The sequence below is a fragment of the Anser anser genome, assembly GCF_964211835.1.
Source record: "Anser anser genome assembly, chromosome: 1".
Lineage (NCBI taxonomy): Eukaryota > Metazoa > Chordata > Aves > Anseriformes > Anatidae > Anser > Anser anser.
Window position 1 is genome coordinate 190,650,774 of NC_139720.1, and position 142,839 is coordinate 190,793,612.

A 142,839-nucleotide genomic window follows, 5' to 3' on the forward strand; every position below is an offset into this window, starting at 1 on the left:
CAAATCAATGAATTTAATGAAGGCCGTGGAACACAAAGGCTTTGCCTTGCATTTTGACCTAGATAAAGGAGAGTCAGTCCAGGTCAAAAGGCTTTAGCAGCACTTTAAGTGGTTAGTACACAAATGTGACAGAATGTTTAGACTCTCGGAGACTTGCAAGACCCAGTGACAAGCCGTTAAAAGTATTTGAAATAGCTGCTTGAATGAACTTTGATAAGGTAGCGCTATTGTCTTCCATTGTTTCTTTCTTTTCATACCAAAACACCCCCAAAAGAACAAGAGTCAATGAATGTATAATGCAGTCCCACTTTTACTGGATTTGGGGCTTCTTTCGGCCTTTTGGACTTTTTTTGTGAACTGTTTATGCCATTTTCATTCATTTCCCCACATTAAGCCTTTCTCAGATGCTGGTGATTAATGTGTCTTGTCAGTAAGAGCTTTTAAAGTGCAATGATACTTTCAGAAGCCATAATGTGTCAATCGAACCTAAGATTAAGATCAAATTAAGATTGAATTTACTCTTACTGAACCTTCTTGTGAGTTGGAGCTAACGTACGTGGAGGTGGTGGTGGTGCCTTCAAGCTCCCAGGCATCTCACTTTCCAGGCATCTCAAGCAAAACGAACAGAGAGCAGAAAATTTGTATATTAAATTCTGGACTCACACCTTTCTTCTCAGTGGGATAAAACATCCTTGAGAGACCGTTGGACACTTCGCACACGTTCACTTGCTCCACACAAACATCTAAACTAGGTGGTGGAAATCAGCTTGTTGGTAAAGGTAGATTTCTGTTATCAACAATAAATATATTTTAATGGTGGAAAACATACTGTCAGAAAGCCCAAGATCGTAACATCTGCCAGAAAACGAATCTCCATTTAAATACATAATTATTCCCCATTACCAGAAAGCATTTGTCTAAGGAATACTGGTAAAATGTGTAACAGTTCATTATGCAGGGCTAAATTTGTGTAGAAAGACACAAATCCTGGTTAATTTGTGCAAGGAGGGAAGGTTTAGTTTTGTTTTGCTTTTCAATTTTGCTGTAAAAAGTCTGCTTCTTGAAAGCTTTCCAGGCCAGAGATCAGGTTCCCCCTTTATAATGGGAGCTATTAATGCCTGAAATGGGCCGCTCTAAAGAACCACATGGCGGTTTCACATGGTTTGATAGTTCCAAGATTTTGCTCACTGTGCTTTTGGGACTTTTCTCAGTATTCTCTATAGTGAGATTTTTATTGTATTTTACTCTTTTGTCTGGTTTTTGTGTTTGAAAATTTTCCCTTATTCATTGACCAGTAACTTTCTGTCACCCATCTTTGACTTTTCTTCTTACATCTGCATTAAAGCTGTCATTTACTTCTGCTTTTTCCCCTCTCTCCATATTTGACAGCAAAAGCCTTCATCAGCTTTTATCCCTTTTTGTTCACATTATGACATAACCTGCGCAAAGTGGCACAGCTCCCCAATTCTTGTATATAAAATTTGCAACATTTTTTGAGACGGGTCAATGCCCATTTTTGGGATCCTTTTCTTTATCTGAGTACCGTGTTAAAACTTTTTGCAGATGTGAGCTATTCAGGAGCAGCCTGCGGCTGCATGCAGAGATGGGGAAAAGAAGAAAAGGCCTTCCTATTTTGTGATTGCCATAGTAACTCAAACATTGCCAGTGTGTTTGTCGGTTTGGTAGGGCACAGCCAGTGAATTTTATTTCCTGTGCAATCAAGCCCTCTACTGGAGATCATGGCTTGTATGACACAGGGTTACAGAGAGGACAGTGTGCTTGTTAGGCCTGGTATTAAGCATTTCACTTTAAAATAATACCCATTTGTATCCATTTTGTTCAACATAACAACAGCTGCTGTCCTTGGGATGACAGGCTTGCCTTTTTAGCCAAAGTCGTATGACATTTATGAATGAGGCAGGCTCCATTCATTTTCACTACGAATTTGCAGTGGTTGCTTTGGGTTGTTTGAGTCTTTATTTTTTTAAAGCGTGTGGTGAGAGCCAACGTTATCCCAAGAAATTATATTCACGGTTTATGACGGGGGATAATTCAGATTTATTTTTTTTTGAAGTGCCAAGTTATCACTTTAATTTGTGCGGAACCAGGTTAACAAAGAAAGGAGAAAAATGCAAAGAAAGCATCCTAGGTCAGTAGGACGGAAGCTCTTCATCTGGCCAATAGGTAGGGATGGAGAAGCCATATGGGCCTGAAGCAGAAGCCGTGGACTTCAGGTTCAGCAAGTTTCTGCCTCCTTTTGGGTCAGAAGGAGGACTTGCTGCTACAGGTCCCTGCCTGTTTTCCCTGGTTTGGCAGCCACCTCCTCTGCCCCTTGAAGCAAGTAAAAGGGCGAGGACCACACTCACCCTGGCAATGAGTTTTCCACATGGAGGAAGCAGGGAGCTCTACGGCTCTGTGTCTCGTGGTCTTCAATCCCGGTGAGCACTCACTCTGCTGTCTGGTAAGAGCAGGACAATCCTGTTTTTGTCAGACAGCACTTGCACTCCCACCTGAGACAATGCAAAGGAGCAAGGCTGGAGTGAATCATTGGAGTGAACCAAGGCTGCATTTTCCTACCGTAGCTCCTCGCTGCCACCCCTCACAGAGTGAGTCCCAAAGCTGAGGCTGCCCTGAGGTCCTGAGGAACTCAAGACATGGGCACAAGCCCCACAAGTCCCATCAGCTCCTCTCCCGACTTCCCTGCTCCTGCAGCAGGGTTTCCAGAGGCTCCCAGGCCTTTCTTGACTCATCTCTCCAACCTAGGACTCTGCATTCCCTGAAGACTTCCAGCTCCATTTAAATACCCCAAAATAGTCTTTTAAAGTTCTCTTAATCTGGCACATTATGAAGGTGGAAGGAAAGACTCCCTTCTATAAAGCCAGAGGTGAAACTTGGTTTTACTTTATCTTTTTTTTTTTCTTATTCTTTTTTTTCCATTCACTGTGCACCTCACCTTGTAAAACTGCCCTTTTTACTAACTAGATTTTCCTCGATGCTGTGTCCTAATGTCTTCAGTATCCAGTTCACTAGTTCTCACTAGTGAGATGTAGAGAAAGCCAGTGAAGACTGTGGATATCTTTCTATCAACTTTGGAAATGAAATAAAATATTTTGCTTTCATATAGAAACAGAAGCAGTGACATAATACACCAAGCCATCATTAACCAAATCTGCTGGTTCAAAGAGGGGTTTTTCCTCCAATTGTAAAGTTGTTAAGAGATTTGAAATCTCATTTGTTTTGCTTTTCCACTCCAGAGCAGATTTATATCTGTGAGATTTGTAGGTACATCCCATATTTCCACATGGCTCCAACCTTTACTGGGTGGGAGTACAGCCACAGCCATCACCCAGATGAGCTTTTGACACTGTAAATGCCTGGACTGAACAGACGTTACCCACTAGCCGACAGTCTCTGAGGTTATTTACCCAAATAAGCTCCAGGAAATACAGCACCATGTGCCACAGGGTGAACCCCATCTTCTCCTGCAGCCCTGAATTAAGCTGATGTGGAATGAAGAGGAAAAAAAAAAATGTGTACTTTAGATTGGTGGAGTGGCTGATCTCCTTAACTCTCTTTCCATGAATCGTCTGCTTTCAGGTTGTAAAGGTTAAGTAAAATATTCAGCTATCTCCCTGAAACAAGCAGGATGTATTAATTACTGCCTTTTTCCAGCATCAGCAGAATTTTGAAGTCTTTGCAAACTATTTCCAAAATATTTCCTCAAAATTGTATATTTTAAAGAAAAAAAAAAAAAAGAGTCCTAGAGCAACCAGATTTGAAGCATTCTCTGCTGTGGGTATGATGAGTAGGTTAATTCAGTTTCACTAGAGATGAGGAGCATACTCATGGACTACAAGTACTATGGCAGCAGAGGTTTTGTAGAGCAGCTTGGAAGCTTTCTGGATGACAAGCTCACGGGTGGCACTGCACTAAGTCTGCGCTGGACTGCAGCACCCCTGCATCCCTTGCCCATTGCACTGTAAGGCAGGAACATCTGAAAACACCACCACACTCACCACTATGACCAAAGGCAGGATCTATTCATCTGAGCATCCAAATTCTTCCCTGAGAGAAATTCAGTGATCTCAATAAGTCTCATATGTAAGCCAGAGACAGACATTCCTCATTAACAGAAATCTGTATACATTTTGCTCTCTTGTGACCTATCCACTTTTTTAGTACTTTCCCTTTCATCTCTCCCTTTCCTTGCCCCAAACATGCAAGCCCTGGCAGAGCCACCATTTAGAAAATAAACTTCATCATGTTATCATAGTTGACATTATGTCATAATGTTTCTCTGTTTCCATTTCCAGGGATTCTTCCTCCCCCCTTACTGCAGGTAAAAAAATACTGTAGGATTGGCATTTTTGGTATGGTATCCATTGTCTACATACAGTGAAATCAGTCCTGTTGTTATCGGTACAAGTTTTAACTGTAATAAATCATCACAATATAATAATGTAACACTAAGAAGCTTGAAGGTACTCATATCTCCTTGGAGATACCCAAAAGACATCTGGACATGGTTCTGGACAACCTGCTGTAGGTATCCCTGTTTGAAAAGTGGGATTGGACCAGGAGACCTCCAGTGGTCCCTTCCAACTTCAGCCATTCTCTGATGCTAAGTTGAATGCAAGCCATTATAATAATGCTAAAATCTCATTGTGACATTGGTACACTACTGTAAACAGTCTTCAGAAAGTAAAGATAGCAAGAACTGACAAATGATATTGAACTTTAAGGATAAGAGAGACTATGAAACTGCTTCACTTCTAATTTTCACCAGAATGAATTCAGAGTACTCTTCTGATGTCTATGGATTTGCAAAGATGTAGGAAGGGAATCCTGCCCAAGTCCCACAGTTCTGAAATAAGAATGTTTTTTAAAGGCCAGGAAAATACAGAAATTCATGAAAACCCATTGTTGTAGAAGACTTCACTTGCATGCCATGTCATGCCATGCCTACTTGCATTATTTGCAAAAGAACTTTTTTTTTCTTTCACGTAGGACTTAATTTACAAGTTTTACAGGCCCAATAAATTCTGAATGTTGTGCCTGAATGCAGCTGCTTTCATCATGGTCAGACCTATAAACATGGCTCAGGTTTGATGAGACACTTCTCCTTTCTGCAGGAAGGTCACGATTCACTGGCCAGCAAGGGGTGTTGGGGCTGGGCCTTGCACTTCTTCCAGGATGATAGGGGTGTACATCTGTCTGCAGAAATAGGTTAGAAACACTAACATCCAGAGGGTGGTGACCTCCGATATAGTGATGCAATATGTCCTTTATATGTTGTGATTAATAGTGATATAATATGTCCCTTTTTATGTCCTTAATATGTCACTATCCCTACTGATGTAGTATGTCCTTTTTTCTCATGAGACCCCACCTGGAGTGCTGTGCTCAGCTCAGTGGACACCGGCAGTCCAGAGGACAGCCACAAGGATGATCAGAGGGCTGGAGCACCTCTCCTGGAGAAGAGAAGGCCCTGGGGAGACCTTACAGAGGCCTTCCAGTACCTAAAGGGGGCCTACAGGAAAGCTGAGCAGGGACTCTTTGTTAGGGGCTGTAGTAATAGGACAAGGGGGAATGGCTTTAAACTAAAAGAGGGGATATTTAGGTTAGATGTTAGGAGGAAATTCTTCACTCAGAGGGTGGTGAGTCCTTGGACCAGGTTTCCCAGAGAAGCTGTGGCTGCCCCTTCCCTGGAGGTGCTCAAGGCCAGGCTGGATGGGGCTTTGGGCAACCTGGTCTGGTGGGAGGTGTCCCTGCCTGTGGCAGGGAGTTGGAACTGGGAGGTCTTTAAGGTCCCTTCCTATCTTAACCATTCCATATAAATTCCCAGATTTGCTCTAGAGGAACACCTGCTCATTTTTCCCAGAACAGAGAGCTAGGAAATACTGAACTAGTGCACACCAGGCTGAAGCCACTTCTAAGGAGGGCACTGACAGGGCTCTGTGTTTGCCATCCAGGTATGCATGTCTAAAACGTTGGTGAAATCTGTCTTTTTCACTATAGTTGTCATATGAAGATTACTACATGACACCTAAAATACTGCTACAGGGAAAATCGACTCAGTTAAGCTCAAAATTTGTAAGACAAAATATCAGTCTAAGCTACTTCCATCACTTTATCCTTTACAGAGAGAGGCTGCAGTGGAACTTAACATCAGTAAAATTCTCCACTGGTATTGCATAGCCTGGTACATTACGTGATATAAGCACAGCATAAGCAAAATAAAACCTGCAGCCAGCTCCTCCTTGGTGAGGTATACGGTGCACAGCTTCACTGCCCCTGCTTAGGAAGGATGCTCAGACAGGATGTCTAACGGCACAGGAGAGAGGAGAAAACAGCCCTCAGTAGCCATGGCATTTCTTTAGCTGCATCCAGCCCGGGAAGGGTTAAACGCTTTGTGGTGAGGTGGGACAAACTTCCCTTACGCTCAGTTCTGTGGCGAGCAGCGATTGTTTTGACACCTGCACTATGTGAGGGATGGCATGGGCTCCTTTGTGGCGCATAATGGCACATCTTCATTATTGTTCTAATACTCTTAAAAAAAAATCCCTAATCTTTCTGTGGTGCCAGTGACTGTAACAATGCTGGGACGTTTTATTTTCTGCTTGCTCTCTCTTTCCCTTAACCCGCTATTGTTGCCATAGCCACGATGGTGCAGTACTGCTGGTTCGGGGAAGTTTCTGTACTGTACCGCCCTGAGCTTATTGTTTAAATCTTTATTATTCAACTGTTCTGAAGATTTACATTTTTAATGGCTCATTTATGTAATCCCATAAATAAAGTAGCAGAAAAGCATCCCACACAAATGAGTGAATTGGGGTTTGAAAAAAGCTGCTGAAGCAGGTCACTCAGGGTCTCAGCTGCGGGGCCTTGATTGGTATCAGCGATATAGCCACTGTGGCAATGGACTTAAGACCACCCAGTCAGCCCCAAAATGGTGCATTACCAAGGAATAGTGGAATGGTGCTATAGTTCAATCTCCCCTATTTATCAGGGAGCAGAGTTCTGCCGCAAAAACCATTTCAGTCCCAGACTCATTTACCTTATTGCTTTGACAGCTGCACCTCTCCCTCAGCAAAGTTTGGATGATTAGCTTTTCCCTGCTAGCAGCTGATGTTGATAGTTTTTTCTTCTTTTTTTTTTTTTTTTTCTTAACCAGTATATTCCTGGGGCTGATAAATTCCCTCTAAAGAGGCTGTGAATTCAAGCACCTGCCTGAAGAATTTGTTTTATAAACCGAGCGCTGAGATGGAGATATGTCCAAACAATTCACTTCTAAAGCTTCTCCCAGCACTCCCCTCGCAGCTCCCTCCCCGCATACAAACCCTTGGCGAACTGCAAATCCTCTGAGAGGGTCCAGCACGCTTGTAGCTGAAGCCCTGATAGTGGCACATGGGGAAAATACACCATTTCTTACCTAAAAGTAGATTTTTAGTTGCTGCCTCCAAGAGAGGACGTGCAGCCACTGTGCATCCCAAGGCATCTTTGCCGTAGGACGTTCACCTCCTGCTCTGGAGAACAGGGATGAGCAGGGAGCTGATGCCCCACACCTCACACCCTTACATGAGCTCACCGAGATGTCCCACAGGAGAAACCCACCTGACTGAGTACAGCCAGCACTAGCAAGGTCAGAGTAATTAAATAAATACCACGCTGCTGGTATGTCATTTGTATTAGAGTGGAATTTAGGGCAGTAAGGAAAGACAGGATGATAACATCTCTGGTGCAGAAGCGAGGAGATGCTTCCAGACCTGGGGACCTGGCTGGTGTCCCCTCCGCTGGGACACGTCGCCGCTGCCGTGTCTGCGCACGAGGGACGAGCATTTTAAGTGCAAAGACCTCGTTCTGCCCGGCTGCGTGGCGCGGAGTCAAAGGGAGCTGCTCGGAGGCAGCCAGCGGGAGAGGAGACAAAGGCGGGAGAGCACCGGCCGGCCCAAAGGAACAGTGGGGAAGCCAGTAATTGGGCTGCCTCTGCTTGGCTTTTGCCAGGCCGGCAGGTTTGTTTTTCCCAGGCTGGAGCCCAGGCTGAAAGAGAGGCAAAATTATTAAAGATCTCAGCCTAGAGAAGTGTCTAAAAGGAGGCGGAAAAAAAATACTTGGTGGCGGCTGGAGGTGGGTCTGGTAACAAGAGCGCTGTGGGGGATGGCTGTTCTGTCCCGAGAGCAGAGGTAGCTGGGAGTTCATTTTCAACAAGCAAAGAAAAATGAAGTTTGGGTAAAATTCATCCCTGTGGACTTTTATTGATGGTTTAACTCATTTAAAGTTAGTAGGAAGCAATAGTTCCTGCTGTGGAAAGGTGGAGCCGTGCCTTTCCAGCCTCTTCCTTGCTGCACAGAGTTGGCTGCAGGGATCCAGGTCCAATGGGACCGGCTGGACAGACGGACCCAGAGATCCCCCCGTGTCAGGTCTTGTCCTGGGCAGACGAGGCCAGGAGCCATCCACCATGGCACGCTTCATGCAGGGCTACAGGGCTTTTTGCAGGTATTGCTGCTTTACCCTGCTCCAGCTCATCACCGTGCTGATGCCATCAAACAGCTTCTGGTAAGGCCAGCGGAGGACTGGGACTCTTCTTGAACACATTTACAAAGCACAGTATAGATATAAACCTTTTAACGCGTTCATAACCAGCAGGAGCATCAGAGACTGAACCAGCAATGCCATGAGATCCCAGCGACACAGCTTCTCTGGGGCAAGAATATAGAATTCCTACAGAATTAGGAAGACGCAGACAACAATCAAGCAGAACACCAAGCCGCCTTTCCCCAAACCAGACTTTTGTTGCATTTACCCACTTAATATTAAGCTGCGTGTAATATTGCTCCTGCAGCGCATTCTGCAGCCTCCCCCATTTCTGTCTGCTTGGGTTTCACAGCAAGCAGCACACCGGGGACACGCGGGGCTGGAGGGGAATGGGCACACTCCTGCTGGGGAGGAGGGTGAGGTGAGACCACACCAGGCCTTCTCTGGCTGCCCACTGCCCAGCAAACAAGAGGCCACATCCCTGCACTCTCCCTACCACACCATGGTCCTTTCCTTCTCCTTCATGTCCTCCTTGAGGAAACTTAACCTCCACAAGCCGGAGCCCTGCTGTGGCCATCCCACTTGAGTTGTGACTGCAGAGGCACAAGCCAAGGATCTCCAGAAGGTGAGCTTCACTGAAACTGCCGAACACATGCACACGTTAAGTTTTCCTTTATTATTCTGGACACCTTAAGCCAGCTACAACTGTCAGAGTCAACAACCAAGTTTCAGGGCCTGTGCCTTGAGGCTGACAGACATGAAGGGCCTTTGCCACCTCAGCACAGAGCTGAGACGGGTCAGGACGGATGGGAAACATGGAAGACTGGCCCCTTGTGCTGTACCTGCCACCCAGGAGAGCTCGAACCAGGTGGGATGTGGTAACTTGGCTTCCTCCCACATGAGGTGGAACGGGCAGGGGGGTGGGCAGGAGGCAGGCAACAGCAGGGTTACCTTTCTGCTCGCTAGCAGGAGGACCTGGGGGCTCTCTGGGTTGTACCTTCAGCGTTAGAGTCCAATTAAATCCTGTTACGTTGGTTTTCTACCATAGTCTTTTCTCATTCCTACCATTAAAGGTACCATTGCCTTCACTTTCTGGCAAAGTTTTTATTAGGATTTTTGCCTTTGTGACTGCTGTGTCATATCCTTGTAACACACACTTTTTGGGACAATGTCCCAGCCCACAGCGACACTGAAACAGCAAGAACGTGAGTCTATTTGTCCTGTCATACCCCAGACCATAACCACACTGCACAAGTGATACAGAACGCCTGAGATCATCAGCATGATGCCATGTTGCAATTTTCTGAAAGCATCCCTAAGTAACTACGCTGGGTATCCTTACCTTTCAAATCCCCATTTACAGAGAAGAAACTAAGCCCAGGATCTGTCCTGCTCACTGCCAAACCCGCTGTGGTTTGCCACATCCACGGTCAGACTCACGGCAGCGGTTGGTCTGGAGGAGAAAGGGCTGCACAAGCCTGTAGGACCTTATTGCACACCAAACGGCGACATTGGCAGGCTGGTGGCCATCTGCAGAGCAGCCGAGAGGACTGAAGAAGAGTGAGAAACACAGTGTACGCTATTTATGATCCTGCAAAATCTATACTCTTCTTGTTTTCCCTTACGGAAGTTTATTCTCGTTGTGCATAGGCAGAGATTCAGTTCTTTCAGTTTTGACATACAGCCTTCTGGAAGCATTTTAAAAGGTGCAGGTCAATAGCCTGAGAGTTACTAAAACCATATGTGATAAAGACTAAGCAATACCAAACTGATATATAAATTTTTAAAAGACACATCTACAGCATTGATTTGAGACACTGAGAGGCTGCTAGATATTTGGCATAAAATTATTTTTTTCCTGTATTAAGACTATCCTCTCTAGAAGCCTAAAAATGAGACTGTATAATTTGCAAATTTTTAAGGCTTTTTTTATTAATTGGAACTATGCCCTCTTTAACATTTACTGTTGACTATTTCCCATCGAGAGTCAATAAAACAAAGACTGTACATTAATGCAGAAAAGAGTTTTATTCATAGAGTGTGAGCTACAACGGGATTATTTGCAAGTGCAAAGATCACTCACATGAATAAAGATTTGGTGGATCAGTTACTCTACTGATAAAATGAATGAAGTCCGTCTCCAAACATAATCCAAATATGTTTTCTTGCTACTTATTCAAGCAAGTCTACTTTCGTGTTGTTCCAGTTTAATTAACTGAAAACATATAATTATTAATGAGAGCTCTGATGGGACAGTAGCGGAAACATGCTTCTCAGTGATGAACTTGCAGCCAAAACACAAAAAACAGTTCTGTTTGTGCAGGAAAAGCAACCCCCTCCTGCTACATTATCCCATTCATCTAAAAACATTTACATCTCCTTTGTCAACTAGTTTTCAGTAGAAATTTTATAATCACTAAGGAACACTGTTAAAAGCGTGCCTCAAGAAACTCCTGTGAAGTAAACTTGGATCTGTCTAAAAACAGGGTCTATTTTTCCTTCTAAGTTTTATACATCAAATCTCTTAGGCTTTTCTTGCACATTCATTGCTTTCGTGATTCATCGTAAATAATTCAAACTGGACTTACAAAGGAGATGAGGTTGTACAATGAACATAAGAGCCACATGTTATATCCCTGACTTAGTCAAAACTAATAAAAGTACATTATAAAATTCGATCATAAAATGTTTTCTCCTCTTTTACACTGCTTTGTGATCTACATTCAACATCAGCTTGGTGAAAATAAACCTTTTTTGAGGATTTCTGTCCAACATAATAATGAAGTCTGATTAAACAGTTCTTATGGCTATGGCAAGAGCAATAGTCTCACCTGAATAAACTCTGTTATCTGTACAATATGCACTGAAACTAAACAAAGACAACATTGACAGCTCACAGATAAACAAGAAACACCTTTGAAGTGTAATTGCGGCAGCATTAACGTAAGGTGCATTCCCCTCCAAAATGAGTAACTAGGCTGAAATGCCCTACTACAGGAAGCTGAGACCATGAGTACACAAATTTATTTATTTTTTTAAGGACTAGGGACTTCTACAAGGAACAAGCGTTCAGAGTTACAGACGTTGAAAAGCCACGTTCAGCTTTACTCTTCAGGCTTTAAAACCTATCTTTAACATAGCTTATAAATGTAATGGTCATGTCACACAATATGAGCAGACTCTTAATGCAAACCTGGACCTATAGTCTAATTTTTGATTTAAAAAGTGATCAATAAATCAATGTTTGACTTAAGAACAATTCATGAGCTGCACTTTTTTTTTTTAATTTGTGCATTTAGGAAAGGTATTGCTGAAATATGGTGTCAACCAATGAAAGACTCGTGTATGTTCTCCGAATGAGAAAAATGTGGAATTGCACCTGAACCTACCTCCACTGATGAAGACAGATGTTTTTCAGCTGTCTGGTTTAGGTCATGTCAAATCCTCTAGATCAGTATTGGAAGCACTGTCTATCAACTAGCCAGATTAGTTTTGAATGCACACATAAGCAATAGGGAGAGGAATTTGCCACTGCAAAGCCACATATATCCAGCACTGACACTGCAGCAGAAGCTGGCTGGAACTGTAAGTGCAATCCTTCAGATAAAATTATTGAGGAGAAAACAAGCAATGTCCAGTAAAATAAGGACTACAAATGACACCTGTTTATTTAAATCAAAGATAGCCCTAAATTTTCCGAAGATTATACTTTTTCTTTGGTCCCATTTAAATCATTGGAAATTATCTGAGAGGGTGGGACTTCCATTATAGTGCTATGGTTCCTGCAGGGAAACAGAGAAAAATAGCTATGCTCTTCAGTGGAAATGTGGAAGTATCCCACTTCCTTGGATAATGAGCCTAGCAGCCACTGCTGCCCTCCACACCAGTTTAGCTACCTTCCTGTTAGGAGAGTAATTCTCAGCTGCTACATCAAAATTCAGTCACAGCAATCTCCACTTTGGTCTCCCCATCTCCTAGCTCACACGATCTTCCCACGAGAGACGACAGGTAGTATAGCAAGACGAGGTAGAGCTGTGCCTATAGGTGGCACTCTTGCCCTGACACAGCATTGAAGGACCACGAAGTGATACTCCTCCTTTCTGTTAGACGACAGAGGCCCGATTCAGATAAGAAACCCATTAAAAGCAAAAAAAAAAAAAAAAAAAAAAAAAGGGACAAAAAAAAAACACTTTCAATGAACATTTCAGATTTTATTGTCAACACACGTAAAAACTGAAACTTATATTCAAAACAGTTACTTCTGAGAACACCGAAATACAAACTTTTTCACACAGAAGTTTGTTATTGTAACATAAACAGAAAAAAAAGACATAGAATATGCTGATGTGTATTATATGTGCTCAAAGTCACAAGTTTAAGAACTGTACCACTACAAAATCGTCACATAGGTTTGGGAAGTGAGCATTTGATTGTGTTTAAATATCTCCTCTGCATTTCTAGTATTACACATTTACTTGGAAACTTCATAGCAGTGGACAAAAACATCATAATTGTCTTCAAGGATTGTTTTGAAAGCACCATGACAACAGACTGTTCAAACTAGTTCCTTACAGAGGGAAGTCTAAACAGAGACAATTATTGCAGTTATGGCTTTTTAGGGGTAACGTTTAATGTTATCTATGACAAGATTGTGAATATACTACACGCAAAGTCGGTATTTCCTGGTAGCTCCTCCTGAAAAGTAAAACTAGCATTGCCCATTTTAAATTTGTTCTTTTTATACTAAAGAAACCAAACTCTTACATGCTATACAAAATAGATGTGCTTAGCCACGCATTGACCAGTCTTCCCTTCTTCCAGATCCTGTAAAACTAAACTAACCCAAACAAGCAAAACTTCTTCATTGGTTAAGCAGCAAAAATAAGTTCTGCCAACTTTACACAATAAATAGACTTCTGCTTAAGTTAAATTTATTTCCAAAAGGGTGACATGACTAAACAAGTTGTATTGGACAGTGACGCACGTATCACGCTCCATTACCAAGACCCTAAGCTTAGTCAGAAGGGGAGTGAGGAAAGGAGCAACGGGAAGGGAATGTCTGTTCTCAGACAACTGAAAGATTTATGCTGCACTTTGCTTTTCTCTTAAAGGTCCCGAAGAAACGTTTTATAAAACTACCTCTAGCTACTTCTCACACAAGCAACTCGGTTCAAAAATCAATTCTGAACAGCATCTCTTTCTGGAAAAAAACTAACATCCCTGCAGTCCGACGTCTAATGACGTTCTTGGCTTGTAACAGCACATACTCATCTCTCCTCATCGTTTGCTAGATCGCTTTTCATACTTATCCTTTGTGTGCTGGTTCCTGTTTCGGTGCCTAGGAGGAGAGTAGCTGACTCTCCTTCTGGACTGAAAGCTGGGTGTGTATGGATGAATTCTGCGTTTCTTTGGTTTTTCTTCTTTCCTGCTTTTGTTTGGCTCCGGCTCCTTACTGACTTCCTTTTGCTCACGTTCTTGGTCTTGTTCTTTTTGAGATGGTAATGTGTTTTTGATGGTATTAATAAGAAATCTTTTATTTGCACCAGCAAGAGGACATTTCAACCTGTAAAGACATTTAAAAGTAATCAAAATAGGGGATAGAAACATCCTGAAACAAATGTAAGAGTTTAACTTCAACAATTTTAAGACAGTTTTGTGTTTTTGGCTTTCCTTGCATGCCACCTAGTGTAAACTCTCAGTACAGAAAGATATGCTCAAGGTTGTCTTCATTCTCCTTTTACCTTACTGTTTATAGGATAAAAATTATTTTACTTCAATGGAGTGAAAGTTCATGTGATTTTCACAAGGCAGTGTGCAGGGAGACGCAGATAAGGCGAGACTCATGGTTAACTCACTCTGTGTAAGGTGATGACATATTTTAAGTTTGTCGGTGCTTAACTTAGCTATTCAGGAATCAAATATTTAATAACACATTTTGAGTCATATGAGAATGGTTAACATGACCACAATGCTGACCATAATAGATTATTTAATGAACTAGGATACTCATAAAGTAAAGGATACACTTGCATGAAGAACCCAAACAACTGTAGTAATAAATCAAAGGAGGCATACCAATTTTAACCCATGTTTAGCAACCACCAAATCAAATGCTTTTTCTTTAATAGAAAGGATACTTGATTAAACTCCTCTTTGTTGTTTCTGACTTTTTCCTCTTGCAGCTTAATGCTTTTGCATGTAATTTATCAGCTTCTCTTAGTAAACAAGTACTCCGTGTTACATTTATCCTGTTGTTATCAGTTGTACTAGTTACTCCCAATTTATCATCTCTTAGAGAATGGAATGAAAATAACAGAAGTTTGAATACGTTCCTTCAGTAAGCAGAAATCATTCCAAAGACTTTGTTTATTGTGGGAGCTACTGTGAGTTTGCCTGCTAATATAGACCGGAGGGGTTACTCAAAAAAGCAGAGATGTTAGGAGAGCACAGTACCACGTACTGAATCAACGATGGATGATCTTAACACTGCAATGTTAGATCACCTATTCTACTGGAATATTTTGTGTCAGCAAAGAAACTATACCCTGACCACTTAAAACCTTTGATAACTCTGAATAATCAGACTAAGCAGAAAAAGAAGAAAATAGCATACTTCATGATATTGAACTGTGCATGGAATTTACTTCAGATCTACTTATTAACTATTACTGATAATTGTTCTTGTTATAAATCCTCAAAGAAATTAGTCATTTTAGAAATATACACTAAGCAGACACACTGTTTTATTTCTGCTATGCATTTCTTGATATTTCTATAACATAATTACAGTTTGTAAACTTCCTGCATATAAATCTACACTGTTTTACTCAAACACAGGTTAAAAAAAATCAAATTAAAAAATGTAGATGTTCTGTACAGATGTTTTTTGTAAACTAGGGAGGCAGTCATTATGCATTAGCTGTATTACTGAGTGAAAGTACACAGCTAACATTTGTCAGTAGAATGGGGTTTCCATTTCAAGCTACACCAGCTATGAACATGGCAATGAAAATGCCATGGCACGGGCTGCACTCGAGACAACACAAAACAGCCAACATTTAATTTCTCTGCATGTCTTATGCCAGCATTAAACTGTTGTACCTCAACACTTCCAACCAAGGAGCACAACTTTCCCCAGGATGGATCCAGGTACAAACTATTTTACATTCGTATTCTTCCTCTTGCTTTTTCTTAAAAGCTCATGTATTGATTAAGCACTTATATATATAGCACCAGAATGAGACAATCTGCCCTAAATAAATCCACCTTGCTGAAGTATTTATTTCTTTTTGGCACTACGAGCGCTGCCTGAGCTATACTGAGAATGAAAACTGATGAGAAATGCAGGGCTTCAGAGTCAGCTAAGAGATGTCATTAATTCACTATCACACAGCAATAAAAATGAGCCCCCGGGTTTTCAGGGAGCAGCAATAAGTCACGGCACTGAAGAGAAACGTCAGTCCTTGGTTTTATTGACTTCAGACTTCAGCTAAGCAAATTCTGCCTTTAAGTCTTAAATGGAAATGAGATGTATGGCACATACGATACATTACACATGCACGCACACAAATCCATAATGTTTACACGTATATTTGGCATATCTGGAGCTGTGAAGATTCAAAGCGAACTGTATTATTAATTCATTTATGTCTTTTTCAGCATTTCCAATGGTGAGAAAAATGTAGGATACTTCTATAGCTCACTTCCCTGAAGACAAGCCTTTGGCTTGCTGTAGGTCTGATCCTGTGATGTTCAATTCAATGACAGCTCTGCCCTCAATGTGAATTCTGCAAAAAAAGCTCAGTCTATGCAAGGTGGATCACAATCTGCAAACCAGTGAACAGTTCCACACAACAGAGTGCAAATGCTTTGTTTGTTTTCAGAAGACATGTTAGAAGAGCACTAAGGTTTCAAACTCAAGTGTGCCTGAAGCAGAACTGCAGGCATGACCAAAGAAAGCAGCCTACCTGCAACTCTACAACAATCCAGTTTACAAAACTGACTCCAGTTTTGTAGCAATGTTTTCATTCAGTGTAATAGTTCACTTTGTTTTGCATGTTCGGACAAGCTAAAAAGCTATTTTTCCATGTAGAAACCCATCCTCCTCCAAACACAGGTCCCCTCCGCCCCAAAGTTTCTCTGCTGTCTAATGATGAAATGGCAACTCTCCAATTTGAGCGAGGAAAATAAATAGAAACCATTCTTGCATACACAAATCAACACTTAAACCCACTTGTGTTGCACAGAAGTGGACTTAAAATGTCAACCGTCTTCCTCTCCAGCAATGCCTGCCGTCAGGTTTGGCACTGTATTTCAGCACAGAAGCGTACGTTAAGGCTTTTTATCGGAAGAACTCACTGACATTGCTAAGACGCTGGAGTACAGAGCCACGAACCACAGTCTTTGAGCATGTCACACAGGGTTGGCACTGTCAGCCTTGGCACACGGAGTGTATCAGATCTTTCCAGGAAACGGTTTATTATGCATGAACTTACAAGTACATTTCTAGCACTTCCGAACTGCCACGGAAAATAGGGTATTTAACAGAATAATGGCTGAAGGCACAAAAAGCAGCTAGAGGCTGTTTTGCCAACTGAGTTGCTAAAGCAAGTTGCATGGTTTGGGCAGCCAGATGCGGCTGGCAGGGCACTGCATGGAAACCTGTGCTCTGATCACTATGCTTTGCCATACTTGCTTTGCAATCTCTGTCTGTACCTCCTTCCTCCTGCTCTTTACATCCAAAGGAAAAAGATGAAGCAGAATCACACTGCAGCTTCTGCGTAGCGATGTAACATCCATGCAAAGACGAGACACAAGACAGCATATCGCAGCTCCCATGCTCTCAAGGCTTTCTGCCTCAACCTCCTTATTTCACATTCTGCAGTGCTTCTGACCAGCAGATTTGATAACGAACAGAAAACTATCTATAGTCATGAGAGCAATTTTAGGAGTGCTTTGAAAGAAATAGGACTAAGAGCAATTTAATGCTTCTAACACTCATCTGTTGTTTGCAACTTCGTCTGCTCTGACAATGCAGAGCTGAACAAACTGTCCTACAATGTGCTGTTTTCTATAGCTTATTTTGGGTAAGCTTTTAAAGTAAAGCAGAAAAGACTATGTTCAGTTCAGCCCTAGCTCACTTGCTACCAGGATCTCTGAAGACCAGACCTATACACCAGAAGAAAAAAACATGTAAGGACAGGGAAATCACTCACCAATTATCTTCACGGGCAAAGCAGACTCAGCGTAAGGAAGATTTATTTAATTTATTACCAACTAATAATAGACCAGAGCCTTGAGAACTAAAAGCAAACTAAAACCACCTTCCCCCCTTCCACCTTCTGCTAACTCTCCCCCACAAGTGGTGCAGGGGAAGGGGTAACAGGGGCTGCGGTCAGTCCCTGACGCTTTGTCTCCGCCACTCCCTCACGGTCCCTCTCTGCCCCTGCTCCATGTGGGGTCCTTCCCAAGGGATGCCGTCCTTCCCAAACTGAGCCCGCAGGGGCTGCCCACAGGCAGCAGCTCTTCAAGAACTGCTCCAAAATGGGTCCATAGGCAAGAGAGTCTTAGGACAAGACCTTCCTCTACCAGCATCTGCACCACATAGGTTGCAGCATCTACCCGTGCCAGCCACAGCAAGCTTGTAAGATAATGTAACAGTGGCAAAAACATTCCCAAACTAGAAAAAAAAAATACTACCAACACCGTTCTATATTTCAAGCCTGAATCTCTGTCTTGGAGACCATGGGCTGACGGATGACCACTCGGTACATGACTGTCAGCTCTGCGATAATTCTGTTTGCAATACAAGCTCAAACAGCAGCTGACTATCCATCTCACGCAACAGGACTGCAAAAAGCTAGGTATGGATGCTTGGGAAACTTCTTCAAGCCGTGCACTTGAACTATGGAGAATTAATCACTCTGGAAAGTAATGGAGCAGTGGCACGAATCTGAAAGCAGTCCCACAACAGTGTTCAGAGGCTTGCTGGAGAAGGTTTTGCTGCCATCAACACCCACCAGGAGACTCCACTCTTTGTAATGGCATATACGATATAGTTCCCTGTGAATGACACCTCCCCACATACTTCCCTTTATTAACCTGTCAAATACCACTGACTCCAGACGTATTTTGCAGCATCAACAGCTGCTGAAGAGCAACACAAACTGGAATCTGTGAAGTATGAGCAGTAGTAGCCTCTGCCTCTCCTCACCCAAAGAAAGATGTCAGAACAAATCATTTTTTCACAGGTCGAGTTACTTCCTCTACCCAGTGCCAATGCAGGAGTGATGGCCCTACAGTAGATGTTTCCAGGGTTTTTGCATCTCCCCTCTCCAGCACTCCTCTGACAAAGGGCTGAGGAAATCCCACAAGTCCTCATGAAACACACCTGTATGCATTTTGAGTTTGGCAAGCAATGGAGGCTTTCAGTTTTACCTGTTAAGACTGTGCTTTAGTCAAGTTGGTGATGATCTCTGGTGGCTTCTACCAGTTTATACTTTCCCAAATTTGGTCTCCTAATGTGTATTTTGATGAACCAACTTTTTTGCTCATTTCATTTGGTATCCACAAAGCTGGGAGCAGCAGCTACCTTCTTTTCAGTAGTTTACAGTTGCAAGGTTACATGTCAGTCCTGGATCTAATCTCTGAAGCCCTTCAGGATTTACTGTTTACTGTAACATCAGTTACATCTGATGGCATTTTGATAGAGTGCGACACTCAGCTGTGCATAGTTTCCTTCCAAGCATTCTACTGGTTATCTCATCGATATATGCAATGCAACACCTAATTGCTGGGCCAGTTCAGAAAGACCAAACAGCACAATTGAGCACCAAAAATATTTAATGAATTCCTTTAAAGGGCTGAGAGCAGTGGCAGCTTCTATCTGGTGTGCTGTCCCTGTGCTTGCAAAACTGGATATCAAAGTCTTATTTGGAGTCTGCCTATCGTGGGCTTTATACCTCCCCTGTGATGACATATCTACCAGCTGTACACTAGCCTAAGCCAAAATCCATGGCAGCAGATTTGTGACAAATGGGATTACTACCATCGGTCTCTCTGTGGATAGACTCAGATAGGAAAACCTCCTGGAGAAGTATCATATACCAAAAAAATGATCTATGGGTGCAGAATATCCTGAGCTGCTGACTGCTGGAAGCTGGGATTGCCTCAGTCTGACTGGCAGTCAGCTTCCCGTGCCTCCCACAGCTCCGAACCTCTGGGCAAGGGCTGGGGGAGCAAAGCCCCTCCCGCTGTATGCGAAGAGCGGGACTGAACCACGTGATGGAACTGAACAGGTACAAGTCTATGGACTTCTGTAAGGCCTTTGACACAGTCTCACATGACATCCTGATCCCTAAAGTGGAGAGAGATGGATTTGAAGGGCGGACCATTCGGTGGATAAAGAAATGGCTGTACGGCCATGCCCAGAGAGTAGTGGTCAATGGCTCTACACCCAGGTGGAGGCCGGTGATGAGTGGTGTCCCTCAGGGTCTGTCCCAGGACCAGTGCTGTTTAATATCTTTATCTATGACGTAGACAGTGGGACTGACTGCACCCTCAGCAAGTTTGCAGATGACACCAAGCTGGATGGTGCAGTGGATACACCAGAAGGAAGGGATGCCATCCAGAGCGACCTGGACAGGCTGGAGAAGTGGGACCATGTGAACCTAATGAGGTTCAGCAAGTCCAAGTGCAAGGTGCTGCACCTGGGTCAGGACAATTCCAGACATGAGCACAGACTGGGTAAGAGCAGCCCTGCAGAAAAGGACTTGGGGGTTTTGCTGGACGAAAAGCTCGACACGAGCCAGCAGCGCGTGCCTGCAGCCCAGAAGGCCAGCTGCGTCCTGGGCTGCACCAACAGAGGGGTGGGCAGCAGGTGGAGGGAGGGCATTGTGCCCCTCTGCTCTGCCCTTGTGAGGCCCCACCTGGAGTGCTGTGTCCAGGGCTGGGGCCCCCAGCACAGGAAGGATGTGGGGCTGTTAGAGTGGGTCCAAAGGAGGGCCATGAAAATGATCAGAGGGCTGGAGCACCTCTCCTAGGAAGAGGGACCAAGAGAGCTGGAGATGTTCAGCCTGGAGAAAAGAAGGCTACAGGGAAACCTCATTGTAGCTTTTCAATACTTATAGGGAGCTTATAAAAATGATGGAGTGACTTTTTACGCATACAGATTGTGATAGGACAAGGGAGAATGGTTTTAAACTAAAAGAGGGGAGATTTATATTAGATGTTAGGAGAAAATTCTTCATTATGCTGGTGGTAAGGCACTGGAATGGGTTGCCCAGAGAAGCTGTGGATGCCCCATCCCTGGAGGTGTTCAAGGCCAGGCTGGATGGGGCTTTGGGCAACCTGGTCTGGTGGGAGGTGTCCCCACCCATGGCAGGGGGTTGGAACTAGACAGTCTTTCAGATCCCTTCCAATCCAAGCCATTCTATGATTCTGTGATTGTATCTTGAGTACGTAATGCCATTTTCTTGTACTCTTCTTACTCCACTTCCTAGGCACTAGCTATCGGCCACTGACAGAGACAGGGCTCAGCAAAGATGGATCCCACCTTTGAGCCAGTACAGCTATTCCCATGTTCCTCTGCAGTCAAAAGAATCCTTACTTCATCAGTCTCAGTTCAGGATATCACCGTGCCAATCCCCATGTCAACAACATTCCTCTTCCTGAAGCTTTCTTGGCCATCTCTTCTGCTACATCTTTATCACCGCTCTGGCCTAACAACCTGGTGTTCTGAAGAACAGAGCAGCCTCGGCTATCCCCTCCTCTGACAGGTCTCAGGTGTTTGAAAACTGCTTGTTACCCCCATGCTGACCATCACAGACAGCCGAGTAGGACCACTGCTCCTGTGCAGACAGGGAATAAGAAATAGCTGGGCGCAGAAACCCATACATGCTCCTGGAAAGTATTCCAGACTGCACAAGTGGCAGAGAAGTTGCACAGGGACACCTGGGTATCTTCCATTAGAGATTTTTGGTTTCCACACCTGGAATTAACTTGCAAATGCTCAGTATCAGGATGCATACAACACTTCATGATGCTGATTATCTGCAGCGGTTTACCTGGCCATTTTGCAAGGCTTGCAGAGAAAAAGCATGCTGCATTCAGTACAGCTGTAAGCACTCCAGGAGATTAAACCAATTTAATTATTTTCACATAAAGGGTATAAATTGTATCCCTAGCAGAAATATTGGGTAAAATATACACAAAAAGACTCCTCAAGCCTTGTTCAGAAAATGTAAGATTAACTTTTTAGAGCAAGACACCAGTTTAATCTCTTCAGAGCTACTAAAACAAACACAGCTGAGAAATCAGCTGAGAACTTCCTAAACAGCACAGGCTTATCTTGTAATACTGTTGGTGGAAGAAGCCAGACCTTATCTACAAATGAGTTTATCTGAATGAATTGGTGCACTACTTGTGTGAACATCCTTGGGTTTGGGATGCTTCTTATCAGTCATATACATTATTGTGAGATGAACGACTCTTCTCGGCATGTTTGTTCTCCAATTGCTTTGCCTTCAACACATTCGGTCAGGCAATTTTATGCAGGCAGAATTCTCTTCAAGTTCTTTCTTATCTGGAGTCAAATTTTTGCCCAGACACATTAATACCTGGATGAAGACAAATTATTTAAGCACAATGCAAATTAAAATTCAAAGACTTCTGTTACCCATTAAATGCAAAATTTATTTTGGCATTGGTCATAGTATTTATTTCCTCTTGGCACAACTTACCAACCCATAGCTCCCATTGTTTCAGCTCTGGTTCTCCCACGTTTTGCTTCTTTAAGTAACTCTTCCACAGCCTTCCTAAACATGAGAAGAGGAAAAAAGTTAGCACTTGAGGAAAACAAGAACTTGCCTCTTTATGCACTTACATAAATAAAGTGGAGAGCCCATTGCTTAATTCATTACAGGGAATAAAGAGGAAATGTTGCAAATACAATTGCAATACTAATTTTCATTGGAGAGTAGAAATAAAGCGTGCAAAACTGGTACACTACACCGAAAGCACAATCCCTGTGCTTTTGGGGAATGCTCTCCCTTGCTATCACTTAAGTTCTTCCTGAAGTCCTTCAACCACAGCAGATCTATTCTGAGCACAGTTCAACAACACTAGCAAACTACCAAGCAGTCAGTTAACAGAATTTCTACCACTGCACCTACCAGTAGTTAAACTGCACTAGCTTTGGTTTAACAGTCGAAGAAAGGAGCTCATCTCTGTGGTGATGAACCACTGTCATTCAAAATGACTACGTTACCAGGATCTTCTGGAAAAAACAGCCACACTCACATGAAAGTAATTAAATAACTATGCTCACTTAAAAAGTCAGAGTGTAAATTATGCAAATCGTAGATAATTCCTACAATGTTGGTCTTTCAGTTCTCTTTAGACATTAATTTCAATCTCAGGTAAAACTTTAATAACCGGTCTACAGTACGTGGTTGAAGTTAATGGGGAAACCAATAAGCAGATAATGGGAGCCATTTATTACATAAATTGAACGCGTAAGCTAACAATTAGGTTAGTTAACTGTAAGCAACTATACACATCAAGCAATAGGAATTGCAAGACAGAAAAGGGAAGCTCTGCACCTGGCTATAAACCCAGGACACGAAGCTCAGCACTAACAACACTGATGTGGGTAAGACTGAAGGCTCGAGGAATGGAAAGCAGAAGGTGATAGAGGGGGGCACGCATCGCTTTGCTCTCCCAGCTGTGATGTGCCACGACGGCTACTGGTGCTCAGGCTGTGCGAGCAGGACTGCCAGCATCTTCACGGTGCAAAAAGGTAACTGGCAACAGCTTTCAACTCAAGCTGAAGGAAGTCACGTCTCATTGTGTTATAGTATTATTAGCATAGCAGGATTTTATTGCTTTGCCACAAGATTCCAAAAAAAACAACAAAAAAACAACAACTGAGTATTGATTTTGGTGTTAAGCGAAAACTGAGCCTAGAGAAGTCAAGGCTCATCATTTAATAGAAGAAGCAGATCTAAGAAGAAAAGCAAGCAGTTTATATAGCAGGCCCATGCAAAGACCTAAGGAGATAGTGCTGGGCTCTAAACAACCAACAGTCATTTATTACCATTTAGGTCACTATGTCTGCACAGAAAACACCGGGGTCTTGGCTTTAATTGCATACACTACACGCGCATAACAGGGAATGCACATAAACAGTACAGAATCTCCTTCAGTAGCTAATGAGAGAACTTTATGCTGTTACACAGCAGCTTACATCTGTCAGTCAAGATCCAACCCTCTTCAGTTTATGGTCTTAACACGAGAACATATTATGTGTATATATTCCTTGGTTTCAAGAGGAAACCATTCCAGCCAGAAAAAGTGAAGTCTATGCCAGGCAGATATGCAAATACTCACAGATTGTAACTTCTTTGATAGTTTGCATTTGAAGGGCTCTGCAAGAAGAAAGCGTCCACAGAAACAACAGAAGAGAAATGCACTAAGACTTGTATTATTATTTCTACATTCTCTAATCTAATGGCACATTGGTTTAAGGTTCCTCAAAGAAGTGTCTCTGAGGTTATTAGTATGATCTCAGTAGCAGCTGTGCTTGGGATACTTCAGTTCCTTTTTTAAGCATTCATCCCAACGCCAGGACATTTTACATCTCCAGTCATCCACAAAAATTGAGCATCTGCACAGGTAAGCTGTCATTTGTTAGAGTTACCTGCATCTAGATGCTAAGCACTGCTTTATCAACCTAGCCAGGTACTGCTGCCTCCCCAGACAGTGGGATATGTGGCACAGCAATTCCCCAACACCCCAAGAAGCGTCAGAAACACAGGCTCTGTCACCGGAACATGGGAGATGTTACGTCCACAGGTCTTGGAGAAATCGGGACAATGCTTATTTTACTGTCCAGACCCAGAATTCACAAAGTAGACCGGGTTGCTCAGGTAGCAGAGGGCACGGCAGGAACACGCAGCCTTTTGAAAACTTGCCCTGAGCCTTCAAACAGAAATACCAGACAAAAGGCAGGAAAGAGGAAAGAAATCCACCTTTTTCTATCGTGGTTACCAGACGTTCTGATTTGGCTATAAGAAATCTGTAAAGCAGTCAGATTAAAAGCCACTATATCTGTCACTATTTTATAATCAAACACATAAACCAAAGGATTTGAGTTATAAAACACCAGGAAAACATTTTAAACAGCTACAGTTCAGCTTTACGGGAACTATCAGAATAAATTAATATGGTGACATCAATTCTGTAACTTTATGGCTTATAATTCCTAAGTTATTTGAGACATTATTTTGCAAAGTTTATATCACAGATCAGGCTGACTTGGCATCCACCTTAGCAGCCTTGCAAGTCAAAATCCTCCTTTCTTATCAGCAGTTGTTTCCTGATAGTGGTCTTTTAACATTATTCCTAATCCCTGCATCTGTACAAAGCCCTCCTGACTTGCACAGACAAAGGGGAAGAACTGCTCAGATGATCTCTGAAACAACATATTTCCACTCACTGAACTTACGTTCGCTGCACAAGTCAGTCAAAATCTTAAAAGCTATGCAAACGGGGTCACATTTGCTTTTAAAGGCCTCCTGGGACTCAGCATTCCTTGCTGTCTTCATTTGTACAGCTCGGTTACAATTCAAACATTCCTGCAGCCGCCTGATTCAGTTCCAAGAAGAGCAACATAAGCAAAGGGAACACAACACACAACTTTCACATGAGAAAAACCCAAACGGAGGGAAAACAGGAATGAAAATTAAGGGCAGGGGCACATTTAAGAGCGCTGTCATCATTCTGGCATCTTTCATGGCAAGGATAGCAAGCACCACTTAAAACTGGCTGTGGCAATCCTTTCCGAGCAATCAGGCTTTGCTGAAAAACAAAATATAGTAGCATGAAGATATGTGTATGTATTTTTTTTTTTTATCTTCATGAGAATGGTCCAAGATTTATTTACTCTTCTGTGGGATGAGGTTTCTTCCTCCATATTCCAAGGTTACAGGCAAAAGTCTCACTTCGTAACCCTAACAACTCGCATCACAAGTGCATGTGCCTAAAGAATGGGAGAATATGTTAAAGGCTCCGATGTTGGGCAAAAATTGCATCTGTTTTCTCTTCTTCATTCAGGGATGGGACTCCATCATTTTTCTGAAAGAACAAATGCAGGATAGAGCCCAGACAAGAAAAAGTTTGAAAGGAATTTAACAAGAAATAGGACAGCCTGTGCTGAGCAGGCACAGGGCACGGCCAGACAAGCACGTCCCCACCAGCAGCCTGTTCACAGGTGCCCAGCCCTTTCCATCCCCTTACTCCTGTTTTCCCACTTTGGCTCCTCCCCAAATCACCTAAATCCATCCCTTTCCCTGCCTTTGGTCCCTCCCCTAAACATCCCGTAATAGGTGTTGTGCAATCTCTAAATGCTCCTTCCCCTGCATCTCCTGGGGTGCCCCATACTCACAGCAGCAGCACCCTGAGGTCGCGGCGGTGTCTCAGCACTGAGTCACTTTGATGGGTGTGACAGCGGGATGCTGAGCCTCTCCTGGGGCACCCAGGGAGGGGCCCGGAGGTGCTGGCTATTCCTCCTAGTCCTTGCCCTGGGTTCCTGCCCACTGTGGTGCTCCCGAGCTCCTATAGGCCTGGAGAGATGTGTCCTTGGTGGGCTGATGGCTGCAGGGTGGACCTGGATCAGCACCAATCGTTATATGGGCTCTCCCACCTGCCTTTGTCCCTCCGAGCTCCTCCGTGGGTGTGCCCAGGAGCTTTTAGCTCACACCTAACAAACCCTGCACCTCCACCCATGCCATCATCTCATTAAAGATCCCAGTGAGAACTGGGATGGCAATAGAGTTACTGGACTTGCTTCACAGCACGCAATCAGCTACCGACAAGCACACAACAGCGAGCAGGAAGGCAGTATTTGTATTCGGCGCCTCCCGAAGTAAGAGAATGGACATTTTGTCAAATGCCCCTCTGCCAAAGCTTGTCACTGCATTAACAACTGCTTGCAGCCCATTACTGCTCCACCTGAAAGGCCAAGCTGCTTGGCCACTGCCATTCCCCAAACCCCTGAGCACTGAAACCTACCTCCTGAGGCTCCAGGTCCTGACACCTGGCTGCCAGCCCACGAAAAATGAGCAGTTTACTTAAAAACCTATTTTCTCGACGCAGTTTTATGCTGACTTCTATAACTTTGACCACGCAATAGAAGCGGATGTTGGCGTGCTGATTACATCCAAATAATATCAAGACCTGCAATCAAACAAAGGTCTGAAGATACTGCCTTCTACAATAGAGGAATGCAATTTATAATCAACTTCTAGGAGTTAGTTTGTCCCATCTGTGCCCACTTACTAGGAAATTTGATGAAAAGGGATGTCAGAAGAAAAGCTTAAGCCAGAATATTGCAAGCAAGAATAAAGAAGGAAGAATAAAGAAGGCACAAATATGCCACAAACTTCTAAATGTGTGTTCAAAGGAAAGGCACTCCATAGCAGGCACGTTAATGCTCACATCCTTTGTGGATCAAGAGTCTCACTTCTTCAATATTCTGGTTGCCAGCCCCAGAAGTGCTATTTCCAGGACATTTCTGCACTGATTTTCTCAGCAGCTTGAGCAGTGAGGTATCCTCACTCAGTTCAAACAACAGTTTTAGCTTGCAGACCACTTTTTGCCATCAAAATGGGAAAGAATGACAAACTCTATTATGACACCTAGATTTTAAAAACCAAGAGTAAGAATAGTGAGAGCTATCATTTAATTTCTCCAGGGGGTAAAGCCTACTTGTTAAGAAGTGTAACTGAGACATCTGTGCTGCAAAATATTAGGTTATCAATTCTCAACAAAAGGTTTCTCGTTACAAGACCAAGTAGTAGCTTTCCTTGGAATTTAGTACAGTATCTCCTTAGGAAATACTTATTTCGAAGTAAATGATGCTCCAACCAAGCTTGGTAGGCAATTCTAATAAAGAGTGATATTTAAGGTTGTGAAATATCTATAGCTGATGAGATAAAACTGATTATGGCGGAATTTGGATACATGGTAAAACACAACATTTCTCTGAGAATATAAAGGAGATGTGCTTGAAACACAAGACACCAAGCACAAAGACAATTTAGGAAGGGGAAAATAAAAAAGTGGGGATGTTTAGTAGAAATTACATAGGAAAACAAGTACAGGTACTTGCATGGGAAACAGTTCCTAGGAGATGATTTGTAACTCCCCCCCTCCTGGATCATGTATCTTACCAACACCATTAATTATATACTAAAAGAGTTTGCCCTAGAATTTTCTTAGAATAACTAGGTATTTCACACTTACATTCTAGATCTTCACTGACATACCAGCAAGTTTACGGGAAAAATGCCAGTTCATACTTCCAACGAAGGTTATTGGGAGAGATGGAAGAGAAGAAATAATTCAGTCACATGTAGCAAATAGGAATATTTTAGACACTTGGGATATTTCACAGTTTTTTTGGAATCATAGAATGGTTTGGGTTGGAAAGGACCTTGAAGACCATCTAATTCCACCCCCCTGCCATGGGCAGGGACACCTCCCACTAGGCCAAGTTGCCCAAAGCCCCATCCAACTTGGCCTTAGGTTATTTGCGTATTTAAATCCATAGCATGTAACAGTCTCACGGTAACTTCCAAGTTCGTATTCACCTTCAGCAGTGACTACCACCCCTATTAAAGTGAAGAAAGCATCAAACACAAGATTAAGCGTGAGTCAGATGCAATAACAGCAGGAAAACACGGCAGTAAGGACAGGATAGAGCAAGTAGGATGAAAAGACCTCTCCTTAGATGATCACAAAAAAAAGTAGGACAACTGGTTTCTCCTAGCAGATCAATGTTTGGAATGCTGAGACACAAAATTCACACCCGAAAAAGCACCCACAAAAACAGTTACGCTTCCACCACTCCCCTCCATAAATTAAATAAGAAGACCACATACAGACTACTGAAAATACTCCAAAGAAAAACATTTTGAAACAGTAAATCAAAGTTAACGCTGTGGCTACAGAACAGAATTGCCATTTTTTTTAGGCTAAAGCCATATTATAAAGGGCTGACAAATCATGAAACCTAGCTAGCACTGCTGTGATACTGACCTGAGAGTATGATCAACAGGTAGCAGCTGCTGGATATGAAACTAAGGAGTAACGTCTGCCAGCCACAGGATAAAGAAAGGTCTACTCCTGACTCTTGAAGACTGCATGGAGAAACATTTTAGAGCAAGAAGTACCCAAGCACGACATCTAAATGCATGTAGCATGAATTGAAGTCAGGGTGCTACTAGCAAAAAGGAGTCATGAATGCTGAGGGTATGAAAAAGGAACTATCTAATGATAGGCAGAACCAGGACAGAAAGTGATAGTCATAAGGTACGCTATACTGGTTATATGGCGAGCATGGAGCCACCTGAACTCTCACGACACAGTAGCACAGATTGAAGATATGGTACAGCTAAGCCCTACCGTGTGTCACTCCGTAAGTCAAAGTTTCATCCTCATATCCTACCACACTGCCAGGAAAAAGGAATAGCACGTCCTGAATCAGCTTGAAGCTATGTGGCAGGACAAAACTTCAAATCTGGTTCCTGGAAAGGAGAGCAGCAGCAGGGGACTCTGGAGCAGTCTGCTGTAACCCGTGGGTGAGCTGCTGTACCCCGGGGGGCTGGCTGTCTGAGCACCCAAATCCCCAGGATACCAACAGCAGCCAGGGGGAAGACAGCACAGAGGGAGGAGTGGCAAAGAGTCAATAGGCTGTGAATGAAAAAGGCTCAAGTTTGGAATGGCACTGACAAAAATAGCATCCGTGCATATATAGAAAGAAGCTTTAATAATTTAACTGATTATCGGAGAGCAGAAGTAGCTTACCAAGAATTAAAGGCCTCTTAGAAAGCTTTATGCTTTCTACCACCTCAGCGGTGCCACATTTATCCCATTTTAATATATGCACTAGATACAAGCAGAAACAAGTGATTTTGTCTAACCACCCTCAGATATGTTTTCTTAAAAGTTAGGGGACAGAACCATGAGAGCAGTTCTGAGAGCCCCTAGTTATCCCTTCGCTGCTACAGAAGCGCACTCCATCACAAACCAGCTAGCGCACACAAAAAACCCAGCCTGTACAACAGATAAAATAGGAATGTTAACCCCCAAACCTGCTAAATAAGCACCTGAAGTCTAATCCTAAAGCAAACCCAGCAAGGCCTGCTGCACCCGAATATTCAAGCAGCAACCCGCCTTTTGATCTCCATACGCATTTTGATCCCCACAGCGTTTATTTGGGGACACCGCATTCAGTACGGATCGCAAAACGAACCACGTTATCCCAGCAAGATCGAAATTTGTGAGAAGTTTAACTTTCCAGTTTACCAGATAACCCTAGGCCCTCATTTATAACCCATGAGCCACCTGATACTTTTCAACCTTATCCCTAAACGCTATCACCCCGAGCACGCGTATTTTTTAAATAAAGCGTTTTCCCTATCGCGCAGGAAGGTTCAGTTGTCCTAGGCTGCGTTTGCCTGGCTGAGGATTCAAAGTTTCATCCCGCAGGTGAAAGTTCCCCCCACGGCGAGTCCGGAACCACAACAGAGGAGGAGGAGGAGGAGGAGGAGGAAGATGAGGAGGAGGAGGACAGGAGCCCTCCTGCTCGGGGCCTCGCCCCGCGCTGTGTGCGGGGAAACCCAGCCACGGGCCCGGCTTCACCCCAGGCTCTCCGCCACCGCCGGGGACGAGGCCTCGGAGCCCGGCCCCGCTCCGCAGCGCCGTCCCGGGCCGCCCTGTCCCCGCCGGGCCCCGGGCTGAGGCGTGGCACCGCCGGGAGCCCGGCCGGCATCTCGGCGCAGGCCGCCCCTCACCTCTCCAGCTCCGGGTCCTCCTCCTCCATGGCGGGCGGCGCCGTGCCCCGCTGCGGCCCGGCGGCTGCTCTCAGGCGAAGGCGGGCGCCATGCCCCGGCCCAGCCCGGCTCGTCGGGGCGGAGCGGGGCGGAGGACGGCGCCGAGGACCCCGGCGGGGAGGAGCCGGGGCGGTGCGAGCCGGGGCCGCCGCCACTCCCCGCCGGGGGCCGCCGGCGGCTGCGGGAGGGCTGCCGCTCCTCCTCCGCCTGACCTCGCCGGAGGCTGCGGCGCCCCCCGCCGCCCCGGGAGGCACTGGGAAGGGGGTGAAGGCACCGAGCCGGCTCCCCTGAGCTCCGTCCGGGGCTCGTCCCCTGCCCTGCGGAGCGGGCACGGCCGCCCGCGGCAGCCCGGCGGGCAGGAGGAGCCGCCGCCGGTGAGTAACTTCGGTGCCCCGCCGGGCAGGGCCGGGCCTAGCCGGGGAGGCAACAAGTGCGGGGTTTTTTGGGGAGGGGGGGATCCCAAAGCAGCTCGGGGACACCTGAGCTCGGCTCCTGTGGCAGCTTCAAGCAGGGGGGAGAGAGAGGGGAGGTGCAGCAGAGCCGAGCTCCGGGCTGGGGTTGGTGCGGTGCCGGGGGAGCTGGCAGCTCCTCCAGCCCGCTGGCTGCTGCCCTCCCTGCCCCGGCACCGGCTTTTTCCCATTTCTCGGCGTTTAGCTGCTGGAAACGTGGTCGGGGAGCTCAAAATCCGGCCTCCTGGCAACTTTAAGGCGGCGTGCTCGAAATGTGCTCGTGGTGTATTCGTATTCAGTCAACGACGCGAGGGAACAATTGCTGTGGTAATGCCAAACACGCCTGTCCCTTGTGACTTCTCTCACCGTGTTCCTAATGCACAGCATCGGCTGTTTACCTCTGCAGAAATCCACTATTAAGTACTTCTGAGCTTGGTTTAATTCCTTTTTTAATTACACGATAGCACGGGCTTGTTTTCCTCCCCATCTGCAAAGTAAAAGTGTTTGTTACGGCTTAGCTTTGGGGTACGTCTGATGGTCTGTGGAAATAAATCCCAAATCACAAATGCGTTTGAGCTTTGGTTCAAAAGAGGAATCGTTCAGAGCTAGGCTCTCGTTAAATAAACAATTTGAATTACTGATTTTTTTTTTTTTATTCCTCTCCCCAATTCTTTTTGGCTTCGCTGTGTTTTACTCTAAGCTGCAATCCAGCAGCAGATCAAGGAGGCTTAGGGGGAAACATCAGATGGTTCCAGTTAGTGGCCCCACCGCCTGGAAAATCGACATGCTACGACCATATGCTGCCACGGCTTTATTAAAACAAATTTCCTCCGAGTGGAAACAAGGTATATAAGCTGACTTTCTAGGGCCAGGAAACCTAATGGGGTCCTTCTTGCATTTACTCTCTTAGCATAATCGGTTTGTTGAGGGAGGAACCCTCTGTTTCCTGATGACAGTGCTGTACAGGATGATTAACCTCAAATTCAGGAAACTATGAGGAATGCTGTTGTGCCCAGTTAGGGTTTTGATGTTGTTTTCAAAGAAAAATGTACGAAATGTCATGGTTTTAAGTGCCTGAATTATTAAAACTCGAACCTCTGAATAAACACAAATAAAATGCATGATTTTAAATGAAGTTTTTCTTTAATGAAATCCCACCTGTACTTATTGTTACTCACTAACTCTGGTTGCTGACTTCACAAGAGATAACCCATGGCCTTGGACTCTTGTCTACAATTGGCAAAACCAACTCAATTTCCCAAGACAGGACTTAAACCTTCCATGAAAAATAAATAAATAAAATTAAGCTGCAATTTAAGGATGAGCCTTTGCAGGAGGAATGCAAGCAGGTGACTGCGTGGAAAAGTTTAGCTCTCTCGAGGCAGTTGTTAGTTTAAAAAACACGCCTACTGAAGCAAGCTTTTGCGTGTTTGGCATCTGCTCTTGTGGAAGCCTTCATGACCTCAGTGAAACTTTCGTGTCATAAGGCTTTACCTGTGCTAAATGGCCTTTGAAACTCAACTTCAGTATATATTTATGGGCCTGAATCACTAAAAACCAGCAGAAGTTTGTTAACTTCTAGTTAAAACTGTCTGCTTGAAAATACTGTGAAATATCCCCCCCTTTTTACTCCCATTTTTTCTATACTCTTAAAAAATGTCTTAATATAGTCGAAAGCATCTGTGAAAGAGAGGCAAAACCAACAATATTGCTTTAGAAGGGAAATGTGTAAGCATATGATGTGTATTAGACATCAGTTTAATATAAATTAATGTCATAAATCAGCAAGATGCTGCTTGTTTAAAGAGCTATGAGATATTAAGGGCCATAACTAGTAAGAAAACAGCATTCATGCAGTGATAAAATGCTCCCTGGTGTAAAAGGCACCAGAGGAAACTGATTACAGATTAGATGTAGTCAGTGGCTTGTCTCTGATATTTGAAAATCCGTAGTTTGTTTGGTTTGCAGAATCGATTTAACATGACATCATTGAATCGTGAGCTTCTTAATTGCTTTATTGGGTCAATGGAGTTTGTTTAGGAACTGTGGAGCATTTTGAAGATGAAAATGATTTTAAATATCATTAAGGATGTAACTGTTATGACACAATGTCCACGGAGCAGTAAAAATAATGACGTTGCGGTGTGTGCTTCTTATGGCCCCAGTCCTACAGATCTGTCACTTACATATGTTTAATTGTAAACATCCAAGTATTTCTCCTGGAATTAGTGGGCCTGTTCTTAGGCTTAACGTTAAGCCTGCATGTAAATGGTCTCAGGGTCAGGATTCGTACTGGCGAAGTTCATGGGCTAAGCCTGTCGTGTGTTTTCATCCTGACTATGCTGTCTTTTGCGTGAGATGATACAGGTGATGACTTCTGGTTTGGACTGAGGGTTGCTTCATCTCTGTATGCACACCAGGATGCTGCCTCCATCCTTGCAGCAGGCTTTGCAGTGCTGCAGGCATCTCATTCATTCATCAAGTATTTCTGGTGGTACAGACCTACCTAGATACTAGTCCTTTCCATTTTCTTAGCTGTTTATTTCAATTACTGAGAGTTTTGCAAATAACTTGGGACGGTTTCCTTTTTGAAATTTGATAAAGGCTGATAAAGGGGGGTCCCTAGTTGAGTCTCTCACAATTAGTTGTGCATTATATGGTGAAAAAAAAACCTTGTCTAAGTATTCAGATTGCTATAAAATCAGATAACCTATGAAAATGGAAGATTTTAAATTACATTTTGCATTTCTGTGATTTTTTCACCCAGTTAGTAGAATGTATTTTTATTTAAAAAATGGAACTTTGCAGTAACTTAGGTCAGTATTTGCAGTCTCCTTTTTGATTTAAAGCAAACAAGTTGTGATGTTGCTCTGGATCTCTGGCATTTTGTTAAGAATGTCTCGAATTTTCTTGCTGTCATTACAGCAGAGCAGATCAAAGCAGTCAATAAAGTAATTGTGAGGTTATAACAGTGTCAACTCAATGTTATTTTCTAAGTTAATTTCTGCCTGTCAGTCTGTAGAAGGGTAGAGCTGGTTTACTTTAGGTTGGAGTGGCAGATGTTGGGTTTGCCAGGCTGTTCTCCCTTCGTTCTACAGAGGAAGACGTGGTTTTATATTTCCTTGCAGAGATTTGCTAATGCTTAACTACAGTTTGATGGAGTGTGCAGAATTGTTATGAAGAACAGTTGTTTGCGGAGCAAAATTCAGCCTGACTGAGGAATATATCCAATATACGAAGAGATCCCGTTTTAAAATGTTGTAAACAACAGCAGTCGGTAGTTTTAGATCATGAAAAGGATGGAAATAGACTTATTTATCTTGTTCCTACTGCTGAGCTGCCTGGAATAGAGCACAGCTGACAGTGGTGTGCATTAAAGGAGCACACATCAGGGCAAAGGAACAGTAGCTGTAGAGGGGAAAGCAGGGCTTTTGGGTCAGGTTGACTGGGGGAGCGTAGTGCTGAGCAATATTTGCCAGCGCACGGGGGGAAATGAGTGGCCAGCTACCTGCTTCTGCATTGGGGAATTATTTACCGGGGGGGGGAGCAATTTCAAAGTGTGCTCTCCCCATCCCAGCCCCCTGAGATAACATTGCAATTCTGCATTTTTGTGACTGTCTCCTAAGAGCTTCCTCAAGCCCGGTGGAACCTGTCAGGATGTTGGTATTACACATCCCTGTGGGCTGGCTGGTTGGAGAATCATCAGGAAGGAGCACGGTTCATCATTACTGACTGCAGGAGTGTTTGTGCCAGCGTTCGTACACGTCAACGCTTTTATTGACCCTTTCAGTTGTACTCATCCCACAGATTTTCTTCCTTTGCATGCAATTTTTGCTTGAGCCCAAGGCATCCTCAACAGATCACCCTCTGCTAATGCAGTATTATTTTCAAAAATTTTACCCTGAAAGGCCAAATAATATTAGAGGGTTTAAAATTCTTACCTTCCTGTGGCTTTCTTTGTTCTCCAGATTGGGTGTTAATCCTCATTTCTGAATTCATACACAGAAAAAAAGACCGCTGGGGCAGCAGCAGTATCTGATGTAGCAGAAGAACTGTAAATTCAGGCAGAGCTAACAGATGGAGGTTAAAAATGTCGCTGAGTTGTACTCCAAAACCAGTCTATGGAAAGTTCTTTTCAGTGGCTGTTGTATTGTGTTTGGATAAGTTGGCATGTTCTGCCACAGGAATTTTGTGTTTGTTCTGAAAGGGCCAGTGCATGGTGGGTTTTTTTTGGATACACGAGCAACATTTCAGAACCTAGCCGTGCCATGATTTTTCTGCCTATCAAGTTTTGGCTGGCATTCCTGATCAAAGTCTTCATTTAAAAATAAAAATAAAAAAAATGTTGGCTGGTATCACTGAGCCTTCTTGAGTCAATGCGTTTTATTTTATTGTAATGTGAATGTGCATTTGTCTGTGTACCTTGTTTTAGTCCCAGATGAAATGAGGTGTGTCAGCAAATGTTCCCTATGACTGTACAACAGACCTATACTGGGGTTTTCTGCTGGTATAGCGATGTCATCAAAATCATTCCCCTAATTGACATTGCTACCTGCTACACCAGCAAAAACAAAGCAAAGCCAAGAAACCCCACAAGTCCCCCAAGCTCTTAAGCTAACCGCATCTCGATTTCAACACAGTTAGGTCTTCACTGCCTTCAGGAACAGCCTGAACAACGGAGCAACACATTCAAAGCCCATCTTCTGCCTGTTTTTACCTGGTGTGCCAGGCAGTGACTTGCTCACCCAAGGAGGAGATGTGAAGAGTAGCAGCAAAAGCCACAGTACGTGGTGTAGCACCTCTGCCAGGCACAGCAAGTCAGTAAGTGCAGGGAGGGCACTGGGGAGGCTCCTACCCGTAGGAGCCTCATGGACTGCGATAAGTCAGATCCCTAAATAAGGATGATGTTAAGCTGCTTCTATACATTTGGAGACTCAATGTTTTAGAAAAAAAGTTAACACCTATTGCAACCTCATGCAGGGGATGCCATGTTTTTACTTATTTTTACCTTCATAGGGTATGGGGCTGCCCCTGTTGTTAACTGAAATAACTTTTAAGAAATTTGACTTCTTAATAAAGTCAAGCTTCTTCTAGAACAGGTTGATTAGGATTGCCTTCTGTGCAGGCTCTTTTTCCTGTCTTTACTTCTTGTTTGTTCACGAGGGGTTTTCTCAGCCTTTTATTGTTACTGACAGCAGCTAATGAAGCTCATCTGCAGTGGAGATCTTGAGAAATTAGTAAAACAGTTCTGTATTTGTGCTAGATCTTCCATTTATATTAAAAATTATAGAATAAAAGTCCATACCAGCACTGTTTTTACAAGTAGTCCATTACTAATCTGTCACTGCTTCTTCTAATTAAGATTGAAGCTTCGAAAATCACAGGGCTTCCTGCCTTATAGGAAAGGAGTATGAAATGCTATTTGTGCAGTATTGAATGCCTTCAGAATTTCGGTTTGCTTCTCAACTATTCTGATGTTTTGTGAGTGCTGAAAGTAAAGCTGATCTCATCTAGGTTATAGGGGGCTAAAAAATGCAGATAAGTTTGTGTACTTGTGGGCCTGTCAAGCATTTTATCTGAATGCCTTACAAAGATGAGTATGTTGGATCTTCACTTGCACACTACAAAGCTGCATAAGAATTCAGTGACAACCAACCAAATGCGTTTCTTTTCTGAATCACTTTGTAAAAAAAAAAAAAAAAAAAGGTACCATTCTACTTAGTCTGCCACGTAACCGCTGTGCAGTACCTATTATCTGCTGGATGGCTCAGCACGTCTGTGCAGTGCTGATACTTTTATGTCCTACAGCTTGTGATATGTGTCTGTGGCTGGAAGTGAGACGAGCTGAATTAGGCTTCACCGTGTGTACGGCAGCAAGCTGTCTTGGTGTATTTTTACAGTGTGGGCATGATTCTGTATAAATAATACTTGCATTTTTAGCTGTGGGGAGGTTTTTTCCCCTCTGAAACCCATTGTGACTGATAGCTGCTGACTTATCTGTTGACTGTGGCTCTCCTGCTTTCTGCAGGGAAAATAACTTCCCAGTGAAGCAAAAGTGAAGGTGAATCAGTAGTTGTAAAAAGGAGAATCAGCAGCACAGCTTGTCTGTGCTCTTGACCTGAGCTGTCTTTGCCTTGTAAGCAGAAAAAGAGAATCTATGGGAAAATTAACACTAAAGTGAGTGGTAATGCAGAATTTTGGATTACTGGACTGTGAAATGAAACTGTTACAGTTCTTTCTTCAGTAAGGGATGTGTGTCCTGCTAATGCAGAAATGCCACAGAAGTGTAATACTTTCCTAAATAATATTTTGAAAAGTTTGGAAAGCTGTGAAGCCAGGAAATGTTCATCACTAAGAGTCGTGACATTATGAAGTGCCGCGTAGTTGATAAAGAACTTTTGGAAACAGCTTGACATGTTATTTCCTATAAATTATTACAACAATACAGATCTCGCAACAGCTATCATTTGTCTTTAAATAACAATCTCGAGTTTAGCAAAGGCAACTCATTTCACAGAGCTCCAGTGCTGTTAGGATGCAGTAACGTCAGCATCATGCTGTGATTTCTGGCCTCAAAGGGTCAGAGAGGAAAGATTTCTGTTTTAGCTACGATACCGACTCTGGTAAGGATAAAAGATGTTTTATTCTAACAGGTGAGGCAATGCATACCTGAAAACCTGCTAAATTTTAAGGTTAAATTAAAATAGAGGAGCTAAGAGACTCCAGTACAATGCAGTAGTGTTAGGAATAGCAGCTATCCTGTATATGCCTATCCCACATACTCTATTTTTCAGATGGTGCATCACATGCTGAATACTGCTCAGTCATCCCTACAACTTGATTGTACAATTTAATCTGCAGCTGTGACTTCATGGGGTCCTTTGTGGGCATGAGAGTCCTTCTGCCTGGTTCTGCTTACAGGGGAGTAACTGAATTCAGCACAGTTAGGATGATGTGATTAGAGCAAGGCACCCATTATGGGATTTCTTTTCTGGGGCTGAATTGCTGCTGGTACAAATCTTGTTAGCATTCTACTTCTAACTTTATATATGGTAAGTTTCTACATATAAACAAATTTCTATCTATAAATAAAACAAAGTCTAAAAAAGCAAAAAAAAAGTACTTAATCTTTTCAACTTTTTTGCTCTTTTATTTCTTTTCAGATCTTGACTAAGAAGTCTTTCTAAACTTATTTCTAGCAAAATACACTTTATAGAAATCTGATCTAAAATTTTTTGTTTGTTTTGTTTTTACCACTTTAACTGCTGTTCACTCTAGCTTTGCTTTTACTTGTTAGTTGTAGAGTAAATTTATTCTTCTGGTGCTATCAGCAGTTACAGTGGTGAGGAGCTTGAATGATGTGGTGTTTAGACAGAAAATCTGTATAAATGCTATCAACATTGATTGTAGAAAATGTCATGAACAATGTCTGGGTTTTACTGGGGGGGATTTTCACATAAATTGCCACAACAAAAATTTGGAAAACAGTAAATTAGTGATGGAAAAGTAATAAACTTTTGTAAGGTAACACATGAGTTATTGTCCTAATTTTCCAGCTGATGCATAGGTGCACATAAAAGGACAGACATCAGCTTGCTTTTGTTATCATCATGTAATATATTTTGGTGTAATCCAGAAATTCTTTTTTTTTTTTTTTTAAGGATAAAGTTACTTAGTTGTCTGACTTAAAATAAGCCTGCCTCTCACATTTGAAATAAAATGGAAGCAAACAAAAACAAAAGTGGAATAACAAATTATTTTGTCAAGAGCAGTGAGTACCAGTCACATTCAGATGTTAAAACTGTACTTAAACGTGTTTAAATATTTATTTATAAAATTGTATTTAAGTACATTGATAAAACTCTTCAGTGGAAAAATGCTCTGCCTTAAACATGAATTGGAGAGGATTAGGATTTAATAAAGTGAATTACTGTTTCTGTTTGAGGGGAAAAATGTTTTTCCCCAAGGTTTTGATTTTTAAAACTACCGGCTTTCTTCCCAGATGTTCTAGAATATATCACGCATTGTTGTAAAACAACTCTAATCTTTAATACGATTATCTGTAAACTTCCTTTGTTTACTGAGGGATTTTTCAGATTATCAAATCATTCTGTATACAAATCCTACTTTTCTTGGTGCATACTTTTAAGTCTACGCTGCATTCTCTAGGCAGCACCCCAAATGCAGCTTCCTAACGTAAATTAATGATGATTATTGTCCTCACATTGGGAAGTGAAATCGAGTCTCCTGTCTCAATTCATGATTCACTTCCAACATAGGGTAATGAGAGCAGGTGCACTAAGGCACCAGAGCGTGTGAATTGATTTGCAGTATAAATATAGACAAGTTATTTATGAGTGTATGGAATTCAGGAGAGAAAAGGGTTGGAGCCAAAGTTGCCATTTGCTTTTTAAGATTTTGTGGGTGTGTTTTTCGTGATACCCGTACACCAAAATGAGAGGAGCTGTTGTCTGTCATCATCACGGTGGCACCTGTGCACTGGGGCATGGGATGGGGTTTAATAAAAGGGAAGGGTCTCTCAATCCCAGTCCTCCATGTAAATATGAATTATTCAGAGCCCAGTGTGATGTGGAATTTCTTGGGACAGTGCAAGCTGTGCAGGGATGTTTTGTTTTTGTTTTTTCTTGCCTGAAACTGTGAGAATCTGCCATGGGGAAAGACATTCAGAGGTCTTCTTCCCCAGCAGCATCTGCCCTCCCCATCCTTCCCCTGGATCGCAGGCAAGATGTAGCAGGAGAAGGAAAAACTAAGCAGAATAAGATGCGTCTTCGAAGGACAAATCAGTGCGGTGAGAGCTGCCTTCGCTGGCAAAATCCTGAGTAAGCAGGTGGGCTTGGCACCGTGCCCTGAAGGTGAACGTGCTCGGCCGGCAAGCCAGCGGGGAGGCAAAGCCCTCGCTTCTGCCCGTGATCTCCAGAAACATCCTTCGTGAAAGCTTCTGGCTGCCCTCTGCCACTTCACCTTGGATGCTGGGAGAAAGAAACGGCCTTTGGTAGCTAGGACCAAGGGGACGCAAGGCTAAAAAAAATCATTTGATGTAGTATCGGTTGCGTTTGGAAATGACTTGGTTTCTTTTGTGCATGCTGAGCAGCAGCAGGGCTAGGATTTTATTTCCTTGGCGCTCAGAGCAGCAAGAAAGCCAGGCCAAGAGGTATCAAAGTGCCAAAGTGTACCCTGGGCACTTTCATCCCCATTCCTCGGCCTCCCCCCATGCCAACCCCCAGCTCCTCTTTGCTCCCTGGAGGCCCCTGGTGCCACCCCTGCCCAAGCAGGGACACCCAGAGCAGGCTGCCCAGGACCACGTCCAGGCGGCTTCTGGAGATCCCCAAGGAGGAGACCCCACAGCCTCTCTGGGCAGCCTGTGCCAGGGCTCCGTCACCCGCCCAGCACAGAAGTGCTGCCTGGTGCTCAGAGGGAGCCTCCTGGGTGCCCGGCTGTGCCCATGGCCTCCTGTCCTGGCACTGGGCACCGCTGAGAAGAGCCTGGCTCCAGCCTCTCTGCACCCTCCCTTCAGGGATTTAGGGACACGGATGAGATCCCCCTGAGCCTCCTCTTCTCCAGGCTGAGCAGCCCCAGCTCCCTCAACCTCTGCTCATAGCAGAGATGCTTCAGCCCCTTCACCATCTTGGTGGCCCTTCTTTGGACTCTCTCCAGTGTGCCCAGGCCTCTCCTGTACTGGGGGGCCCAGAACAGGACACAGCACTCCAGGTGCGGCCCAACCAAAGCTGAGCAGAAAGGAAGGATCACCTCTAAGCCAAGCTTCCCCAGTGTGTTTCAAAAGGGACAGAAAAGGTGGAAAGAAACATGAGGAGACCATTTCTGGCTGAGTAGTCCTGATGACCAAGGGAACCCTTTGCCCAGCAAGGTGCCTGGGCTGCCACGCTGCACCTGCTGAGGATTTACAGTGCCCCCCAAGGCGAGTCCTGGATGTCACGCCTGTGCTGGAGAAATACTGCCAGAGGTACTTTTATTGCTAACGCAGGAGAGGTCTAGCTGAGTACAGACGGTGATATTCTTAATTTTCCAGGCTGTTGCTATCTTATTCTCAGCTGTCCCTAGACGTCGTCACCATTTTATGTTTCCCCTCTAATGGCATGAGCCAAGATGTCATAATATCCAAAATCAAATGTACCAGAAAATGTAATAAATTAGAGTTGGGCTAGCAGAGTAATTGAAGAATAAACTGAATTTTAAACAACACGAGATTGCGTTATGAACTGATTGCTATGCACAAAATGCACCAGAGGAGTGCGACTTCATGTAGATTTACTATTGATGGCAGTATTTCCTAGATTGCTACTAGTAATAAAGAAATGGAAATGGTTTGAACTTTGAGTTAGTACCACTACATAATATTGCAGCAAAGGAGAAGTACCATTCTAGTTACACTGCAAAGTAATTCTCAAAGAAAAATTTTCTCGGCTGTTTATTTATTTAAGAGGTTTCCATGGGTTTAACTGTCCTGAAGCTTCTACGGCCACAAAGTGAAGGCAGGTTTTGTCATGGAAAGAAGTAAATTTTTCCCCAACTCCTAATGTAATTTTTTTAAATAAGAGGTTGTTTATGTAAAGTACTTGGTACAGCGGGTCCCTCTCAAGTGAGAAAATTGAGCTTAGGGACATCTGGTGTCCCTAAGAAATTCTAAGGTTATTTGCCAGGTCAGTTATTGCAGGTAGTCTGCATATTTTGTTTGAATAATTTTCTCCTAATTTTTATTTCATTAAAAAAAGGGAGCAGAGAACACACACGTAGGACTTTTTAAAAATAACCCTCCAGCTGCAATACTAGTAGAGATGTTGGGAGACGGTCACGCTTGTCTGAGATGGCATGAGAAGTTCTGGTTTTGTGAGCCAGAAGGCATCTCTGCTGAGACGGGGTGAGCATGCATGCTCTCCAGGTCTCCTGAAATCTGAAATGAGAAATGCAAATAGTCGGTAGCAGGTATTTGCTGAAAGATTACAAGTGGCTGGGTTGAAGAGTTTTAGTGGGCTGTACGAAACTCGATTCTGTGCAGAAGAGTTGGTGTCGAGGCAGTTGGGCTGTTGATACGCAAAGAAAACTTGAAAACCATTTTGGACTTTACTTTGTTTCCGATTCATCCAAATTTTAAGTATATAAAGAGAATTTTGTAAGGATGAGATCTTTGGCAGCAGTAGTTCCAGCTCAAGTCAAGACTCTGATGCTTCATAAATTGGGCTCTCCAGTGAAATACCAACTAATGGAAGGGCTGTTCAGTGGTAGAAATGAAACCTAAGTGTTCTTCGGTGACAGGGAGTGCAGGAAGGCAAAAAGGCACTATTAATGCATTGAAATAATGACATTGTGTAGTGGTAAGCACTGTGATTTGTAATTTAAGTGAGAAGTTTTAAGGTTTAAGTTGTATTTCAGCATGAAATTGCATTGTTGATATTCATTACTCTTGTAAAATTTCTGTAAGGTTCTCTACCGGGAACGGTAATGAATACATTTTACTTTTAAACTAATTTTATAAAATAGTGAAAAAGGTAGCTCTTGTGAGTTAAATACGTGAACATATTAAGTGAGCTTTATCACTGCGAAACTCATTTAAAGTGTCATAAATCCCTTGATTTGTGTTCCTTCTCTATGCCATGACCTAAAGGAAGCAGAAATTTATCTAGAAGAAACAATCATTTTCCATGTAATACTTATTTCCCCTGTGTAACGTGTAAAATTAATTATTTTTCTGTATGTATTTTGATGACTTAATAACTTATCGTCTTGCATCCATCCTCTGTTTCCATAGAAATGGGTTCAGAGATCACCAGGAGGCAAGTGCAAGGACTTTTGTGTATGACTTCCCCTCCACGGTGCCTATTGAGATAGTAAGTGGCACAAACAAGCCTCCAAACACCACTGCTCCAGCTCTTAAAACTTGTATGGCAGGAAGCTTGGGAGAAGTCAATCTGCCTATCAGTTGGGGAAAACAGGCAGCCCTTACCTGGTTTAAAAAGAACAAAAAACTTGAGCAGTACAAGAATTCCTACAGGAAGGTTTTGAGGAGAATCATTTTCAGGATCTGTAGTTGTATTTCCACTCGCTTCAATGGCAAATTTTGATGTTCTGTGAAAGATTCAGAGCTCTCTCGTGCTTTTCCTTTTTCCCTGTCGCATCCCAGGTGACTTTTGATGACTTTCACCAACAGCATTCATCTTTGAGAATTTTCCCCGGTGGAATATGACATTTACAACAAGTGTTTGTGTGGTTAAGCCTTTCTCTAGCTGTGGTCAGTCTCTCTTTTCTAGTATTTGTTACCTAGTTAACCCTAACATAGTGAAATCTGTGTACCATGGCAGTTTACTCCAGGGAAGACCACTCAAGAGCAGTTGTTGGTGAGGAATGTAATGGGCAAATGGAGTTCTTTAAAGGAGTTTTGGAGCATCGTTTTCTTTCAAAATATACTAGTGTCATGGAGGAAAGCAAGCATTTCTGATAAAGTTTATTGCAGTAGTAAATGTTAGGAACGAGTCAGCAATATTGAGCAGTCCAGATCATTTTGGAAGCTGCAGGCAGTTGAATGATGCATTACAATTTAAGCAATATATTCTTCCTAGCGTTCAGAAGCAGAAAATCTAAACCATTTTTACAGGCTGAATACATCCTGAAAACATGCAGGAGTCATCAGAATTAACCATTGGAAAACAGCTCCGTCTTCAGTTCCGCAGTGAGGTGCCTAACGGAGTCCTCAGAGGAAGGATAAAGGAGTGAGGGAGCACAAAAACGAGCACGGAGGAGCTGTTCCTGGGGCACCGGCAGAGCTGCTGGTTTGATGGGAACACTTCTGAAGAGTTAACACTTGAAAGCTGGAAAGACTTCAGAAAAGAGTTACAGAAATGAATAGATGGTATGCCTTATGGTATTTATTTAAGAACCCTTCTTTCCTCATCTAACTAGTAAATAAACCATGGCGTATAAAAGTAAAGGGAGTTTTCATCATTTTAAAGAGCTGTTTACATATCTGGCTGTGCTTGGAAGCTGCCGACAGGCAGCAAACGCAGCTAGGTAGGCCTGGTGATGGTCTGCTACAGACTGAGCAAATACCATAAACGCTGAAGAATGGGAAACCTCCAGGAACAGTAAACATGAATAGCTAATACCCACCAGTAAGGATTTCTCTGTGAGACACAAAATGGCAGAAATGTGTATTTAATGTGCGCAAGCAAACTAATTGCACAGCGGTCCCGTTGGCATCAGCACTTAGTGGCATAATTTATATTGAGGGACGCTTTACCCGTGGCAGGCGGGCAGAGGGCCAATGCCACGTAAAGTCATCCGTGTCATCCCAGGGACAGGTGGGACCGGCGGGCTGGGGGCTGGTTTACGAGGCAGCTGCATCCATCCTCGCATACCAGGGCTGCTGCGGGGTCAGGCCGCTGCGGCTCGTTTTGTGGTGCGTTGCTGAGTGCTCCAAGTCCAGTATTTTAGTCTAGCGATCGGCGTTTCAGTGGAGACTGCTATGCTTGAAGAATCTGCCCAGTCTGTTTTTTTTTTTTTTAATTATGTATGCCACGAAGCAAGTATAAATGAATGCTTTCCATGCGTGCGTTGGGTAAGGAGATGGACAGCTTATAAATGCACTTGTTACTCTTTCATATTCAGATAGACTTTGATGGCTGTAATGTAGCAGCACAAAGTTTTGTGGACGCCAGAAGGAATATGAATTCAGTTCAGTTTCATCCCTGAAAAGTCAAATAAAAAAAAGAGAAAAGGCCTTTCACGTATTTTCTTGCATTATTTTCCTAGCTTGATAAAAGCTGTTTCTCTGCAGCCTTAATAAGGGATGTAGCAGTTGAAAGGAAGCTTTTCCCACCTGAAGGAAAATGTTGAGAAATTGCAAAATGAGTTTACAAGATCTTCAGCAGAAATATTTCACGGGGCTTAAGGAGGATCCCATTGTATAAAAGTGGGAGAACCACAGATACAAACTAAATCCCTGTTTCAGGCAATACTTTGTTCGAAGTGGCATAGCAATAAAACTGTTTTGTTTGTTCTTTCCACCCTCCTGCTCTTCTGTGTTCTTGAAGAGAGCATGGGCTGGTGGTTTCAAATCAGGGATGGGGATATTTTGGCATTTCCTCCTCGTGTAGGATGAGATACGTACCACGAGCAAATAACTTCAGGTGAGCTCATTATTTCCATATGTAAGCTGAGGTAAAAAAGCCCATCAAAAGAGTTCATAAAGGTTAAAACCTTAATAGTTACCAGTGACGTTGAGGTTCTTAGGTAAAGGCATTAAATAAGTGGAATGTATTGTGACTATATCATGCTCATTGTCTTGTTTCCTCACACCTTACAAAGTTAGAATGTAAAGAGTTGAGAGCATTTTTCCTCATATTTATGCACAACACAGAGCAGTACAATTGCTTAGCTAAATCAACGGGACTTTTTCAATTATAAGGTGCCATTACCTTTCTGTGTTCTTGTCATTTATGAAATCAGCGGGTGGTTAATTAAATTGCTCCTTTGGACTCTTCTAAAGGATGTGTATTAATTATACTTTAGTGATGGTGTGGACATTTCTCAACTTTTTAATGAGGGTCAAAGTTGTTTACCTCTTTCTTAGGAAATAGCAATTTTTTCATTGAGAGTAGTATAATATGGGTGGTTTTGTTCGTTGGTTTTACTAAAATCTCATTAGCTGCTCATTGGGACATTAAATGCTGTGATCACGTTACATGCTTGCTTGAAATCAAATCTTAAAATCTGAATTTTCCTGACTGCAAAGCACTGGTAGATCTGCAGAGTCCATGAGATAAACTTCATGTCGATGAAGGGAGTAGGATCATTGCTCAGAGAGGACGTGCTCCCCTAAACCATCCAGCTCTTTTGAATTCGTGGCTTCAGAAAGCAGTTTTGGGGCTCAAAAATAGATTGTCCATGTAGCTTGATGGAGGTGAGGACCCTGGTTTTACTCACATTGTTGTGCAAAGTTTTGCTGTACTGTTTCACAGTATGGATAAGATCCATACTCTGTCCTAAAAATCCTAGAAGAAAAACATAGCAATCACTTGCAGACATGGCTGTTGGGTTTTTTAGTTAATGACACTTGTGTGCTAAAGGAAGCCCCAAGTAGGTGTGCTAACAACTGAATGCTTTGGCCAGGATTAGTTTATATTGGTTCCCCGGATGAAATAGCGTGTTCCTGTGAAATGCTCAAAACCAAACAAAACCCCCTAGCCTGGTGTAAATACCAGCGAGGCTGTCATTTAAGTGCCGCTGTAAACGTCTCTAACAGATGTGTAAAGTTTCTGTAGCACTCCCTGGGTCTTTGAAATACCACTGCAGGTTTTATCTTACAGGAAGGAGCAGGATGGCCCTCGCTTCTAATCTGACGGGTTATTGACAAGTTATTCCACGGGGCTGGTGGCTCCACCGGGGCTGCCGTCTCCTCTAGGCCATGCAGCTCTTTCCCATGAACCAAGAAGACATCAGTCTTCTTTATGCTATTCATCTACCTTCATTTGTTTAAGACCACATCAATCCAAAAAGAGTTGAGAAAAGCAGTTTTGGTACAGTTTCAAAATGCAATTTGCTTTGCAGTCGTGCTTTCTCAAACAGAGGATGGCATAAAGCCGCCCTGAAGTCTTCTGAAGCATCCGTTGAGGCATCAAGCTGATCCCTTCTCATCTGGAGCACGCTCCTCTGCTGCTAATTTCTGTCTTGTTTGTAAGTTCAGGGCTTTTTTTTTCCCCACTTGATGGAACAATATAAGTGAAGGAAGAGGACATTTTCGTGAGGGATGTGGCAGTTACCATATTTAGGTGGCAGTAGACTGCTGCATGGCATTTCTATTAGGTACGGTAAAATGGAATAATGATATTTAGGTATTCAGTTTGAAAATGGGGTTACTGAAGCACAGTACACACAGGATTTTATAGAAGTAGTGGCTACTGTGTAGCACAGTGGTTGATAGCGTGTGGGTCTGCAAATATTCATTATATCTAGCATTCAAAAAGAAAACAGGTAAATTACTTTGAAAAAAAAGAATATTCTTTTTTTTTTTAATATATATATATAAAAGCAGAATAATTCAAGATGTGCACTTTCTGCACCAAATGCCTCTCTGGTATTGAGATACTGACTTATAAAATCCCAGAAACTGAGATGTTTTCAGAAAGTGTGCTCAGTTTGGGAAACATTTTCAAACTTTCATTTCAAATTTTCTCTTAATAGAATTTTCTTCTTCTGGAGGAGACAGGAAATAACATTATATAATCCAGTTTGCTGTTTTTTCCTGGAAACACTGTGTCTGGAGTAGGCTTTGCATACGGTTTGCAGCGCAGGGACAGCGTGACAGGGACTTGAAATGCCCTGCGTGTGCCGTAAAGCTGCTCTGCTCTATACGTGGAGTTATTGGAACTATTCCTGTGTGTGTGATACCCACACATGCTCTCCGGGAGAGCTTAAAAAAAAAAAAGTAAGGCGCCAGATATAGTAGCCCTGTTTCATTATGCATTCGGGAGAAATTGCTGACGGCGTTTCAGCCTGCAGTTAATTTTAATGTTAGGTTTGGTATTTGAAAAGGACACAGCGTAAGAGAACGCCTGCGGATCTTTTATGCTGGCTGCTGCTACGGCCCCAGCTATTCACGTGAGGGGAGGCGAGCAGATGGATTCCCTGCTGTAAGTAAAGCAAACCCTGCGAGATGCTCCAGCAGTTGTAAGGGGCCGGTCCTCTTTTTTAATTGCCCGCTGGCGAATTCATCTGTGTACACCAGCGTGCTGACGACCTTTTTCCTTGAAGTTCTCTGTCGTCATGTGCTACCCTCCTCCTCCTCCTGCATGAGAACAGCGGTGTGGTCTCCGTGCCCTGTGCAGGTATGCTGGCCTCCCTCCTCTCCTCCTCCAAATTCGGGAGTGAAAGGGTAAGAAAAAGCGAGGAAGGAGAGGGGCTGCCGAAGGTTTTGTGACAGATCCTCGGTGCCAGCTGCCTCCCTGCCAGCCGGGGGCTGGCGAGGAATTAATCGTACCTGGGTGTTCCCAGGCTCTGCCTTCTGGAAGATGCTCTTCTCCAGAGGGTTTAATTGCAGGCTAGACCCTCTGGCGAGAATTACAAACGAGAAACGCAGGAAATACTCTTAATTCAGCCCGTTTCGAGTGTGTAGGCTTCTCTAAGCCAAAGTGTAAAGTGAGTCTGTCTTCAATTAACCGTTTCATGCTTTCTGTTTATTTGTTTATTTATTTATTTTTACATTTCTCTTTCCTAAATGGGATGTTTCTCTGATATGTTGTGTTTAACAGGGTGATGTTTTACAATATGCTGTGGTCAGGAATCTAAATTTCACTTGTACTAGGGTGCTTTTTGGTGATTTACATGTGTGTATATTAATTGTCTTCTTAAAGAATCAAGAATTTTAGCTTTGCTCAGTTGTAAAATCCAAGTTTAAAAGCACATTTCATGAATTACAAGAGATTTATGACATCCTTTTAGTTTGAAGGTGACAAAGACGTAGAAGTGAAGTAAAATGAAATGTTTGTGCTGATGTAAGCAAAGGTCAGTGTATGTTCTGGCTGAAATTAAAGCAACTCCCTCCTTTCTCACAGCTGTTTGTATCGGTTATAAATGCATGAGATGGGTATTGAGAGCGTGGCTGGGAAATAAGCTCTTAAATGCGAAAGCTCTTTGGTCTCCTAGGATACATATGTGGTTATAGTTGTACAGTTATCCGTAAGGCTTTCCCATAGAAATCCTAGAAACCCCGTTAAACTTCCAGCTAGCCTTATAACCCCGCCTTACAGCGAAGACTCCTGATTTCATTGTGCTTTGTGCAGTGCAAACTTTGAGAAACAGGAGTCCCCCTGGTAAAGACTTTTTTTAAAACAAAAAGCATCAAGATACTTTTAAATATAAAACAAGAAACAAAAGATCATTCATGCTGGTTTTTTATTATTAATTCTGTTTACTGTCAGAATGTGTTGATAGGAAAAAAAAAAGGTTAAGAGTTATAGTGTATAGGTATTTTGAATTAACTGTGTGTAATGTTTTACACACAGTAGTTCATTGTATGCTTTGACCCCCAGTTTGCAGCTAAATGGGAGTGTGTTGGAGCAAAGGATATCCCTGTGTGCATTCCCAAGTCCAAAAGGAGCAGGGAGGGCAGTGGAGAAGGTGGATGTCCAGCTAGCTGGCATCCCAGCTCTCCAGTTCTCCAAACCCATTATTTTAAAAAAAATCTATCTTCTGTAGCATATGGGAAACTTGCAGTGATTTGTTTTCACTTAATGGGTGAAAAATGCAAGACTCTTTGTAAACCCTTGTAGATTCAGATTTACTTCTATTTATTTCTAATACTAAGCATTGACTGAAGCCAAAGCAACAGAACATGCTCCAAGAACAAAGGAAATATCAGTTCAGGTTTTAAACTTAGTGAAAAATTCATGTTCTGTTAAACCAGTTTGTATGGACAAGCAGTAGATCCTAGTTCACATATTTCCAGTTCTGAAGGGAAATGTATGCTGATTGCTTCCCTTAGCCAAGGTATGCTACATTATTGCAGTAGGTTTCTAGGGTAACTTCTAGGATTTTACCTTTTCCATCTTAAAATCTTTCAGCTGGATGGCATCTTCAGGACCCTTTTCCTTATTTTATTTATTTATTTATTTATTTGCAGTGTTCATTCAATACCAGAATGCAGCCTAGTTGCCTTGGAGTTTATTTATTTTATCTCTCTTCTCGTCCCATATGACTGATAATAAGAAGCAGTGTTGTCTGTGGCTGAATGCTGCTTTTACAGTAAGATGTCTCTTTTGAATAAAAATCTCATCATGTTCTTGACTGCACTTCTGGTTGTCAAGCTGAATATAAAAAGGGCAGAAAGGGCTTTTAATTATTCTATATGCCCACTTTTGGGTTCATTAGATTTAAATTTGAATGCTTAACTTCTAACTCCCAAAGCATGTGAAAATCAAGGTTGCTTTATTTATTTTTTTTAATACTAAACAGCTATTTACAGAAATGTAAGATATTTTTCTGACCATAACTGTGTCTATATGGAAACTATAGAGCAGACTTTTTTGTGTGTGTGTGTGGATTCCCTCACACTTCTCTTATTACAAGCTTAATAAAGAGAGGACCTGTCTCAGGATAAAGTGCTCACTCATTTTCTAGTTATTCCTTCTCTTGTTGGTGACTGACAGGTGAAGGTGACCTGGGGTTTAGTCCTTCTGACCCACTGGACTAATTCTATGAGGCACGATACTGCTCTGAACCTGGTAGCAAGTTGGAGTCCTTTCTGACAAGATATAAATTTTATGAACTCGTGTTTTGCGGGTGAAATTCTGACTAATTCCCAGCCTTATGTAGTTCCCCATTGCTCACGGGAGCACAGAAGCCTGGAATTTTATTTTCGCTGAATCATGGAAACATCTGGGTTGGAAAAGACCTTCAGGATCATGAAGTCCAACCATCAGCAAGTCCCATTACTAAATCATGTCCCGTAGTGCCATGTCCACACGTTTCTTAAATAAATCCAGGGATGGGGACTCTGCTGGGCAGCCTGTTCCAATGCTCAAGAGTATTTCCAAATACTCCATCACATGCTTGTAATGTCTTATTAAGCTAACCTGGCGTTATTAACACAGCTGCTACCAATGGTTTTCCTGTTCAGAGGAGTAGGCTGGTGTCTACAGCAGGGCTGGATGGTGTGTGGCATTTCTGGGGTCTCATTGTCTTGACACACACGACTGCTCTCTTTTTATGAAAAGAGATCTCCCTTGTGGGTGTTAGTCTTTATCTCATGGAGACAGCATTCTCTTTTGGGTTCATTTCTACAGATACTAGTACACAAGGAGCTTTGTCTGTTAGGGTTTCTTGGATGGTGTAGCAATTCAAAAAAGGGTTGATAAAGTTTACAAAACGTTTCATCTAAGTATCTTGCATAAAATATGTGAAAACATTTAGCATGGGCTGGGAATAACAACAAAAAAAATATGGAAATACCTGAGAGTTTGAATTTTTTATTTCTGTGAGCCTAACCTGACTTGTTGAGAAGTGCTTGGCTTAGAAAATGAGCACTGTGGTTAGGGAATGCAAAGAGGATAGGTACTCCCGAGGCTGAATTGTCTGTCGCTTAAAGACCTTTTTCCAAAAGCAATGCTAATGAAGTAATATCCTTCAAAGTGAGGCTGGTAGTTTAAGAGCTAGTTCTTAAGGGTTGAATAGATAGAATAAATGAGGAAGGGAAAACTGTAGCATCCCCCACAGAATCTCAAATGTGAAATTTCGGCGTGCTGAGAAGAGATTGGGCAGTGACGAGGAGGAGGAGGAGGAGGAGAAGGTTGGCTCCTTCCCAAGGTAGCATGCTTCTGTCAGCCTCTCTTGCTGGAGCCATTTTGACCACGGACACAGAAAACCGGTGCCTGAAGTTAGGCTTCGGAGCATCCAACCTGTTGGAGCTTTTAAGCGTGTCGCTCCTTTCCCCTTCTCTTCCCAAAATGTGGTGAACCAGAGTTTCCTACTGAAGTGAGTAAATGCCTTCTATATGTTTTGCAAATTAATGATTATGTCTATGAAAAATTAAGTGTATTTTTCTTTCATAATTCTAGGCCTTTTTTTTTTTTAATGACACCTTTTGTTTGCTGGACAAGGGTTGTGGTTGGAAATCTGTCCTGCTGTGATACGTCCCCACCCCACCAGACTTCTCTTGACCCTTCCCCTCTTTGCTTGTAGGATGAGTGCCCTTCTCGGAGCCCTTGTACTTCTATTGGACAGCTGTCTTCTAGTTTATTTCTTTGTGTATATAAATCACTAATTTCTGCATGTGGCTACCAGTTTGGGGTTTTGCATAGGTGCCACCTATTATGTGTCTTTAGTGTCATTTTTTCCTTTGATTTTATTATAATTTGTATTACTCTGTTAGACGGTAGTGATTTTGATTCATCTGCCTTTGTTTAAGAATCTTATTTTCTTTGTTTAAACAAAGAATGAGACTACCAAGGAAGTGAGCAGAAATGCTTTAACAGCAGTTCAGCGCTTACTCCTCCACGTTATTCGTTTTGTAAGGGGGAGGTAGAAGATGATTGCTTAATATTTAGCCCCTGTCACTCATACCACTCATTGCTGTGTGGTGCTAATACTATGCATCTTTGCTGATGTTTTCACTTGAATCTTAAACGACTGGATTTTGACAGTTCTACCGAAGTAGTTTCTTTCCAAGAACACTGTAACAGGATTCAGGGGAGATGCTGCAGCAGCCAAACTGCACCTCAGGAAGATGCATAAATGCACTGTAAAAGGCTCTCTATTTGATCAGTGCTGAAATTCTGTTTATACATATATATGTGTGTGTGTGCATATATATTTAATGTGCACAGCCAAGATAATACGAAAAGTAATTGAAATAAACATCCTGCAAACGTGGTTAGGGACTATAGAAATGCTTTAGGAAAAATGTGGTTGTTTTGGTTTTTGTTTTCATTCAAAAAATGCTATCTTCAGTCTGTCCTTGTGGCTGTGGAATTACAAGGACTGAAGGGGAGGATATGCGATTCTTACAGTTTAACTAAAAAACAAATATATTGTTGTCTTTGCTTCCATATTCTTTGTCTCTGTCAAGTTTATTTGTATAACCAGCCTTGACTTCACATAGCTCCACAGCCACTTCCCTCCCCGAGCCCCATCTGAAGGCCCCGGATCAGGTTCTAGCACAATGTTTACATACAAAATGTAAAGAGCTGTTTACATACAAAATATTTAAATGTTTTTTTTTTTGTTTAAGGTAATGTTTGAGACTACAACTTCTACATCTAACATGCTGTTGTTATGTAAATCCTGATTATGCACGGAGCCATTTATTTTCAGTATCTCTGTGCAGAGTCTGTGTCTAAGGTACGATACGTGTACATCTAGAGAGCTTAAGCAGAAGATCTTGATGGGAGGGTTTTTGTTTTTTGTTTTTCTGACAGACAGATGTCCTATAAAACAACACAGGGGTGTTTTGAATAAATATAGGAGAGCAGGAGGGTAAGTTGAGCTGCGAAGCTGGCTCAGGCTAATTGTGCCTAGGCAGGGATCTTGAGATAAATGCTGTTTTGACTGCCGACTTCAGAAGGTAGATTCATTTCCTTCTTTTTTTGAAGAGCTGCCCCCATCCTGATGTGGTGATTTCTGTTTTCTGTTATTAGGGAGCACAAGGGCTGTCGGGAGGCCGGGCAGACCAGTTTCGGCGATTGCTGTGGCTTTCCAAGCAATGCCGCTGGACTGCGGGGGCTCTGCTTGGCAGTTGGAGGCCGCAGCCCTGGCCCTGCTGTCTAGACAATCCTCTGCACTTTCTCAGGGACATATGGGTTGCTTCCTCTCAGTGCTGGCTATCCGAAAGGCTCTGTGGGCTCCTGGAGGCCCTTTGACACACGCTTCCTCTCGGCATCAGCTCTCCGAAAGGCTCTGCAGTCTCCTGGAGGCCCTTTGGCATGCCCCACCATGTGGGCGGGAGCCCTTGGCTCTCCCGCTGAGGAAAAACTCGTTTTGAGAGAAATTCTTCTTTTTCTCTCATTCAGTAGGGCCCACCTTCATTTTTGAATGATTTGGTTGGCTTAAAGGAGTGCTTGGGAGCAGCGTGGTGTTGTGGTTGACAGTGTGGGGCTGTGGTTGACAGGGGACACCAGATGTGGCACGTCATGTAAGATGGCATACCCCTGAAGGAAGAGCTGTGCCTCCCCGAAAATAGATAGTCCTGTGATTTAACTAGCCCAAAAGCTCTTTTATCCTTCTTTCCTCCCATCCACCCCCAGCTTTTCTTTGTCATCAAAGCTGTTCTGAGAATAATCCAAGAGCGTTGCTGTCTCCTTGATTTTGCTCCGTTCACATCCATAGTGGTTGGGGCTTGCTATACAGATAAGCAGGAAAAGGGAACATGGCTCTCCTCATCCTTCTTTATTTTCTTTGAATTGCCTCAGCTCCTTAAAATTTATATTAATCAAATCAAATAGTATCTGTGCGTAGCCAGGAACCAGCTATGTTTAATCTAGTTAAGTGTTTTCTGTTCATCCGTGGAAGTCCTCATTTCAGGGCAAAGAGCGCAGGGGAGGGCTTTACAGAAGGTTTAGCATCTTGATCGACAGCTTTCTGCTGCCTCCATCTCTCCAAACAGAAAGGGTGGCACATATGTCAAGGGCTGTTGGACAGATTGCACTGCAGAAAATAACCATGTTGGGTAAGCACATGTTCTGCTCTTTCTTGCATTTCTCCTCTGCTCTGTTAGTGAGAAGAAAGCCTCACTTATTGACTGCTTGCAGTTAATTTTTGACTGTTGGGGTATTTTTTTTTCACTCCCACTGGATGTAAAAGCCCACCTGGTACAGCAGTGGTAATGAAGTACTGCTTTTGCTATGCTCGTCACGCTGGGAAGGAAATCTGTCTTTAGCTCTACCACAGGTAAGTATGCGTTATTCCCACTTTCATTCCACTTTGCTTCTCTTTGTTTATTTTTCACCGCTGTGAAACCCCAAAAAGGATGTATGTAGGAGCTCGGAGGAGGTTTTGTGCAGGATCAGGCCTACAAGCTGTGCAAACCTGTGGTGCCCACGGCTGGTGTGCGATACGGGAGCGGAGAAGACCAAATCCTTGTACCCAGGGCTGCTGGTGGCCATCCCTACTGGCAAAGGAAGGAGCAAACTCAATTCCTATCTCCTTCTGAGGGCTTCCAAAGCCCCTTTTCTTGACCATCAGGAAACACAGGGTTTGTCCTCCTGTAGCTTGATGTGCCTTTCACTCCGTTCCTTTTTCAGAGCTCCTCTTGTTCAGTATGAATATTCAAAGTTTAATCTCTCTATTTTTTTTTGATTTGTAGATGTGTCTTCATTAAAGATTCATGTTCTTGTCTCTTTTTCATCTATTTTGAGGTGATTTATCTGATGTAGTTCTGTATTTTCTATAAAGAATTGATTTTTCATATGGTTACAATCCTCATCCTCCCTGTCTCGTTTGAGACTGATTTGACTAAACTAAAGCTATTTTAATCTCCCGCTCCCAAAATAGAAACCATTCCATTTGTGCTGTAGAAAATGGCTGCTGGATGATCTTCGCCTGCTTTGAGCACAACCTTCTGGCTCCTTCCTTAATCTTGCAGAGCCGCTTCCTCCCATTTCGTCCCACGATCCGCTGGTGTCAGGGTTCCGTATTTTTTGGAGTCATGGTTTTGGGAGATGGGCGTCATCCATGTTCTGTCTAATGGAAAGATGGTCCTGCGCATCCCATCGTGCGCGGTTCCGCCTTCCTTGACATCCTTTCGTTCGATGCTGAGATTGATGCTCGGATCCCTGAAATCTCCTCCGTCAGAGGACTGCATGGGTCTCCCTGTGCTGGCTTCCCTGCTTTGGCACGTTTCGCCCACGAACACATGCAGCAGGTGCCCTGCGGAGAGACACCCCTGCCGAAAGTGGCTGCCGTAATTAAAGCCCATCGTCCCCGTTGCTGTGGAAACGCAGGGAGCCCGACTTGCAGGCAGCTTCGTTTTCCCAAATAGTCCTTATTCGCCAGATTTAAGCAGGGCTTCATTCTCGGTGGGGCCATGCCGGCAGCTGGCATGGTGCGAGCGCTTTGGCTGCGTGGGCATTGCCCCAGTGTGTGGGACAAAAACTGAGCAGAGGGGTGAAAAATCTGCAAGGAGATGGGTTCGCTGTTAGCCCAGCGCTACCGAACAGTTCAGTTGTGTTCAGGCACAACTGTATTCAGCTAGAATACAAAAATTCCACTCATTCTGCTGAATGCCTTCAAAAACAGAGGAAATAAAATCGGGATTCGGTGAAAGTGTTGCTGATGCATTAAGAGAAATCCATCCTAGTCTAATTCCTGTACTCATGCCATCTCTCTGTTGTTGTGTTTTTTTCTTTTTTTTTCCTGACTTTGAGCTACCAGATGTCATCTTTTGATATCATAACATTCAGTTTTGTTTGTGTTTTCAAATAAGCAAGAGTCAAGCAGCACTACTTTCTCACAGACCTGCACTGGAATCGAGTTGGGTTTTTGTACTGGACGACAGTGAAGTCCTCAGACATCTGGATAATTAACATGGATGTTATGCAGTCAGTGCAAGTTGCTGGTTCTGCTCCACTTGTTTGCTGTATGGCTTTAATATTAAAACACAGATTGTATCTAATGAGCTAGGTCACGCTTATTGGAAGACGTGGGATAACACTTCTCCCCTCTATAGTACCGCATGCCAGCTATTTATTCTCCTCGTATTTTTTATTACAGAGCTTCTGCTATCTTGTGTTAGTCCACTCGAACTATGGTCTGCTTTGAAAACAGTTCTGAATCATCAGCCTGATGCTGTAATTCCTGTGAAGGGTGCTGGACTGGGAACAAAGGACTAATTTTTCATGTTATGATGTGGTTTTAAGCCATGAATGTAACCACTGTCTAGTTTCCCTCTCCTGTGGCTTGTGTTTATCCACTCCTGGCTGCTAAGAGATGATGTTCACAACCCTAGCACTTGAACGAGGGGAATTCAGAAAACATGAGGTCTTTTCCAGCTGGGGTGCCATGGAAATGGGGATGTAGTGCAAGATTGGGAACAGACTTCAGAAATCCTGCAACATTCATAAATTAAGAAAACCTTCCCTGAAATCCAGGATGATGACCATGCTGCTGTTCAGAGTGACTGATGGGTACATAGGAGCAATTAGGCATTGCCTTGTAAATACAAATCTGAATGGCCAGAAGAGGATGAGTTCAGCCTTGAGAAAAGAAGACTGAGAGGGGATCTTATCAATGTTTACAAATATCTTAAGTGTAGGAGACAGGGATTTGGCCAACCTCTTTTCAGTGGTTTGTGGGGACAGGACAAGGGGCAATGGCCACAAAATGGATCACAGGAAGTTTCGCACCAACATGAGAAAGAACTTCTTCACGGTGAGAGTGACGGAGCACTGGAACAGGCTGCCCAGAGAGGTTGTGGAGTCTTCTCTGGAGATACTCAGGGCCTGTCTGGATGTCTATCTGGGCAACCTGCTCTAGGGAGCCTGCTTTGGCAGGGGGGTTGGACCCGATCATCTCTTGAGGTCCCTTCCAACCCCTACAATTCTGTGATTCTGTGATGAATTGTCTTTTCCTCCCTGTAAAGGGAATCAGAGACAGACTACCATCTTGCAGCAGCTCAGTTCCATTCTTGGACCACGTTCAGTCCGGGTTGTTCCCCCAGCTTCTCCACCAACATCTCAGACTGCCTTTCTCATTGACATAGTCACATGTCCTCCACTACTGGTCTGAGTTTGCTCATGGCTGGCCTGGGGATTCTTCTATAAAAAAAACACCTTGAATTTTTAATGTTATTCTGGCAGCATAGGCAAGAAAGAACAAATCTCCAGTAAATTCATCTGGTCCAACAACGTTTGCCATTCCATGTAAGGCCAAAGTGACAGTTTGGCTTTCTAAGGACGTGTCTAAGAGCACAATAAAAAGATAATTTCAGATAGCTTCTAGATGCATGCCAGGGCTCATCTGAAACTGCCAGTAAATCTTAGGCTGGTAACATTTAGCTGTATCTTAAGTGTTTTTCTAGAAAAGTTGTAACTCACTATTTCATTTTTAGGATATTTCCAAAAAGCTTTGTAATTTTTTTTAAAGCTTTTCCCTTTTCTGTCATTCATATAACTTGTTTTTACTTTTCAAAAAGTTCTGCCAAGAAAATATAGCCATATATAATTCTTGTTCCTCTTCTGATTCTGCTTATTCTGATTCTCAATTTCTAAGCACAATAAAGCAATAGACCTCTCATGCCACTGGAGATTACCATTCAGCACGCAGCTGGAGGCTCCCACAGGAGCAGTGTCCAGCAGGACCTCACAGCGGCCAAGGTTGCAGAGAGCGGTGGCCTCCAGGCAGAAGGCTCCGGAGGACCACATCCATCCATGGGGAGAGATGGGTGTGAGCACAGCCATCCACAGGGCACGCAGAGCTCTCCCACCCCACCCCTTCAATTTAAGTTAAAATCTTCCAGATTCAGCTATGCATGAGCATCCAGACTTGGATACATGGGTGATCTCAGAAAGCAGTCCAAGCACCCGTGTCCAGCTTGGACATGCCTGGTCCAGAAGGCCATGGGTGCAGGAGGAAGAAGCAGCCAGTGGGGACGAAGGCCAGGGGGAGCATCTACCAGGAGCACCCAGCCGCTGCTTTTGTCCCTTCGCTGCTGCCAGAGCCAAGTGAGAGCTCTGTGCAGCCCTGAGCTCCTTCACCCCTTCCACTGCCTGTGCTGGGGTCAAAAGGGTGTTTGCATGCACTTCATTAGCACCTGGCTAATTAAGCACCTGCAGCCAGACAGCAGCTTCCAACAGAAAGCAGAACCGGAGGGCAGCCCTGTAGGGCTGAGAGCAAATGGGCCCAAACTCAGCAAAACACAAAAAAGGGCACATTTTGGGGGGTCTGCCCCAGTCACCTTCAGCTGCTGCCCCAGTTGCAGCCCCTGGAGCCCCTAGGGTTTTGGGGCTGGGGACAGGGACGGGAACAGGGATGGGGCTAGGGACATCTGGATGCTTCCCCATTAATGTGTCATGGCGGGGAGGATGAAATTGAGAACGAAGCGTGCAGTTGTGGAAGAAACAAAATCTACGGGGCTCGGGGTGAATGTGTGCCAGAGGCTGCCTATAGATAAGAAACTGCTGCTGCCATGGGATCAGCATAGCACGCTTCCCTCTTGCCCCAAACCAGACTCTCTAGAAGATTTTTGGGAAGTCACTTGGTTCACCCTATGCTTCAGGTCCGTATTTGTAACAGAAGGACTCTGTTTCTAAATCAGGGGGGTTATGAGGAGAAGAGGGTGGCAGCCCCTGCCCTCCATCATGAGGGGGCTGAGGGTAAAAGCGAGGGAAAATGGAAACATCAGGGTGCGGTTGGGCCTCGGGATGCAGGACCTACGCCTCCTGCCAGGAATAAACATCCCGGGAGAGGAAAGGGTGCCGTCGTGAGGTGTTGGAACTAGAAGGAATGGACTCAAGTTGCTCTAGGGGAGGTTTAGGTTGGAAACGAGGAGACATTTCTTCTCAGAAAGAGCAGTCAGGCATTGGGACGGGTTGCCCAGGGAGGTGGTGGCGTCACCGTCCCTGGGGGTGTTCAAGGAAAGGTTGGACGTGGTGCTTAGGGACATGGTTTAGTGGGTGACATTGGTGGCATGGGGATAGTTGGACCAGATGATCTTGGAGGTCTTTTCCAACCTTAATGTTTCTCTGATTCTGTGTTACATTGATGAGAAGCTAGAGCCTGAGCTGGAGAACATCGTGGAACATGTGGAACGAGGTCTTACAGGTCCTGCAAGGTCCTGCAGTTTTGCCACCTAACCTAACCTATAAAAGTGGCCTAAAAGAAAGCTGGAGAGGGACTCTATCAGGGAGTGTAGTGATGGAACAAGGAATAATGGCTTTGAACAAACTGAGGGGAGATTTAGATTAGATGTGATGTGAGGAAGAAATGCTTCACTCAGAGCACAAAGCGCACGTGGGAATTAGGGCTGAAGATGCACCATGCTTCTGTTCTTTTCTGTAAAGAATAAAATGAAATTACCTAACAAACAGTGTTAAAGATAAACCCAGGGTACAGGATGGGAGGTGCAGGGCAGTCCCTGTGGCTGAGGGGCAGCCTTTCTCTCTGGCAAGCCAAATGGCCCGGGGGAGCCAGCCCCAGAAAAGGGACCCTCAGCCCCCCCAGCCCTCCTCCTTCTTCCACGTGAGGGCATCTTCCAGGCCGCTCCCAACACAGCCGCCTCTGGCCATGCGTGGGCCACTCCGTCACAGAGGCTTGCTGAGGTCACAGTGGCCACCACTGCCCCGCCTTTGCTGCGGGCCCTATAAAACAGGACCCCTGCAGCTGGCCCACCACTCGCTGAGCTTCCAGGCACTCTGACAGCCGGCTTGTGCGGCAGGAAGAAGAGCCGAAGCAGCAAGGCGAGCGGCAGGGCTCCTCGGTGTGAGGGCAGCAATGCAGTCCAAGGAAGCACCGAGCAGGAGTGCACTTAATAAGAAAGAGGTGTGTCATGGGCAGAGGGATCGTGCCTGGGGCACAAGAGACACCAGTGCCCCAAGGACCTCTGGTGCGCAGCCCACAGACACACACAGGCGGTACCACTGGCACCGCAACGCCGCGGGGAACAGGCCGCCCCCTCAGGCATACAGTGGCGGGGGGCCTGGGCCTAACCAGTGGCACAATGGTGGCATGGAGCGAAGGCAGGAGCATCAGGCAGACAGCCGCGGGGAGCAGAAGCGTGCCCATAATCCGGAACACAGTGTGGGACCCATCCATGGCTGTAAAACAGATGGCAGCATCGAACCCATGTGTGAAAATCAACCGGGCAGTGGCATGGGACCTAGGGGTGAAACTGGACGAGCCCCTGGTGCAGCACCCTGGTCTGAAAATATTCCAGATGGGAGGCATCCCGTTTGGGCAGTCCTGGGCAAGGACTGGCTTATCCTTGTGCCAAACACTGTGGAGCCCATGGAGCTGAATCCACCAGAAGATGTGGAGGAAGCAATGGAAGTGGATCCACCTCGGCCAGATCAGACCTGGGATTACCCCGGCATGTCTTTGCTACCTGCCATCAGGGCGCACCAACAGCGTCGCAGGAGTGCCCGGCGAGCTCCCTACTCGTCGCTCAGGCTCCATCGCAAGCATTAGCTTGGAGCCACCAAACACCACGGACATCCCGCAGGCTCACCTGCAAGATGTCCCAGCAATAAAGAACTCTGCTGCCGATTCTCAGGGGTTGTGTGAGTGCTTCTTTCCCGTCCCCCAGCCCTCGTGCCAGAGGTGGCATCCCTTCTGCACAGAGCCTCGAGGAAGAGCACAAGAGAGGACCCAGCTCCCTTCAGGCTGCTGCGCTGGGGTGACAGGAGGAGTCCCCAAGGACCACCATACACCTTTAACATTTGTGAAAATAGACTGAGGGGTGAAAATAGTAGTGTGTAAGCGATTGCAGGTGGCTAATTTCTTATATTAGGAGTGAGTTTCTATATCTGAGTAATTGGTAACGGCAGACATGGAGAAGGCTGAGGTACTCAGCAACTTCTTTGCCTCCGTCTGCACTGGTCGACGGGCTTCCCAAGTCTTTCATTTCCCTGAACCCGTAGATGGAGGCTGGGGGATCAAAGTCCCACCCACTGTAAGTGAAGAGCAGGTTCGAGACCACCTGGTGAATCTAAACAGGTACAAGTCTGTGGGACCTGATGACATGAATCCCAGGGTCCTGAGGGAACTGGCTGATGGAGTTGCCAAGTCTCACTCTATCATAGTTGAAAAGTCCTGGCATTCAGGCGATATCCCTGGTGAGTGGAAAAATGGAAACGTCATGCCCCTACTCTTCAACAATTAAAACAAAGAATTGAACAAAGAGCACTACTCTTCAGCAGTTAAAACTATTAGGAGACATTTCTTCTCAGAAAGAGTGGTCAGGCATTGGGATGGGTTGCCCAGGGAGGTGGTGGAGTCACCGTACCTGGGGGTGTTCAAGGAAAGGTTGGACGTGGTGCTTAGGGACATGGTTTAGTGGGTGACATTGGTGGTAGGGGGATGGTTGGACCAGATGATCTTGGAGGGCTTTTCCAACCTTATTTTTTCTATGATTCTACGAGTTCAGGGTCATATTTCATAGTAGTTGTTATAACTTCTTTCCACCCTTTTCTGCTACAGGGAATAAGAAGGGGATATGCTGGGGCATCCATGTGCTGTCAGCAGGCAGCAAAATTTCAAGCCCTCCCAGATGAGAAGAACCAGCCAGCGCACGTTGGCCTTGAAACCAGAAGAAATATGTGTGGGCATTGTCTCACCATCACTTTGTTTAATCACTTTGTTAAGGGTGGCACTCGTTAAAGGCTGTTCTTCCCATCTTGGATTTTGCTTGAGGATATCACGTTAAACAGAACAAGAAACTGGCTTATTAGAATAGTTTTAAGAGGGATTTAGTTGGTAAGATGGGTATTTTCCCTTATTGCTGCTGCGGTACGGTCAGTATTTTTGTGGAATTTTGAATGGTCAGATCGAGGGATCTGAATCTCCAGGATTTTAATAAGACAGATTAGAAATAGATTACTTGAATGTCTGATAGCTTTCATTGCAAAATACATATTTCCATTAACTCCAACTTGAAATTGGTGTTACCTATTTGTGACTTATGTGGAAAAACAAACAAAAAACATAATACAACTTCTGTTTTGCATGTGGTATGTTGGTTTTTTTGTTTCATTTTTTTTTTATCATTCCCATCCAGAGGGAAGGAATAAACATCATGAAATCTGATGTAGGTATGAAGCCTGACACCGTATGCTTTTGGAAAACTTTGTGAAATTCCTCCAAAGAATGTTAGTTGAACCAATAAATGAGACCTAGAGGAAGCCTATGAATAAGGCTACTCCTTTCAGCCTAAAGTAGCTGTCATGCATGCTCTGCATAAAAAATACATAAAAAAAATGCACAGTTGGATGTCCAGTCTCGTCCAGGTCCCAAATGAATTGTGATTTAAAACTGAGAGCAGGGCACCACCTGCACTGTTCTGCTGTCGTAATGAAGTCCCAGGTGAATTATTTTCTAGGGAATTACATGACTTGATAACCAGTCCTGGCTGGCTCTTTTACCCTCTTTTCTTTTTTATTATTATTTTAATTCAGACTATTTTTAACATTCACAGCTTTCCTGAGCTGATACCATGCTGTGGAGCTGACAATCTGCAGTGATATGAGAGATGAACGATATAAGGGATGTATGAAGAGGGGTGAAGCACTGTGTTATAAATGGCAGTGCTCTCGTGTTGTGTACTTCAGGGGGACAGTGCTTCTACATGGAGCAAGTTCAGACACTGCTTGCTGTCCCAGTTGTCTCTCAAACCATAAGTACTGTGTGTGTAGGCTTGGTAAATCGGTTGATATTTTGCACTGGGAACAGCCCCTGAAAAGTCTTGGAACAGATAATTAGGCAGCTGTGGTGTACAATCGATACGAATCCCAGTGAATAACTTTTATGTTATTGAATATGCTTGTCCTAAATGCAACCAGCAGCACAGGAAGCAGGCACCAGTGCTGGAGTGAAGAATTCCCTAGGGTTTTTTGGTTTTCAGCGCTGCGTGCATATGTATGTATGTTTGTTGATTGTTTTGTTTTTTTAATCTCTAAGCTGTAATGGACTATATTTCTTGCAGTGAGCTCTGCTGCAGTGTTTGAACTGTTGTGGGGAAGAAAAGGGAAAATACTCTGTGAGATCCAGAGGCAAGCAGGAGTTCCCAGGAGGGGAGGACCAGCAGCACAGGTCTTTCTTTCAGAAGATGCTCTACTGGTAGAGAAGAAGCAGTCCTGCACACAAGCAGGGCATGTTTGAGCCATGAACACGCATTCGTTTTGCAGTTGGTCCCACAGGTCAAAGACACAGCCATCTGTTTGTCATTCCCTTCTGGCAGGGCACCGCCACCACCACAGCTCTGCCTGCAGAGAGGTTGTGGAAGGGCTCTCAGGTCATCAGCTGTGGAAAAAGGGCTCAGGTTAGCTCATATGATCGTTATTGATCGTTGGCACTAGTGGCACTGGGAAGCAGCTAGAGACAACGTCAGCAGCCGCAGAAATACGTCTGGTGGAGCACGCCTGCCCACGGCCCAGGCTGCCACCCCCCCCAGAAGAGCATCCACACCCTGATTGCCGACGGGAACATTGAAAATGTGATGGTGAAAGCCAGTTGTCTCAATAACTTTTCTTATTTTACTTTTTGTTCACAATCTGTATTAACCATTTTAAAAGTTTAGCACACAGAAGGATTTAATTACAGCCTCTCAAAAGACTGGTGCTGGTATCTTTTACCACAGCGGGTATACCGCAGGTATATTTACTGCACAGCACTACGTCGCACTCTGTAGAAGGCTGCAATGTAACACGGACCTCACAGGACAGAAGTGCTGGAAGCCTGTTCCTTTTGAAGGAACTGTTCCTAAGAGAGGGTAGATTTAGATTAGACATTAGGAAGAGGCTCTTTACTGTGAGGGTGGTGAGGCCCTGGCACAGGCTGCCCACAGAAGCTGTGGATGCCCCATCCCTGGAGGTGCTCAAGGCCAGGCTGGATGGGGCTTTGGGCAACCTGGTGTGGTGGGAGGTGTCCCTGCCCATGGCAGGGGGTGGAACTGGGTGGGCTTTAAGGTCCCTACCAACACAGACCATTCTGTCATTCTGTGAATTCGCAGTGCTCAGGGGTCTGCAACTGGAATGCACAGGATGGTCCCGGGGCATTTCTGTAGCCTCACTGATGTAGGATGGGATGTTGGGATCTTGGTTACTTGGAGAAGGAAGAGTCCTGGTCTTCATCAGCAGTAGGAGCAGTTTGGACACGTAACACATCATTGTCTGCACATTTGGACAACATACCCTTACACCAGCTTTCTGAGCCCCTTCTGCACACTGGTCGTGCCGCCGGTGCAGCTGACTGCAGAGCATCAGGCACCACATGCTGGCTGGCTGTGCTGATTTGCCTAATGCTCCACGGGGCAAAAACAATTGGTAAAGTCACGAATCTATGCAGTGTTTTTCTAGAACACCGAGCTGGTTTATTTTGCATCTCATAAAGAAGAGCCATTTAGGTGAGTCGCCTTCCTTCCATATTTATCTGGGAGCAGGAACATGCTGGTGGAGAGCTGCAGTTTGTGCATGAGGGCTCTGTGTGCTGGGCTCCTTATCTGCTTTCCAATCTTTGAATTTTTACATAATGCGTTTAAGACTGGTTTTGAGTAATCTCTTTTGGGGTCTCATTTTGCATTCTTAGTCTCCAGTAACAAAGAACTGCTGTGCTATTCCCTCCTGAAATCCTTTCCAGAAGGTGCATGTTATCTGCTACAAGGCAGGGCAATGAAGAGCATCAATTTCCACAGCAGAATAGAATCCTGGATTACAAATTACTATTTAATCCTTTTTGCGTCAAAGGATATAATAATCCTTGCAAAATGTGCTCTAAGTCTTTTGCTTGGCTGTGTGAGGTTAAGGGGCAAAAACTGAAACAGGAATTCTCTTAAATATACAACATAGCGAAATGCATGTGTTCCACATGAATTTGGGAATGTGGCTATGACTGCGTTTCAGCAGCTAAAGATAAAGATGATGGGCTTGTGCTGCTGGAAAACTAGCAGTTTTCATTTCACTGTAAGCTTGCGATTACTCTGTTAGAGTACAGCCAGTTTCTCTCGTGAGTGTTGCTTGGCTGAATTGTAATAAAGAATTCAGGCACAAAATAAGCATTGCTCAAATTTTTATTTTTATTTTTTATTTTTGAATGAGAACATTTACCAAAACTAACTAATTAGCAGGTCTCTTAAGAATGTGAGAAAGCTTGTTTTGTGTTCTAAATCATCCTGTTACAAGATTCAAGCAATGTGATTTTGTACAGGAGAGAAGAATAAATAACATTGGGAGGGGTAAAGATTTTGAAATTCTGGACTGATGGCTGCACAGTTTCCTGACCTTCGAGCTATTTTAAGACAAATTTTAATAACTTTTAAAGTTTAAAAAATGAGTTCCATAGTGACAAAGTCCTTTGACTGATGTGATTATTGTCATGTTGAATATGTCGTAATTTTAATTTTGTTAGATACACAGCAAAACAGCTTAGTTGCTTGGAACCACTTCATATGATCAGTTTATTCTGTGTTTTTACTTCTGGCCTCTGCACTAAATCAAATGTGTCATACTGCATAGAATCAGCCCCTCTTAGCTGTGTAGGAATGAATCCACAGAGAGAACCTGAAGGTAAGTGGTGGCATATACTCAATATTACTAATGGAAGTAACAGAGTAAGCAATCACTTCTGTTACATTTAGTACAAAATATTGAGACCTTTAATGTGTAATATTCTACACTAATACACAAAATCCAGAAGGAAGAGTAGGACTAGATTGCTGAATAAAATCATAATCGCATATTAAAGAACACAATTAATTACTTGGTCATATAACCAGTGTTCCTCAATGGAATGTTTTTGTGCTAGACGCTGATCGCATGCATCTGGTGTGACATTGCATAACGTGATGTCCTTGCTCTCAACAAGCTGCTCCTCTTGCAGGTGAAAGCTATGCAGTGGAGCAGCTGGTACAGAGCTGTAAATGTTTGTTGTAAAACAAATCACACTGGCATGTTTTTTCATTGCTCTTTTCCACAACAAATGTACACAAACCAAAAATGTTCTCTTAATCTGTTGTTCCTTAGTGGGTTTGGTAAACCCCGAACAAGTCAATAGCTCTGACAAGAACTTTCATACTTCATTTGGTACTAATGATTTTTATTTCCTTATTTGCTGCAGAAAGTGACACTTAACTGAAGAAGGGAAGTCCCGTTTTCAGAGCAAACCCATCCTATGAGGAGGAGGAGGAGGAGCACTCCGCGTTCCTAGCTGCGTGATGGGGACTACAGGTGACGAGATGGCTTCGGTGGAGCAGAATGCCTCCTTGAACCCCTTGTGCTTCGAGTGCGGCCAGCAGCACTGGACAAGGGAGAACCACCTGTACAACTACCAGAACGAAGTGGATGACGACTTGGTCTGCCACATTTGCCTTCAGCCCTTGTTGCAGCCATTGGACACTCCCTGCGGACACACTTTCTGCTACAAGTGCCTAAGGAACTTCCTGCAGGAGAAGGATTTCTGCCCGCTGGATCGCAAAAGACTCCATTTTAAACTCTGCAAAAAATCCAGCATCCTTGTTCATAAACTGTTAGACAAGTTATTTGTTCTGTGCCCCTTCTCGTCAGTATGCCAGGAGGTCATGCAGCGATGTGACCTGGCGGCACATCTCAAAAACAGGTGAGCCATGCAGATGATGGCGTTGGTAGACGAAAACTTACACACTTAGACGGATTCATATAGTAACATAAACTGGGGGGAGAGGGGGAAGAGGGTTTGTGGTGGCTTTGAAACTTATGATAGAGCAGTGTAGGAAATGATCAGTTCGTAACTGAGCACAGCCAGAGTACTGGATCCAGTTCTGGACATCGCACTGCGAGAATGGTGGGGAACACGTGGAGAGGACAACGCAAGTCAGTGGAGGTCTTGAAAAGGTGAAAGAAAATGGGATTATTTAAGGCAGGAGAAAATAAATACAGGGAGGAGGCAAGAGGGGAATGAGAGAAATGCAAGCTACGTCTGCAAAGAGGAAGCAATAGGAACAAAGGAAATTTAGTTCAGATTTTAGGTAAAAACAAAAACAGTCTGGCACTGGCGTAGATTGCTAGGGGGTGGTTGTGTATCCTCCACTTTCAGAAGTGTTCACAAACACATTAAACCAACCTTTGTCAGGAATAGTTATGGCAGCACTAATTCTGCCTTGAGATAGGCAAATGGACAATGTATCTCTTGAAACTCCTGCAAGACCTGTTCTTCTGTTGTTGTTTTAAGATTTCTTTAAAAAGTCTGTTCACAGGTTGACTATATGTTGTGTATTTATGCCATGCTTTTTTTCTAGGATTTTTTTTTTGGGGGGGGGGGGGAGGGCTTATTCTGAACTATTAATGATTTAAAGTTCTTCTTTTTTATGCCTTCCTACTCAAAGCATTTAAATACTGAAAGGAGGGCGTGGTAGAAAAAAGGAAAAAAGCCTGTCAAATTCAGATAGAGTAATACTTCAGATTGTGTAGACAAGTGCACTTAGTTCTTCCAACAAAGGAAAGCCTCCCTTGACTGCATGAGGTACTTTGCTACATGGACATGTTTCACCCTTCTGTGGAAAGCAATGTCACTTTTCTCATGGACAAACGTTAAACCTGTTTTGAGGGGTGCACTTTACTGCTTTTGTTTTCTCTGTAGTTTGGAGGATATTTTTATAAGCAAATAGTTTTTTTTTTTAATTATTTTATTACATGAGCTGTGACATAGCATTGACATCGGGCATACCATTTATGTTAAATCTAAAACATAATGGAATTGTGAGTCAGAGCTAAAAAATATTATGCACATCTAGACCAAGTAACACATTTTTAAACTGCTAAGAGATTTAAGAAATTACAAGAGGAGAATAGTGAAAAATTATGTAGAGAAGGAAATAATGTATTCAAAGGCAATGCCTCTGCTTTCAAAGGATTCTGTTCAAGTGAATTGCATCTGATATCAGAAAATATTTCCTGTCTAGAACTCAGAATTATTTGTACCTTCAATTCAGATCACATATTATGTTTAACTTTCAAAACCTGTGTTCACTTTGCAGAAAGAGGTTTCAGAAAAACATATACCTGTCCCTGCAAAAAAGCTTCAAAAGCAGAAGAGTAGGCATTGTGCATATCTGTTGTACATACATAGACAAAATGCACTAAAGAAAAAAAAACTCAGCAAGGGAGCATTTGTCAGCTGTGATGGTAAAAACAAGCACATTGCATGGTGACTCTTGGCAAAAGGGGAAGGTGCATGTTCTAACCCTTCTCTTCTCAGTCACCAGGCTGAGATGAGGTCTTTTCATTTCCATTCCACATGAACTTCATCACAGGCTTTGTTGTTACCTGCTTTGTTTTATTTAATTTTTATTATTATTATTATTTTTAAATCATGCTGAGCTTCAGAAGTTGCCTGTTTCATGCAGGATGCTTCCTTGCTTGGTAGGTCCACCTGTGTCTGCTCTTTGGACAATAAGCTATCTCCATGGGCTTCAAACCAGAGGCTCAGAGGGAGAAATAACAGTGGCTGCAGTGTGACACGGGAGAGGTTTTCTTTCATAATGCTGTCCCCAAAATGCAGGTAGTATTAGCTGTGTGCCTCCTCCTCCTGCCCTCAGTCCGGTCCAGACTCATTCAAACAACTTGTTCAGGTGTGTATTTCCAGCACAGCCTCTTCCATCTTGCTCTAAGCCCCAGATGCTTCCAGGAGCTGCGAGGACCACGGACGTGCAGGATGTTCAGCATCCCTGCAGTCTGTGGTGAGCATGGAGTTGCCTGGGTTTTGCTGGTTGTTGTACCCACAGCAGAGCCATATACCTGTGTGGTGTCTGTGTTAGGGATGTACAGGTACAAATGAGCAGCCTTTCTTGTTCCTTCTCCCACCCCTTTTCTTTTTTTTAAATCTCCACATTTCCATGTGTTAGCTTAGGTTCTTGCTTGTTTCCTCCAGGCAAATCACTTCTGATCTGTATGATCACTTGGAAGGAGGTGGGAGAGACAGCCTAACTGTTAGGTTTATAATCCCAACATTAAACTGAATGGATTTTTGTAAAAGCCAGAATGCAAGCAAGACTCCTGCTACATGTTTACTTCATCTTCTAGTTTCTCACTGCAATTTCCCTCACCTTTTCAGTCCATTTTTCTTTATTGGCATCTCTTTGAGTGACATAGGGGCTATTTACAGCAAGGACACATAACTTCTTTGTACACGGAACACTATGTATGCTCGCTTCAGATATATGTGAAATACTCATTTACCTAATGCACAAGATTATTATGAAATCTGCGTGAGCAGAATCGCGAGCTTTTCCTGTTTGTCAGCTGGAAGAAGCTTTCAGTCGCAGGCTGCTCATCTTGAATTCCTTCTCTTGTCTTGGGATGCGGATGTGCATTTTGAGTACAGGGTGATTTTCAGTTTTCAATTAAGTTTATTTGCAAACATCTGAACACCAGTAATTATCATTGCTGACATAAAAGATGGCATTAACTGTGTAGCTTGAATTTGATTTCGTGTGGATTAGTGAATCTAGCAAAATCCTGTTACTGATTATTAAATGTAGCAAAGAAATATAAAATTCAGTGTTACTGTAATTTTTAGTATAGATTAATATAAACGAGTCTCAGTAAGCATTTATATAACTAGTCTGCATTTCTAAGAAATGGAACATGTTTGGTTAGTTTTGGGAGTTTAAAAACATTCACACTCAGGTTTTCCAGTGTTGTTATAATTGGCTCCCTTTGAGCATAAAAGCTGGAAGAAATATCATAATATCCACCAGGCAACTCAGAGTGCAAGGTTACTGCAAGCTGCTTTCGAAATAAGAGGCATGAGACACAAATATGATTGCTTCATGGTCACTAATTGTATTTCATGGTACCTTGTTGCTTAAAGAAAATATTAATGATTTATCGATCTTTCAGTTTTGCCAGGTTCATTTGGGAAATGTGGCTTTCAAAGTTGAACACGGTGAACATAATCTGCCTTAAAGGAAAAAATGCATAATAATGTTGGGTTGTACTGTTTTTCTCTGTCAGTTGAAATAAAAAAAATAGTAATGTTTAGTAAAGTAGGTGCCAATTCCACTTCTAAATATCAAAGTCAATTTATCAGAACAAAATCTGTGAAAATTCATAGGGCTTTTTCTGTGTGATTTTGATTCAGTTAATTCTTACAGATGATTCAGACCTGAACAAATTCCATTGTACAAAACCATATTCCTAAATTTGTATGACTTTTTAATAAGAGGGTTAAGTATCATGTTTATGTATTTCTTTTGAGTCAGGCTTCAATTTTCTCGTATGTTCTATTCTGGTAGTTTAAGTTGTTATTTTGGATGGGGACATTTTTCCGAATGTTTTAACGTTGAGGCTAACATTCAAGCCAATTTTGTGGAAGGCTAGATTTGAACTTTAAAAAAGATTGTATTTTCTGAAAATGAAGAAATTATTGAGCTACTCACTGTGTGTCAATTAGCATGCTTAATGTACAGGTTTAGATTTAGAAGACCTACAGGCAAATTAGCTGTAGAAATGCAAATGCTTATCATTCAAAAGTTTGGAAATCTCTCATATTTTGGTGTTTATTATAGTGCTTCTGGGTTATTTTCCTTTCACCCATTCTCATGCCAGCTACAAGCACTGTCCCTACGCTTCTGCTTTTAACACCAAAAGAGTTGAAGAGGATCTGCAGAATTAACCCTTTTTTGGACTGTCCTTTCTTACACATTTCTTATACTTTCTTATACAACATATTCAGGGCTTCTCCATGTCACCAAGGACTTTTTCCATTGCTGGAAAAGAGAAGGATCTACCTGGGGTTGGTTTCTGCTCTGAAGCCCCCTGAGCCTACCCCTTGTAGGCTCCTCAAATCATTAGATGTAAAAAACAATATGGAACAAAAGCCCTCTTCCCTGTGTGTGTGTGTTTTTGTTTTGATTTTTTTTCCCCAAATCCTCTTGGTTCCCAACTCTAGTTAACTCGTAGTGCTTCTTTATTTTTTTATTTTCTTCCCCTGGCAAAAGAAACAACAAACCCCAAACACTTTGCTTTCCAAAGAGGCAACATGTTTTACTCTGAATTCCAGCTGTAAATCTTGCCAAAATTACTGTTTAAGGTCGCTTTGCTGGCATAGTTTTTTTGAGCGATAGCACAGGCATTTCAGCTGCTTCTCTGCAATCTTTGCTTAAATTCAGCTCGTACTTGGAAAATGATTTAGTGCAAATAGTTTGAGGCTGTTTGGTGTGTTTGCTTTTATCAAACCTCTAGACTGGGCAGAAACTGATGGCGTAAGTTACAATGAAATCTTTCTTTTCAGTAGGCAGTGAGCAAATGTGTTTTTCAAGCCCCTACTGTTATTCCACGGAATACACTATAAACTACATCTTAATTTTGTATGAAAGCTCTTTTTATCTGCAGAGAGGGATTGCTGCTGGTGTTCCAAGAAGTCAGCTTTTAAATGAGAAACCATCAGACTTGGCTGTTTTAAAATACATATATAAATAAGTAACAATCTGGTATGGATTAAGAGAGGTTGAAGATAAAAATTACACATACAAGCAGAAGCTCATTTGACATCCCAAGAACACCTACCCTTAAAGTTCCCTGATAAATTATATCACTTAGGTCCTTTAGCTGGTTGTTTCAGCATTGCTACTCTTAGGCATTCATGAAAGAAATACCTTCTGCATGTTTTAGAAAAACGTGCCTTCTTTTCTTCTCACTTGTAGCCAAGTTATTTTGGCTTTGTAGGTAAATATGAAATGCCATTCTTGGAAGAGACATTTCAGTCTCAAGTCCTTCTTTATGCCATTTGTTGTAAGAGAATGGATTCCTGTACTCATAAAAGGAATCTCTGATGCTAGCTTTGATTCTAAGACATCCGTCTGTGTACAGAACTTGTTACAAGATTTTGTCAAAAATGCTCTTTATCCCAAGCATTTGGTAAAAACAGTTAGTGAAGTTGTGCACCTTTAGAGATTTATTGGCACTTGCTATATGTTACAACTGCTGTATGGTTTCACCGTTTGTGAATAATACCTTCCTACTGCCAATAAATACATTTTTATGTTGCAAGAGGAAATGAAAACTCTTATAAATGTGCTTGAATACCAATACCATCTTTTGCTGCTCAGTAGGTGGAATATCATGTTTAAAGAGCTGGGAACTGGCATCCTGTGAGTTGATGTCTCCACCAGACAGCTCCTTTCCTGGCCATGCAGCTCCGCCCTACCAGGCTGAAAGTCTTAGCCTGTTAGTTACTGATTCATTTGGGGCAGAAGAGAGGAATCTGTTACCAGAATTAGTTATTTATTTTTTTATTTTTTATTTTTGTCTTGTCAAGTGTTGCATTAAAGGGATCCCATTGAGCTATGTAGGTGCGCTCAGGAGGTTGTTTACATTTCTCGCTGTTAGCCTTTGAAATGATAATGAAATAGCATTGGCAAAAATAAACCTCAAACCTATTTATATTTCGCGTGACGACTTTAATCAGCTGCCAAACAATGATGGGGGAATGTGCTCTGTGAACGAGGCGGGGGGAGAACCTGTCTATGGTCTGGAAGGCTTTGACAGAAACAGGACGCCGCCGAGGATGGGTTTTGTTCTGTCCTGTTTTGTTACAGCTTAAAAACAAACAAATGAACAAACAAACAGAACAGGCTTGCAAGGTGAGCTTAGCCACCTACACCTGCTCCTCCGTGATCCACGGGCCTTGTTTTGGTGGAAGACGCGTAAGGAAGTGTCTGATCCACAGAAGTAGTCCAGCAAGGCTGGGCTCCGGCCTCCAGGCTCCATGGGATTGAAGCATCATCACCTGAGAGCATTAATTTTGAGCAATTCGTTCACTTCTTAGCCTAAAATCACCACACCTGTAGCAGAGCAGTTCAGGGACAGCAAAGACATGCAATGCAGGGTGGCTTTGGCCTAACCTTGTCAGAGCTCTCAGTAAATAAGGTGTTTCCTCCACAAGAGCCTTTCCCCTTCCCATGTGAGTGGTATTGGAGTTTTTTCTTTATTATTTCTTTTTTTTCTTCTTTTTCCTGTTGGCAATGCTAAGATTTTGGAGGAGCGTGAGGCTAACCCATCAAGATAAAGTAGTGTAGAAGTCAAGCATTTGCTTTGAGGGGTTGCCTCTTGCCTTTTCTTGGCCTTCTGGGATTCTTGCTTTGAGGTTTGTATAGTGAAATGGTCAACAATAAAAAAATCCTGCTGAGTTTCACCTGCAACTTTATGTCTCAGGCCACCAGATTAAATTGAGACCAGCCTGATTTTTTATGTTTTTTTCAACCCTTTTTGGCCGATCAGTCTCTCTATGCCAGATTTTATATAGTAATTATTGCCGAAGCAAGCCCAAGAAGCACATTTGTGTTCCTTCATTAAAATCAGATAAACTTTTTCACAAAGCAAAACCTTTCAAGTAATTTTCATCTTTCCTGCCTGCACTTTCTTAAGTTTAAAGATGACTAGCAGGTGCAAAACACATCATCTTGGGGAAAGCCGCAAGAAATAATGTCTGAAATGTGTCATTTCATAATGTGAATTGCCACTAATTTATGTATTCACATACATTTCGCAGCACATTTTGGTTATTTCATTCTTCAAAACTTACAAATCATGATTGTTATTATATATATATACATCTATATATGTCAGTCTCACTTTATGTGTGTATAAATGCTGAGGGGGTCACAAAATCTATACAGGTGTTTTTATCGAAATTCTTCGGAGCTGAGTAACTTTGTTAGCATTTCTTCAAAATCCCTCATGTCAAAACAGTCTAACCATATAATTATCAAATCCCCTTCTTAGAATATCAGCATGTTGTGATTCTCAAAGCATTCCAGTTTAACAAGTTAGGGCATCATTAGACTTTTGGCGCCTTTTACTCTGTTAACACATTTCTTCTCCTGTTGCAAACAAAGAATTTCTTTGAGTGTAACAATCTGTCAAGATGCTAGACAAGGAGTCCTTTCAAGAACGTGGTTCCTTTTTTTTTTTTTTTGCACTGCTACAGTATGAGCATCTCTATGTGGTCAGCAGCTCCAGAAGCAGAAGGTTTAAGGAGGATGTCATATACTGTAGGGCATGAAACAGCCTTAAGAATAATAGGAACTCATGAAAATCAGTTTACAATGGAAAGAATAAAATCCTCATGGTGGATTGTTACTTGGGGGTAAGCAAAAAGCTGGACCTTCCATGTGAAGTCAGGAAGAAAAAAAGGGAAGATGGAGAATGAAAGACTCTCTGCAGATTCAAAAGATCATGAGCAGAGCTGCTAATTACTTTAAACTTTTTGTGCAAATGTCAGGTGTTGTATTTTTCAGTATTTTAATACCTAGATTGCAGTGTAGGTAAACTTTTCATCTCTCTCTTTCCTTCCCCAGGTGGCTCCAAGAAAATGTAATGTTTCTTTCTTGGCTTACTAAGGTCAAGGGTGATGGCTTCAGGGGATGCTCAAATGTGTTTTGGAGCAGGGCTCTTCTTCTGTGGAATTTTGTCCTGATCCCGTCCAGTCTTTTCAAAAAGATTTATCTTCCAGAAACTGAAATATACATAGCAAACAAGGCCACACTCAGAATGCATCACAGCACATTTAGTTCATGGCCAGAACACTACGTAGTGGAAATTTTGTGAAGAAGGCAGTCTTATATTGGGGTGCTGTCCGCTGACATGCATTTTGGCCGTAAAATCCAGTGCGTTTAACAATTTTTATGATTCCTTTAAAGCTGTGGCCTTGCAGAAGACTGATATTGCTGGCTGGAGAACTGGGGCGTTTCGTGCTGCAGACTTGACACGCGGTGTAAATGTTTCCTTCACAGGTGCCCTGGGGCTTCCCATCGAAGGGTGGCTCTGGAGAGACGGAAAGCGAGCAAGCTGCAAGCAGAAGCCGAGGGTGAGACGGGTCCCGGTGGGACGGAGCAGCCCAGCAGCGTGTCTCCGGACGCAGATCAGGGAGTGGTGCCGGCTGAGCAGAACTTCACACCCGCCCTTCCCACCTGGGGAGATGAGCCCAGCATCGACAATCCTCCTTTTGAAGAGAACACAGGAACAGACAGTATGTCATCAGCTATCTTCTCAACCCTGTTACAGGTTGCTTTTATCAGATGTAGAAGCGGTTACGGTGTCAGAGCTTGTCTCTGTGTGGACCGTAAATGCACATCTTCATTTTCTGCTCTTTTCTCTTGCAATTCCTGGAGAAATGCTAGTGGGTTTCCATTATGGGCAAGTATGCAGCTGGGCTAAGATCACAGTTAGGAAGGAAAGAAGTGTCTGTGTGTGTGCACCAGATGTCACGGTGCTGCGTGCTACACACATGCGCTATGCAATAGCTCATGTCAATCTACTGGCAGCGAGACTGAAGCCGGGAATTTTCTGTAAAACTACAAAAGTTGTTTCCTAAGATGAGATTTCTTTTCTCCTCTCCCCTCTTGGCTCCCCTGCCTGGATCAGCAGGCTTCCTGCACACGGAGTACTGTCCTGCTTGGACAAAAAGGCAGCTGAGTAGCTCCTGCATCCACCTGCATCGAACTAGCAGTAAAGCCTCTAGCATCTGGGATTTTAGAGAGGAAGCACTTGGCCTTACCGCAGAGGAAGGTGGTCTTTTCCCCTTCCTTTCCCTGTGTATTTGCTGTCCCTCAGCATCCCACTTTTTCCTCTGTAGTTGTCTCCACGTTTGCTTCATAAACGGGCTCCTCCTTGGCACCTGTTAACAGTTAATTCAGGTGGAACAGCAGCCACTGAAGAAGCATGGTAAAGACATGCTCTGCGGTGTGTACCCCACAAGTGATCAAATTGGAAAGCATTTGAAATTTATGATAAAGGACAGGACTCAAAGGGTTCAGAATATCCTTTTCAAAAAGCAAAGCATGGATGCTACTAAGATGCTGTAGATTACTTCAAATGACATAGGTGTCCCAACAAATAGTGGAATAATCCAATCACACTTACTTACTTTGTTATTAGACCGTTGTTGTGTGTCGTGCCCATCTTGTCCTCTGGTGATTTGCTTTGTTGAAAGTGAATGCGGTATAAAAGGCATTAATCTTCTTTTTCTTTTTTTTTTTAATTGACAGCAAACCAACAGCCACCTACCTTGCCTGAAGGAGAGATCACTACTATTGAAATTCATCGGTCCAATCCTTATATTGAATTAGGAATTAGCATAGTGGGTGGCAATGAAACGCCTTTGATCAACATTGTTATTCAAGAGGTTTATCGGGATGGGATCATTGCCAGAGATGGAAGACTTCTTGCTGGAGACCAAATACTTCAAGTATGGAATCTCATTACATATTCTGTCTGCTTGCTTTCCATTCAGTTGTTGCAGAACTGTCTGTTAAATGAGATGGGAGATTTTCCTTGTCAGACTTATGTTGTGTAAATGTTAGCTTTGCCATTATCAGTTGGAAGGCCAATTAATATTCAGAGCACAGCCTCTTGTTCTAGCACTTTTGGCTGTGATGCTTGGTGGGGTTCATGGGATCAGCCCCCAGAATTAGTTTTCCTCCTTAGCATCTCTTATCAATTTTTAAAGCATGAGCATATTTTTCTGTTTTTAAATGTTGTGGGTCTGCTCTTTATTTCAACTTTACGCATGCTTTCCAAGGAAACCAAAGGGTACTTCTGGGTAACAAGTTGGCATGATTTGTCCCATGTGAAAAGCAATTTGTGGGTTGTAAGACTGACTTTATCTGAATTACTATTTTAATCTGGCTTCAATGTTACCTTCCAAAAGCCTCTGCAGCTCATCTGCATCTTTCAGTATTTATAAAAGAGAGAGTCAGTGATGTTCTTCACTGGCATGATTTCAAGCCAAGTGCTCTAAATATTTTTCTGAAAAATCAAACTATTAGAATTTAATTTGGTTATGATAAAATGTGTATTTTTGTTACTGTTTTAAGTTAGTAGCCACAAACAATGTAAAATGATCTAATTCTATTGATTTTGTATGGGGGAAGGGGTTAAGTACAGCACTCTGAAGAACAGCAGTAGTTGAATTCTACATAAACAAGATAGTCCTCCACCTTTCTTCTGTTTTTGAATCATTCCACCTGAAACAGATCATCATTTCAAAATGACTTCACTAAAAATGCTTGTTTTTGATCTGATATCCTAAGATCAGTCCAAAAGTAGTATCAGCCTTTTTCATTTCATTTTTTTTGAAACCCAGGAGAGGGAAGTAGCTTAAGTATTGTAGTTACACTTAGAATAAAATCAGTTTGCACTTCAGAAAATAGTCTGTTTTGAGAAATGTGCCTTTTCCTCTCTTTGAGTGTTAGGAGAGTAGCTGGCCAAGAGAGTAACCCAAGGGGCTTCCAAAATGTTGCCTTTTTAACGAGCAGTTGCAGACACTGATTGAATGCTACCTAATTTATTCCCATACTCAAGGGCTCTCGTTGGTTGCAGAATAGGGACCTTGTCACTGAAGCTTTGGAAATTCTTGCCATTTGGGCAGGTGTCAATTATAGTTTCCAAAGCCATAAGTGGCGATAAATTGACTATAAATAGGATTTATAAGCTGCAGTGTGTTCTCCCTATCCATGTGCTGACACTGAAGCTGTCAGATGCTAGGAAAGTGCTTGTCGGAGTCCTTTTGTCACCGTGAGGATGAGGTGCGGGAGGTAAAAGCAAAAGTTTTTGAAAGATACAATATCTCTGTTGCTTTAGATTTGCCTGTGCAGGTGCTGAGCTGTTGTGTTAAAATTTCCAGGCTTGGTCTGTACAGATGTAATTAGGCATAGGTTTAGACATGGCTCAGTACAAGCTTCAGTCAGTTACTTCTGAAAATGTCTTCAAAGACTTTTTATGAGCAGTAAAGGACTGAAAGAAAGCCAGGAAGGACTACGGGGTGAAACATAGCGTTTTCTTGCCCAGTCACACAAGATTTGACTTTTAAGATCTCCTTTTAATACTGAGGGGAGCAACATTTAGTAACTGCTACAAGCAAGTGCACGTTGTGTATGATATACAGATAGGTGCCTAAAAGTGCTCTACAAATTGTCCCTTTTTTATGCTGGACTGTGGCAGCAATTTATGTAAAATATGTTCTAATGAGAATCTGTTTTCACAAGGAATGCTAAGGCTGTTTTATTCTGGAGCTGTGAACTGCCTTGTAGAAAGAAGAATTAAATTTTATTGCATATATTCTTGTATGCCCTTTGCAGGCTTCCATATTTTATGTATTTACTTTAGCTAGCGACAGCTAAAAATAAAACTAAATTTAATTTAAGGGCTCTGACAGATGAGCCCTGGTGGATTTCGCTGGTGGCAGCTTTACATGTTATTTCTTCAAGCTGTGCCTCCCCTCCCTCCGCTCAAGGTTACATCTGGTCTGGGGGCAGCGGCTGCATTGCTCAGGATCGGCTGCCCAAAGCCCCTCAGCTCAGATGTGTGATGTAAATGTGATGGTTATTGTACATAGATTTTTGGATCCTTCTCTTCCTAGTTTTTGCTGGGTTTTTTTTGTGTGTGTTTTTTTTATGATTTTTTTTTTTGGTATAGATATTTGACATCAATTTTTATAATTTAGTATACATTCCTTTTGGGTATTTTTTTTTCTACTTAAATCATGTGGGCAGGGGCTCTTCCATAAGGGCACAATAATATGTGCCAAGAATAATGTTTCAGTGTTAACTCTGAACCCCTCCTTACCCCACAGAAGGCAAATACTGCTTTTCTGCCAGGTTTTGTGGTGGTCCTGTTTTCTGCTAACTTCATTGCACTGTCGTTTTTTACCTTAACTTTACAGTGGAAGAGATGACTGAGGGTAACTGATCTTTGCATCAGTGGGCCACATAACAAACAGAATTCTTGTGGATAGGGAGGGAGAGCTTAGTTTGGTTTTCATTTACAACTGAATTTTGAATGATACAGGTTGCAAGTCTGAGATTCTGACCTCTACTGAAGTCAATGGAAAAGCTCCTAAGTTCATGCTAAGGCTTCAGAACCATTAAAACTGCCTTATCTTCTGTCTTAATGAATATATTTAAATATTCTGGATTTCAACTTTTTAATTTTTTTTTTGCATCGTGGAAGTACTGAATATTGTTAGATGTAAGCTTTCCTCAGAGATTTGGGTGAATTCTTTTTATAGCTATTATTTTTATAGATTTAAGTGATAATGAGCTTGATGCTGAAAGCACACGTGATGAAAGCTGAAAGCACACATGAGATGATGCTGAAAGGACACATGAGTTCTTGTTCTGGAGAACAAACTAGGTAAAGATCTAAGCAGTACAGGAGACCAGGAGAACAAAAACCATGGAGTAAGAGGGTGGAGGGCGTTCACCATTCAAGTAACGTTGTCACCTTTGTGGGAAATAGGTTTGTAGACAGAGCAGCCAAAGTGGGTTTGCAGAAAAGGATGGAAGGAAGAGAGCAGAAGCCCAGTACAAGCAGATAAGTAGGTTGCTCAGGGTAGGTTTTCTTGGATTTTGCAGAGACCTCTGAATTTAGTTTGAAGAGGACTTTATGTCCATAACGAGGAACAGTTAAACACATAAGAACAGCATTCTGATCTTCTTTTCTTTTTTTTTTTCAGGTGAATAGCTTTGACATCAGCAATGTGTCCCACAACCACGCTCGAGCTGTGCTGTCGCAGCCTTGCACGGTGCTGCACCTCACCGTGCTGAGAGAGAGGCGCTTCGGGAGCCGCACGCACGGCCACGCCGAGACCACCACCACCTCCTCCTCGAGGGAGGACAGCTTCCAAGTCACGCTGCACAAACGCGACTCCAGCGAGCAGCTTGGCATTAAACTCGTTCGCAGGACAGATGAGCCGGGAGTCTTCATTCTTGACCTCTTGGAAGGGGGATTGGCTGCTCAGGATGGCAGGCTCTGCAGCAACGACCGAGTGCTTGCCATCAACGGGCACGACTTGAAGCACGGGACGCCAGAGCTTGCTGCTCAGGTTATACAGGTAAATTGCATTCCCTTCCTGAAACCCTAGTTCTTGTGTCTTGTGCGAAGCCTGGGGTCGAGTCTGTCCCAGACAGAGCAGCTTGAGTGCAATACCTAAAAGCCTGCAAAAAAAGTTTGCTGTGATACGTGTTCTGGAAATAATGCTGCAAAACAGGCTCTGCTTTGGCACCTTGCATATGAAGTTCATCTCATTAGAAGTGAAAAGTGCATTCATTAGTCTTCCCTAGCATGCAGCCTGAATGTTAGAAAGGTGCTCATCTTAGTACCATGTAGCCTACTGCTTAGCCAAAAAAAAAAAAGGAAAACTATTATTATATTTGTGTATCCAGTTTTGATTTGCACTTTCTTTTTTTGGTCTACACTTAGTGAGACCTATAAAAGTGGGCATTGTTTTGTATTGATTTACCTGTGCATTGAACTGGGGGGCTGGAGTAGGAAAATGGTTTGCCAGGCTTCATAGAAGCAAGAGGTGGCAGCTAGGACCACAGAGTCGGTCTTCCATTGGTCCCGTGCAAATTCATTTCCTGAGTGTTCAGAAAGGGCTGCTCCAAATGGCTGGCTCTGCTCTGATCACAAATATTACCCAAAGCATTACACAATCAAGCACGTGTCCCCTTCCTATTCCTGCAGGAAAACCTCTACGCCACACCTGTCTCCTGGTCTGTAAGGAAACAGCTGCAGCACGTTGCTGCTTCCGCGCTGATGGGATGTTGGGAAAAAATGCTCTGTTTTTGGTAAAGTTGAAATAGACCAGTAGCAGGGTCTTGCAGTCCAGTGCAATTGCCTTTGGTTAACCCAAGTTTCAGCACCAAATAGGGAACCACGATTCAAATGAGTTGTAAATACATGCTTCAGGTATCATTTTAAGAGCTTCCATTGCAGTTAAAGGAAAATAACAATGATCCTGGGGATTGTAATGCCAGTTTCCCAGTTTCAGGATACAGTGAAATGGTCAGAATGTTACAGTGGGTAACTTTTTTCTGTTGAGATATGTTTTTAAATCAACGGTAAGTGTTGATACTTCATTTAACATCTGTTCTCTGAGTCTCCTGATATTCCCACATCTCCAGAATTTGTTGGTCTGCTCATATGTGACATCTTTCTCTGAAGTTTCTTTGGGAAATACCAAAGGTATTCAGAGCTTATGACAAAAATCTGCAGATCCTGGAACCATCATGTATGCATTTCTTCTTTTATTGATAACACATTGCACAAATTCGTAGAGGCTGCGAACGTTTTTTTGTTTGTTTTTAATGATTGAAGCTTCATAACACAGAGAGAATTAGTCCTTTTTGCAAAGAATTTCCAGGTGATGCAGAGGTAACACCAGGGGAAAAGAAGGAGTCTTAGTGTCCTCTCTGTTCTAGGGGGAACTGCAGCAAGAATCGAGTAAAGGACTGTGCAGTATGAGAAATCTGTGGCACCCCCAGGAACTGGAAGACAAGTTCTGCTGTCTTCTTGTTTCATCATATAATTTTCTTCCCCTCTGCTAATTATCAGTATCCTACCAACTTCTTTATTTTGCTTTATATATTTGACAGGCGAGCGGGGAGAGAGTGAATTTGATCATCTCTAGACCTACAAAGTCACAGACGGTCAGTATCATCCGAGACACTGGGACTCACAACAGCAACCCACACCAACACCAGTCCCAGCAGCTGTTTCACAGCAGACCCAACTCGCATAAGGTTGGTGTTTCTCTTTTAAGAGTTACAAATACGGTTTTTGTCATGTGATGGTCTAAGTGAGTATTAAGGCATGACTGGAAGAACAGGTTACATCTTCTTTTCGACCTGCTTAACAAAGATTTCCAAGTACTGAAGTCCTGCATCATGTCTGGAGTAGGAACAAAAGATACACAACTGCATTTCACTATTTTTTGGATTTGCTGACTGCTGTCATTCAAGAGTGTTCTTGTTTCTGCCACTGTGCTGGCTGCAACCAGCAAGGATAGGAGATTTGGTGCACACCATTCAATATATAAAGCGCACATTGAGGAGATGTGTCATCTCTTCCATGAGCCAACAGTGCCATTTGCAAGACTGCTGAGTTCTGCAAGGTCAAGGTAGGAGAGAGAGGCAGAATGAAGAGACATTCATGAAGCTAGTGTCAAATCATCCATAAGACTGCAGAAATAAAGCCTGTGCTTCAGGTGTTCCTGTGGTTAGAATGACTTCTCAGCATGCAGATTGTGTGAAATAATTGTCATGTTGACCATGTCAACCAAGCCACCTTTTCTCCTATCCATTCTGTTGGCATCACTGTTTAATGTCATAATTCTGCTGGGGGAATTTAAATGTGTTGAAAATATATATATTTTTTTTAAGTTTGGGTAGTTTCATAAAGGTGCAATGAGGCTCTAGTGAAAAAGGCAAGAAGCTTTTTTTTCTCCTAAGGGGCAAAGGTGAGGCTCCCAAATACTGTTAGTGGCTGTTAGTGCTTGCCACAACGATACTCCATATCAACAGAATAATTACAGCTCATCTGTAGCAGAGCCTGAACCCACTTTCCATCTACCAATATATCTTGTATTCATATTACAATTCCAAAGCCAATTAATTGGCTGAGCTGATTTCCCTAGCATACCAGTACCATTCGTGGTCTCTTTCAAAGTAGCAAGTCTCATGCAACTGAAAGTGATGACCAAGCTAGACTTGTCCTATGTTTTATATATTTTATCTTTGCTTCCCTATCATTAATCTACAGTTGGTTTAGAAGTCTTTTGGCTTAAAAAAATGTTTATATAATTGCGTGGCACCAGCCAGTTAGTCCTAAAGCCTGAAAACTCCAGGAGGAATTGTCCTTATAAGCTATGATACATATATTATGTGATTAACATGGATATGCAGGCAGAATACTCAGTCAGAAGGAACATGTGGCACTGAAAGTGGAAGAAAAGTTTCCATTTTCTAAGAGAAAGTGGGAGAATAAAGAAGTGTTTGTATTCAGAAGAATCTTCCAGGTTCTTTCTTCTGTTATTTTGGATTCCTTCCAAGTATTTTGTTGATTTAAGATGTTAGTGCAGGTGTACGTGCAGTGGTTTGAATGTATCACTAAATATCCTGAAGGGGAAAGGCTTGAGCGAGTGAAATACACTTTGATTCAGGTCTAAATCCTCTAGATAGGGAAAAGCTAAATAGGGGCTAAACTTTATAATTCATGTGTTAGAAAATGAAATGCAGTGTTTTCTTCTTGCTTCAGGTTTGGGCTTTCCTTACAATCATCAGGGAGTCTGCACAAAGCATCCATTAACAGCCTAGAGCATTGATTGGCCTTAGCTACTCGGTGCTCTGAGAGAGGCTACACATCAGCTGTGAAAGAAAACATGGCACATAAGGGCTTTAAATGACCCCTCTGTTTGATCATGAAAACATGTGTTTTTGTTTCTTATGGAGCTTTTTTGTAGTTGTGGGCCATATTCTACTTAAAAATGAGATAATGCTGATATTCACCAAGACATCAAAAGATTTATTTCTGCTTGGTTTCTAATCTTTTGACCATACAGTTTCATAGCACAGTCCTAAAATTTAGCCTGTTCCAGTATAAGAGCTAAAAGAAACTGTAGTGAGATTTTCAAGAAGGGCCTTTATAAACTTTCTGTCTATACTTAAGCATTTGCATGAGTGGCTTTTTTATTTGATCTGATGTAGAAGAAATCAAGCTGAAGCCAATTTGCACTACAGACTTAGTCCTATTAAACCTTGTCCAAGTGCCAAAGTATAGCTTTGGGGTGTATTTAGTTGTGTTATTAGTTTTTGTTTTGTTTAAGTTTTAACAATATTATTTATTCTTGTCAAACAGGATCTCTCCCAGTGTGTTACATGCCAAGAAAAGCACATTACTGTGAAAAAAGAGCCACATGAATCTCTGGGAATGACAGTGGCAGGAGGCAGAGGCAGCAAAAGTGGCGAATTGCCCATTTTCGTGACAAGTGTACAGCCTCATGGGTGTTTGGCAAGAGACGGCAGGATTAAACGAGGTAGGGCTTGGCTTTCCTGGTGGCACGGGTGGCCTCTGATTGGTTTTTGATGAGTGCATTCACTGAAATCAGGTGGTGCCATAATGTCTTTTAACAGATGTAACAAAGCCGTGATGAGTGCTTGTCTTCATGTTTCAATAATGGAAATACAGTATTTATTACCACGCTTTTAGGAAAGGGATGTTTAGAGAACGATAGCAGGGGAAGTGGATGAGATCAGGAAATGTCTGGCTAAATTCTTTACAGCCAACTGTAATCCCCTGAGCTGAGGGTCCGATGTGGTGCTTTGTACTGTAGTACACGCATCCTGTTTTTGTGTTTAATTTGGTGGGATGGGCCCCATCTCTGTTGGAGGAATCTCCAGTCCTCACTATAATATCTGAACAGCTCAGATGTTCCTGATGGCAGGTTGTAGCTCACCCAGGTGAAGTTTACCCCCAAAGCTACTTCTGTAATGACTGTAGAACTTGAATGCTCTCTTGTCCTTTGTCCAGCTGTTCCTTGGCTTTACAGAAGGATAAAGGGGACTGGGAGGTGGAGGTTAGACTCAGTGAGGTTAGACTCAGTGAGGTTAGACTCAATGAAGAAGACAGTCCTGAGTGATCAATATCTAAGCATTGATGATTAAAACATACTGTGCCATATGTGAAGCAAAGACTGCATATGGCATCTCTGCAACTCAGTGTTCACAGAATCTCAGATTGTTTTAGTTAAGAAATTTAGGGGGAAAAAAAACAACTTCACAAACTGCAAATTTAAAAAGAACAGTGTAGGAACCTCCTTATATGTTTCTGAGATGAATTACACCCACATACCAATGTGTAGTCTTTCTTTTTCTGTACTACTGTGAAAAGCACAATTGATGGAAGAATCACAATTGCTGTTTCATTATGTAATATTAAAGTAGCCACAGCAGCAACAAAAGTGATTTAGAGTTAAGCTGCACCTCAACTTCATCTTTCCCTGGGAGGCAAAAGCTTTCAGAAAAAGAGTCTCATTCCAAAGGTGACTCAATTGTTCACGTTTTTGCTTTGAGATTCCTGGCTTTCACCAATAAGTGAGCCATTGTGTGAAGGAGACTCTACTGCTTGGATGGTAAATTACATGCTTGTTTTCACCCTGAGGCATTTAAAAATTATTCTGAAATAAAATAAAAAGTGTGGCTTTGTTTTTAGTGTCTTGGACTCTTTCCAGATGATTATCTTTGCACAAATGCTTTCTTTCTTCTAGTAGATTGGTTTTTGCACCAACCTTTCCAGCAGTTTTTGAATTGCTTTCTGTTCTCCCAAATTAAAAGCTAAAAGAACACTCTGTAGAGCCTCACTTACCTTTAAGACTTGGTTACGTTGTGGTGCCTGAGTTGTTCTTTTCAGCATTCTTCCTTCCCTTGTAAAGTTTGGGTTGACCTGAGATATTCCACTGGGAACAGTTATGCATTAGAGTTTTAAACAGACAGGGTAAAGCTTAAAAACTAATGATGCTGTTCACGTTCCCAAGGTGCTAGTTCAGACTGTCTCAGCTTCAGAAAAATACAGTATTAGATGAAATCCTGGTGAGAGAGGTGCTGCGGGTATGAACAATCCTGGGAGACTGATGTGTTCTTATTTGCACCTCTTGAACAGGCGATGTGTTGCTGAACATCAACGGCATCGATTTGACTAACCTCAGTCACAGCGAGGCGGTGGCCATGCTCAAAGCCAGTGCTGCCTCCTCAGTAGTCGCCCTGAAAGCACTGGAAGTCCAGATTGTAGAAGAACAACCCCAGGCTAATGAAGAACAACTGAGTACCATCAGTGAAAATGAATACGATGCCAGTTGGTCACCGTCGTGGGTCATGTGGCTGGGACTTCCAAGGTACTGAATTAATTAATACAATAATTAGTTACAAAAGCAGAGGTGTTTTTAATTGTAGCACATCTGCCTGCCCAACCATCTCATTCTGTTTGCCTTGTGCTCACGATGAGGACCATGAACAGGAGCAATGTTTTCTTAGGCAACTGAAAGATGAAGAGACTTGGTTTATTCCCTCACAAACCATAGTAACTGCCCACGTGGATTCTTCTCATTGGAAATAAGTAATCTTTTCCATTGCTTAACCGTATCAAAATTTCCAGTAGAGTATCTAAAATCAGAGAGATAATTAATAAAAACCCAAAGTATTTGCCCATGTGTCTCTGTGCTAATCTACTACTTAAATTTATGAAGCCAAATATATCATGTTAGAATACTGGATCAGACTTTCCATTCTCAGACTTTTTACACAGGTTTCTTAAACACAAACAAGTCTGTAGATACAAATCCTCATGTATTTTTTTTCAAGAACCCACTACCATCTCTGCCAAACACAAAATCTCTTAAAGATTTGCAGCTCCCTCCCTCCTCTTTCCTAATCTGCAGTCTGCTTGACATCACCATGCTTCATTTTTACTGGTCTGTTTTTCAGTCTCTTGTGGCTTCAGTATAAACCTATTCTGGCGTTGCTTGCTATCAAGAAGAGCTCCCACTACAGTGAATAGTGTTGCTAACTTCAGTCAGAGTGGGCAGGTTAATTCCTCTTCCTTTGATAGAGTTACCAGGCACAAGCCTGTAGTTAAATGTAAAACAAGAAGAAACGAGTGTTTTGGTGGCAGAATACGTCTGAAGATAACAGAACCATGAGTTACCTAATCTCAATAAACAGCTCTCAGCTTTGGTAAATGTACTGGCTTTCCATGCCACGACTGTGGTTTACTGCTTATATGCTACAGAAGACCCTCTGTTGCTCCTACAGTTATGTTATTCATCGTGCTGCTGTTCTTTAAAGAGTATTGTGCTTTGGTAAAGAATTTGGCATCATTTTTACCCAGAAGTTAATTTCTAGTTTCTTTTTCTTTTCTTTTATTTTTTTTAATTACAGTCTCTATGTCACTGGCAAGAACGAATTTTCACTTAGGAAGTTAATGTATACACACCAGTACAGTTAGTGGAACATGATCGGCATTATTTACCTTCTGCGTAACACAATGGTTAATCATTTATGTTTTCATTACTGGTGATGCATCAGTTCAGAGATAAAGAAGGTGGTGCATGGACTTTCAGATCTTTTCTTTGAGTAGAAAAAGCCTGAACTGGCAGGGAAGAAAAATGCGCTGTATATTTGACTTGCAAAGTAAACATTGGATATCCATTTTTCCTCCACATTCTTGCCACCTGTGAAATCCCTATAATGCCATATTATTGTCAGTGTGCAGAGTTAACTGCATTTAAGTCATTATTCTAGCACTGCGTTATTTCTTTTTAAACACGTTTCTGTCTCAAGAGTGTGAGGTTTTTTGGTAATTGGCTCGAATATCGCAAAATTACCCTGTCTGGGAACAGAACTGATTACCATACCTCCCCTTCTCCTCTGTGCTTATTGCAGCAGTGATGGTGCGAGAGCAGGTGTTACGCCTAGCATGGAAATGTCTGTATGTGGTATACACGGCTTTTTCTCTTGCTGCCCTGTGCTTCCCTTCCACAGCTGCCTACATAGCTGCCACGACGTAGTGCTGCGGCGGAGCAATTTAGGAAGCTGGGGTTTCAGCATCGTCGGTGGCTACGAGGAGAACCACACCAACCAGCCTTTCTTCATTAAAACCATTGTTCTGGGAACTCCTGCCTACTTTGATGGAAGATTAAAGTAAGTAAAACACGAGTAACAGTAATAATCAATGCTTGTAAATAGTTAGGTGCTGGTGCAGCTCATTGCTTAGTGAAATATGCTGCAGTACCTGGTGCTGGGGGGCTCGTGCACTCCCACTGGGTGTGATGCAGGGAAGCACAGACTGCTTAGGTGGAGGGCAGGGTGTCTCACAGAGGTGATGCTTGTGCTGGCACCTCTGCCATCTCCTGTCCTCCACCTCAGCTGCAGTGCTGATGTCCCCTACCATTTCCTTCTCTCCATTTAACTCTTTTAGGCATAAAATACTGCAAATATCTCCATGTGCAGGCCTGGTTACTTTGTAATATATTTGTCTTCCAAGAGAAGTGTTGAAAAATTAAAGGACTTCTTTCTTTAAAATGGGGGAAACTGCTCAATCCTTTCATAAAGCCTTCTAAAGCCACTGCTGAAAACTGGTACTAAAGATGGGTGCTGCTGCTTTAATACAAAAGTGTTAAAGTAAGTGGAAAAGTCAATACCTCTGAAGTGATAGTTAAGGAACAGTGCCTTGAGAGTTATTAGCTGGCAGGAAAGACAGGGATAAATGGGGCAAGTTCCATGGAGACCCCCTGAGAGCTGGAGCAGAGCCCTGAGAGGAGAGGCAGGGGGAGCTGGGCTTGCTCATCTTGGAGCAGAAGTGGCTCTGGGGCACCTAACAGCCCCTTCCAATTCCTGCGAGGAGGTTATTGAGGACATGGAGCCTGGGCTCTTCACAGTGGTGAAGGAGAGAGGACGAGAGATGGCAGGCACAACTGAGCAAAAGAGGTTGAGACTGGGTGTCAGGAGAAACGCTTTCCCCATGAGGATGGTGATGCCATGGCACGGGTCACACAGGGAGGTTGTGCAGAGAGGAGGTTTGTGACACCCAACTGGGAAGGCCCTGGGCAGCCTGGTCAGAGCTTATAGTTGACCTTGCCTTGAGCTGGAGGTGGGACTATAGACTTCTGAGGTCCTTTCTGGCCTTAAATATTATATTATTCTACTTACACATTACATTGGATGCAATCCCCAGGTCTAGTATACATATATGTATCTTAGCCTCGTGTAGGGTTTCAGAATTAGGACTTACAATTCCTATTAAAGGAACCTATTAAAGGTTCTCTTGTTCATAAACTGATTTTTTTTGTGCACGTGTGGAGGTGGGAGTAAAAAATGTGCCATAGGTTTGTGAACGTTATGTGGCTTGAAGTTTTATGGCATGGTTTTCACATGTAGATTTACTTACAAAGGAACTTGAGAAAAAAATGTGCTTATGCCTAGAGCCTTGCCAGTAATTGATTTTTCAGTTCAATGACTAAATAAATAAATGAAAAAATAGTTTGGCTGAACACAAAATTAGATTTTTTGGCCAGCTATGAAACAGTTTGGATTAAATGAAAGATTTCAGTTCAACCCAAAGTAAATAATTTCAGATTGGGGAATTAATAACTAGAAGTCTTAACAGAAATGGAAATATATTCTTAAGAAGGGAAGAGTGCTTGTGGCCACACTCACCCCTTGTAAGGAATGGAAAAGATACTTGTCTGCAATATAGTGATGTAGTACCTTCTGTTCAAATTTACTGAGACTGTGGACTGAGAGTTGGACCTCTTCCATCTGCAAGGGCTATCGTGGGACCGGTCTTTCTGAAGCTGTTCCACTTTGTTTAAATTTTCGGAATGTTTTGTTAGGCTAGAGAGAAAGTGAGAAAATAATTTCACAGACCGGTAGTTAGGACAGTTTTCTGCCTACAGTATCTGTCTGATATGATTTCGTAGAAGGCAAAATGACTTCAGCAGAAAGGCTGAGTGAGACCCCACTCAGTGAATTGCACCGGGAGAGCTCAGGAGAGCATCTTTTTTACTATCCACTTTGGTGCCTCCAGTAGCTGGAAGGATCAGCGTCAGGAAAAGTCCCGTTCAGTCTCCAGCATCTCATTCCACTGCACTAGGGGATCCCAAACACACTCAGGTTGCGGAGAAGAGATGCCTGCAAGACGGAGCTTACTTAATGTAGGAAGAACATGGGTGCTTTTTTGAAATTTCTCTTGAACTTGTAAAAACTGAAGCATAACCCTTCAAGGCCAGTTTTCTCAGGGCCAGCATAAAGCACCCTCACAAATTTCTATTCCCTGCTTTAAACCACAGAGATGCTCCAGCTTCTCCGTTGAACCATCTGCTGTAGGAGATTTCAAGCCAAATGGTTACATTTCAGAAAATCATAAGCCATTGAAAACAAGGGTCTTGGTTGGAATGTGGTTGTTAACCATAAGTATCTTTACTTACACCTCCCACAGTAAAGACATGTTTGGTGTAAATATGTTATAATTCACACAAACAAATATAAATGCTCTGTTATACACATGCTATCTCATTATCTTCTCTTGACTCCAGTAGATCTTTCCAGCTCTCTCTTCTCACGTTTCCCTACAGGTCTGCTTTTAATGCAGAACTGTTTTGGTATTAGTGTTGAAATCCATTGATTTGGGAATTTCCCAGATGAGTTTCGTTAGTAAAAGAGACTTTAAAAAAAAACAGAAAGGGGTTCAATTTTGCTACACTTCCAACCTGATGGAAACCTACCGCCCCAAGTGCTGTTTTGTTGGGGTGTGATGGTTGTTGCAGAGCAGTTCTCATCTCTGGGTTTTCTTCTTGTGTTTTTTAGGTGTGGTGATATGATTGTTGCTGTAAATGGACTATCAACGGTTGGAATGAGCCATTCTGCACTTGTTCCGATGCTGAAGGAGCAGAGGAACAAAGTAACTTTAACCGTGATTTGCTGGCCCGGAAGCCTCATATAGATTTATGAAATCATTTCGGTTCAAGCAGCTTCGTTTTCTAGATAGCTGGCACAAAAATATCTTTTTTTTTTTCCCCCTATTGATACAGCTGGTTATAAGCAGGGCCAAAACTGCTATACTCACTTTCTTCGTTCTTTTCTTCATGGGCCTCTCAGACTCATTGTATGTTCTCTTTCCATCCTGAAATAGCCATTTCTGTTCGCTACACCCATCGCTGAGGCGAATGCAAATTCACACGTGCTCACACAGAAACTCCCACTGCAATAAGGCTGTCGTTGAGCTTTCCCTGTCAAGCAATAGCCTTGTACAGTCGGCAGAAGAACTTAGCGGTTCTCTGGGTTGCTCTGAACAGACCTAAATTTCTATGTAATATATAAGCGTAACAGCCACGTGCCCGTTCGTCCCTGAGATGAGAATGTGTGTCGGTAAGGCAGTGGCACATCCACCTGCTGCTCTGAATCAAAGTCAGTTTCCAAAGGTACGCCTTTCCATTTCGTAAGCCTTTCCCTTCGAGTCAGCATTTCAGACTCACTCAAGGAATCCATCGTACTCATAAGAAATTATTCAGTCCCCCTATTTTTCCTTGCAGGGCATCAGTGTTCATAGAAAAGTAGGACAAAAGCCTGATATTACTGGAATTTTTATAAAGTGCAATAATTGGACTCTTTGTTAGGAAACTTTAATATATTACAGAGTTTGTATCCTATAATGAACAGAAATGTGGAAGTAATTACTGTTGCAATGCTGGCAAGAATACACATGCCCAGGGTCGCCTTTGAGTGAATGGCTTGCAGTATTAGACTTTCCTTTACAAATGAATGTTTTGCTATGTCAGAGAATTTTGATGAACATTTTTACTGAGATCATTTTTACCGTTTATATTGTAGTTGTCAGCTCTCTTTATTCACATGGGGAAGCGATGCTTTGACTTGTACTTTGTAAATGAGAGAATTACTTGCAGAAAAAGCAAGCTATTAAGAAAACTCACGTTACGGTTTACAGGTGGGCAGGCTAGAAGGATGGCTCTTTTCGTTTAAGTCCAACTGCAGAGAAAGCTGCAAAGTTCACTCTTACTCTGTCACCTCCTGACAAATGTGCAAATGCCTTGATATAAAATGCTGAAATAATCTGTCTTGCGTTTCAGGATTCTTTTTTTCCTGTAGAGAGCACCTGCTATTAAGTTGTCAGTAAGAATAATACTGTTTATCTTGGATTGTATTTAGTATTTTTAAAAACAAACGTGTAACTTCTAGACTTTGCCTTTCCATGAGATTTGCAGGCTAAACACTCCTTTGTTTAAAAAAAAAAAAAAAAAAAAGAGGTGTGGGGCACATAAAGGAATGTGCTGACCTGGAGCAAAACTTGTGTGTTGTCAGTGTTCCGCATATTGGAAAAAGCTTCATTCGCAGACCAGGTTCACAACCTGAGCTGATTTTATGAATGACCTCTGTATTGTATTATTCATTACCAGAGAATGTATTTGAGAATCACGGCATATTTCGATTGTGAAGCATGAACTTTCTTTTCAAATTTAGCCATTATAATATCGGGGCATATTATCGCATGTCATTAATTCCAGTAGCTTTGTTTTAAACAGAAATAAAGTTACTCTTTTGAAAAAAAAAAAAAAAAAAGTAAAGATCTCATACGAATGGTTTTATTCCTCTCTATGATGTACGATATTAGTTTAATTTCATAATACTAAAATACAAATGAATGTCCTCTACAGTATATTACTGTATTGAGAATCTTACTTTCTGAAGCAAACACCAAAACGATTTGATACTTTAGCTGATTTGAGTTTCTTCCCATTCCAAAGTGGTGGTTAACTGGATACTTTGCTCCTAATGCAGATTTTTTTTGTAAAGTGTCTCTTACTGTAGACTTTAGGGAAGATCTTGACATATGTACTAGATTTAACTTTTTTTTTTAATTATTATTTTTAAAGTAACACTTTTCATTCAAAAACCTGCAAAAATCTGTTTTTTTTTCTTTTCTATGTGTATGTAACAAAAGCATGGGTTAGCTTAAACTGTGCAATTTTGTTTCAGTGTGTTGTAGCTTTTGATCAGAATGTTTAGTGAGATTTTTTTTTTTCTGAATGAATTCCTTTCCTGAATCATTTTGCCCCTTTCTCTTGTAGCTGCATAGTTTGTTTTTCCGTGCCTTCTGTTTTAAATTATTTCAAGATTTTTTTTCAAGATATTGCTATCTAATTGTATGGTATTAATGAAGGATGAATGAAAATAAAAGTTCATTCTACACATTGTAATAACTCAAAGTATTTTCTCACTCTTTGCAAAAGTTATGGGTACCTAAATGCAGATTCGGTTTAAAGTTTGTTTTTTTTCCATGTGGTTTATCACAAATCACATGCTCATCCAACCAGGGTTTCGTATCAGCTGTTTAAATAGTAATTCAAGCACTGAGAAATGTCTGTAAAGGGGAGGTAAGATCTATGCCTTATGGTTCTTCACCACAAGGAGCATTTCCTCCTCTTCCCTCCATGCCAGCTGGTACTGATCAGCTTGAGGATGTTTTCACAGCGCAGATTTGATGCAAGGAGACAGTCTTGCTGGAAACATCACTTTTTTAGGATCCCAGAGCTGAAATTTGAGCCTGCTGGTAATCGGTTCCCATCTCCATCTCCTGCAGGCAACTGTGCTCCGTCTTAAGATGTCTGCAAAGCTGGAATGAGCCTTGAAGCAATTCCTCGATAATTTGCCATAAAGCCTTACGACTCACGTTGCCCAGATTCCTATTCTCTACAGTAGTTAGTGGGTTAAGAATAGATGAATTCCTTTAAAACAAAAACATACTTATGTACAAAAATGCGCAAGAAGCCTTCTGTAACGCGACACACTGTGAGAGTTTTGATTTACAGGCAGATCCAGGATCTTGTTGTTGCAGCTGAATGTGCACAGAGCTCTTTTGTGGGGTGGTGGACCTAAGCATATGCAAGCTGTATCTTCGTGGGAGGAACACCATCCCCAAACAGCCGTATGAATCTCCAGCAAAGAATATAAAATAGTTTATTCTGCTTCACGGCATGCCAATGAACCAACATCTGAAGACATAATAGTTCATTTGCTGCTCTAAACTTTCTTTTTAGACTCGGTAACAACAGAGGAGGAAAATTCAGTGTTATAAAAGAATTTAGAGTTCTTTTATTCACAGAATCCCTGATGTATTTGGGCTGGACATAATGAAAGCTTAAACCTGGTTCTCAGATATATTGTGGTAGATAATATTGGAAGCAAGGCAAGTCCCACTCAGTCAGGAAACTTGACCATTTACTTCTCAGGCTGTTTCAATAGCTGGTGGAAATTTGTTGCCCATCTAAAGTGTGAGATCCTGATGAGATGAAATAACGAACAGACCAGGCAGGGCAGCAATGATGGCAAACGTAGAGGTAAGTCCACATGGTCACCACTTTGCACTGTGACAGCACACAGCCCAGCAAGATGTTGTAGCACAAAGGCAGGTCAATGAACATCCTCATCCCAGTTGTCTCAGACAACTTTTAGGCAAATTTTCCTGCTTACAAAGTGGATCTCCTCCAAGACATGGAAGAAGGAAATTTGTAACAGAGGGAGGGGCAGAAAATGATACGCAGTGACCTCGTCGTCCCAACACGTTGTTGCCCAGAGGGTGGGGAAAGCTTTAGACTCCATGCTTCCATGACAATTCCTGTGATGTTATATGGGTAGGGCAGCTAAATGGTGATGCTGTCCTGTTTGTTGCCTTACCGTGTGGATGGATCACCTGCATGTTGGTGCTGCGGTACGGATACAAGCGGCTTGGGAAACTTCAACTGAGAAATCAAAGAGGTGAGAGTGCAGCCGAAGGTGCACAGCCTGCTCGGCATCAGCCCTGGGATCTGCGGTGCGTGGTTGAGAAGGAGAAAGAATGCGTTTGGTTTTGGGGGTTGTTTTTGTTGTTAAGCTCTGCTGGTAAAGGCTGGCTGGAGGAGTCTGTGGGTTGCGAGTACAGCCAAGCAGAAACAGCACACTGCGCAGCGGGGAAAGCAAATCTGCTTCTGCCAAAGGAGGAACGAGAGCCAGCCACTCCCATCACAGGCAGGAGGAGGAATTGGGCACAGGATGGGAGGGGAGAGCCCCCGGTTGGGGACTGTCGATCTCAGGGGCAAATGCTGCATCTTTGGGCTGCCCCAATTCGCCCTCCTTCCCGTGCAGCAGCTCTGAACTATTTCTTTATACGTACACACACACATACATTTCTTTATAGCTTTCATCTGCACATCTCATCACATTTCATCTTCCAGCCAGCAGCTGTGGTCTCATTGATAGCTCAGCCCTGGATGCCTTTCGGAGAGGCAGTCTGCAAAACAGCCCTTGCTGCCTTCTGAGCTGCAGCTGCAAGGTTTTATGTGATCAAATCAGAAGCGTAAGTGTTTGCTTACCCTGTGTAACCCTGATCTGGGGTTGCCCAATGCTGCGGGTCCGTTCAATGTAGAGCACAGAACCTCTGCAGTGTTAGGGGTGCATCTGGCAGCTCTGCTTTGCCCCCAAATCCTAGTGTGTGGTGGTGCAAAGGCACCAGCAGGTAAATTTGGTCTTACACAGCTTTTCTGTTACGCTGCTGTTGGACATCACTGGAGGAACAGCTCAAGCAGAGATGAGTTTAGTAACACCAAGCTCTTTCTTCATGCTTTTGCCTATATATGTGGACTAATCACATTCTCTGCAGTGCACTTTGTGTCCTGTGCCTTCAGATTTGTAATAAATTGTGGCATATGAGCACTAAATGGCGGTGGAAATTAGAGCTGGATGTGTTTTGTTGCATTAACTAGTTTACCACTAGGCTGGACCTAGGTACTTCACGTACAGGAGATGGTATCATAAGCAGAGGGAGAATTTAATTACAATGATGAATTTAATGCTGTGATGGGTTTTAGATGCAGCGGTGCCATCCACTACTTGCAGTTACTCCATTGCTTAGCAACCCTGGCGCCAGGCAGCGAGCCCCAAAATGCCGTTCCTCGTCCCTTAAAGCATGAATACATCGAAACCTAAACATCCTCCCAGGGAATGCAGGCGGTGGTTCAACATCAGACTGATTGCATGAGCTCCTCCTCGGCCAGCAGCTCCTCTAACACCAAGCAGACCCAGGTTTGCATTTTGGAGAGATGTCTGCACGTTAAATAATGAAGTACACAAGTAGGGAACCTCTTTACTTTTTCTTTTGATCTGGGGCAAGCCCAACTGCTGGTGGCCTGGCTGCCAGGTTTGGATATAAAGCGATTGCGGAAAGCTACTGAAGAGAAGCATTTTAATCAGATTAGAATAGATAAAGAGTATAACCCCTCGCTTATACAATTGAGCTTTATAATCATATTAATCTTTAATACTGGCATTAGTGCCATATTGGAACAACAATCGCAAAAAGCTGCAAGCATAAAATATTACAGATCCTTAAACATATTACAAAATGTCATCCACTGAAGTTAAAAATGTTATCATGTTTGGGGAAATGTGCCAGCTCAAAAAAAAAAGCCCTGGAGCCTGAAGCCCTCTGTCCATGTGCAGATTAAATGCAGCACAGCAGAGGCAAGGCTTGACCTTTTTGTTTCTTACTTTTTTTTCTTTTTTTTTTTAAATGAAATTGCTTCCCAAACAGCTACTTCTGCCGCCCCTATTCCCCACCTTAGTCCTCATCCGCTGAGGTACCAAGCACATTGGCTCTCTTTGAAAGCAATTGAAGGGCCCTGCAGCACTAGGACTCCGTGCACTAGGCTCAGCACCTTGCTGAGCCCAGCATCTCTGCGACACCCAGGCTGCAGCAGCCACTGCTGCATGCCCTGAGCCAGTGGCCCAGCGGCTGGTAAGCGTCGGTCCTGCAGATCCTAACAGCTGATGGTTTCCACCCCAGCCTAAGTCACTGCAGGCTTTCTGAAATAGCAGGGGGACCACGCTGTCCCCTCAGTGGAGGATGGATTTCACAGAAGGGCTGAGGCTGGCAGGGCCCCCTGGAGGCCCCTGGTGCCACCCCTGCCCAAGCAGGGACACCCAGAGCAGGCTGCCCAGGACCACGTCCAGGAGGCTTTTGGAGATCCCCAAGGAGGAGACCCCACAGCCTCTCTGGGCAGCCTGTGCCAGGGCTCCGTCACCCGCCCAGCACAGAAGTGCTGCCTGGTGCTCAGAGGGAGCCTCCTGGGTGCCCGGCTGTGCCCACGGCCTCCTGTCCTGGCACTGGGCACCACTGAGCAGAGCCTGGCTCCGTCCTCTCTGCACCCTCCCTTCATGGATTTCGGGACACGGATGAGATCCCCCTGAGCCTCCTCTTCTCCAGGCTGAGCAGCCCCAGCTCTCCCAGCCTCTGCTGGGTGCCCGCAGGCACAAGCACGCACGCAGGGACCAAACCAACACAGGGAATGCAGCCGCAAAGCCATGGCAGTGGGCTGGGGGGGTGGCGGATCCAGCCCCAAGGGATGGGAAGGGAGCAGTGCCCCTTGCATGGGCGTCACCGGCCCCTGCTGCCCACCCCACAACACCAGGAGGGTGCCATCAGGTAAAGACCCCCCAAAGTTTGGCTCTTTGTGTTCCTTCCCAGTCGACACCCTGGTAATTACACACCTTATGGAGATATGCAGTGTAATCATACCCTTCTAAAAATGCCTTGGATTAAAAGCTTTTCCTGGGTCTTTAGGTGATGGGCCCGCAATTACAGAAAATGAATTGCATTTTAGCTTTCCCCTGAAATTAATAACAGTGGTTCTCCAGTTGACTCTGTGAGTAGTTAATGGAACAAACTGGATGCTTCGCTGCGAGATGGGTTTTAAAGCTATTTGAGAGAGATTCTGTGTTTCAAATAGGAAAATAATTCACACGATGCAAAACCATTTTGTCCACATCTCTGCGGAATAATGGCTGTGTGCAGCTCCGGGATGTGACTTTATGGCGGGGGATTTCAGCGTGCACCCCCATCCCTCGCCGCCTTCGGGGGAGTGACCCGCCTGCTCTGCCCTGGATGAACTTCGGGAAAAGAAAAACAAGGCAGGGGGTTAATGATGCAGAAAAGAGCTACAGCCTGTCCTGAGCTGCCCAAATGGCTTTTACCATCAAACTCGAAAAAATGTATTTGTGGGAGTTCATGCCAGGGCACAAAAGCAAATATTCCCGGACTTGTTGAGTTTTGGCAACCCAATCTCGCACTCAGCTCGGCCAAACCACGACCATCAGCAGATCTTGCAGTGCTGCTGGTGGGCTGCAACTGATCCCAAAGGATCTGAGGAAAGAGAAGCCGTCAGCCCCCTTATGTGTCTGTTCCCCTGCCCCATGGTACAGCCACAGCATCGGGAAGGGCTGCGTTTTCCAGGCACATATCTCAGCTGCCTGAAGCAACCCGAGCTGCAGTTGAAATCAACTGAATTTTGCAGGGAGCTTCTTGTGTAAGAAGCATGCTCACTTTTCTTTTGCCTGTGTAAAGGCTTCTGCCAGAAATGTAGTGACGCATCAAGTGTCGAAAAATATTTTTCACCTCCTGAAGTTTCTCCCTACACACATAAAGGAAAATACTCCCCCAAAAATGACCATGTTCACAATGCTGTCCCTCCAAAGCATCCTCGGGCAGCTGCCCTGAGGTTTCTTGGCACCGATTTCCAACAATGTGCTCCAAAAGCCCCAGCCTGGGACTCTTAGGCCTTGCAACATGACTGCTTAAACCAGGACTGGCTTGGGTATCACCCCGCTTCCCAGCCAGCAGGCGAGACTGGATGCAGTCAGGAAGGAGGGCATGTGGTCAACCAAAACTACGGGATGGGAAAACTGTAGGTGGTTTTCTAGTGTATTTCATAGGTAATAAATATATTCGACGATCTATATATCATCTGTTACCCATAAATTAAAATCACCCATATAATTTACTACAATTACCTGTATATTATAGGTAACAAATTACAGATAATTGCCCACAAGGTTGCAGCCTGTTGGGTGGCCCAGCTTGGGTCAGGCTGAATTTCATGTGCTCGTTCCCACTGACAGGAGCTCCTCAAGGCATAGCTCTGCTGCTTCACAGGGCTGTAAATCACTCAGGTGGGTAGAAAAACTATTTTTTTTTCTTTGCTTCCTTCTCTCCTAATTCTCCTTCTGCTCATTTTTACCTAACCTAAGAGGAAGCCCTCTTGCACTGCGTGCCTTGACTATGTCAAGGTCTTTGTAGGTGTTATTTTCTTGTGGGCTCTGTGACTACACCACGCAGAGGTTATTGACAAGGGTTGTCCATCACAGCTTCACGACGCCTCACATTGTGCTCTGTTAGCACGAGAGGCCACAGCTCTTCAGCTATTTCTGCTTATCATGGCTGGGGAATTCAAGTTTGCTCTTCTTTGAAACAAAACAAAAGCTCGCTCCCTGATGAGCTCCAGTGAAGCCAACCAAACTGGATACGATGCGAGGCTGGTGACTCGTTCCTTGGTTATTGTTTAATAAATGAAAAGCCAGATGGACATCATCAATGTTTTAGGGTGAATATTTCATCAGCTCTACCCTTCATGCTCTGTGTTGCTCTGCCATGGTCTCTCATGTGTGGTGGAGAGTAAGGAGAGCTCACCTGGGCTTGCAAGGGGGTTGCACTTCTTGAATCAAACCTGATGCTTTCATGAAAACCATTGACTTTCTCATGAGGCAGGAAGGCTGAGCACAAACACACATCGTTGCAGTGCACATTTCCCCTTTGTTTGGTGCGATTTTTTCAGTGTCACACTGATCAAACGTAACCAGGAGGCAAAGAGTAAAGCTGGCATGTTGTGACAGAGACTTCCAAACAACAGAAAAAATGTCCCATTTCCAGCCTCATCTAGGTGTGCTTGACTGGCATTCGGTGAGTTTTTGGAAGCTCTGGATATCAGGTATTTTAGGTATAAATGCTCAGGAAAGTCAATATATTTTTCAGTGCAGGAGCAATGACAGGCAAAAGGAGTTTTCTGAAAATCCAGAGTGCACAGCTACATCCCCAGAATTTAAAAATAGGACTAGTACATCTTAAAAAATAAAAGTTAAAAAATTAAACTCATTTATACAAAACTGGAAGAGCAAAATAGACAGCTGGGAAAAACGCAACTAAGCTTCAGCTTAAATATTGAAAGAAACACAAGTTTTGGAAGCCAGTAAAGGCTTCACAATGCTTAATTACATTGTACTTTCATACCTTGAAGTAGAATCACAGCTGTGACTCTGCAATTTTTGAGCTGTCCGTGAGCTTCTACATCAAGGAGAATTTCACCTGTAGAAATTCACCTACGATGTACCAGGCATGGGCATCTCTCCCTCTGCCAGCCCTGATTTTAGGCACTGATGCCCTGCCCAGGCAGACATCCGTCATGTTGATCCCTAATGTTTGCACCAGGGAGCTCAGGCTGTCCTTCCAGTTAATGGAGAGAAATTGACACTTTTAGGTGCTGCTCATCTCATCCTAATGTAGTTGTTGAAAATAAATCAGATGACTCACGCTGTAGATGTAGCTATTTCTTTCCCCTGTCTTGAAAAGGAGCCTGGGATGATGAGCTGAGGCATGGACTTGGGCACAGTGGTCTTCTGCCCACGTGTGCCCAGAAGAAGTTGCTCCAGACTGATGAGATATCTCCCCAGGGCTGGTGAGATATGGCACCAAGGGGACAACTCGCCCTCTTTCCATCCCTCTGTGTCCCTGCACCTGGGCAGAAGAGGGGCAAGGATGCGAGTGTTGGGTAGATAGAAAAGTTAAAAAGAAAGGAAAGAAAAATCAACCAAAATATTTCCTCGCTGATGGGAAGCTCTCCTGTTTGCTCAGATCACTACCATATCAGCAAACCCGCGTGAAAGTACTGTTAATTTTAATACATTCCCAAGAGTAATTAGGTTCAAATTGGGCAGAAAATATTGTGCGAACAAACAGCCCTGCACACAGCCCTCTGCGAAGTTTAAACAGGAGTGGCAGAAAAAGGGAAAAATAGTTATTAATGCATTTACACCTTCTTAGAATCTCCCTGAATTGTGTTTTACCTTTGCTATAAAAATGAAAACATTTAAATTTCTTTAAAATTACATTTGACTTAATTACAGCCAATCCCTAATACCAGCAAACAACCCATTTTGCCTACTTTCCAGCACAAATAGCCACCAGCCTCATCATTTCATAAAGAGTTGTTTTTCTACATGATGTTCTCTATGTGCAGAATGTTAATAGCTACTATAGCTGAATATGAATAGGCTTTGTAGCTCCACTTGAAATATAGAAAAATGGCCCAGACATTAAAAAAGATAAAAGGGAAAAGGGCAGTAATGAATTTAGAGGAAAATGAACATTAATGGTACTAGCATTACCTCATGTTCCACATAACAAATTATTGGAAATCTGTCAAGCACACCAAATTATCTACTCATCTGCTGTTGTGGGGCCCTTTGGAGCCATCCAAAACCAGCAAAAGCAAGACAATTTAAGCTAATTTTACTATTTATAACAATAGAACAGACCATTAAGATAAATTAATGTCATTATCAAGTTTCTATGAAAATGACAAATACCGCTATTTCAAGCAGCTTTAGAAGCTGTTGACTATAATGAAATCTGCTGTACAGGTACTAAAAAGAAACACTCCAAGTAATTATTTTCTAGTAGCTTGTTTGTTTCCTTCACATTCATTTACTTTCACCACAATTAGTTCTGTACACAATATATGGTAACTAAACAGTCAACACTACGCAGCATTAGGACTAATTGGGCAATTAGGATGCAGTTTTCAGCCTTTTAGGTCCTAAAGAGAGCCAGGAGTAAACATTTTAGAGGCAACAATAGCAGCGCTGCCTCGATTTGTGTTGTTGGAGTTTAAAGGAATACAAAGCAAGGTGATAAATAAAGCCAAGGAGAAGGCTTTACTCGGAGCTGAAGGGAAGGAGGGGGTTATTGGGTTATTAAATGGTCCCATTGATGGGCAAGGCCACGGGGGCCCGAGGGTGAGGGCTGAGGAGGGGTCCTGGGGGTGGATGGTGGGCATCCCATCCGGGGGAGCTGGGAAAGCATCTGCCCCGGGAGGGCTGATTCACGTCCCGTCCAAACTTTCTCCTTGCTATGAGAATAATGGCAGACGCCACGCAGGCAGCTGGGGGAATTTGGAGGGGGTCTCAGCCTGGTTTTTCCCTTGGGCAGCTCCCACGGAGGGCAAGAAGAGGAAGGGATGCTCTCCGCCCTGCCTGGCTCCCCTTCGCCTTCCCCCAACGGCACCGAGCGCTTCCCTGGCTGCCAAGCTTTCATCCGCTCTGGCACTCGGTGCCAGCCACGTAATGGAATAATTTGCATGCTCACACATCATTCCCACACCGCCTCGAACCCCTGCATGGCCGGGATGTGCTGGTGCTGCACAGGGGTGTCAGGAAAACGAGGCTTTGCATGGGACAACCCGGGGTGAAGTCCCTGGGGACGGGGACAAGCCCCACCGGCAGCAGCCACAGGCCCCTGACCCACGTTGTGCCCCATGTCCCCTTGGGGTCCCAGCTCTGGGGACACGCGGTGGCCTCTGGAGCAGGGACAGGCCCCAGGGAAGGTGGCAAACAGGAGCACCCCGCATCCTTCCTCTCCTCCTCCTCCTCTTCCTCCTCCTCCTGGCCGGCCCCAATCCTGGACCAGCGATGCCACCGCAGCACGGTGGTATCGCAGCCCGGGTGCTGATCAGTTCTGTGCTAATGATAATGAAAGGCAATTAGTCTCTAAAAGCATTATCACAACATTCATTGCATTTATGACGTTTTATTAGGACTATCAGTCAGAGATTTTATGAAGCAGAGGTTTGCTTTTTCCTTAATTAGACATTCATGAGCGAATATCAAATCTGACAATCCATTTAGTAATTTATTACAGAATAAAGAGACTCCAGCTGAAATTCAGCTCTGGCTTACACCTCTGGTTTTCGCACTGAGTTTAATAGGAGCTGCATCTGTTTGCATCGGTGGGAGTTGGGCTCGGTGTCCTTACGATGGACTGAGCGTGTTCATCGGTCTGGGAAGCTGTCACATCAGGGACACGAATCCTACAACCACTTCTGGCCTCTGCAGTTTTACAAAGCATTAAATATTTTAAAAATATAGAAAAACAGGAAAGCATTTCAGTACCGAGAGCTGACCTTGCTACCATTTGTAAGGACTCGTTCAGAGAGGAAACAGGGGCGGCAAGGGGACTGCACAATGCAGAGGAGAAAGTCACAGCCAGAGCTAAGGAGCGAGGCTGCAGCCACCCGGATTCGGCTTGGAAACGAAGCACAGACCTTCCCCAGCCAGGGAACCTAACCCCGAGCCCCCAGCGCCAAAGGAAACAGAGATCTCCAGCCCAAGGGCGGATGCCTCTGTTCCCACACAAGCAATTGGGCTCCAGACAGAGGTAAGCAAATGAAATGTAATAGCCTGTGATAGCCAGGCAGTCTGCCCGGGCGGTTCCAGCTTCCCATCTGCCTTAAATCCCCTGAGTTTATTACAGGGACCTGCAGGCTGACAAGGGAGATCGGTGGCGAGCCAACCTGAGCACACACCTAGGATATGCATCAAAAAAAAAATGTGATGGGGAAAATACTTAAATAACAACTTTGAATATTTTTTTTTCCAGACCTTTTTAGTGCAGCCTGCTTTGTAAATAAAGGATATGCTGCAAAATTTTGGAGAAAGCAGGATTGCTGGTGAAGTATTTTGTGTGCGCAGGAGCAGAGAGCCTTACCATGGGAGCCGGTTACATCCTCAGACTCGACCCTTCTCATGCCATAACAGAGGAAAACCCACAGGTACTCATGCTCGTCTTTGTCCCCGGTGAAGGCAGTGCCAGGTTAGCTCCAGCTCTGGAAATCACGGGAGAGCTGGCTGCTGCCCTTGCTGCAGATCAGCAGCTCCAGCCACAAATTGCCAGCCGCTCCTCAGGCGACCAGACCCACGTCTAGCACCGCATCTGCTCTGCCACGGGCCTTTCTGCTGTTTTTTCCCTCTTCCACGGATGCTCCTTGGTATTTATTTTATGCAATATTCATACAAAATTAACACTTTGGTTTTGCAAGGAGAAACCCAAGCAGGGAAAGGGACGTGCCTTTTAGAGGCTTCATCCGCCTCTTGCCAAAACTGCTTTTATCTGTGTTTGTGTGTTAAGGGAAGAGACAGACGGGCAGATGGTGGAAAAGCCACAGGCACACTGGTGAGGGCACAAAGAAAGACAGGACAGAGCTTTTTCCCATTTCTTCACCCTTTACCAGGAGATGTGGGGCAGCAGCATCACCACGGCAGGGCGCTGGGGGAGTGATGAAGAAATCCCCACTTCCCCGCCAGGTTTTCTCCTTTTCCCCCCGCTTGCAGAGAGAACTTTCAGCCCCAGTGTGAGCACGTTAAGATCTGGGCAATGAGACTGCCCTGAGATCGCAGGCAGCCTGAAACAAGCTGCTCCAAGGTGTGGGCTCCCACGGTGATTTGGGAAGCAGCAAAGCAAAACCCAAAGCAATCAACCTGCAGCCTGCTGGAAATGGAAGTTTGTGAGCGTAGAGATAAACATATTGGTGTGCTGGCAAATCAAATCACACTGAACTCATCACATTACATATTTATGGGCAGAAGAATTCCGTCAAATCTCTCCATTTTAAGAAACGGGGATTTTTAAGGATTTTTCCACTAACGGGGTGCAGGACGCAGGATGCTGGTGCAGAGCTGGATGCTACCAGCTGCTTACCATGTCGTTCTCCAGGCTGGACGCAGAGACCCAGCCTCTTCCCCAGCGAAATTATTTGGTCCCAGAGACTCTCAGGGCAATGCTGGGTGAGATGGGGATTGCATGAGGATGGTCGCCTTACCAAGGGCTCGGGGGTGGTCACGGGGCACCAGCCCAGCCCAACTTACCTGCTATGTGAGTGCCCTGAGCTCACGGGCAGGGCAGGAGCATTGGCTTTTTTTGGCCCAGAGCGAGGAGAGGAAAGCTACACACACACATAGACACATGGATTGCTGACACGGAAAGCTGCTAAGCAACACTGGCTCTGGCTTGTGTCGTTTGTCTTAGAAAGAAAGGGCTTTTAGCTGAAGACCAGAGGGAACGGAGTTACTATGATCACAAATGTTCGCTACCATGAACACCTGCCCACATCTGGGGCGTTATCTGAGTGATCGTGGGGCAACGCTGTGCAAAGGACCTCTGTCTGGAGGTGGGGTGTCTGGTAGGACCATGGGGGACACAGAAAGCACAGAGACTGGCTCCAGCACTGTGTGTTTCAAATATACCTGTACTGCACACCCTTCTACACTGCCAGGGACAAGGCAGCCAACCTGTATTTCCTCCCAACCCCACCTCCAGCATTGCTCCTGCTCCATTCTGCCCTCCCGTTGTGCCAGCAGTCATTTGTGCAACATATGGCGATCAGGACCACCGTGCCTACCTGGAGGAAAACCAGCCCACCTTTCTGCAAAGTCGTCTCTCAGTTCCGCCAGCTCCCTGGCTCCACGCCGTCACAGAGCTGCTCGTGCCAGTACAGCACAGGTGGTAGCATGGTGGGTGGGAACAGAGGGCAGGGAACGGAGACGAGAGCAGTGACTGATGGAGAACTGCCTCCAAACAAGGCTGTGGTTTTTGGAGAGCAGCAAAGCAGCAATGCCTCTCCTCCCACTCGCTCCTGCAGCGCGTTGCTTCGTGTGCCCGGTCCTGTGCCGTGTCTTGGCTCTGGGGCAGCCACCCTGGAGCCACACGGCGAGTCGGGTCGGGGTGCTTGTTCTCACCTCCAAAACACCTGCAGAATATTTATTTTTAAACCAGATCAGATTGTCACTGACGATTCGCAGCTCAGACGCGGCTCCTGCACAGTTGGAGGGGTGGCGTGATGCAGCACGGGCTGGAACAAGGCAAACAGCTGCTGAGGCTGCTTGGAGAGGTAACATCACTGAGCAATGTGAGTCGGGACCAAGGTGTCCACAGAAGACTTCACAACAATAACTGCAACCTTTCTCAACCCTCCCTTTAAGCTTAAGCAGTGCAATTTATGTTGAACTGCCAATGATGTAAGATGACTTCTTAAAGGATTTGGGTTTCTTTTAATGTTGGTATGAAATATGCCATGTACATTGTCATGCTTTCCTCTGTGATGAAAACCAAAGAGATAAAAATGGCATATAAATACTTCTGTGATGTGGTGGTCCTTTATCTCCAAGTAAATTAAGCTCTATAAATAATAAAACAAATGCTGCAAATGAAATTCTATAAGTGAGCATTTTAGTTATTTGTAGAACGTGATGAATACGGATATATTTTTATCCCCTGAGACTCCAGGTCTTGGAAGTGCGAGCAAAGCCCTGACTCTGCAGCAAAGCAGAGGACCCCAGGGAGGAGCAGGAAGGGGGGAGCACAGTTCATGGCTGCCTGAGCTTGGCTCGGGCTCTTGCACTGCACGAAGGGGAGTTATTGTCACGGAAGGTATGCAGGGAGCACAGAGAATCCATCAGAGAAGAGCCGAAGCTCTTTCCTTGGTGGGCTATCTGCTCACATTGCTGTGCCCTTTCAGGCAAGGAGTAAATCACCTTCTCCATTACCAAGCGTGCCGGGGTGAGGAACTGCACCCCAGAGCCCCAGTTCCTCCCAGGGAGCCAACTGCATTCTCTAGACAGCGCAGCTCATGCTTCACCTTTCCCGCTGGCCTGAAGGACACAGGCAAGTCATGACTAAATCATGAAATGGCAGCTTGAATTAAACGGTGATTCACTTTTTTTTACAGCCCATTAATAGCAAACCGTCTCTAATTACAATAATTTGCGGTCATAAATGACTATTAATATCAGGTTCGTCTGGGACAAAGACAATTTGCTGTCTAAAATGAGGGACGTGAAATGGTTTTGTACCCAGGTGCTGCTTAAAGGCATGATTTGGGTTGCACATGGGGGCTGTCACAGAAGGTTACACCAACTGTCGTGGTCTTTGGTCAGGAGAGTAACAGGAGAACTTGACAAATAAAATATCCGGGGTTGCGGTCGCTGTGGATAGAAGTCTGGGACTTTGCACTGAAAGCATGATTTACAATTTACACGCTTTTTTACTGGGATGGGAGCTATCTGGAATGGATACAAAAGTCGTTGTATGAACAGAACGTGCAATAGAGAAACACTTCAGCTCTTTTCCACCCATCCAATTGTTTCCACGGAATGCAGGCACAAATTTCCTTTGTTTGTTTGCTGAAAGTCAAAAGTGTACTCTATTCATAAATCAAAAGTTATGTCTAGACATAGTGCCTACAACACTGTGTACAAACACATGTATGTGTACAAACACTCCCTTGTATGTGCTTACAAACTTAGGATCATAGAAAAACTGGTATGGTATGAGACCTCTGGAGCATTAGTCCATGCAATCCAAACCTCTGACCAAATCAGGACCAACATCAAAGCTGAATCAAGTTTCTTAGTGCCTTCTCCAGCCAGAGTCTGAAGCTCTCCAAGGACTGGGATTCCCCAGCCTCCTGGGCCACCTGGAGAACACCCCTGCTCCCGAAGGGTCTTTTAATCCAAAGAGTTGCCTTAGATATTTCATGTCACCTTTGCTTGCATCTTACGTTCAGGTTTTAGCACACTTACAACAAGGTCAGTAGGAACTTTGCCCGCCTTCATAAGGATCTTTTCCTCCACACACAAGGAGCTTTGTGCTGTTACCTCTTTTCCAGTTTCCAAAAAGCTCTCAATCAGGCCCCTCGTGAAGGCTGTTGCGGAAATGGAGCTGTCATGAAAAATCCTCCTTTGAGGATTAATAACTAATCCAAAGTGGTTAAAAGATATGAAACAAAGGATGGAGAAGCTGAGACCATTTTTCACGATGAAGGAGATAACTACCGGGGAGCTGCGCTGGCCAACATCTTCATAAGTGATTTGGACGAGGGGCGAATAGCGAGGTGAAAAAGTTTGCTGATGCTGCGAAATTGTTGGGGAGTAACAATGACAACTGGCTCTGAGGAGCTGCAGGAGGATTTTAGGCTGTTGGAGTGACTTTGAGGATAAAATGGAAGATGAAATTCAACGTTGATAAATGCTAAGTAATGTGCATGGGGGAAACAATCCTAACTATGTATGCTCGGTGATGGGCTCTAAATTAGCTATTATCACTAGGGAAGAGATCTTTGAATAGCTCTCTGAAATACCAGCTCATTACTCAGTGGTGGTCAAGAAGGTAAATAGGATGTCAGGAGTTATTAGGAAAAGAACAGAGAGCAAAATAGAAAACACCATTATGCCATAATACAGATGTACTCAAACCTTGAATACTGTACACAGTTCTGGTCCCCTGTCTTGAAAGCATGTGCTAGAGCTGACAAACAGTGAGGGAAGGGGAGTAAAGGAATGGAGAGACTTTTTAGGGGAAGTAACTGCAAAAACGAGGACACTGAAGTTTGCAGAAAGACAGATTGAAGGGGAATACAGTGAACTGGTAAATTATGAATGGCATTTAGAAAACAACAACAAGAAAAAAGAATGGTTATTTGCTATTTCTCAAAGACCAGTTAGGTGTGCGTAAGTTTTAAATGAAACAGAAAGGTACTTTTTTTACTTATCTTGTGATAACGATTTCCACAGTGTATGAGAGATACAAAGGCACAGGTGAGCTCAAGTAGGGATTAGATACAAATAACATTAAAAAAAGTCGAAAACAAAGAGGGTAGTGCAACCTCCAGCTTAAGGTTGCATTGGAAATGTGGGCATTTTTCCAATGGGAAAAATGAAAAATCATGTTTAAGCATGAGCATATAAACAGGAATGGATATATAAATGTAAACATGTGCAAGAATGCACACAAACACTATTCCTAAGCCAGAAGAGTACAACAAGGAAGAACAGCTCTACTTGCTCTGTTCATCCAGTGTTCACCCACCACTAGCCACGGCCAGTCTCTCCGAAGACTGTCCTAAGACCCACTCACATGCCCATCACCTCCTTCTAGGATCGCTGCCACAGATGCCGAGCACTGGTCTCTGCTTTCAGGTCCCCAGCTGGAGCTGATGCTCCACACAACTCCGGTACCTGGTGTTGGGCCGCTGACAGCTGGCTTGAGCTTTCAGGAAGAGAAGATGCACGAGCGTGTAAGCATCTCTTCAAAGAATGGCATCTGTGTGCAGAAAGAATGGCAGGGTTAAAAATGTAATCCACAGTTCACATCACTCTGTCAGAAGGGAACTAAATTGCAAAATCCTGAAATTTTTTCACATGTAAGAACTTTTTTTTTTTCCTCCGATCCTTGTATTAAGATTGGGAATGTGGCACGAGAAAAAAAATATTAAATACCATGTTTATGGAGGAGCTTGTGTTGGTAAGCTGCTGGAGGAGCTATGGAGCTATGGAGGAGCTGCTGATGTACGCTACTTCTTATGCATCCTATGTGAATGCTTTGAGTCCAGCCATCCTGTTATGATGTCTAACTTGAAGAAAATAGCAAACATTTCACTTTTCCAGGACTGCAAGACCCTGACTGCCTCAAGAGTCAGTGACATGGCCCAGCCCAGCACAGCACAGCCCTCCTTCTCCAGCCCAGCTGCACTGCTCGGATCCCACATGCAAGGGCAGGATGGGTGCTTGCGACCCACTGTTTTAATGTCATGCTCCTTAGCTTGTGTTACAACCAAACCGAGGGTCCTGCTGCTATCCTTCGCTTTTCACAATAAACGGAAGGAGCAGGCGTGCGGGGCGCACACGTGTGGACCTGCTCTAATGGCACCGTGCGTTCGTTCCTGCCTCGTGATTCAATGGACTGGGCTAGGAACAGTGAGCATATAAAAGGACGCCACATTTTCAAATTGTCGAGAAATGAATAATGCATTGGGAAGCAAACATAAGCATTATTTCTCTTCTAATCAGTATCATGAAGCATTTTACAAATTAACCACTTTCCCCAGACACTTACCATATTAAGTAGCTCTAGGCAGAGCCCCTATCCGGGTGGACTGTGCCATCTGCATTTAGAAAATTGCCTATACATTTATTAAAGTGAAATTCACCCATTAATTAATCCTGTCAGCATTTTCCCTGGAAACTCTCATTAGCACATTGAGCTAATTACTACAACTAGCAGTACTAGAGGTGTGTGTATGTGAGGGTTGGGAAGGAGGAAAGGTTATTTTAACATAATAAAAGATATAATATTCTTACATTTACATTAAATCAATTAGACAAAGTCAGAATAACTTTGTACTGAGATAAACTTGCCATGTTATTTTTCTCCCATATTGGGTCTTCGATTGCTGGAGGAAAAATATATTTAAAATATGACAGAAATCTGAAGCTGATGGAAGTTATAATAGCCACAGCTGCATGCTGCTACCTATGTAATTATGTGATGCTAGGTATATTTTGACCTAGTAAAAGAAAAATGCATTTGTATAGCAATACTGCTCAGTTCCTTTTCTACTCTTTCTTTGCTCAGGATATTTTCTTACTGACTTGTATGACAGCAGCACCTACAGACCTTGGCTGGACAGAAGGGTTTGGATGCACTGAGTTATCTTGACCTGCCCTGTTTCTTCGGTGAGGTGGGCCAGGGTGGATGCCATAAGCTTTTACATGCCAACCCAATAAACTGCATTAACTTGAGCCTTTCGCATTGAGGTTTATGTTAACACGCTTTCCTTGTGCATCCCATAGGTCGGAAGCAGCTGCTCAGCCAGTGCCTGAGGCTCCGTTGATGGACAGTCCTTTTTCACACCACCCTAACCATAACCCAAGGACCAACATCACTGAATGAACATCGAGTGAAACACAGTGAAAGCTCCACAGGGAGCCTGCTGGCTACCCCAGCAAAATAACAGGTGGGAGGGGAAATGGCAGCACAGAAAAAATGAAATTACTTTTAGATATCTCAGGGTAGGAGGAAGTAAATCCAGGAATCTTAGCTCCTCACTAAGTCACCTTGCCAGCATGTACAATTACCCTCAGCCGAGCATCTACTTGGGCAGATGTATTACACCAGTCTCAAAACCAAGGGTCCTCTCTTCTCCAGATACTGCAGAGCACAGGACACATTTTGTAAGTGAGAGACTCTACACAAGGTCATTGTGAAAAACATCCCATCTCAATTAAATGTGATTTGCTTCTACTAATTCTACTGTAGTACAAGCCTTGTAACTATAATTATCCAAAGCTCCAAGCAACAGTACACAGATACTTAACAGTGATCACATCTACAGCCCCAATTCTTTGGTACTCTACTGCATATATAACTTTTCTGCAGCCTTTTATCCTTTCAAAGTCAGTAGGACAGTCCCCATGTGTAGAGCAGCTCTTACACACACACGCCTTCAGAACCAGACCTTAAGTAATGCTTTGTAGTCCCGAAGGCATTCTCTATTTGATGAGGAATAATGAAAAGTGTTCCCTGCTCAAAAAGACAAAAATACTTTTAACGACCTCAAATAAAAAAATGGGTTATTTCAACTTGCTAAGGTTTTTACTTAGTTTTTTTTATCATATCCTTCCTTGCCTGTTAATTTTGATAGATTTCAGCTGTATTCCTCTAGCAACAAATGGATTCTCCTGTGGCTAAAATAATTGTATAAATAGGGATGCTAATGCTCCCTTTATCTGATTAGTATCAAGTTGGGGAGACTGAGAGTTCAGATTGTATTTGTATTATAATTTCTATTAACTTCTGCCCCCAGTCCCCTCATAAAGATACTCTAGCAGAGACATAACATGAAATAGGCACAGGATGTGAAGCAGTTCTGATGTTAAAAATGAAAAGGAGAAAAATTTAAAGAAAAACTTCATCTCTGTCACTCATAGCGGATGGCTGCTTATTTAAATAATCAAGTTAAGTAAGATGCATTTAGGACTATCTTGTTTAATTTGGTTATTTAAATGAATAAACTGCCTGTGAGGCACTGGTTTTTACAGACACCATCAGATGTTGTTCAGCTCTGGTTCGTATTTGCTGATTTTGATACGGTTAGATCCAGAGTAGATGAGCTCATCATTTCTCCCTGTGGCTCAACTGTTTTGCTTATATGGGGAATGTTTTAGATCAGATGAGAATCACCCTGACGCACCGATTGATATTATGTTAATGCCTAGCAGATTAATGCTCTGTCAAATTTGCATATAATGAACGTGGCCCGTAACCCGTTGTTGAAGTGCACATCCCCGCGTGCCTGCCCCAGATAACAGGACCCTTCCGTATCAACGGGGAGCCAAGAGGGGAGGAAAAGCAGGTTCTGTAATTCCTCTTTTCTGCATTCCACAAAACTACCACTGCACCTGCAGAGTTATCAGGTAGTTACTGGTATGGGAGTGATTATGCAAATGGCATTATGCAATTTTAGCGACTGATCTACCACCGACCAAAGATTTGTTCAGTGTAAAGGAGGCATTGCCAACCCATAGATGCTTTAACAAAGGTAAGGGCTTTACCTGGCAAATGAACGGTGCTGTTCTGCCCTTTTAACTGGCTAACTTGAGCAGTGCTCATTATTTACAGCTTTGTCCAGATTTTTTCCACTGAAAGTGTTCTTGTCGAAGGCCTCCATTTAAAACTGAACAGCTTTTCAGTGTTTCTGAGAGGATGTCTTCTGCCTGTGGAATATTCTGCCCCTCTCATCCCAGTGAGCTGGGTTCCAAGCAAAGCACTTTTCAAACAGGGTATGGCAGCCTGAATGCTCACCAGGATCCTTTCCTGGGCTCAGCTTAACTTCTGAGGCACAGCTTACTAACATCCGTAATTTGTGCACTTTGTGAAATGCACTGTGCCTAGAAAACCCAGCCTGGAGAAGGCAATGAAGGTAGGAATCACCTCAGGGCACGTCCAGGTACAAGCATTCAGGCCTAAAAGTTGATGAAATCATTTTAAAAAGCCACGGGAAATATCAGTAACTAATAATCAGTAATATCAGTTCACTAAGCAAAAAATATCTCGACTGCCAATGAAAAGCTAATAACTTAATTTCGTTGAAAATATCCAGATTTGTCTGTCCTGTGGTCAGTTTATAAAAGGCTGGGGAGGCCTGTACGGGAATATGGAAAACTAGGATCTGGAGTGATGTGAGATGACAAATTTTGATATGAAGTTAATGCAGAGAAGACTTGGACCTGCCTTTCCCTCCTCTTGAGCCAACATCCCACAGTAAAGCTTTTGGCTTCAGTGAAATGCTACATTTTTTCCAAAATTCAATTTTCATTAAAACGAAAATTTTCCAAAGGGTCTACAATAAATACTTATAAAAATAATAGACGGAAACCGTGGGATTGCCTCTATATACTTAGGTATTTTTTAGAGTTGTTCTATATACAACACTTTGCTTGGCTTATGAATGTTTTTAGACATAATTAGAACAAACCATTTACCTTTTAGAGCATCAGTTAATTATATTTCAAGCTTACAAAGTACAGTTGTTTTTCATTACCCACACATGTAACTGTAAAAGCAAAGCAAATGTTACTGTTATAACACAACATTCCTCTTCAAAGTTTACAAAAACAGGGTGAGCTAATGGAAAAATAACTACTAAATAAAGCACAAACTGGCCTGGTTTTAGGCCTACTTTTATTTTTTTTCCCCTTTTTTGGCCTTTTAATAAAAGATACTGCAATTTTTCCACTTCATTTTCACACAGACACGAAACAGCTAACAATAACTCTTATCTTTTCCAACAGCACGTTGAAACTTATTGGTTGAGATGAATAAGTATGAGATTCGGATGTTAAAAAATTATTCCACCTCTGTTGTTCTGTTTCCTTCTAAAAAAGTAGACAAACAAGAAGCTTGAGTTCCTGCAGGTATGCTAACTGCCTTACTTGTTAGGATCAGACACAAATTTCATACTGCTTTGAACATGGAAAAACACTACAGAGCTGCAGATTAGTAAATTATTTTTTTTTAAAGATGGTGTTATGTTCAGTAATACTTACCAAACTTCTCATTAGAACATTTTGCAGAATACTTTTTGACAATCTTAGATATAATGAATGCATCTGAGCTTTTGCAGTATGAAAAAATTCTATTCAGTCTCTCTAATACTACTTAGACTTGTGAGTTACCTGATCGTAGTGAATGTGGGAATAATTCAGTCCATGTCTGAGTAGAATTCTATGTGTTCATGCAGAGCTGGTTTCTGAATTTCTCATCAAAAACAATTACCTCCTGCTGCCCTTGATAGGAAAAAAAAAAAAAAAAAAGATTCATTTCTTGTGGTTCCAGCATCTGGGTTTAATTTACGTAAATAACTTATGGTCTGATACCATGTAAATATAACTGGTATATAAATCCAAATAAATACAAAAATTGCTTAGAATGTAAAGATGTCTCAGCACAATTATAGTGTTTTAAAATTACTAACAAATAAATTCTTAGACTGCCACTCGAATAGTTCTTTGAATTTAAAATGGACTGAGCTTGTTAGGACTGTAATTGCTTGAAGAAAATGTAAACATAAAAACCCCAATCCTGCATCAGAATGTAAAAGAGCAGAACCTGAAAATCATTAAAGTCCTGCTGATTTCTGAAGTTATTCACAGGAAGATAAGGGTTTTTCATCCAAGTTGAGGTCATAATGCAAAATTCTGGATATACCATTGGAGTAGATGACCCCCTGAGTTCCATTCCAACCTGACTTAAGCTGTGATTCTACACTTCTATCACAAAGTAGTAAATTCTCTCAGACAGCTGTCCCTTCTGGAGCTAAAAACTTATTCCTATAACCCTAGAGCATGTGGAGGGAGAACAGAAGGGAAGGGGAAGAAAGACTATTGGAATTAAACAAGAATTTGATAGAATTTGATCTGAACCACTGTAGGTTCTGGAAGTCACCAAAGTACCAAGTCTGGGAACACTCAATTTACACGGGACACTGAGATTTGGCCTAGCTGTGAGAGGTTTGTTGTATATGCCTGCTGAGGGTAAATCTGATTAAAGACAAAAGACAGAGAATTGTAGGAATGGGTGAAATACAAAACTCTGGATGATGAGTTTTCCATATGTATCTCCTAGAAGAATCCAGTCTGAATTCTGGTTGGAACAGGAGATGTAAAGGAATGTGTGGATTGGTATGAACGCTTTGTTGTTGAAGGATGTCAACTTTTTTTTTTTTTCCCCTTAAGATATAGTTATTTTATTTTATTTTATTTATTTTTTAAGATGCTGACATCTTGGACCTGTTAGAGGAACATCTGCACTATGCACAATGAATTCAGACGGAGGCTTTGTCCCTAATTTCAGATGCACAAATTGCACCTACGCAAAAGAGCAAAGTTAAGGAAAACATATCAAAATGAGTAAGATATAAAGCTGCATGTTGTTTTAGAATTCAGTTTGACAGAAGATAATGCACAGTGAAGTGTTGAAGCTACCACTGAGATTTCGGGAAGAAAAACTTGGTACCAATAATTCAGAAAGAATAAAATACTGTAAATCATTATTTTCTGACAAGTCAGTTATCATAATTGATACTTTTCCATGTTCCAGATGCTACATAAAAAGCAAGCAATTGAGCATCAGGCAAGAACTCTCAATCTTTTGAAGGACATTTATTTTATTAAGGCTGCCAGCCCTGAGATAACAGGAGAGCCCTGGTGAAGTGCTCGGTGCAGTATTTCTTTATTGTTCGTTTAGATTATAGCAGCACCTAACCTGAGAGCACAGCTCCATTGTGCTCGGCATGGTGCAGACATGTAATTAGGGAAAGACCCTGCAACAAAGAGATTTTAAGTGGGTGAAAAGATGAGAGGCACGGCACGGAGATGAAATGGTTTATCCAAGTCCACAGGCCACGGCAGTGGCAGAACCGCAACCAAAGCTCACGTCCCCTCGCCCCCAAGCCAAGAGTCACCCAGCCAACAAGAACACGAGGCAAAGCATGTAGGGGAAATTTAGGCCGTATGGATCAGAGCTCTTTGGGCCACTCTAACTCTTCCTCCCAGCATTGCTCCAGCATTAATAAAAAGCCACGATCAGTGACTCCCAATGAGCAAATAATCTTGCTTTGGTGTGTCTGCAGCCTTCATCCACACAACTTTCTTTGTAGTTCTCCTCTCCAAGCTTCCTCTCACTCTGGGCCATCTGATGCCTGCTGTTTTCGTGCAGCTTTTGAAACTATTGCTTTAAAGCCTGGAGGAGCACCTCCGAAGAAAAAAAAAATGGCATTTTAACATTTTTAAAAAGATGTTCTTATTCAGCTCACAGCTGAGTTTGGGCCACAGCCCGTGAGCAGAATAGTAAGTGGGAGTTTGTGTGTTTTTCCAGGCCGGTTTGTCTGGGTTGTTGCAAGTAATACCTTCTCTTGTTCGTTTTGTTTGTTTGTTTTTGTTTTGCTTTCTTCATTTTGTTTTGTTTTGTTTTGTTTCGTTTGCTGCAGGCAGGTCATGAGGAAGTCACCTCCTCAGTGGAGGCTGGCCTTGTTCATGGGTGGACCAAAGAGAGAAGGTACACAGGCCTCAGCCATCTGAGCCAGATCTTGTCCTCGCCCCCAGCTTTGGGGACAGAGAAGGCCCCTATTCCCCTTCTTCTCTTCTTCCCTATTCCTTTGCTAGTCTCTACAGTATGCCTCTGAAGTCCTCCTTTGGGGCAAAGCACCACCCACTGGTGTCATGCTAATATAAATACTAGTGTCTGTGAGCTGAACAGACGTTCTCCAGAAGAATTCAGCCTACACTGGATGTTGTCTCTCAGTTCCCACTGTAACCAGTCCCACTGTTCCTCCTATCTCTTACAATAAACCACACAATATTGAACATCAACGTAAAAAATATCGATACCCCCTAGCGTGTCCCCTCTCCCTTGTCCTTGAAATGTCCTGGTTCCAGCAGTTTCTTCTCCTATCTCTAAATCCCCCACTGCAGCACTCTCTCATCCCTTCACAACCCCTACACAGCCTTCTGGCCAGCCACCAAGGCAAGGGGCACTCTTGGACCGTGGTTGATCTGACGAGAGCTAGGTTGGACCAGGTGACCTCCAGAGGTCCCTTCCAGCCTAAATACTTCTGCAGAGCCGTGTGGGATAACTGGGCAGTCCATATACACACTCCGCCTGGTCAACTGGATGAAGTTTCTTGCCAGAGTAAGACGTTAGTTTGAGGGTCTTTCCTCTGTTTAATCACCAATTTTCACAAAACTTGTTAGAAATGTATATTTATACTTATTGTAAGTGTACAGTAGCTCTGAGGGGCCACCATCTCTTCAGCAAACTGGGCAGAAGTGTCCAGGAGATTAAAATTGTACTGAGTGAACTTGTAGAAAAAACAGATGGACAGGCAGATATGATGATCACATAAGCTTTTTTCCTTTAGACTAACATATTACGAAGAAAAGAAAAAATGCATAGTTTGTACTTAAGAATTCTTATCAGATTTAATTATATTCTGTCTTCAGATGTCAGTTCTTTACTTTGTAGCAAGATAAAACAAAAAATTGCAGTGATCTTATGAATTAATTTTGAAGAAAAGTTAGATTGGCCGAAGATAAGCTATTATGTATAAACATGTGAAACACCCTACTGCATTTATTCTTTCTAGTTTTCTTCCAGTTTTCAGAAAGATTTCAACTTTCCTCCTCTTTGTACTCCAAGAAGCTGAACGAGGACTTCCTGATGGAGCTATCCACCAAGTGCATTTTGTAGTTTGTGCTTGTTTACTAAATTGGAGAAAAAAAAAACCCCACAGAACTCAAAGAACTATCATGATGTGCTATACACTAAAATATCTTGAAGGGAGATGATCAAGACTGTTCTAAAGGGCATTTGACTTTTATCATCTTTAGAGGGAGATAAAAAAGAAAACAAGATTACCTTGGGGGAAAAAAAAAAAAAAAAAAAAAACAGTCTATTGTAGTGTTTCTGATAAAGCAACTCTTGGCAAGTTACATCGAAGAAAAAAAAAAAAAAAAAGCAGCAGCAGCTCCTCTGTCCGTAATGTGCATTTTTTTTAACATTTACAAATTATTTTTGACTTAGCCAGGCAGGGAGCCTACTTTCAACCCTCAATTTGAAAATCATGGAGGCTTTATAAAGTCTTCCACCTGCATCTCTTTTTTGCATCACAGTTCTTTATCCTCTAAAGGATGAAAACCCGGGCATATAAAAACTTTGTTAAGCTGTCACCATCAATAGAGTAAAAAAAAAATAATGGTTGACAAAGAAGAAACAAATTGCATCTTCGAATAAGTTTCCTTCATGCTCTTGTTAAAAGCTATAACCTCTGATGTTAACTAAATTTAACCCATTCTGACCCTTGCAGTGGCCCTTAACCTTTTCTTTATTCTGCTTCCTGTGGTTGCTGAAGAAAACTGGCCCAGTCCTTGGAAAAGCGCTCTCTGTTGCACACAAAGACCCAGCCTCGCTGCTAGTCTGTCAGGAGGGATAGAATAGACGGGGAGGTCAGCACCTGTGCTGAGAAGCAGGTGACAGGGAACTGCTTGGACCATTCTAGGGCAAGTTGTAATAGTTTCTACCCTTTAAATATCGCACTGTAGTTTCGGGTATTCAAGGCAGCGAAGTTCACGTTTTCTTTGTGAATGCAGACTTTAAACAAATTAATCTATTGCTGTTCAACTGACTGTAAAATTAGTAGATTTACTGTTGCAAAAAAAAAAAAAAAAAAAGAGCTTTCACTTCCACTTTAATAAGGTCACGGATGTGTCCTAGGCTGCCAACAAAAGCAGCTTTTAAAATCTTCGCAGCTGAACCCAGCAACTTGCAAAGGCTGCAGAACAATGTCTTAGATGTACAGTGGAAACTCCTCTCCCTACAGTCAAGATGTAAAACTAGGCATTAAAAAAACTTGCTACACTGGGAAGTTTTAACTTTAATTGTATCTCGCCACAGGGACACCCAGGCTTGCTTTATGATTACCATTTTAATAAATTCAGTCAGCCTTCCTTTTCAGGGAGAAAAAAAAAACAGTTCCTTGCCTGGCTTCAGTTAATCAGTCTTAGCAATTTAATGTCAGAGCACACATCTTCAAAAGATTTATTTTAATTCACATAACAGAGGCGGATTTCTGAAACCAAACAAAACTTTAGCTCTTTCGGCTATCCTGCACAGGGCTCAGTTAGCAGTGACCATTTATGATTCTACCCAATTTTTGGTTTTGCTTTAATTTTTTTGCTGTCTCTTGTAAGAATCAAAATAGAGAAGTGTGCGTATTAAACGGCTTTCAAAAGCTGGGCATCAAAAAGGAGTAAATGAGCTCCTGCAGAACCCAGGAATCTGTACCTGCGACTTACCCAGAATTTCTGTGTCCTTTAAATATGCATTTACTCCAACGTGTTCTGCAGCATAAGGCAGGGCTCAGCTCAGCACAAGGGAGTTTTTCATCTAAGCTATGTGAGAAAGTCTTTTATGAACACTAACAGGAAAATATATACTAAGAAGCACATAGGAGCAGGTACAGCCCCTCTGCAAAACAGGGCTGCAGAGCCATGTGGTCGTGGTTGTAGCGAAGCAGGAAGGTGGAGACAAGCTGTGCAAGCTGATGCTGGAGAGCAGGACAGAGGAGAAGAAAGACACCTTCTCGGAGTTTCCCAAAGCTTTCCCACCAAAATACCCTGTGGAGGAGGGAATTATGCAGAAAAACAGGAAAACAGAGGTGCGTAGGGTGCAAATGCGTGGTATTTTGGCAGGCACAGCTGTGCAGGAGGCTAATCACAGATTTAGTAATACAGCTTTGGAAAAACTGCTGTCCCACCCTCTGGAACTGCTCCATGATCAAGAGCCCCAGGCTTCGCATAAAACTAGCAATATCAATAATAAATTCCTGATGATCTTGTTTGGCACTTGAACTGTTTTGGACAAAGTATTAAGAACGAAAGCTCCAGTCTAGAAAGCAGCAAGATGCTCACTGTGTGCCACTGCAAGATCCGTCCTCTGCTCAGAGCCAGCAGGTATGAGCCCCCTGCAGACACACGGTGCTCCAGCAGCTCACTGCTTCCTTGCCAAAATGAACGACGGAGTTTCAGTGGAAATAAGTACCAGAGCCTTGAGTGTCCAGGTGTGCACTGTTATTCAGCTAAGGGCATTCTCACTGCTGGCCATCACTAACAGCTAACCGTACGCTGAGCAAATGGCAATAGGGCCAGACCCACCCAAAAGACTGAAGGACTGGAACCAGTTTCGCACATCCTCAGGGGACAGTCAAAGCCTCAGTCCCCGAGAGATCAGTTGTGGGTATGAAGGAAGCTTCCTGGTAGCATCGTGAGTGTTGCAAGAGCATGTTGATAACACCTGTGCTGGTGCTGTTCATGTACAAGGGCAAGCAATCCCTCCCTCCACCACCCTTCCTCCTTCTCATACACTTCCACTTTGAATTCTCTGTGGCGTGAATTATCTGTGGTTTGGCATAAGGATGAGCAGAACAGGCCTTGATTTGGCACAAAAGAAATTAAAGTGACTTTGCTAACTAGCTTGGGAAACTAAATATCAAATGGAAAAAAAAAAAAAAAAAAGCCAGATGCAGATTTAAGAAGGAAAAAAAAATCCACAAGTAAATAAATGACTAAGAATCTTGTTGGGGTAGGCAGAGGATGATGTGCATCAGACAAAATAGAAAGAAGAAAGTTATTATTTAATGAACTTATTCTGATAGTGTCTTTCAGATAATTAAGACTGCAGTCCCAACTGTGATAGGCACTGTATAAAAACACAGCCCCTGGACTATTACAGGGTAAACAGACGAGACAAAGGACAAGGAGAGCGAGTACAATGAGCCCCCAGAAAGATCAAGTTAATTGAGAACAAACAGCATGAGAAGGCTGCACTATTCCTTGGCAGACGAAATTTAATTAGAAAGGCATGAAGTAAAACAAACATCAAGCTTAAACTTAACAGAATTAAATAAAGGGCAGAAAGAAGGAATGCAAATACTCTGCTCTGAAATATCTTGCCATCATGCAGGTAGTTTTTATCACAGTGAGGAGGATTATTAACTTTATTGCTCCTACTAACATTGCTGAAAATTATCTGTCTTGTGGGGACGGTTCTCAGAGAGGCAACAGGAGCTAACTGCAGCCCAGGCCTCCGAACAGCTCCCCTCCAAGGCGTATTGCAGAGTCTGAAGATAAAAAATAGCATCTCCAAGATTCGGATCTGCCAAAACTTCCCCTCACGGTCATTCAAATACCACACTTGATTTCCAGACCAACAAAAGAGCCACACAAAACTTTCTTTTTTCCCTCCTTATTGTGGAATTTTACACTCTCCACAACTGGATACTATATAATTTCAATTATTTGTTTCAAGAGCATCAAACCGGGATCTGTTTTTGTTAGACGCTCTACTGCTATACTGGATAGCAATCCCTGTTCCCAAAATGCTCACCACTGTAAAGGCATAAAGTCTGAACAAAATCAAGAAATGAACTGAAGGATGGAAAAAGCAGGAACCATTTGCACAGCACAAGCAAACCTACAGGTCTCAGCCCGGCTGTTAACACCAACTACCACCTATGCAGGTAACTTGGTTAATGGCAGGTTTCCATGGACATTACTGCAGACAAGGTGTTTTATTGAGAATATGGTAATGTGATTTTCTGATTTTGAACTCCTTTAGTGAAGTTTTATGGTTTTGTACACAATTGCCAGCCCCTTCTCACACCTTATTGCTCTCTGCAGGTACCTGAAAGGAAGGTGTGGGGAGCTGGGGGTCGGCCTCTTCTCACAGGTAACTAGTGATAGGACTAGAGGGAATGGCCTCAAGTTGTGCCAGGGGAGGTTCAGGTTGGAAATGAGGAGACATTTCTTCTCAGAAAGAGCAGTCAGGCACTGGGACGGGTTGCCCAGGGAGGTGGTGGAGTCACCGTCCCTGGGGGTGTTCAAGGAAAGGTTGGACGTGGTGCTTGGGGACATGGTTCAGTGGGTGGCATTGGTGGTAGGGGGATGGTTGGAGCAGATGATCTTGGAGGTCTTTTCCAACCAAGGCACTAACTGAAAAAAAAAATAATAATAATAAAAAAAAATATATAAAATTCCTGCGAGCAGGCAGGACGGCAGGGCCTCCCTCAGGGCCGCTTTCTGCAGGCTCAAACCCACACGGGAGCGGGGTGGGTGTGGAGGGGGCGGGCAGGGGCGGGCAGGCGCACGCGTGGAGGGTGGAGGAAGAGGAAGAGGAGGAGGAGGAAGGGGAAGGGTGACGGGAAGGGGGAGGTGACCCCCGGGGTCCCGGCGGGCCGGGCCGCCAGGTAAGGGGTGCCCGCGGGGCTGGCACCGGGCTTCGGATACCGGGTACCGCGCACCGGGAACAGCCGGTGCCGTCTTCCCCAAAAAGCGCCGTTTTCTCCCCAGAAAGCGCCCTTGTCGGCAGGGGTTTGGCGGATCTCAACGGCAGCACGTAACGACGGGGAAGAAAGGCGAGGGCAGGCGGCCAGCAGAGCGGGGCCGGCGGCTCCCGGAGCTACACGGCTGCTGCCCGGCCCTAGGGGCGGCTGGTGACAGGGGCCGAAGGCTTGGGTCGCGGGGTAAATGGGATTTATTGCTTGTTGTAATGCACCCAAGTGGTGCCGCTCCTCTGACAGCCTGCAGTGCTTTGTGAAATGATGTTAATAACTGGGACCTTAGAGCAGCCTGACAGTACCCGAAGGGGGGCTGCAGGAAAGCTGGGCAGGGACGCTGTCAGTGGGTGTAGTGGTAGGACAAGGGGTATGGCTTTAAGCTAGAACGGGAAGGTTAGATTAGGTATAAGGAAGAAATTCTTCCCTCAGAGGGTGGTGAGGCCCTGGCACAAGCTGCCCAGAGCAGCTGTGGATGCCCCATCCCTGGAGGTGTTCAAGGCCAGGCTGGATGGGGCTTTGGGCGGTTTGTATTGGCTTTGTCCCTGCTGCTAAAATTGGAAGCCTGTTCCAGGATGCAAAATTTCCCCATTTTTAGGCTAAGTTTGTTCCCAGGCAGGTCATTTTAGTTGTTCCTATTCCAAACAGTGCTTATACTTTTAAGTAGTTCCTTATGCTTGCTGATTGTTTGCATCTTTCCACAGATATGTGTGTGCAGACATATTTATATCTATGCACATGGAAACACATTTACACAATGTTATACATCTGTAGGTATGCATGTATATGCTCACAGAGTGCAGTCATATTCCTTCCTAGGCAAAAGAAGCTTACCAGGCAAGACATGCTCTTGTTCCTGTACCATCTTCGGCCTTCTCTGCACTTGCTGCATTTCAACCATGGAATACCAAACCTGCAGATCTCCAGTTTGCTCTTTGCATCTAAAGTTTTTGCAGCTGTTAGAGAGCAGATGAATTCTGAGGTTTGGAACAAAATGAGAGTAACAGCCAGGTGCACCAAGATTGCCAGGGAGATTTCAAGAACCAGGCAGGAATGGGAAAAAAGGATAACGGAAGACATGTCTAAAGAACAATTTCACTAGTTTTCAAATTTCAAGCACTGGTCTATTTTGAGGCTTGTTTTGAAAGCATACAACTTCATTAATACTGTGCCAGGATAGATGCCTGTAAAAATTCATTTAAATCTTAATTTGCCTATAGGGATTCTAGGCATATGAATTTGTTGGTTATTTTCTGTCCCATGTATTGCACTCTTCCTTGTGCTTTTATTTTTCCCTCTTTCCTGAAAGCTTTTTTCAACATCAGTCAAGAAGAAAAATCTCAGTATCAGCGTTTTCACTAGATGGTGCTGGTGAAATGTCAATAGTATATTGCATTTTCCAAACAATTCATGCTGTTTAGGTGCATGTATTTGTATGTGAGAAATCTAGTTTTGTTAACTGGAAAAAATCAGCTCAGCTCATTATAAACAGGATTACGCCACACCAAATTTAATGTTTGTGGAAAACGGAAAAGGCAATCGATACTTTAAATGCCTGATAAAATGGCATTATGAAGTTCCAATCCCTTAAACACAGCAGCAGAGTCAGGCAATGGATGTTGGGAAGGCTGAGTGATCAGGGCGAGGCTGAAGCAATGTGGCTTGAACAGTATTTTCCAAAGAAGCAAAACGAAGTCCTAGCGTTGCATATTTCATGAAAACAATCTGGACTGAAAATACATGAAGAAGTGTGACAAGCCTTTTTATTTGACAAAGAACTCTCCCTTGTAACCATTAGCAAATTTCTCTACACAGACAAGAGCTGTGTCAGAGGAGAAAGGAACCAGAAGTTCTGGAGTCTTCAAAGTTGGTATTCAAGCTCAAATGTTAAAATACTAAATATAACATCAATTCTACACATTCCGTTCCATTGTCACATTTTCTCTCTGGTTTAAAGCCCCCTTTGTTATTGTAAAATTACTGTTGATTGCTTGTTCAGTGTAACAATGCTATACACCTTTTTCAAAGAGTGGTTTAATGGATGGGAGTTTAGTGGAGTTAGGTCTAATGACAAGTAGAAGAATCTGACTGATGAAGGTAACTTGTTTTTTCTTCTTCCCTGCTTCCTCAGAATGACTACATTTTGTGTGATGAAACTTCTGTGTCAAGCAACCAGAAATGAGAAGGGATATGCAAAAAGATTCTTTGGTACTCTCCTGACACAGAGAACACAAAAGGGAATCTCTTCTCTGTTCTGCATGGTGGTACCTGACCCTGGAAAGACAACTGTGTTTGGACTTGCTCAACCGTTTTGTACAGCTGAAAAATCTCGCAGAGAACCAAAACAGAAAACAGCGTTTGGAAGCGTTGGGCGAAGAATTCCATATCGGATTTTGCACATCATCAACCAGGATGGAGAGAGCTTAGGAAACATGCACCGAGCAGATGCACTCAGACTTATGGATCAGCACGACCTGAAACTAGTTCTGCTTCGTGAGAATGTCGAACCTCCTGTATACAGGCTAATGACTGGGCAGCAGATTCATGAAGAGCAGCTTAAGCGTGCAGAGAAGAAAAAAGCAAGTTCAAAAACAGGTACGTACACTGTTAACGTTACAACAATGAACACTGAAAAATGCTGTACTAAAAGTGGCTTCAGCAGACTAAATCCTCTTACTTGCATTTGTGTAAATCCAAAGCAATGTCACTGCAGTCCATGCTATTAAGGATTTGCACTAGTGAAAATAAAATTTTGGATTAGTCTTCTCCAGAGAAGCCTTCTATTGCCTTCTCAGGATTTACTATTTTGGCATCAGCTGTTTTTTTTTTTTAATAAATATTTTTATTTAATACAACTAGATTCTGGTTTTGTAAGACTCACTGAATTTCTGTTCTCATTTATTAAGGCATAAATGTCAGTTTTTACCAACTATGTGCACCAGATACACAAATTTAGTTTCACCACCAGTAATCATGAAACTTTATCTTCCTGGCCTGCTGCTACTAGAGCTACTAGGAGAAAATTCTTTTACAGAATAAGAGAACAACTTTTCCAGTATTGAACATTTTGGAAGCTTTTTTGTCTTGGGTTTGTCTGCTCCAGCAGTTTAACAAACTGAGTTTGGGCAGAAAGTTTTAAAAAAGGCATCTGACCATGTATTTGCTGTCTTTTGTTACCCTCAGGTTAAGGAGGGTATCTGTGCTTTGGGTATCATTTTAGAGAGTATTATTGCGGTAGTGATTTTTTCTGTTCCAGAAGATACAAAAAGATTATTCACATAGTAGCTACTTTGAAGAATCCTTAAGGAAGAAGAGACCAACTTGTTTAAATGTATTACAAGGTCTTGTACTTCCACTTTAATAATGTACTTTACCATGTAAGAAAATGGGCTTGAGATAAATAGGTGCCCAGTTTTAAGGCTTTCACATTCAGCTACATCACGAGCAAACCACAGCAATTTGTACACTGTCTTAAAAGTCCAGATCCAGTGCTTACCTATTTGTCTGTTAGGCCTGCATTGTGGGTGGTACGAACAAAATTGCAGTAGAAATAAAAACACTTGAATGTTCTGACCCTGAAGAGACATTCCTACGTGCCCCAAACATGCAACCAGTCTTCCTGTTACAGCAGTGAGTGTGAGATATGAATTTAGCCACCGCCACCAAGGGTGAATTCTGACACAATGAGACTGGATACTCTATGACAAATCAACACGGGGAAGGGAGTTAAGCAAAACACCATAGGTTGTTGAAAGAGCAATACAGGCTTGTCATATGCTATGCCAACACAATCTTAGTTCTGTTTTAAACAGGGCTAGTTCAGAAGGAGTTATCCTTTTCTTCAGCTATTGCTAAGAACGACTTGGAGACCAAGACTAAGCAGATAGCACACTGGATTGAAAAGAAGTACCACGTTAAGGTTACCATCCGCCAAGCGAAAGACAGCAATACAGACATGGTAAGTGGACGGTCAATTTTATTAAGTAGGCGTACTGGTATTAGCTTCCCCTCTACAGGACTACCTTCTTCTTTTAACATATTGTTCACTGCTAAAATAAGCAAAGGTCTAGGTCCCATGAAAGCAGTGGTTGCTACATCTGCAGTGGTTCAACCACTGCAGTCCCATATAGACTATTCTAATACTACGCTTTGTTAAGAATGCCAGGGTAATGCTGGTCTTGACAGCAGAGTTTAAGTAGTTCTTACTTCTTTGCGGCACTACCTTATTAACTGGGCTGGTAAAATTCTCCCATCTATGCCTTAAGCCAGCTCACATACTGAGATATTTTGCAGTAAGGTTTTTAATATATTGTATTTTAGCTGGATTATTTCAATAACCTAACTGCTCTTTTGAAGGCTCATATGTGCATCCTGTGGCTAAGGTTAGTTTTCCATTGCTGTGTTCCAAGCTATTGGAATGGCAATTTAGTAGTATAACTGCAGGGCCTTCAGACTTGTCACTTGCACAAATGGCTTTTTTCCAAAGACTTTTTTTTCTTTTAATGTGTGCGGTGAATTGGGTTTTTCTTTGTTGATTCTCTCCAGTAAATTGCTGGAAAAAAAATGCGATGCTGCTTCATTCAAAAGGAACAAAACTTTTCTGTAGGAAGTTGAATTAACAGAGAAAGGGCATCATGTGTAAGAACTGGATACAGGAGGTAACAGAACACTTCATGACAGTCCAGATTTTGGTTTTCCTTAAATTAAAAAAAATTTAACTTTATCAGACTGAACTCTCAGCTCATAGTTAACTGCTCAAACCAGGACTAACAGAACAGCCTGAAATGTTTTTCTACCCATGTTTGTGCATTTTGCCCTATTTTTCCCCTTCTTTTCAGTTCATCCTTTTTGATCGGATTTTGGAGACTGTGTCTGACAAAGCCACTTACCTTTCCAAGCCAAAAGCTATTAAAGAAGGCACAGGTACCTGTATTTTGAGACATATGTCTGACAAAGAGTTGCAAGCATACCAGAAGGCAGAAAAGCAGAAAAACAGTACAGTAAACCAAGGTGGAAGCGAAGATCAGAAGTCAAGTGAGTTGCCTCAGTGACTTTATGAAGAGGTATAAACAATATTAATTTTAATATTAAAATAAAGTGTTTTTTTTTGTTGAGCTTTGCACTGGTCATTCCATAAAGAAAATTGTCTCAATTAACCTTTACTGGAGAGTCAGAATTTCAACAGTTGGTATGTCATTTTCCACGGGTTTATCCACTGTCTTGCTCTCTGTCACAACCGCACCTTTTCCTGGCTGCGTTTTAGGAGGAATGTATCCACTCAGACGAGAGGCTAAGCTCCTCTTAGGACGAGAACGCTTCGTCTAGCAGAAACAAATACAGAATTAGCAGCCTCGCATACATATGGTGCAAAGACTAACAATGGAGGTAGAAGAAAAAGCAATTAAAAGGCTAGCACTACTTCTAAAGGAACTTCCAAAAGATCAAAAATCCCTCAAATTAAATAGATAGCTGGCCTGTTTTCCCACTTGAAATCACATTCTAAAACACTTAATGTTAACCCTCCTCTGTGACTTGGCAGGATATGGATGAGAGGATTTCTTTAAGAGTACAACTTACTTTTAATTTCAGCTTTCTCTTTTCAGGATCGTGGTCAACCATGTGCCTTGCTAGGCTCTGCTACAGTTGCAAAGGAAAAAAAGAAAGAGTTTAATTTCAGATTATGCAGTTCAGATCAGGACAGCGTAAAGATACATACCTTCATTGCAAACACTTTTCCACAGCCTGGATGATCGCAAGAGAATGGCTTTTTTTCCTCATGAAAAGAGAGGATATGGCTTTGGAGGTTAAATACAGTTGTGTAAGTTCTCCCACATCCTTCTCTTGGGCAGCGGCAGACTTCCCTCTCCACAGCATGTGTTTTTTGATGCTGCTTGAGGTAGTCTTTGCGTTTAAAAGTTTTCGAACACTCACTGCAAACTATTGGCTCTGAGGGTGGGGTGGGGGAGAGAGAGAGAGACACAGAAGCAGAATGTAAGTTATCAGCTTCTTGCAGGAGCTTAGAATCAAACCCTAGAATCAAACCTCTACCACCAAGCTAGAACTCATATGAAGAACAGGAAACACAGATGAGGAGAGAATAACAAAGTATGAGTTATCTAGATCCAAAATCCTACATTATACAATTCCTCATTAACTGGATCACAAAGCAAAGTTAGCAATACTGAGTAACACTTTCATCAATTCAAGGCAAGACTAACAATCATTTTACCAACAGAGTGCTAGTAAACAAGTTTGTCCAGGTACAATGACAAGGGGGCAAGTTAAGCAAGGATTACTTTTCAAATGAGCATTTTGTTTCCTATTCTTTCAAAAGTAAGTTTGGTTTACTGAAGCATTTGTAACATTACCTGTATGACTTTCTTTATTATGTTTCAGAAGCTCAGTCCACGTTTTTCCAATATATGAGCAGTTTTCTTTCTTGCATGCATAGCCTGTTCGAGACAACAGCTGTTTACAATCACAAAGGGTCTGGCAAACAGTCCACTTTTACAAGGGCAAACTCCACCCTCAGTGTTTGACAATTAGAGGCAAATATTCCTCATCTCCTCCCATACTGCAAGGTAGGACAGAAGGCAACGGATGCAAGTTGTTCAGAGAGGCTGTGGAATCCCTGCCTCTGGAGGCATTCGAAACCTGACTGGATGCAGCCTTGGGCAACCTGGTCTAACCAAGCACGGATTTGCACCAGATGACTTCCAGAGGTCTTTTCCAATTTAAATGACTTTATGACGCTCTACCTCTTCTTGTCTTCAGAAAAACTACTTTCTCACCAGCTGTATATTTTCATTCAAGTATATAACTGTAATAATGTATTTCCATATAAATATTTGTATTACGTATTAAAAAACAGAAATTTACCATACAGTAATACTCAAGCATAAAGAGACTATCGTTTTATCAAACAGACAGGATGGCTTTTAAATGAACCACAGAAAGCTAATACTGTTCTTTGACTGGAAACGTCAAAGAAATGTAAGCAAATCCCTGTCTTAAGAAAGGAATGCAGTACAAGCCATAGCTTTTTGGATATTCTTCCTAGTCACAGTGCACTAGCACTGGAAAGCAAGTTAACTGACAGGAGTACTAAAAGGATGGACTGAAGTGTAGCAGAATAAGCTCAAGCACCTGTACGACCACCTCCTGACAATTCCACTTAAATACCTTTCACATAAATACATTAACATCTTTAAATATGCAAGCCTGTGTGGTTTTGCCAAGGTTACATAAGAAATTTGTGGCAGAACTGGGAATTGTTCATAACCAACAGGATCAAAACAGGCTAGTGGCTTCACCATTAGTCCATATCTTCTCTCCAGGAGATGGGTTATTGACGAGGAAGCGTATCAGGAAAAAAATAAATAACTGAAAGGCATCCTGAGCTCAGTTCAGCCTGCCACAAGTACATCACAACTGAACGCTGCAGTGTCCTGCAGTTGTATCCCAGCTGACCATTCAAAACAGATATTCTTACTTTGTCTGTCTGGATCACTAGGCCCAGAAAACTTTCACATCTGTCACACGTCCATGCATACCATCCGCACCAGAAAAAGTCCATTTTCCTTTGCTAAAACATAATAGAAGTAAGAAGAAAAACTGGATTACCTTCATGTATCTTCTCGTGCCGTTTTAGTCTACTTGGAGTAGAAAAGCTCTTTCCACATCCTTCATGACTACATCTAGGTATGAAGTGTACTGGTTTAATTTCTTGCACTGCATCCACATTTTTTAAGTCAGGCACAAAGTGTGCAAAATAACCCAAGTTTCCCCTTGCCCAGAGATTTGTTCCATTTCCCCCCTTGTAATTTACATAATGCTTCCCACGTATACAGCAAATTAAGCTTTAGCTAAAGAATCAAGCTTCATATCCTTCATACTCCGGCTCTCCAAACAGAGAGATAGGAAGTGGAAGGTTGAAGAGCTTTGTACAAATCCAGCAGTCAGAGCGACAGCAGAGTACCAACAGCGTTTTGTACTGGTGACCCAGCCACGCTACTGCACTTAAGTGGAACGCTCCTGTGAAGTGTGTTCCACTTGTAAGAAACACAAGATTCTTTCAGAAGATCTGTACTAACGTGTGATGTAAATAATGGAGTTGCGATGCAGTGTCTCAGACTGGTGCCAAAGACTCTCACCTTTTTTAAGCCACTGCTCAGTTCAGCATTAGCCAAGTTCCTACTTTTCACTGGAAAACAGAGGTAACTGCATTTTTCATTACCGTGCAATATTTTATGTTTGTGTTTCAGAACGCGTGAATTCAAAACTAGTTTGTTTGTTTTTTCCTGTGAACCTGTAATAAATACTAACAAAATAAACGGGAAGCTGAAGTTACGGTGCACCACGATGGCTGCTCAAAGCAGACTACTGAGCAAAGAACTAGCACAAGAAACGTACTGGCAATCACGACTACATTCATCCAAGTTTTTTCAGGTATTAAATGCCACATCTATGAAAAGGTTGAGAGAAGGCACATGTTTTCATCTATAGCATTTGAATGGAATTCTAAAGTTTATTAGTAAAATTATTCACCTACTTGAAGGGAGGTTCATTGGTGTGGTGACACTGGTGAACTTTAAGTTGTTGATGTTTCTTGAAAGACTTGTTACAGCCCTCAAAGTCGCACTATTTAGGAAATTAAGTTATCATTAGAGGCCAAACAATGACAGCCCAGTCCACCTGTGTTTGCCGAAATCTCAATTGCAGTACATGAACACATACAAATTCTGCGTAATAACAAGTATCGCACTAGATATCCTAAGAGGAGCTTGTTTAGCCTTCATTTTGCAGTACACCAAAGGTAATTAATTACTCACCACATATTGCTTTTGCTGATTTTCATGCTTGCGTTGAATGTGTTTCTTTAGGTTTGATTTTGTTCCAAATTTCTGATTGCATCCATCAGCTGTGCACCTGTAAATAAACTTTTTATCACTCACAAATTTTGTACGCTAAGCAGACATGCTGATCACTGGACAAGAGGCACACAGGAAGAACAACTTAAACTCACAGCCTAAATACAAAAATTTGTTTTAAAGACATGAAAAGCCAGAGGTTGTTACCACTAAAAGCCGCTGGGAAACATGCTAAGAGGAAAGGATTTTAATAAAACATATAGGAATTTCTAAATCTTAGTCCATGGCATGCAGCTATTAAGTGCTAAGTAATATGGATTGATTGCTTTTCTTTCTTCTCCTCTCCTTTCTAGGGAGAGATCTGCCCACTCCTGTAAGCATCTGTATGGATCGGTGCTAGATAGAATCGTAAAACCATCTAGGTTGGATAAGACCTCTAAGATCATCAAGTCCATCCTTTAACGGGGGGCTCCCTTGCATTAGGCAGGACAATTATACTTGACCACCTTCCCACTGAGCGGGACCAAACCTACAAAAGGCAACGTGGAAGAAGGGGCAGCAGGCTGCAGAAAGAGGCACGCGTGCCACCTGCACCCTTCTCACACGCATTTTCTGATGTTTGGAAACGTGATAACCGCAACTTAAGTCCCGTCCCCGTGCCACCCCCCGGCTCCCTCAGGATCCCCGCGCCCCACCTCAAGAACCCCCAAATTCCCCCCCCCAAAAGCCCCCGGTCCTTACTCAAACGGCTTTTCACCGGTGTGCGTGAGGAGGTGCCGAGCGCGGTGGAACTCCCTGGTGAAGCCCTTCCCGCAGCCTTCGTGCCCGCAGACGTACGGCCTCTGCAAGAGACGAGGCTGGCTCGGAGCCCACACACCCCACCGGGACGGGACCGGGGACGGGGACGGGACCGGGGACGGGGACGGGACCAGGACCACCCCCCCCGGCACCCAGGGACCCGTCACGGCGGGCAGAGGGCGCCCAGCCCCGGGAGGCGGCTCCTCACCGCGCCCGTGTGCCGGCAGAGGTGCGCGTCCAGCCGCCAGCCCTTGCTGAAGGCGGCGTCGCAGCTGGGGAAGGAGCAGATGAACGGGCGGGCGGCGGGCGCGCCCCCGATGCTGCCGCCGCCGCCGCTGCCGCCGGGCGGGGACGCGCCCGCCGCTCCCTCCACGGCCATGCGGGGGGGTCACGTGAGCGCGCCGCCGCCACGGCCGAGCGACGAAATGGCCGCGGCGCCGCGCGCGTGCGCGGTGCGCCACTAGGGCGGGCGGGCAGGGGGAGGCAGGGTGGGTGTGCGTGACGGTGGTTTGGGGTGGGGGAGCCTCATACAGGCGAGTGCTTCTCTCTCCTGCACTCTTCCCACCACCTGCCCTGTAATTTAGGTATTTGGAGCCCAGGCGGAGGTGTCTCCGCTGTCCAGGACACCATGGGGCCAGTGGCTCGTCACCCTTGGCCATGTTCTGTCCCCATGCAGCTGGAGGTCGCACCTTTGGGAAGAAGATGTGGGGCTGCACGGAGCTGGGGGGCTCCGAGACCTCGCCAAGCCATCTTCATATTTCTTAACTTGTGCTATCGAATCATCTGCTGTGATATGCAGTATTTGAGCCACTAAATTTACTTCAGGAGATGCTCACTGTCTGCTGTTACACCCCCCCCCCCCCCCCCCCCCCCCACACACACACAGAGTGAGGGATATGGGCAGAGAGCCAAGACCGAATAGTGAAAAGGGAACCATCCTGGGGCAAAAAACTCCCAGTCATAGAAATACAGAATCAAAGAATCATTAACATTGGAAAAGACCTCCAAGATCATCTGGTCCAACCATCCCCCTACCACCAATGTCACCCACTAAACCGTGTCCCCAAGCACCACGTCCAACCTTTCCTTAAACACCCCCAGGGACGGTGACGCCACCACCTCCCTGGGCAACCCGTCCCAATGCCTGACTGCTCTTTCTGAGAAGAAATGTCTCCTCATTTCCAACCTGAACCTCCCCTGGTGCAACTTGAGGCCTTTCCCTCTAGTCCTATCACTAGTTACCTGTGAGAAGAGGCTGACCCCCAGCTCCCCACACCTTCCTTTCAGGCAGTTGCAGAGAGCAATGAGGTCTCCCCTGAGCCTCCTCTTCTCCAGACTAAACAACCCCAGTGCCCTCAGCCACTCCCCATAGGACTTGTGTTCTTCTTCTCCATACGTGTCCTGAGAGCTGGGAAAGCCTGAGCTGATGGCAATGCCCAGAGCAGGCTGGGGAAATGGGAAGAGGAGAGAGAGGGGGAGATGAGGAACAGGAGTTGAGGGGTGGAGGGGAGAGGAGGGGACACATGCGGTGAGACCACTTGGGTCCTGAGGGCCAGGGCACCCAGCTGCTGTGCACAGCATGCTACGGGAGGACAGCTGCTGTGCAGAGCGAGCAGTCCCTACCCGGCCAGCAGCAGATCCCCACGGCTCTGAGGGACCTCTCTGAGCCTGGTCACCTGCAGCAGGATTGAGCAGAGGGCTGAATCTATCAGACCCTCACAAAGCAATGGCAAGAAATGCAGCTTATTTTCACCTTATTTTTGGAAGGAAAGTTAGCCTGAAAACATCTCAGTTTTTAACAAGTACCAACCCAAACACTTGGAAGTAAAAGCTGCCACTTTTTTTTCTTTTTTCTTTTTTTTTTTTCCTTTTTGAGACTTTGCCTGTTAAAACATGGTATTATTTCAGTCTAACACACATGAAGAAATATCATGCAAGGAAGAAAACTTTGGAAAATATCACTACTGGCTATGCAGAGAGCAAATATTCATCACATTGGGTTTTGTTCTACGTAATGCTTTACAGCATTTTGTGAGCAATACATGTACATCAGGTTTTGAAACACGATGGTTGGCCAACTCTTTCTGGGGGGCCTGGTCACCCCAGTTAGAGATTTCAGCAGAGTCCTTGGGGACTTTTCACACAATTTTGGATATATATAAATAGAGGAAGACTCCAGGCCCAAGGGATTTTCACTGTGTTATGCTGTTTACGTCTTCTGAGGTGACTACAGAGGGGGGATTTTGAAGAGTCCTTCAGAAGAGCTGGAAAGAGCAGCGGGTTCCCAGTGAGGTTTGATCTCACATGTGGGAGAGATCTTCCACAGTTCCCATCATTAGAGACTTCTAATAGGTAAACAAGTGCATTGGAGAAAAGAACATCTGAAGATATAAATTTCCAACACGAGGACCACATCTCTACTGATAAATTTTAATAATCTGCAAGCTGAAAAGAGGCAAAACCAAACAAACAAAGAAAAATAATCAGAGAATTGAGGTAGTTCTTTCACTCAAGAAAAAAACATCACACAACTCCCCTCCCCACATACACACACAACCCAGAGGGTAGTAATCCCTCAGACTGATTAAAACTATTCCTCTAAGCCATCACAATCTAGCCAGAATTAAGCAGCAATCTCAGAAAGACTGCACGTGGGGCTGGGGATATTTATTTTCCTCCAAAGGCCTTCCGAGTGAATGGCCTGCATATCTTTGTCTACCAAAGGCGTTTTCATTTTCTCACCAAGCCATTCTGCAGTAGTCAAAGTCATACTGACTTTATGTCTGACAACAGTCATTTCTCTTTATGTTGCACCATTGAAGTCCAAAAATTTTATGTTTCTTTATGAAAATTGCACAGAAATTATTTCAATGTGTACTAAAATGATAGATATTTTAAATGTACTTACAGAGTAGCTCTGGAATTGCAGGAATGATTACCCCACATGAGAAAGTTTGCAGACTGAAAGATGACTTTTTCCTAAAGACTTCTTGCAAGCTAAGTGCTTGCTGTTGGAGGCATCATGTTGAAGGTGGCTTGGTCTGACCCAGTGGAGGTAGGAAGCAGAGTGGCGGTGACTTGAGTGACATTAACCACCATCTGTGTGTTTTTACCTGGTGACCATGACTGCAATTGAACTGTCAGCAATCCTGCAACAACTTTGGACACGTGCCTTAAAAAAAAAAAGGTTTTCTGCTTTCCAGGGTAAGTGGACAAATGGTGTTGAGAAGCTCAACAAATCCGACAAAGCTGGCAGGAAAATTTCTGCAGGTTGTGGAGAAGTTTCTCAGTTATGCAACGTGACCTGTCGTGTGCAAGAGAGGATGGAAGCAGAATGGAGAAAGAAGCCACTGAAACATTTCTTAAAAAGGTGAAACTTTGAACTTGTTCTTAGCAGGAATGTGAAAATATCACTGTAGCAGATGTGACAGAAACCTGTGGTAGTACAATCCATAATCACTCCAATGGATTATGTGATTGCAAAAACAAAGGTGTAGATTTCCCAGATCCACCTACAGGTAACACAATTCATCTTTGTAAGAAGAGAGCTTTGTGAATCCCTACAATATATTAGATCTTCTCTTGCAGAGAAAATAGGGACTTAGCCAAAAAGGACTTTTTTTTTCCACTCTAGGCCATAGATACCTGAAAGCATAGAAGCGACAAAAGTTTTTTTGGTAGTTGTTCATTTTTCCACAGTTGAGGAGGGAAGATAGACCACCATCTGATCATTTCCAAGATCGCAAGGAAGCTGTAAAAGGTTAAAATTAGTGTACTACAATAAAATGATTTGACTTTGACAGTGTATGGTATTTGCAGCTAATGGTGCTAGAAGTTCATGGAAAACCAGAACAAGTATTTCCTCCTACATATTTGTTCAGCTCAGCTACAGCATATTGCAGGACAAGGTGTCACAGATAATTCATTATTTGGCAGTAAAAGCTGTGAAAGAAGCTTTCAATCATTTTTCCTGATTAGCTACAAGGTTTCAGGACAATGCTCCTTTTTGGCAATAGTGGTAATGGATAGGAATGTTGAGGCACATGCCCTCAGGATGATTTCCAGAATTTTCAGCTGAATGGATGTCAGAATTACCCAGATGTTGGAGCTCCTGGAAGATAATTAGTGTGAATGCCTTGAATGCCTTGTTGGAACTGTTGTGTCCTTCAAGGCTGACGAAGAGGGTGGTGATGAAGAGACCTCCAATGAAGCACTTCTCCTTACGTTTTTCTGTGTTGACAAAGTCTGAACATAAGAGCAATCTGATTTTGCTTCTCCTCAGTTTTATAACAGTTCATTAGTTGAAAGGTAGCTTACAGTAAATGTGACCATTTTTGAAGATTTCATGCTTGATAAAAGGCAGAATTTGGATAATTTGAACAAAGAATACTGCACGGTGAGTGGTCAGTAAAGCTCATGCTTCAGGAGCCTGGCTGTAGGAAATTAGTTACATCACAACTTAAATTCCAGTTCTTGAAATTTCTTTAAAATGGTGGGATTAACTACTTATGTCTGTCGAAAATGTAGCAGTGAAAATAATGGTTCCTTGCATAAATAGGTATGGGAGGATTGAAGAAACTTATTAAATTCTATGTTAAGCCAAGGTCTAAACTGAAGTTATTTTCAACTGTACAAATAAAAAAGAATATTTGATTAAAATGCTTTAAACTGTGTCCGGGTTGCTTAATACTGTTTAAAATAATAACTTTTATTTTTTTTCTAATTGAGCTATATATACATTTGTGTATTGCAGAAATATACCACTGAGGAGGAAAAAAAGGCATGCTCATGATGGGAAATATTTATTTCCCTAATACAATCCATAAAATGTCATGGTTTTTTATTTGCCAAGTGGTCATCCTTTGTTGCCACCGAGAAGGCAGTCTCCCTCGTGCTGTTGGGGACAAATTTGTCACCTGATAACAGACTTGAAGTCAATGCTGAGGAGAGAATAGACAAGGCTGTTATTCTTAAGCATTTTCGTCCCATGGGATTACTCAAAACACAAATGAAAGAAGACTAAAATGTTAAAAACGATCAAGAGAAAGCCCCAGAAAGCTGGCTGCTTTCCCTGTCGGGGTGAACGTGGATGAGAGGAGGTTGTTCACATCGAGCAGCGTCAGCCCGTCCACACTGCAAGTGCCTCCTGCATCCACTATATTGCTTTAATCTTCTCTGTCCTTTCCCCCCCCCCAGCTCTAGCCTATTTGCAAGGTCCTAAGGGCTCCAGCCTATTTGCAAGGAGCCCTCTTTTCTTCCTCACAACATCAGTTTTATTCTCTCCTCCATCAGAGCCTGGGCTCTTCCTCTCTCCCTAAATTAAAGCTTATCCCACAGCTAAAGGAGAGCAGATGCAGTAGGTGTGAATTACGCAACCTGGATGCCAGAGGTATACTGCAGTTGGAATAACGTGCCCTTGATCTCTCTGTTTACAGAATTATAGCTGGCTTTTACTGGTGCTGATGTCCTCAGAAGCCCTTTCTGGGGATTTCTGGTCTCCACAAAAACATGCTAGGAAGAGGATGGAGTTAATCAGTTGGGCTTTCCTGCTGCTATATTCAGCCTAGCAAGCTGACTCCGACAGATGTTTCTGCTTTTAGGCCACGAGGAACTTTATTGACTGTCTTTCCCTGTGCTCAAGAAACATGTAAAGCTATCAAAGACTTGATTTCTGTAAGAGCATTGTCTTGTCACTTAATGCTTTTTCTATTTCTGGCCTACCAGATTTTAATGAATTTCTCAATGGACTGATCCCCCAACAGAAAAAAATAGAGGAAATCCTCATTGCCTTATTTTCTCTCCTGTTTGCAGGGGACACAGGCTGCAGACGACGGCGAAGTTGCAGGGCAGAGCTGTGTGAAGCAGAGTTCGGAGCCCCCTGTTCCCAGCCAACCTCCCATCGGCTGCCCCTGATGATTTTGTGTGGTGAGGAGTCGGACCTTGAACAAAATTTCTTGCACAGCCATTAGACAAGATCAGACAAGACCAAGTTAAACCAAAATGGACCAGATTCTCTTCTCTATTGAACCTCTGTGTTCCCCTGCTGTGAACAAAGTTGCTCCAGGACAACTCCAAGAAGGAGCTGCCTGCCCAAAGGATATCTCAGGTGTATTGATCTTTCCTGGCTCACGGCATGTCTGATTTTCAGAAGGGACACAATGCCCAGAATCACGTCTGTCCTCAAGATGGTACCTTTTTTAATTAGTCACAATTATTTGTGCTCACAACGCAGGCCTCTCGAGGCATCAAGTTGCATGGGTCAATAAGGAAGGCGGTTATCTGTCCAACCAAAATTGCAGGTGCAAAATTATGCCTGCAGCTACCTGCAGCCATAAAAACCAGGCATCCTCCGAAGGCCGGTTACAACAGAAATTGCCACACAGCAGCTGTGGGAGTCCTTCCTCCCCTGGCTGAGCCCTCAGGGCATTTCTCCAGCACGTAGTCTGTTTACTTGGAAGAAAGAGAAACACCATTTCCCCCATCTGCTATGGGATGTCTATTTTAGTGGACCATAACATTATTATAATAATTGCTGCTTCACCAGACAGAATTATTAGTCTGCCAGTAACGTGTCATGCATCAACGCTTGTCTCAAATGCCTGTTAATTATCTAAATAAGCAAATTTGCTTCCTTTCCCACCACGGTCACTAGTTTCATGTATCCTTCGTGCAGCGGAGGCTGTGATCTTGCAAACAGCCCTGCCAGCAGCTGTCATTACGAGGGCTGTCTCATCGAAGCTGCTGATGTGAGGAAGCACTCGTTCCCCAGGGCCTGATTCAAATCCTTTTGAAATCAGTAGAGAGTTGCTCGCAGTCTTTAACAGGTTTGGATTACGTCCTCAGATAGTAACTTTTTCCAGGCAGGAATTTTGCTTCAAACATCTCTTGAATACACTTGAGAGATCTGTCAACTGATAACATACTCAGCCTTAAGCCAATACGGCCAGTGGAGCCCCTGAATATGTTGTATTTTCTTTCAACCTATAGTTTTTCTCCTTGGAAAAGCAATAATCTCATGTTCTTTCTTGCCCAGTATCAGACCTGCAATAGCTTTTTAGTTACACGGAGACATCCAAATCTGAAAACGCTTTGAGTGTTTGAGACTTCAGACATCCCCAGGGCTTCAGTGTGTGCCCTCTGCCTCTTGTACAGCAAGGGTTTGCCCTCCACCCGCCTCCCTGCGCTCCCCCGTACAGAAGCATCCCCTCCTCCCTAAAACACAAACTCTTGCAAGAGCGCAGTGCACAGGGCTGCCTGTCTGCTCCAGAACTCCTGGCTTTGGGGTGTGCAGTGCTTGATCCCAAATTATGCACAAATACCAAGTGTTAGGGGTCTGTAGAGGAATCTGCACCCTTTGCCAGTGATTTCATAGAAAATCTCAGGTTTGGTCAGGCAGTTCCTACTGCTGCCATTTGCGCTTGGTGCAGCTGTTGGTGAATTGTCCAGGCTTCCTCGCCATCTGGGCCAAAGGTGTTACCACCTGGTACTGGAGCAGCAGAGACAAGCACAGCTGGCGGTGGAAGTCCAGGCAGCAAAGAGGAAGAGGAACTGAGATAGTTTGCGTGCATTTGCCAGGTAGCTGCTGGTGTGGGTGCAGGGTCCCTTGGCCAGGTGGCTCTGGTGGTGGCCAGTGGCACACAAGGAAGGCATGGTCCCACCAGCTGGAGTCACCTCATCTTGTGCTGGGAGCCAGTCCACCTTTGCACAAAGGACAAAGAAAAGGCAGCTCCTGACTCTCCACCAGTCTGCACCCGAGTTAAACATCCACCAGACATCCAAATTCCTCCCTTTTTGGTTCAAATCTGCACAAGTGCAAGGGCTGCTGGAGGAAAACCCAGACCTTGTCCCCAAGGGGACTGTTTCACGCAAATCTCAAAATGAGATTTCTCACAAGTGTTCATTTTATTCAGGGACGTTAGCAGGAACTTAATGAAAACTGTCATCCAAGCCCAGGTGAATTTTCCCACCCACCAGAGATTTACCTTCCCATGGTGTGGCTTGTGACCCTACAAGCCGCTGATTTGGGGATGTAAAAAGAAAACCGTGTGTGTTTAGTGAAAGCAGATAGAGCCATCTAGTGACAAGAGAAATGCATTCTTCATTTCACAGAGCGCAAAACTTCCACAAGCCCCCAAAGGCCAGTGTTCACCACCAGCAGGCAGGAGGGCCCCTCGCCCATGGGTGCATCTCATGGGGTTCATGCACCCAGAGCTTTGTCTGGTTCCCAGCAGCCTGTGGACAGCAAAGGTTTGGGGAGCTGGGAGCAGGGGCGGCGGTGCCAAGAAAAAAGGTTGCTTTGGGTCATCAACAAGGTTTGGGTTTGGGCCCCGGGGAGGTGGGTAGAGTGTGGGATGCCAGGCTTGGCCAGAGCTTGGCCTCAGCTGCAGAGCATCCTGATAGGGCTCTTGCATTTTCTGGGAGAGTTTCCCCAAACTGATTTTGAGCTGCTCGAGCCACACAAGGAAAAAAACAGGACAGTGGAGATGCTACTTAGAAAAGAAAAATGGCCAAATACGTGCTTCAAAATATGTATACATTTTATTATTTTTTTAAAGGTCCTTTTTAAATAGGGATATATTTGAGGTTGAACTGAACATTGCCTCTGATCAAAATGAGAAACAAAATGAAACACTTTCATAACTTTCTATTGCTAATGTATTGAAAATTTTGGGTTTCTTGATGGGGAAATTTTGCTTTTTTCTTCTTCCTTTTCCTTTTGTCTTTGTCCAGCAAAGTTCCCCTCTCCTCTGAAGCAGTCACACAGCTCAGTTCATTATCAGTCTAGCTAACTGCATTACTGCACTTCCCAGCAAATTAAGATCCAAAGCCTGATGTTTTACAGTAAACTCCCCAAATGATGGGATAATGAGGTTACTGAGGAGGTTTTGCTCCTCAGGTAGTGTCCATAGGCATTTTGGTTTATAAAGGGGGAGATAAGGTAGCCAGCGTGGCTTTCATGTGAGCCTTCCCAAGCACCCTCCAGGCCTCGTATTGCTTCTGGGAAGGAAGGGATTCTCCTGGTGGAGCATGAAGGTGAGACCATTTGCCCTAGGGCAGAGAGAGACCAGAGTCAGCCCTGTCCCTATCTGTGCTGCCGAGACCATTTGGGGTCCTTAGGCTGTATTCACGCTGCTCAGGGCAAACCGGCTGGGTCCCCGTAACAGAGCCCTCAAGCCTCGGTCTCCTCCTCACCCCAAGAGGTTTCCCCATGGCCGAAGGACAGGACTGTCACCCTGTGCAGGGGCGAGGAACCACTTCAAAGCACCTGAAATGGGTGCATCAGGGTGGCGTTTCCACAGCAGGAGGGCAGAGGTACCTGTGGGAGCATGGCATGAAGTTGGACGATGATGTGGGACTGGTGCCACCACATCAGGGCCGCAGTGAGTGGGCCGACTGCTGTGCAAGCATCGCCCTCATTCAGGGCAGGCAGAGGCAGATTAAACCACACCAGGCAGTGGAGGGAGCAGGAAGGGCTTGAGCTCCAGTCTGGGGCAGAAATTCCAGCTTCAAGGTTTGGTTTGTCTCGGGGTGGAAACAAACCCAAGGCTGTGTGCATCACAAAACGCCCCAAAGCAAAACAATTTGTCTGGGGTCAAGCTTACATGTTTGGCTTTGCTTTCTGCTTTACTTTTGAAAATAAGAGGCCAAAATGTTCCTTTTCTTGCTCCCACGGAAAGGTTTTGTTTGTACCAGATGACACAGCTCTTTGAGCATATTTAACCAGTTCTACTCAGTAACTTGTTCATACCTGCAGGCTCAGCCAGGAACTCAGCACCAGCATCCCAGGTATTTTGCACATCCTTAATTAAGGCAAGGTGAAACGAGTGTATGTAATGAGCTGCTAGGGTGAAGGGTGTGGAAGGAGAAAAGGGACAATGCAGCCATCAAAGGAACAAAAATGCTTTTGCCTAGACTTATAATTGAAAAGAAAAAATCTGTTCTGATGAAGGTGAGTCCCTGCAACACTTACCTGGTTAGGGTTGAGACTCTCCCACTTAGCTTTGTTTATTTTGGTATTAATTCCTCTTTCCAAATCCTCTTGGCTCCGTTTGGCCAGTTGTGGCTGAAAATGTCACTTGTGTTTTGTGCCTGCTCATGAATCTACATGCTAAAATCTGGGGCAAGAGGCTGTGCTGTTTTTTGTAGGGTTTCCAGTATTTTGCTGGGCTCTTGTAAGTGCAGCATAAACTTCTTAACAGTGCCCAGTTCTCATTTACCTTCTCATCTGAAGGAGCTACTCTGGTCACAGTTAATTGAGTATGAACCTGGGAGCAGCATGTTAGTTGACTCAAGTAGCTTTAATCAGATTGGAGTCAGCTCCAAAACCCGCAGCTGGCTCACAGCGCTGGCTGGGACAGCACGTGGCGTGGCCAGAAAAAGACTTTAATTTAGAGGTCTGATTCCTAAAATGTGCTTGAACAGAAAGCTTCTGTGAAGACCTGTTCCACCAGACCATCCGAGAGAAACAGAAACACCTTTCTGTTTTATCTGCAAGCTTTCCATGTCTCCAGCACGGTGAAGAGAAAATCCGAAGCCCTTCTTCAGCACTGCATCGAGCTGACAAAAGCAAGTACTTTTCACAGGCCTGCCCCCTACCTACTAACGTGACCGTGACTACAGCTGACTTAGAGGAGAAGTCATCAGGCAGATACCTTGGCAGGGTCGCTCCTCTCCCTGCTCCATGCCTCCTGCCCTCCAGCTAGCTGGCGCTCTGGCCCTCGGGGAGCAGCTGCCACCCGCTCTGCCACATCGTGCGCCAGCCCTCTCACCAACAGATGTGGTGTGTCTCTGCCAGACCCTGCCTCTTCCTGCAGGAACTGATTTTGGGGGGTGTAGGAGTGAGAGTTTCGACTCAGGCTCTTGGAAGTCTCCTTTCCTGATTGAGAGAGCCGACTGTCTACTTTTAATTGTAATTAGTGCGTCTGGAAGATATCCCTTCTCTCTTCGATTTCCTCTTTGTCCTGCTTACCGCCTCCCCTTGTGCCATTAGGATGTGCACATCTCTGCCTGATTTCTGCGTCCACCAGGAGCCATCAACACCATCCACAACCTGACGTCAAGACCTGGCGAGCTGCGTGCTGCCATCAGTCTAGGGACACACTGTAGGCAGGTGAGATTGCAGTAATAAACTAACAATACGCAGGGAGCTCAGTTTGGGTGTGCTTCCTCCCCGTGTCTTTATGAATCAGCCGATTAAGAATTGGTTTAGAGGCACACTACACATTTGTCATCCTCCAAAAGCTCCGTGCCGCTGTGCTGTGCACGCAGACGTGTTGCGGCTGCTGACAATCGCCCTCGTAAAACCGCCCGTCCGTGGAGCTCGGGTTGTGCTGTTTCTGTATTTTGGGAGGCTGGCTTGCCAGCAGCTTTCGGCTCTACCTAGCACTTGGAGCAGCCTCGTTAAACAGACCTCCGGGCCTCTAATTAGGCAGATGAAAGAGCGAGGAGCCCAGCACAAACACCTTTGTTCAAGAGTTCTGCTGGCTGAGTCATCTGCTTTCAGGGGAGAAAATGATGATGAATTGATTCCTCGGATCTGGCTCTCTGACCGTCCCACGGAGCCCAGCAAAGTCCTACCAGGACAAGCCAATTTAAGCAGCAGAGGCCCTGCAG

The 142,839-nt window shown here is 43.5% G+C and overlaps 4 protein-coding genes across 10 annotated transcripts; 2 read left to right on the forward strand and 2 right to left on the reverse strand.

Moving 5' to 3' along the window:
* Window positions 1-12,731: 12,731 nt before the first annotated feature.
* POLR1D (RNA polymerase I and III subunit D) lies at window positions 12,732-30,548 on the reverse strand. The gene is made up of 3 exons (XM_083833910.1): window positions 30,390-30,548; window positions 22,275-22,349; window positions 12,732-14,098 (listed from the first exon to the last, which is right to left on the reverse strand). Exons 1-3 carry the CDS (start codon window positions 30,416-30,418, stop codon window positions 13,813-13,815), a joined length of 390 nt encoding a protein of 129 aa, XP_083690036.1. The 5' UTR covers window positions 30,419-30,548; the 3' UTR covers window positions 12,732-13,812.
* A 29-nt stretch (window positions 30,549-30,577) lies between these two features.
* On the forward strand, window positions 30,578-92,620 carry LNX2 (ligand of numb-protein X 2). Of its 3 annotated transcripts, none has more exons than XM_083833891.1 (10): window positions 30,578-30,802; window positions 66,158-66,655; window positions 74,811-75,046; window positions 76,065-76,264; window positions 79,532-79,909; window positions 81,453-81,599; window positions 83,713-83,890; window positions 85,513-85,744; window positions 87,390-87,548; window positions 90,213-92,620. In XM_083833891.1, exons 2-10 carry the CDS (start codon window positions 66,255-66,257, stop codon window positions 90,346-90,348), a joined length of 2,067 nt encoding a protein of 688 aa, XP_083690017.1. In that variant the 5' UTR covers window positions 30,578-30,802; window positions 66,158-66,254; the 3' UTR covers window positions 90,349-92,620. The 3 variants fall into 3 exon arrangements, with proteins under 3 accessions (XP_083690017.1, XP_083690018.1, XP_083690019.1); XM_083833892.1 differs by lacking the exon at window positions 30,578-30,802 and adding an exon at window positions 31,586-31,722; XM_083833893.1 differs by lacking the exon at window positions 30,578-30,802 and adding an exon at window positions 54,018-54,286.
* Window positions 92,621-121,366: 28,746 nt separating this feature from the next.
* MTIF3 (mitochondrial translational initiation factor 3) lies at window positions 121,367-128,444 on the forward strand. 3 transcript variants are annotated; one of them, XM_083849679.1, is made up of 5 exons: window positions 121,367-121,471; window positions 123,690-124,153; window positions 125,371-125,516; window positions 126,397-126,621; window positions 127,162-128,444. In XM_083849679.1, exons 2-4 carry the CDS (start codon window positions 123,691-123,693, stop codon window positions 126,607-126,609), a joined length of 822 nt encoding a protein of 273 aa, XP_083705805.1. In that variant the 5' UTR covers window positions 121,367-121,471; window position 123,690; the 3' UTR covers window positions 126,610-126,621; window positions 127,162-128,444. The 3 variants fall into 3 exon arrangements, with proteins under 3 accessions (XP_083705805.1, XP_083705804.1, XP_083705806.1); XM_083849678.1 differs by lacking the exon at window positions 127,162-128,444 and having other exon boundaries at window positions 126,397-126,879; XM_083849680.1 differs by lacking the exons at window positions 121,367-121,471; window positions 127,162-128,444 and adding an exon at window positions 121,545-121,747 and having other exon boundaries at window positions 126,397-126,879.
* Window positions 123,041-131,632, reverse strand: GTF3A (general transcription factor IIIA). Of its 3 annotated transcripts, none has more exons than XM_083849651.1 (10): window positions 131,435-131,632; window positions 131,170-131,270; window positions 130,390-130,486; window positions 130,110-130,198; window positions 129,182-129,255; window positions 127,927-128,010; window positions 127,275-127,504; window positions 127,136-127,195; window positions 126,716-126,879; window positions 123,041-123,288 (listed from the first exon to the last, which is right to left on the reverse strand). In XM_083849651.1, exons 1-9 carry the CDS (start codon window positions 131,603-131,605, stop codon window positions 126,718-126,720), a joined length of 1,068 nt encoding a protein of 355 aa, XP_083705777.1. In that variant the 5' UTR covers window positions 131,606-131,632; the 3' UTR covers window positions 123,041-123,288; window positions 126,716-126,717. The 3 variants fall into 3 exon arrangements, with proteins under 3 accessions (XP_083705777.1, XP_083705776.1, XP_083705775.1); XM_083849650.1 differs by lacking the exon at window positions 123,041-123,288 and adding an exon at window positions 123,882-124,113; XM_083849649.1 differs by lacking the exon at window positions 123,041-123,288 and having other exon boundaries at window positions 126,589-126,879.
* Between the last annotated feature and the right edge of the window lie 11,207 nt (window positions 131,633-142,839).

Coding starts and splice junctions, on each gene's coding strand:
- POLR1D (XM_083833910.1), bottom strand. CDS start 30,418: ATGGAGGAGGAGGACCCGGAGCTGGAGAG. Junction 22,350..30,389: donor GAGGACCCGGAGCTGGAGAG/GTGAGGGGCGGC, acceptor TCTCATGTTTAG/GAAGGCTGTGGAAGAGTTAC. Junction 14,099..22,274: donor ACAATGGGAGCTATGGGTTG/GTAAGTTGTGCC, acceptor ATGTCTTTACAG/GTTGAAATGTCCTCTTGCTG.
- LNX2 (XM_083833891.1), top strand. CDS start 66,255: ATGGGGACTACAGGTGACGAGATGGCTTCGGTGGAGCAGAATGCCTCC. Junction 81,600..83,712: donor GCAGACCCAACTCGCATAAG/GTTGGTGTTTCT, acceptor CTTGTCAAACAG/GATCTCTCCCAGTGTGTTAC. Junction 85,745..87,389: donor ATGTGGCTGGGACTTCCAAG/GTACTGAATTAA, acceptor TCCCTTCCACAG/CTGCCTACATAGCTGCCACG.
- MTIF3 (XM_083849679.1), top strand. CDS start 123,691: ATGACTACATTTTGTGTGATGAAACTTCTGTGTCAAGCAACCAGAAAT. Junction 124,154..125,370: donor AAAAGCAAGTTCAAAAACAG/GTACGTACACTG, acceptor TGTTTTAAACAG/GGCTAGTTCAGAAGGAGTTA. Junction 125,517..126,396: donor AAGACAGCAATACAGACATG/GTAAGTGGACGG, acceptor CCTTCTTTTCAG/TTCATCCTTTTTGATCGGAT.
- GTF3A (XM_083849651.1), bottom strand. CDS start 131,605: ATGGCCGTGGAGGGAGCGGCGGGCGCGTCCCCGCCCGGCGGCAGCGGC. Junction 130,487..131,169: donor ACCGGTGAAAAGCCGTTTGA/GTAAGGACCGGG, acceptor GTTTATTTACAG/GTGCACAGCTGATGGATGCA. Junction 126,880..127,135: donor AGAGAAAGCTGAAATTAAAA/GTAAGTTGTACT, acceptor TGTTTCTGCTAG/ACGAAGCGTTCTCGTCCTAA.